General features: G+C 39.2%; 1 protein-coding gene across 1 annotated transcript; it reads right to left on the minus strand.

Moving 5' to 3' along the window:
• Positions 1 to 250: 250 nt before the first annotated feature.
• Positions 251 to 67718, minus strand: GADL1 (glutamate decarboxylase like 1). The gene is made up of 13 exons (XM_050970529.1): positions 67633 to 67718; positions 65864 to 65954; positions 65149 to 65255; positions 63550 to 63665; positions 56841 to 56920; positions 56673 to 56727; positions 53237 to 53353; positions 47100 to 47164; positions 46788 to 46864; positions 39764 to 39965; positions 35371 to 35422; positions 32276 to 32365; positions 251 to 424 (listed from the first exon to the last, which is right to left on the minus strand). The coding sequence occupies exons 1-13, from the start codon at positions 67706 to 67708 to the stop codon at positions 251 to 253; spliced, it is 1302 nt and encodes a 433-aa protein (XP_050826486.1). The 5' UTR covers positions 67709 to 67718.
• Between the last annotated feature and the right edge of the window lie 76461 nt (positions 67719 to 144179).

Here is a 144179-nt window from a genome sequence, read left to right on the forward strand (position 1 = left end):
GAGGAAACACTTCCCAGAATGGCAGCAATGGTGCTGGAAGCACCAGCCTGCCCCCAAGCCCCTGTCAGCAAATGCTTTCCTGTGAAGGGGTGTTCTACCTGCAGAGTTCTCAACACCAATCTGTAAAATGACAGTTTCCAAACTATTTGTCAAGCTTTTTACTACTTTCCACAAAACAGCACCAGAATGCTGCTGCCACTTTCTCCATAAATATCACACCTGAGCAGCACCTGGTGCTGTGGAGCTACAGCTACAAGTCCTTAGCGAGAAGCTCGATTTCATCCAGCAGGAAGTCCATGTCCTCTCGGCTAACCTGTGGGCTGATAACCACCTGGCGGAAGAAGTTGACTTTGCCCCAGTGAGGCTGGTACCCAAGCATCATGCTGCCCTTCTTCATCATCCTCTCCTTAATTATAGGAGCAACCTGAAAGTGGAGACAAAAAAAAAAAAAAGGTTTGATGCCACACTCAGAAATACAGGCTGTTTGGGCAGGAAGGGTATTTTGTGACTTACAGAGTTTTTCTGAACTGTCTGAGTTTTGCAGTCCTTGCCTGACTTCCCCACTGCCTGCCCCAAGGAAAGCCAAGCTCAGACCTGCAGGTTTAAAGCATTGAGACCCTTGTGCTCTGTAGTTCCTGAAAGAATTGGAGCAAGATCTAAATCCTGGTGCTTGAGGCACTCATCAGTGACATGGGAAAGGCTGGGTAAAGGTCTCTAGTTTCCCTGCTTTAGATCAAAGGTTTGAACTCAGGAAGAGCATCAGCTGCAGCTAGTTAAAGGCAGGGTTTGTCTCCCTGGGCTAACCATGACTTGTTGCCCTTCATGACCCTGCTCCACCACATCTGCAAAGCAGCTGTCCCCAGAGGACATTCTGCATTGAACCCCTGTGAAACTCAAGTTGCCAAAGAACTCAGTATGATGCAATATTAAAGACAAGGCCTGAGCCTGGCGTGTTAGATTTCATCTCGTAGATTTATGACATGAGTAGCTTTTGGCTACACCAGTCTTGTGTTGCATGGGATGGAATCTTACTGCAGCAAAAAACCCATGAGATAGACTGGTAGAGTCAGGTCCTTATAGCAGAGCATTTGATCTCCTCCCAGCAGGGCTCTTAACTTGGGCCAATCAATCTTGTGCATAGCTTAAAGCATGTGAGTAGTTCTGCATTGTCATGCTTGAAATAGGTCATAAGCCTAAATGCATTCCTGGACTATTTCTTGGAAGGCAGAACTAAGTATTTTGACAGGAGTATTTTTTAAAAGATCTTGCATTTTAATATATTAAAACTTCAGACCATGGTATTTCAGAAGAGTGAGTTCCTCTTCTTCTCTTGGTGATGGTTTGATTTTGAACTAAGAAAATAGGTTTGTGACCTAACCTTGCTTTCTGCGTGAATTTATTTCAGCTCTAAAACTTTGTGCCTGATTTGCAAAAGAAAACTGATGATGCTGAACTTATCTAATAGCTCCATTTTTACATTACATATTTCAGTGGTCTTTTTTGCTTAGATAGAAACAGATAAAGTTTTCAACACTAACAGCCTAGCTTTACTAATGGCCAAGTCCCCTGAGAATGGGTCACAGCAGCAGAGGAGCAGCTGTCATTTCCTCAGAACAACGTCCCAACAGCACAGATGTGAACTGCAACTAGTTACATCAAATTGTATTCATCTAGTTTGCTTGTGGAAGTAGTGTGCAAATTAGTAATAAATTTAATTTAATTTATTTCTTAAAAAAATAAAATAAAATCCTCTCCACTTCAGACCAAACGTGTTCCAAACTACACCTACACCAGCAGTATCCTGACATTACCTTGACATTATGACCTCGTGCCCCAGAGGTGGTGTGCTGGACACCATGTACACACAGAAAAGAAAAAACTCCTCCACCTCTGTCCTTGACAGAGCCCCCAGGTGACTTCTGCTCATGGAATAAAGACACTACAAGTGCAAGGGGAGAAGTGAATTCTTCTTAATACACTTTCTCAGGCTCTTCTTTAAGATTCAAATCCCTATGGCAGCTTTTAGCCTTTATTGATGTTCCATCACAGTTATTTCATCTTTTGTATCACGCTATTGATTCTTTTCATCCCAACACCTGGCGCTCCATAATCCATCATCCCAAAATGTGCAGTAGTGCAAACAGAGGCCATGAAAGCAAAAACATTTACAGCTTCAGTAATTTCAGGACTGTAAATATACTACATTTCTGTAGGTCTGCTCTCGTGGAAAGGTAGAAAAACCTCACTTTCACTATCTCATTTATTACCTCATTCATCCTTCATGCTAATGAATCTGTCCTCTTAATTTGAAATGTATTCATCCCATTTTGAAAGCAAAACAAACTCTTCCTATATAAATAAAAAAAAAAAAAACCCCAAAAATTATTTATAAGCATGTGATGGGATTGGTTTTGGAAAGACTTTCCATCACATATTTTGCATATTCTTTTTGCTACAGTGATGCAGTCAGTGTAACAAAACTGTCAAGGATCCTATCCACAGAAAACACTAAGGAACCGAATCTATGTTCAAATGTTTAAGCACACATATCATTTAATGGTTCTTTTGTGAGACTTGCATGCTGAGGCTTGGACTTGATTGGCACGGGGTATGACTGCTAACAGAAGGGAAAGGCAGCTACCACTTTGCAGCAGAAAAAAAATAGACCTGTAAGAAACTAATTGCCTAGTGAGGAGTTCAGTGAGTTTAATTCTTACTAAAGTCAATGAGAAATGAAGATGCTCAAATATCAGAAAGAGCTGCAGAGCCCCATTCAGGATAGGGTCCTTGGAAAGCAATTTGGTGAGAGTGAGATTGCTTCACCAGTCCAATTATTTTCCTACAGAACTTTGTTCAAATTGCAAATCTAATTCTTTATGTGGCCTATCTGTGGAGCAGTCTCAGAATTTTAAGTGTAATATATCCTAAACCTGAAGGTCTCTTCTCTGCTTTGCTCCCCTCACCTCTTCCTTCCCACTGCTAGCCTCCCCTGCCAATCTACCCTGGGGATTATTGTTTCAAACACTCACGACAGCAGAATAAAAGTTATCAGACAGGTTCTTCTTCCACCTCAGACTGTGGGGAGGAGGTGCCAAGGATGCAAGGCCATTCTACACCAGAGTTTCCCACACTGCACTGTGCAGCCAGAGCCAAGGGAGCTTTTCCTAAAGATTGATGGGTGCATCACAGTCTGTCTGTGCAGAACTACACAGCAGCTGTAACAGCTCATACTTCCCTTACTCCTGATAGCAGAGCTTTTTAAAACAGAACAAAGCTCCTTCTCTACCTACTTGAGTGACAGGGTAGTTTCTTTTCCCACTCTCAGCCAGCACTCAGCCACACTACCAACAATAAAAAGTTTTACCCCTAAACTTTAAGCTATTTCTATCAAGAGCCCAGACCACAGCTGATCCTCATACATATTTACATGGAAGATGCCAATGCTTCTCCCCAGCATATATACACACAGAGCAGTATGATAAGTAGCTGGGATCATCTTAGACACTACAGCTGAAGTATCTAGTGCACCACAGGGACCAGAAGAGCAACAGATGTCCTTCTCCATATCTCAAGTATCCTTGAGAAAAGTGATTCTGCACAGTCACACCACAGTGCAACATTTTTTTTACCTTTAAACCACTATGTCCTACTAATCAATGACATTTATTCCAAATTTCTCCAGCACTATAAGAATTTCCATCAGGCTCAGGTTATAACAGCATAGCAAACTTCAGCAACCACCATTACAGTCTGACTCAACAAAAGGACTAAGCACATTCTCCAGGAGAAACCCATACCCAGTGTCTCCAAGAGTTAGTTCCCAAATTTGGACCATAAAAATCTATATCGAGGAATAGATGAAAGTCCTATTTGAGAAAATTTTTTCTTCCAAATAGCAAAGCCTCCAACACCATTCTCACCTTGGCAAGGTATGCAAGCCTTGTTCTTAAGCCAAGAACAGCCTTCTAGAACATGGGTTTGTGGTACAAAGGGAAACAGGCAGAGCAGCTCTGTTAAATAGGTAATGTTCTCAGTCCATTAGTCATGGCACAGTATTATGCTTTGGAATTCATTCACCATTAGCTGCCTTTTGGTGAACACTATGGACTATTGTGAGAAAAACTGTTTTGTAGATTTTAGTCTAATAACAAAACAAAAAAGAAAAATCACAATAAGATAACAAAGTGCTTAATTTGTTCAAAGCACATCATCTCACTGACTTCTAAAACACATACCCCACTACCACCAGTTTGTAGTTCAAGTTGTACACTTGGTCCAAAATAGCAGATAGATACCTTCTGATGTGAAAGAACAGAACAGAGTAATCTGGCTCCTTTGCTCACACGAGGTAAATGCACTGAGCCCCCAGCCCCAACTGCACTGGTGCTGCTGGATATGGATAGCTAAGTTGTCCTAAAGAGAAGCAGAATTCCCCAAAATATGCTATCTTGGTTTTTGGGGGGGTTTTTTGTGGGTTCGGTTTTTTTGGGGGGGCGTGGCTTTTTGGGTTTTTTGGATTTTGGTTTTGGTTTTTTTTCTGAAGCAAAGAAATCATCACGTCCTAGTTTTAATCAACCCCCTGCTTTTCTACACTAAAGTTGTCCCTGGCAATTGCAATTAACAAATATGCTGAAAGTGCAAGAAAGCCCAGGCTGGACAACTGCAGACTGGCTTGCTGATAATGGAAGACCATGTCTACCTTGATTATAAATTTCTTTCTCTAGGACCCTCCTTTAATCTGTAAGTGACCTCATTTTAGACCTAATTGAGTATTTTCAAACTGTCCCATCACAAATTATATTCCCTGCCCCTGACACATCTGTTACCTGGGTGCCACCAGGTACTGCCCTCATTCTCACAGACCCCAGCTGGATTTCTCTAGTCATGCCTGATGCTAAATATCACAACAGTTTTTTTCCAAACTGTAGGCTAGAGGCAATAAGTTTTAAAAACAACATCATGTTTTGGTTTTTTTTTATTTAAACACTAAGGCAAAAGGAGCGAGTTGCAAAATTTCTAACAATACTGGGTAAAAGTATTCTGCTAAGCAATGATTTTATGAAAATATATTGCTTCAGGGGAGGGAAAAAATGTGAATTTGAAAAATAGCCTAAGATATAATCAGCCAGAAAAATTAAGAAACCAGAAAAGACCAAACTTTTTCTAAACTTTGGAAACAAGCATATTTGTTTCAAAATACTGTTTTCAATTAAAACTTAAATTCAATTGAAAATTGACCCAGTTTTATTATACCCGTAGGAAAGGACTGAGAAAATTTAAACTATGCAAATTGCTCCATTTTAGCTTGCCTGAAAACAACTTTCTGATCAACTAAAACCAAGAATTTCTTCCAGTTTCTCAATTCAATGGCCAAGCAAAAAAGAAATTCATTATTTGTACAACCATAAACATGTGGGATCAAAAGTGCTGACACTGCTTAAATAAAACATCTGTAGAATTGTTGTTCTTTGGAAAAGAGAAGAAATTATGAGAAAACTCATCTGACTGCCCACTCTGTTGGCCAAACCTGTCTGGACTTCCCATGTGAACAGCTTTGAGTAGTGTGGATGAGTCTAAATGTGCTGACCCAGCAAAGACTATAAAGACAGAATGCCTACAAAAAGTAGTGCTAATATTGGCAAATGCTATCAGAAATGTTTTTCCAAATCCTTTGAATAGTTCCCAGGTGGTTGAGCATCTCTACAACACAAAGCTGAAAAGTTGCTCCAGTTGCTGGCAGCAGTAACTCCCAGTCACAGGACCCCATTCTGCTTCCCCGGATATTAATTTCCAAAATGCCACAGACTTCAATGGAAACAGAATACAATTATCTAAATTTCCTGCTTAAGCCTCTGCTTCAGGTGGCAGTTTGCACACAGCCTTCAGCTTTTTCTACAGAAAGTCACATTCACAGTAAATCAATAACCTTTCTAGGGATCCATAAAAGCAGGCTAGACAGCTTTGGAAGAACAGGAGCATATTAGCAGCTCAAACTATTTCTCTTCCTCAAATACAGCCTTGATTAAATTTTCCAAGGTACAGAATACCACATGAGGAACTGGCTGAAGATTCATAGCTAAAAGAGAAAAAAGCTGCCCTTTTGACAAAATGGAAAGATTACATTCTCACGATTTCACAGATATGGGAAACACATTTTGTGTCCTCATCTGAATTGTTCCTTGCAATGGAAGACAAGTTTATACAGAACAGTCCCTCTCATCTGACCACAAAAATCTATTTTGTCTCCCCCAGAAGGGGCAAATTTTAATTTGAAAGTTCATGATTTTTACTTAAAAGGCAACTATTGGCTGTTCAAAGTCTGACAAGTTATTCTTCCTGCTAGAAATGACCAGTTTGAATGCAAGCATTTTCATAACAAAACAACCCTTTTACAGCAATTGCTACCAAAAAGAAAAAATCCAAACCAAAAAAGAGTCAACAAAACCCCAATTTAAGAATTATTTGGACACAATCTTAAATTTTTACATAATGATCTATGGATTTCAGGGGTTTTTTCACAATACAGTTTCTTATCTTGCTTAAATGATAGACTAGGGGTTTGAAGTACTGGATACAGATCCCACAAATAGGACTGGTGTCAAACCCTGCCAGAGGCTGTTTGGACAAATGACTACATCTCTTTTGGGTAACATGCTTCTTTTTTCCTATATAACCCTTCATTCCAGTGAAGTCTTTATGTGGTCATACATTGGTGAGGGTTGGTCTCTTAAGTAACAAGCAATAGGACAAGAGGAAATGGCCTCAAGTTTTACCAGAGGAGGTTTAGATGGGATTTATTGGAAAATTTCTTCACTGAAAGGATTTTCAGGCACTGGAGGAGTCTGCCCAGGGAAATGATTGAATCACTATCCCTGGGTGTATTAAAAGCCATGTAGATGGTTTAGTGATGGACTTGGCAGTGCTGGGTTAATGGTTGAACTATATGACCTAAAAGGCCTTTTCCAATCTAAATGATTCCATGATTCTGTGATTCTATCTTTTGCAAATGGCCAACCCACTACACCCTGATGCAAGTGGGCAGAGCATTCACAAGGCATGATAAATGCATTTTCTAATTTCTGTGTTAAGCAGGTCTCACAAAGACCTGCCACAATATGCCTGCTGCATTTCCCAGCGTGGCTGCAGAAGATAAGCTTGATATCAATTATACCAGTCAGTATCAAGTAACAACAGTAGCTGACATTTTAATATCCATCACTGGATTCAATACAAATGAACAAAACACTTTTCTTGGTTGGCTGTAATCACAAAACTAGCTAAATACTATAAATACTTGGAAATAATAGTGCTTTCATCATATTTTAACCCCGAGAAAGTACATTCCCCACTGTTAAATATCTTTTCTTGCCTTTTGCTGCAACATCAGTTGCTGGCTTTAAAACAGGCTTTTCCCTCCTGGTGATAATTAAAAACAAACTCAGACCATTTTTCAGCTGTCACAGCAACCAGGACAATCGAAATACCAAATATTTGCACACCCAATCACAGCTTTGTTCCCGTAGCCAAGGCTCTCTGTAAAACCCAAACATGTTTTTCTTTTGTCTAGAATTTGTTCTGGGCCCACATCCCTAAACCACTAATAAATTATTGCCTTACACTATTGCGCCAGTGTTCCCTTGTGCTACACCACGCAACAAAAGCAGAAATAAGTGCATTTGTCAAAATAGCAGTAACCACTTCCACGTTCTTTGGGCAACTAACATTCCAAAGAACAGATGCTGCTGCATTTTTGTCCCAGAACCAACATTCTCTGTGCACCTTCTACTCACACTCAGGGCTGTACAGTATGTCCACACTACCATATATTAAACATCCCCTTCCCATCCACTGCTTTTTGCCAGAGGACTTGTTATGAATCCCACAAATCCCCCAAAACTACCTGAATAATCAGAGATGGTGGGCTGGCTTCAGATTTTGATTGTCTTCAATGACTTCTTTAGGCTGGTCATTTATAAAGAGATTTATATATAAAGGGGCAAGAGAAAATAGCCTTCAGACAAAGTATTGGCCTCCAAAAAGGAGGAGCCAAGACAAATAGCCCCCAGAACAGAATCAGAACTTTGTATGTATGTGGTTTTACTTACAGCTAAATAGCAGATTGGTGAACAACATGGTTTTCCAGGTCTTGAGTCCAATGTCTGGTTCTGTCTGAGCACATGTGTTTTTTTCAAGACAGTTCACATGGAATTCTTATTATTTTTTCTGTTATTTCTGTGTTGCTTTACCAAGATCTTATTAACAAGCCACGTAGAAAGTGCAGACATTAAGAAAACACCAGCAGCTAGCACACAATACTATGATTCCAGCGTTGTGATCTGTTCAAAAGAGTTGAGCACTACTGGTTTTATAAAAGTAATTATTTTAAAAGCTTTTGCAGCTTACACAAGGCTCTTTGTGCACCATTTTATTAAGTTCCCATTTTAGTGACTAGGATTTTAAGTCTTTCAGCCCTGCCAAAGCTTCTCTTCTCCATCCAGGATGAAAGGGTAACATGTTGTCTTGAAAGCGAGAATAACAAAAAAAACCTTATCCTTTTTGATTTGCACGCACAGGGCTTAGATTCCCTTCTACTCCATTGAGGGGAAAAAGAAATCATAGTGCAATGTGAGTGTCTCGGGCTGGGAGAGACACTTTACAAGAGGAGATGGTTACATTCTGTGGTGACACAAGTTGAGAAACTCAACATGCTTCTTGTGTAGAAAAAGGAATGTCACTTCAGAAACTTGGAATTATTCCCCACTGTTAAGATCTTATTTACTATTTGCACAAGTCAGCTTCTGGTCTAAGATATCAGCACCTTCTTTGTTTTCAGTACAGTAAGAATCACAGACCAGCAATGCATATTCTTTAACCAGATCTAAAGAAAAATGGGTATTTCAACAAAATTAGGTAACTTTCATACCTTCTTTTTTTCTCCTTAAAGTCATCTTACTGACTTTCTCAGAGACTGCATACAATTCCTTAGGGAGCATGAGGGGATGGTGTCTACCATGACCCAAAATGCTAACACAAAAAGCAAGGTAGTTTTCTAAGTTAACAATTAGGTAGTCACCTAATTTAACCAAGTAAATGATCCCATTTGCCCCTCCACACAGTGAAATACAAGAACAATAACTGTCAGTCATCAAAAATGTTTTTTCTGCCTGAGACTCCTTTTTGTGAAGCCTGATATGGCTATGAAATAAAAGCCACCAAGCCCTGTCAAAGTCAACCCAACATTTTTCCCATGTACATCTTGCCCCCAGAAAATGTTCACTCCAGCTCAGCCTTGCTCCTCTCCTCATTCCCAGTGAGCTGTTTTATCTTTTTTTTTATCCCAAATTGAAACCCAACATATGTTACAAACCTCTGTGATTAATGCATGGACAACCAGGAAACTGAAAGAACAAAGCAGGATCTCTAGGGTGTCAAAAATGTGCAATTCTATTGCAGTCTGAAAGGGTAAAAAATGAAAGGAAAATAATGATTTGCACCTATGAGTATTTGCAAACTAAAGAGTCAGAGTATAGGTAATGATGATTAATAACAGTCTGAGGTAAGTAGAACTAGACTGCAGTCAATCCCTGGATAATTTAAGGTCAGTTGAAGGGGGAGCAGCAGACTGGGCACAACATTTAGAATCAATTTTCCAAGGATTTGTTACCTCGAAGGAATACATGAAATAAAAGATCTGCTAACCTTGGGCCTAAACCCTTAGAGTTATAGATATAGCTCAGTATTCAGAGGCACAGATGAAATTTTCTAGCTCTGTACACCAAATTGCTCTGAGGACCTTATTCTTTCACCAGTCTGACCAGGTATTCCCTACTTACCACGTCAAATGACACAATTTCCCTTAGTGCCACATCTACCGATAAATCACACACAGCCAGAGAGAAAATAAAAGCAGGGTAAAGTACTTGCATGTTTTTGTCAGGGTTCTACACCAGCATCAATAATCTTACAGAGAAGGAGAGAGAGCAAGAACAATGTTTTGAGCTTTGAAAGCAATTATGATCTGCTACACAAAACTTATCCATTGAAGTCTGGTAGATTCCACTTCCTTTATTGAAAAAGTTCTGCAGAACTCAATAAATACAAATAATCATCCTACAAAAATTTAGAAGTTTTCTGATTGGTCAGTGTGTCTGGAAAAGATTCTCCATGTTAATCAACATTCACCTACAGAACTCTGCCATTGAAGTCACAGGGAGTTTTATAGCTAAAATCACCTGTGGTGGAGTTAAACTAACCCGTGTTTCTTTGCAAACATCACCCATTAAATTATCTATTAAATTTGAAAGGAAGGTCTGTGTATATGCTGAATGGATATCAGTCTCAAGGATTTTCAACTAGTTTAGAGGAATGCTTCTCAGTTATAATTTTCTTAGGCTTGTTGATATTTCTAACCATACTGACCCCTTTGGAGAGTAACAAGAAATCTCTCCCTTGTATGCATGAAAAGAAACATATTCTGTCTCTTTCCTCTTGAAACTCTTACAGCTAGAAAGGAATCTGTACTTAAATATCTAAAGCACAACATGAAATCCAAAGTACTAGAAACAACTTTGTATCTCACTACACATGAAGGAGCAAGGTTTCCTCCCACTCATCCCCAAAAATATTTTTGATATCACTCACATCACACAAGTATAAAGACTGTTTAATCACACAGACGATACAAGCTGTACACCTTTTCTGTGGCATTAATAGCAATTGATTTTGTCTGAATATTTCTGAAATTTCTTATGAAGCAACAGCAAGGAAGGACAGTTTTACGTGAAGAAAGGACAGTTTAGGGCCCAGACCTTTCTACTTCTATCTGCAAATTCAATGTTTACCTTCAGTTCCTGAAAGTGTTTGATGCAGCAGGAGAGAAGTGCAGCTCCCCTCTCCTCCTAGTGAAGTTGGTGATAGGAAACAGAAGAGTGCTAATGCAATACGTAGATACTAATTTAAGTGGACACAAGTTTAAGATTTATTGACCTGAGAGCAAGAGGTCAATATTTATTCAGAGAACAATAAATCTTTATACTTTGTTCTAACAGATGTTAATCCAATGTATTATTAAATCCATCCTATTAAAGTTAATTAGACTGTGTGTCCTCCAGAGCCTTGTTGCCAATAGTCATTAGTATTGCATAGGTCATTATTACTGTGCTTTGATAATTAAATCATATAATATTCTATAAAATTAAATATATGTGCGTAGAAATATTTATTTTTCTCTATCATGACTACATTGTTGCACATTTCATTAGGTTCTCCTTCATGCTGCTATAGACCTTTCTTACATTCTTTTGCAGGGACCAGCACAGCTAAGCAATTAAAAGCCATTTCAAACTATGTCATTTTTTAAACTTTTTCATTTGTCTTAAAAACTGATGCTCTTAAAGCCACAGCAATCTACTTGTCATGCTCTAGGAAGGTAAGAAGGAGAGATACAAATCAGTAAGTAGCTACTACTAGGGGAAAGAAAAAGAGAAAAGGAAAAGGAGCCGTACTCCTAAGTATAAGTGAAAAATTCCTTCTATTTTGGAGTTTTACAGTGCTTTCCATCCTCACATTTCAATGTACTTCTTAGATAAGAAGAAATACTATTATCTCCACTTTAATCTCTGAAAGGAACTGAGTCACACAGAAAGGAAATAATGACTGAGATCTTAATCACAAATCTATGCCAAAGCTAGATGTCACTCAGGTACATTAATGAGAAGGACAGGGTATTTTTAGTGCAAATTGGCCTTGCAAATATTCTTGCAGAATGCACATAAACTCATCCATTTCGGGTGAAAGAGGTTTCCTTCCTGGAGGAGCCTCAGCTGAACAGCAGCAGCAGGATGTGATGCAGAGTGCCCCCCTTGCAGTGCAGATGCCAGCTCTGCCAGTGGGTAGAGCTCCACAGTGCACACCCAGGGCTGCTGACTGCTGTGAGCTTCACTCCTGGGGAAGGCTTAGTGAGGGATCACAGAAAATCAAATCCTGGTCACTCCATCTTCTTTACAGCACACATATCACTAACACAGACTGCTATTTCCCAAGTTCCACCTCTGTATATTGACTTAGATTGATCTTTGACAGTATTTTTCCTTCAGGACCCACACTGTTTACAGACTGTAGCTGGTTATTTTTGTAAGAGCCTCGCACATAAGAGGAGCAACAGCTTGAGAGGAAGTGTTAGGTGCATTGAACTTTACAACATGTTACCCAGACACACAGCCTTCACCACTGAGGATAAAATGTGGAAGTAGGATTCTATTCCCATCATTTTGGCAGTGTAAATGCTAGACATCTAGCCTATGCTAGCCATCTAGGCTTTGCCTTTAGTTAAGGGAGAAAAAGAGGCACTGCTAGGGAGTGATTTATCTCATCCTAGAATAAGACAGGCCTTAAGATAGATGGGCTCACTTTGGAAAAGCTTCTCTCTCCTACATGGGCTCCAGTGGAAGACCTCTGCCCAAGTTTTAGATGGCTAAAGCAAGGTGAGATGAAGTCCATGCAGACGTTTGAGCTTGAATCAAAGCTTTCTAAAACCCATGTTCCTCTGCTGTTTCTAATCTAAGGTGGTATGCCCCAAAAGCTGCACTGGATGAAACACTGAGGGAGGATATCTTGAGTACAAGATGCGAGGGGAACCAAGTGTGAAAAATGCATTATACAATGCTTAGGTGAAGAATCAAAGGTGTGAACAGAGAGGGGTCAGGAGGTCTTTTCCAACCTAAGTGATTTTGTGCATTAAAATACAGAGAAAATACGATTAACACGGCAGATACAAACAGACAGATGGTCAACACCCGTACCTATCTCAATCCCACACTTAATCACTGCAGAATATACTTTATTCTTATTAAATCAAATTTCTTTCTTCTGTGTGGGTGTGTGAACATTAATAAACTCCAAGATGGACAACCAGATGGCAGGACAGGAGGTCTGAATACCTGCAACCAAGGTGTCAGCAACTGGAGAGACTCAATTTCCAAACCAGCTACTAGAGAGACAGGAATGTTTGTATTTTCCAAGACTTCAGTCCTTACCAGCTGAAGAGAATATGATTGTCTGCAGTGCCCATGTCTGTATGACATGATTTTAGATGTGTTCATGGGGATGTTCATGCCAGAAAAAGACACTGCTCTCTGTGCTGATCTCTGCAGCCAGCTGTGCATATATCACATATTTTTTGTGTGTCTGTGTGTGCATGCACACATGTGTGCACATGGGCACCTCTTGGAATTTGTGTACTTACTGGACTTGAGGACAGGGGAAAACAGTGGTCTCACACCTGTTGGGCTGAAAAAGGAGGAATGTTGCTGGGCCCCAAGGCCAGACACCTTCTGACATTATACTGAATTGCCTCCACTCTGGAGTCTTTTCTGTGGCTGATAACCCAACCCAAATCATTCAATGATTCTGTGGTTTTCACTAAAATGGTAGGGATCTGTGCTTTGAATAATTTTCTGTATGTAAGAAATAATTTTGCATTTTATCCCAAGGGCCTCCCATTGGTCCCATGAATGCACACTGATCATTAGAAAACTCTGGGGTGGAGCATTATTTGGCATGAAGTTGAAATGGAACTTCAGACTAGGATTAAATCCACATATGTTTTTACCTCATTATTTTATCATATGTTAAGTTCTCTAAGATCAAAAAATTAAACTGCACAGAATGAGACAATGTGAGTTTTGCATTTCTGAGGCTGTTTGAGCAAGAGCCATCTTTAACCAAGAACAGTTGTGAGAATACGTGCAAACACCATCCTAAGGGTGTGCCTCAACTCTCTTGACGCTATTTCCCTTCTGTGTTTGGAGCCAGTTTTTATAAATTTAGCACATACAAATTCCTTTGGTGCATTGCTGCCAAGCTGGCCATATGTACATGCTAAGATAATTTTTTTTTTCCTGAAAGCACAGATTATTTGCATGCATATATTACATATATGTATACATGCAGCTGTGTATTGCGGGACCAATTTAGAATGAAAGTCAGGGTTGCAGTGAATGCCTCCAAAAAACACAAACACAAAAAACAAGCCAAAGGAAAAGCTCCATCTTGTACATGGCACAGCTCTCCAACAGGCTACAGAGCAAATGACTCTCACATCTAGCATGGCTATAGGCTAGTGCCCTCCTACAAGCTTCAAACTGTGGTTATTTTACTCCACTCAGATGATTCTCATTATAGCTGGGATGAGTGCTGAGTGAAAAAATCATTGTATGAATCATATCATCAATTCAGATGTCTGGAATTTTGCTTTTCCATGCATTTCCTCATTGCTACACAGATCACCAGTGTAAAACACGTTGTAGCTGCATCAAATTTCCTTTTGCTCTTTTAACCCTACAATTGCCTGTGAGCAGAGATGTATTTGCTGCTATTCACCCTCTTAACCACCGATGATCTGTGCCTTCATTGCCTGCCTTACAGAAGTCACAAAGAGTTACAAATATTTACACTGGGGTTAAATCTAAGGTGGATCTCTTTATCCAGCTTCTGGGCTAAAAACCCTGCACTGAATGCCTGTGTTCTGCTCAGAAGAAAAAAAAAAACAAAAAAAAAAAAACAAAAAAAAAAAAACAACCCAGATGTTCAGTTTAAGCCTAATTTAAACCATGCCATTGATCCCTACACCATCAGATCTCATCCATCTTATCCATCTTTCCATACATGGAGGTGGCTCCAGAGCACTGCATTTTTGCCATAGCCATCACCCATGGCACCTCCTCCCACACTGGAGCAGAATTAGGGTTCTTTCCACCAGCTTTTAGCCTTGCCAGAGGAAGAATGTATGCATGTGAGTGGCTCTGAGCTCTTGTCACAAGACAGGCTTCTGCTTCCTTACAGATTTACACAGAGAACAAAAAAAGAACTTTTCCCTGCTATTAACATTTACTGTTCATGTGACACGCTCCCTCTTTTAGCTGTTTATTTGAACTATATTTTTTTGGCCCATAATAGCTATAGAACAGTCCAGTTTGTGTTGTACATCATCATCTTACAGTCCTGAGCTTTGTACATTTCCCTTTTGCTATCTAAACACTGCACCATTGATATTTTCTACCTACAGTCACTCTGCACTGTACTGTACAAGATTTCCCCTTGTCCCAGATCTGTCTGGGTCAACTATCAGCCTCCATTCCTGAATATATACCTTGCCTTTTGCAGTAAAAGAATATTTTTGACTGATTCTCTTCAGTGGAATGCCTTTTTTCCAGCTACAGAATCCAAAACCCATCTTGCAATCTTCCCTTGAAGCCAGTAGTAATCTGAAAGAACAGGACTAGAGCAGGTTCTATACTTTCAGGGTGGGCAGTACAGAAATGTTTTTTCCTTGGTTTGTTTTTAATCTTATAAAAAACTGTAATCATGTTTTTAGAGTAATGCCCCACTGCTTTTTCATTACCACCTTGTCTTAGCCAATGGTAATCAATCTGCAAATTCAGAGATTTAAGTTTCAATCCATAGCAATTATTTCAAGAACTAGTATATTTGAATTCCTTTATTATGGAAACAACACTAACCTCAGCTTGAAGTTATGGAATATTTGATGAATGTTTTACGATCTGACAGAGAGAAGCACTTCCTACAGTTTTATCCAACAAGTGATTTTAAAAAAATCACAGTTAGAACAGGATATATGAATTTAGCAGCACCTCTACCTTTATCTCTAAGATGATTCTACTAAATAAATTTATCCTTATGGACAGCAAGAAAAGTTTAAAAGCTTGGCAGGAAAAACTGTCAGTTTTGTGCTTTCATTTTCCAATGTCAGCTGTGATTTTGGGAAGAGAGAACACAACTTGGGCTGCTTTTGGTCACCATCTAGTGCATGAATTAAAGAACTACACAGGCTTAAGGACTGATTTACTGATCCAAAGTTAAGCAGCAGCAGGATTAACAATTCTTTTCATCATTTCTAGAAGACCTCAAATAGGCTTAGTGAACTTGAAAAAGCAGGAATTTCCAGATGCCCCTAGGTGCCTGATGAAAGTCAGTTGTTTCATGAAAATACTGTTTTCTGGTAGTCTTGACTATGATGGTCTAGGGATATAAAGAAAGCAAGACCTGCATGGTGAAATAGTGTCTTTTTCAGTCCAACTCACTTAGTGAAAAGGAGCAACATGGTTTCAAGCAAGGAATGCCTTCACCAAGCCGCTTCCATGCCTTTAAATGCTTCATTCATTTCATTGTTTTCTGATTTTTTTGTCAAGTCAGAAACACTGTTTGCAAAACTCTTCACTTAAAAAAATTAACTGTGTGCATTGTTACAACTAAAACCCACATTCTGATTGTTCTTCAACATTTGTCCATGCAGTGGGGAGGATTTCAAGCCTGGTAAACCAGGAGGATGACTGGACAGAAGAAGACTACCAGTACCAATGGGGATAATAAGTGTTGACCATTGTAGATGACTCAGGACAACTTGGACTACACTTTTCAACAGTACTGGCCAACCAAGGCCAATTCTTGGATAACAGACTTGCTTTTCAGAAGTCATACTGTGGTTCCACCCACAGAAACTCAATATCTTCACCCTCAGGAACTTGCTTAAAAGACCAAAACAAAACAGAAAATATGTCTTTACTAAAACAGGCTTACACCATCAATATTAAATGTTAATACTGTGAATTCCCATCAAAGATAAGCAGGAGTTTCAGGAGACACTGGGAAGATGACTTTAGAGCAGTATAGCCTTCTTTCTAAGGGAAAAAAATGCTTTCTTTCCCCCACTTTCTTATGAGGCCAGGTGAAGGGGCAGTCAAAGATGTTTCAACATTATGACTTACCGGTAGCCTATAGACACTGTTATACAATATCAACCCATGCTAATAACCTCATACAGCATCAAGACAGAAATAATGTCTAGAGGTATCCCTTTACATCTGAAAATCAGACCGTCAGCTGAACTCTCAGGGAAAAAGCAAAAACAAAACAAACAAACAAACAAACAAAAAAAACCAAACAAAACCAAAAAATAGCACTCAACTACTGTTAAAAATGTATACTAACTCCTCAAATATTACTGTGTTCAGACTCCATATAAGGCACTCAATGCCAAGGAAGAACTGTAAAATCCTTACAAGTTTCACATTTTGTTAGACACTGATCTCTCAATGATAATTATTTAACATATTTATCTTATTCAAGGTAACTTTTTAGTCTAAACCTTGCAAATCAATATATAACTTTAAACAAAGGATTGAAAGGGAGAAAGAAAAAAAAAAAAAAAGAAAAAAAAGGAAAAGTTAGTGCTGCCGGGAAAGTGGGGGATAATTCATGCTTGCTAGTTTATTCTTTAACTACTCATGCCTTCAAAACAGAGCTTGCAGTATTACTGAGGAAATGAAGTTGATTTAAGAAGTGGGAGGAACTTCTTGCCCCACTCAAACACGGTTTTTTCGCCGGACTGCACCGAAGAGACGCTAATGAGCAGCCGGAGCGCATTGCCGTCGTTCTGGTGCCCCCCGATGGTCTCCGCGCTCCAGTGCTGCCCATGGAAATCCTCCTGGAAAAGCCGCGCTCCAGAGGGGACCCCCAACTGCTCGTGTCGCTCTTCAGCCGACCGGACCCGAGCCCTGAGCCCTAGCACAGCTACGGACACAGCAGAATTCCCATCCTTGGGATCCAGAGCGGGACATCCAGGGCAGATCCTTCAGCCAAGTCCTAACCACCATCCCTAACCACTTCCAGCAGAGCACCTTGGCAGCTTGGGCAGCGCAGTCAACACAGCCACCTCATAACTATTGTTTATTGTAAAAAACAGCCGGATTCACAAGCACAAATGCCACACAGAATAGTCTGAGTTGACCTTTCAAGGTCATCTGGTCCACTAACCCTGCAGCAAGCAGGGAAACCTTAAACTACAGCAAGGCTGTTCAAAGCCCCATCCAGCCTGACCCTGAATCTTTCCAGAGAAATCCACATTAGATTTTTGTAGAAATCTACCTTAGATTTCTATGGAAATCTACCTTATATTAATCAAACTGAGGCATCATTCAAGCAGCCAAGACACATGGATACCCAGCACTGGCCTTGTCTCACCTTCCTTCCCCAGCATCCACCCCATCCCATCACCACACATCGACCAATCACATCCACAGACTCTCATTCATACAACAATCAGTTTTGCACACCCTGTCCCAACTCAGCAGCAGACCCAGTATGATACATCTTCATTTCCAATTGTATTGTGGCCCAAAGAAATTACTCACCGGTCTATAAATCAGCTCTTCCCCCCGTGAACTCATCACAACTTAACTATACTCAGTGAAGCCTAAGGAAAAAGATGGTCATAATCACAAAGACTGCTTTAAAAGACCTAATTTCCAAGAAACTTCAGGTGGAAAAGATAGATGAAGGCTTAAAGCTCTTTAAGAAGAGATTAGATGGCCAAAAGCTGCTATCCTTCAATCAAGAAAGAAGACAGCTTTATCTAAAAGCCCATCCCGATTTATTGGCAAAGGGAAGATAGCAAAGCAATATTTAACCAGCTGAAAGAGGGAAGCAGATCAGATAGCAATCAATACAAATGTGACATGAAGAAAATTTATCAGAAGGAAAAGAAAACCTTGATTGACACAACCAAGGAAAGAAGAAGCAGTTCAGTATGTACATTAGGGATGGCTGAAGCCCTATGCACGGTTAAATCATTAAAAATGCAGGCAAGGCAGAAATGTTTAATAAACTTTCTTTTTCTGCTGGGAGGGATTCCTACCACAAATCTGATGAGCTTTCCAAGCCATCAGCAGCCAACAGGATGTTAAAGATCTACTGAAGAGAAATTTTTAGGGCTGCAGGCCTGGATAGCAAAGATTAAAAACAGCTCACTGAAACTGTGGATAATTTTTGAGAATAGTGTGGCAATTTCAGGAAACAAGCTCTAGTTAGAAGTGGTAAGGAGACACACCTAGTGAAATAAGGTTGCTTAAGTCAAGGTGAACCTGAAGGTAAAAAAGAGAAGATCATGCTGGATTTAATTTATAATTAGGTAAAGGTAAGAATACATATAAATTCTAAAATTTATAAAAACAGATTCAAAATGTAGTCTTTTGTGTTGTTATATTTATATCTTTGCCAAGCACCATTTTTTTGGGTCAGCCCACCTTCATTATTTTGCTGATATTCCAAGTTTTCTTGATGATTTATTTGCACTTAGAGCATTAATAGGAAAGCCTTACACAAGCCATTTAAATGAAAAATAGCAGGAACAATTCACACAGGAACAGCACAAAAAAATTAGGACCACACAATAGGAATGAAGTAGAACCAAGCAAGATTTGAATAACTAGCATATCTTCCCACACAGGAAAAAAAAAATGTCAATCAAACATTACTGCTAGGGAGGCTCCACAGAGATCAGGATTAACCTTGATGCTGATCCTCACTGTTGGTTTTCTGAAAGTCAGTAAATGACAGCTGATACCATTTGCAAGTGAGAGACTCACAAAGGGAGAAAAACGAAGAAGACAAGCCATTGCACAGTCCTGGACTGCTCAAACTCACTCAAAAGGTAAATTATGCATGCAGAGAAAAAAGCAGAGACATCTCAAAATGGATGACTACCCCAAAAACAGTGACTCTGAAAAGACTGTAGCAGTCAACAATAAAACAAAATTCATATGAGCTTCCAGGTCACACATCAGAAGCCAAAAATCCTTCCTGGTAAGAAACTGACTTCTCTGCAATTGTTTTCACTCTACACCCAAGCCAAAATCAGCTTTTGAAAGTTCTGTCAAGAGGCAGACTACAAAGTTTTGTAATTAGGTCATTTATGTGAGTGCTTTAAAACAGTGAGACTGCTCTTAAACAAAGATTCACAGATCATAAGACCACTGGTTTATCTGGGATGTCAGTTTGTTTTCCATAGGACAATGGGAAAAGTAACCCAAGCTATCCAAGATGTCTTGACAATTTATTTTGTTTTCAAATTAGTAATTTATACACAAAAGAAAAATTTCATTTTAGCATTAATCACCTATATTTTTTTTTTTTACAGAGCATCCCAAAGAAATACAGTAGAAGAAAAAATGTAATATGATCCACAATTTTATAAACAAGTGCACAGGCATTGGGGAGACAATTTTACCTCCACATACAGTGGTGGAAACAGAGGTGCTGGCAAGCAATACATAGTTCAGATATTTGTTGGGGTTTTTTTACAATAATGAAAAATGGGAAGGATTATGATGACAGCCACAGAAATAACTCAATAACTAATGAAGACCTAAAGATATGAATCTATTTAGTTTAGAAATAGAAGAATAAGAGGTGACTTGATGATAACTTATGAGCAAAAGGGAAAAAACACATTAGAGAAGGCTATTTTTGTGTGGATAAGCATTTTTCACCACCATTTTGCACAGGAAGGCTAATTAGTGATTGAAAGGAGGTACCAAAGAATGTGTTAGTTTTACCATTCCTTGATGTTTTCCAGTCAAGAATAGATGCCTTTCTAGAAGATGTGCTTATACAAAAGTCACTGGTCTACCCAGAGAAGAGTCTCCAAAATACAAAGCTGGCCAAGTAGACAATGACAGTACCCTAAAACAACCTCTAAACCATTTTTTATTGAATATTTGGGAACTATAAACTATGATTACAATTCTTTTTTAGAGATGCTGCATTTGCCCAATTGTCCACATCCTTTGAAACTCCACTGACATGGGATTCCCCACTTATGCCTCATATAACAAATAGAGTGAAATATTTTCCCAGATAGGCTAAGCCAGTGGTGAAATTGTCACCCATGTTTCAGATTACAGTGAAATTTACCTTTACTGGGAGGCAAAAGAAAGACTTATTCTGTCCAGCAGCTGCTCTTTTCTGGCTGATAAAGCAGAAAAAAACACCTTATTTTCCATCAAACACATAGTAACTCATGTTGTAGCACTCCATTAATTAAGGGTGAAACTCAAAAGATTTTATTTTCCTTCTGTCCAACTCACTAGAAAATGACCCAAAAAATCACTCTGCTATTTATCTTATGATCACTATTATTGCACTATGGTCAATTCACTGCTGTTATTTATTAAACATGTCAACCCCAACAGAACACTAGAAGACACTTGTTTCATTCAGAAACCACAACAGGTACCAGCTGGCAGGGCTGGCACCCCCACCAATACCACCAGAAAGATTTGTAACCAGAAGGAACTTTAATGAGCAGTATAGAAATGGTTCATTTAAAAAATCACCACCAACAGGCCATGGTGCTACTCACTGTTCATTCATCCACCTGCAACTTCTTATATTCAAGTACCTTTATACCTAAAGCACTCAGAGAAGGTCCTGTTACCACACCCTTGAAGAGCAAAAGGCAGCACTTAAGAAGGCACTAAAAAATGGTGCCTTCCATTCCACACTGCAGTTCAACTAGTGCAAAAGCAAGACAAAATAACAATTAAAGAACTGCCAAGAATGATTTTTGCTTGGCCACACTCTTTACTTTCATTCAGTGAGATTCCTCCTATGCACAGGAGCAACGGGAGGGGTAGATATTGCTGTTGTCCTACAGGTACCCTTCAGCATTGAAATACCAATTATTAGTGAGGTTAATGAGTACATATAACCATCATAAAAGAATATATATAGCCATCATGTATCAAGCCAGTGGCTCTGGTGGGCAGCTCCCTTACCAGTCCCTAGTGCACCGTAAAATGCTCACCTAAAAATCACTTCAGTCATCAACCCCATTCAGTTCAAATGCCCACTGTAAAACAGATCCTCTGAACTGCATGCCAAAATCCTCCCAGGGCCAGGGAGCCACAGCTTGGGCAGCTGCAGGAAGGCAGCTCTGGGAGCAGCTTACAGGCACAAGGTGAAACAATGCAGTGAAAACCTGATGGTCCTCGAGGAGCACCATTAAACCCCATGAGAGGGGACTGACCTGAGCTGCACGGCTGCCTCACTGCCCCAGCCCTGAGAGCTCCAGATCAGGCAGCACAGCCTGCACCAGCCCAGTTCTGGCACAGTCACACAATGCAGCCCCAGCACATCAGCCCTCTAACACTCAGTAAAGAAAGGTTCAAGGTTCTCAATCTTGCCAGGATTCCACCTGTTTCATCCCAAGTTTTTTTCTTCCTCTATCAGGGTGCTGCAAAAGTCAACCTTCCTTCTCCCACATTTGAAAAGGAAAAGAATTTATCCCCTGTGCAAACCACAGAGCAGCAAGTCCACAAAACCCTTCTGTTACTGCTGTTTTTCCAAGACAAAACTATACATCCTCACCATACCCACACAGTACCACCTGTGCAGCTTCAGGCTTGCAAATGATTGCTTTTCCATCACCAGGAGACCAGTTAGGATCCTTCAGAGAGCCCCTGAGGCTTCTCATATGAAAGGAGTAAATTCAGAGCTGGCAGACAGACAGATCAGCTTCACAGACCCAGAGAACATGTTCAGTGCTCCTGAGGGACCGTTCTGCAGACACCCAGGACAGAGAAGAGATAGCCATGAGTCAAGCGTACTGGAGATACTCTGAAATGCTGATGTCTCTCAAGGACTGTTTTTCTCATTTGCAGAAAATTAGGAGTTGTAAGGGGCTGAAAAAGTAGTTTATTGTTCCCCTGAATATCAGATAAAATAATTAAAGTCAGCGCATTAAAATATTATTAAAATTTGTTATAAAAAATAGATGATAGGGCTTTTATTCAGGTAAAAAGAGCACAGGATGAAGCTTCTAGGGATCTCAGCACTCCAGTACTTAGACATTCCCAGAATGCTTCAATTATTGAGTTCCCCTGTGATATATACTGGGTTTCATTTTGATCCACAGGCTATTAAACATGATCTATGATACTTTCAGAAAAGCAGTAGTTTGGAGTTCAACCTGTAACTCGAACTTTTTTTTCTTCTATCACTGGTTATTAATGTGCATATGGCACCAAGAGAGCAGAATGGAGGGATGCACAGATATTCAGGAGCACAGTGCTGCTTTAGGAGAACAAAGTGCATAAGGTCAGGCAGAACAAAATGTGCTGAGTGTCTTCAAATTCTGCTTTCTTGCTAAAAGCAGTTCTCTTCACAGAGAGGCACAAAAGGACATTTAAAATATTAGCCAATATGTTCTAACTCCAAAATGAAGCAAAGGAAGTGTAATTAGTCCCATTTAAGCAGAGGAAAAATACATGCTGATTGGGCAAACAAGTGCTATGTAGTCAGGAGTCTGAATGTACTTTCTCATTATCAGGGTGATGAAACACCTGCCCAGGGAGGTTATGGAGTGTCTCATCCTTGGAGATATTAAAAAGTCACCTGGACATTGTCCTGGACATCTGACTCTAGGTGTCAGGAGCTCAAAGACCTACAATGCTCCCTTCAAACATCAACTGTTCTGTGATTCCTTTTACAAGTTTTTTTTTTCAATGAAGTTACTTGAGTAACACTTTATGTTATTCCATCCTCTCACTTTCAATAATAATTTTCCTTTATATGATCCAAGGGGGTAAATATACAGCCATATACATGTGTATGCATAGGAACACACATGCATTTACATTAAAACACTTCATATGGACAGTTCTAAAGAGTTTCACAGTGTTGCATTACAAAATATGAATTTTTTTTTTCATTTCTGTAGCAGTAATGAACAAAAATGCAATACTGTTCTGTGGAGCAACATGACTCCAAGTAAGAAGTACTTATTTTTGTTATGCTATTGGGAAATGATGAAAGGTACCAACAAGGATGGCATTGAAGTGCTTTTAATGCAAACAAACAAACAAAGAGACATGATAAACCCTTACATTGATTACAAATTCCCTACTGTTTTCTATACTCAGAAAATAGTTTAATATTTGCTTTCAAAAAATGTCACATAGTTTTCAGATTAGCTTTTTCAATTGTGCCCAAACACAGAGAAAACAATTTTCTATTGCCAACTAGCTGCTTAATTTCTACAAATTGCACCTTTTTCACAAATCCCCCCAAGCACTCACCTTTCTGGCAAAGAAATGGGAAAGACCTCTTGCTCTTTCCACAGTTTAAGAGACTCGTAACAATGGGTGCAAAGCATCTGCTGCTCTGGGTAACAGGTTCTATCTATTTGAAAGCCATACAAACTAAAAAGTACTGTCTTTGTTCACACAGAAATAGCAAGGAGCTCTTACACCCTGCTTAAGTGCCCTTTAGTAAATTGAGTCTGTGTAATAAAGCAGAGAATGCAGTTCCACTGAATCCCCACCACCTCTGTCAACCTATCAGTTACAAAATTAGACTTTTTAGAAGCTTCCTGTATACAAACAGAAAGATTCATTATATGTGAATCTTTTAACAATGCAAAGATTTGAAAACAGGTTCTTTTCAATACCTGAACTGAAAGCTAGAGTGACACTCAGGTCTAAGGAGGCAACCTGCAAAAATTTTAAGATTTTGGACAAGTGGAACCCATGATTTCCCTGTAAGAAAGGAGTACACCTACACAAAACATACTACCACCACCACCACAGGTGATTTGCTTTGGTCCTGAAAGAACAGTCATGTCAGCTTTTCCTTTTTTAACCTGAATTAAGTACTATGTTTAGCCTGTGGCCATACAGCTCCTAGTACTTGAGCCAGCTAAGGTATCATCAAAGAGCATTTCATACTGTGATAGAAACACACCTTGCAGTCATCTCCTTGGAAGGTTTGGTCCTTTACTTTGAATCTGTGGGTCTCCTGTGATTTTATTTCCTAAAAAGATTTCTCTCCACTTTGTCTACTGCCCCAGCTTCATTTCATGCCATTATGTGTATTACCACATAGAGAAATTATTGGACCCTCCATTATCCTTAAAAGGATTTCAAGCAAGAAATGTCTAGCGTGAAACCTACTTCATCTCTGGAGATCTGAGCAATCTTGCTCTGCAGGTGGCGTGGGGAAGATGAAATCCTTGTTCAGCTTGAATGCAACATATGGAGCTGCAGCAGACCCCCTCCCACCAGCTTTGATTGTTTCAGTAGGCTGAGCACCAGGGATCAATAGACCCCAGTCCCCAGTGTGCCTTGAACATGCACAGCTCAATGTTAAGTCCCTGACAAAAGTTGCCCTGCACTCTCTTCTAGTAAAGCATTCAGCATCAAAATCATTGGGGTTTCTTCTCTTTATTTTTTTTTCCCTTCCAATAACTGAGGTGTAGTTTTAGCAGCTGTGCAGCAATGCTTTTAAAATACAGTTGTTTTGCTGCCAGATGTATTATTTAGTGATGTTGATTGCTGCCTGTTTGCATCAACTGAGACAAGCACCACTAGCCTAACATATGTAAAGATTTCTGCATGAATGAGACTGTCTTTCACTGGAGCCCAACTGATACTACACATCCCTGAAAAGTCAGTCTGCAATAAGGAACGAAGTAGAAAGCTAGAACAGAAATATGTCTGAAATATGTCAGAAATATGACTGTCATGTCATGAATTACTACAGTTACCACTTAGGACTATTATAGAAAGCAAGGTCTGGAAGCAGTTCACAGCCTTGTCTTATCTACTGTAGTTACAATACAGTCATAGAAATATACTTCTGTTCTAGCCCCATACACAAACTTGATATGCCAGATATCCCACGAAAGAGCAAGTGTAAGATCAAGTCTCTCTCACATACCATTATATGTGGCTGAACGTTTGGCAGGTGTACAACCTCACCAATGTAAAATATAAACTGAAGTGGCCCTAACACCTGGGTGGAGTCCTAAGGTGAAATGGACACTGTCAAGTGCATAGACTCCTACTTCTCCTGATGAAGACTTCACCAGCCAATTCAGACCCTTAGACTAACACTACTACTTCAGTAATCATGCAAGGATAAATACAAAAGAGAAAAAAAACCCCATGAATTCCAGTTATAAGCAGATACACACTTAGAAACCAAAATATTTTACTCTGAATTAACAATTTTTTTTAAAAAGCATGTTATTTTTGTATTCTTATAACCCAGTTCTATGGAGAATATATTTAAAACAAAGTAATGTTAAATACCCTGTTTAATTAACAGCTACAGTCACTTTTGTACTGATGAGTTATATAAAACTGCAGAAGAAGACACATATTAAAAGGGAAAGTGTGCAAATCCCTCATTAATGAGCTACTGAAACAGTGCTGTAATTTTTCTCTGCTATTATATTATGCTGTACTGTTTTGTCTCATTTATCAAAGCTCAGATCTTTCTTCTTAACAATAACAGTCATTTATATGCAGTCAAACTACAAAAATTTTATTCATCTGCTACAGGATATTATGCAATATTAGTTGCAAAATAAGAGATGTTGCTACTTTAAAAAATTAATTCTTAATTCATTATTAAACTTCTAAGCATCACCTTCTGCTGAGGAATGGTCACACTGCAACCTAAATCCTGATTATTATCTTGTGGCCAATTCTGTGGCTTCAGTGCTTTTTGTGCCTTATTCTGTGGCTTCAGTGCTTTTTGTGCCTCTCTCCCCTAAGGTCCCTGCCTGCAGCCCTGCCTCCACAGGGCCCCCTGATCTCACCTCTCCTGGAGTGCTGCATTTCTGCCCCTCTTGAACACAATACTGAGAGTGCAGCTAGGTCCATTCAATCGGGAGGAGATTTTGCAGCCCTTCTCTCCAGAAGCCTGTGAAATAGAAATCTAAAACAGCACACAGCATGCTGAGGATTTAGTGCTAGGTTCTTTTTACCTGTATTTAGAAAGAATGTAGCCAATCAAGGATCATGGCACCTCTTAGGTTCCCCTTCTGACTAATGAAGTCTTTCCCAAGGGTGCTTCTGACTGCAGGTTGTCTATGCCAAGATCTGGGAGCTCCCTTTCTTGTTCTCCATGTTAAAGGTGGTGGGAAACCAGCCAGTTCCTCAAGCAGCTTCCCTGGGTAAGTGCCTTAAGTTTTACAGGGTGAATTTGAAGTTTTTGTTGACCTCAATTTCTCTGAAAAATCAAATTTCCTCAAAGAGCCCCTTCAGAGGTCCCATCTGATATGCTGGAATGACAATCCACCAATCCCCTGTCTAAAAGAAAGATTGCCAAAGCAACTTCATCCACCTGTGGATTTTTGTTTCTTGAAGTCCACAACAGATTTGAAAGGTGCTTTAAGAGAAAGCAAAGACCTTGAGAGATGGCACTAGCAAAGTCTAGATGGACAACATCCACAGCCTTTCCTTCCTCACTAAGCTGGTCACATTGTTATGGAAGCCAATAATTTGGCCAATCTAACTCCTGTATATTTCTGTGCAAATCTTACCATATTTTTCCTTGTCATTTGTTGCGGCCTTTCACCAAAACTGGTGTCAAACTGAGCTAGGTGCTAGAGGCAGTAGGCTACTTGCTACCATAAAAGTTACTTAGATAAGGAAAGTTCACAGAACTTTGTCTCTGCCATTACTCTTCAAACACACATATTAAACTATCATTTAATTGTTTCCTTCTTCAAGAGTAAGAAAAACACAGGGATGCCAGCAAATCAAATAACGTTTTGCACATAAATCTATTTCAAGTAGAAATACACTTGCAGTGACATATTTAGGACCTTTCTTATGCATAAACCTGATTTCACTGCATTTAATACTGTGTTTATAACTCAAGTAGTTTTTTCTCTTGTTCTTCCAAAATGCAGAGGACAAACTTTGTCAATATAACCAACTGGAGGTCTTGTTTTCCCTTCCCATTCAAATCTTGTACCATAATCAATAGGTATTTGAAATACATAAATACTGCTGGATCTGGTCCTTGATTAGGGTTTTTTTTTATTTATACTACAAAGATCACAAGATTCAGGGGTTGCCAAGGCAACACCTCTTCAACCTCCTTACATTTATGCTTTGATATGAAATCTCTCATTATACAAATGTATCACAACACCATTCAGGAAGACAGGCTATTTTACAAGTATGCCTTCAGATAACAGATATCTTCTTCTCCTAAATAGGAGAGACAGGCTGGAATAAGGTTACTTTTCACTAAGGTGAAGAGGGGAAAAATGGCATTCCAATCTATACAGGCTTTAGTAGGACATTACTACTTTAATATGACTTTGCATCCTGAGCCTTCTATTACAGCCAATAAATTTTGTATTTCTTGGCCAAAAATCCTCAAAGGGAAAGGAAAGAAACAAAACCAAAAAACACCTACTGCATCACAGAAGTGGAGTCTGAGACTGAGATTCTAGAATTTGAGTTACTGAATCTAACAGCTGTCTATAAAAGCTTTACTGAACCATTGGAAAGCTAATACTCCAGCATATGATTTTTTAGAACTACAGAGCAGGCAAAGTTTAGTAAACCACAAAAGGCTTACTAGGAACCTACTGCTGCTTTTTGAACCTAGATTTTGAGGTACTTAGCAATAAACCACTAGCCTTCTTTACTGAGCAGTATTCATTACATAGTACTCTACCTACAATCATGCTCCAGGATCATTTGGCAAGGCCAGGGTCCTGCCAGAGGAGGGGTCTGTTAAAACATTTACTTCTGTGTTGTCTTTTAGTCTGCAAGACCAAAATCTGAGCTTCACTGGACTACAAACTGATCCAGAATGAGTAAGACATGGCTAGCTGGCTGGGTTAGCAGCAGGATGGCAACAGGACAGTTCCAAATGTATCCCTCCAAACTCTTCCTTGTGCCCTAGCATCCTCTGTGCTGCCAGGAGGCTTTCCAGAGATGCTATCACTAACAATCAGCCAATTCTACATCATCTGCATGCATTTCAGTATAAGCTGAGAAAGATGATTTTTCTAAAGAGAAGATAGTTACAAGAATATGCACAGATATTTGTAGGCATGAAGAAAATACGAAAATTGAAATTATATCTGCTTATGTTCTTTTACTTCTTCCCTCGCTCCCATTTCTGACTTGCAATTTCCTGTTCAGCTTTTCTCACCGTGACCCTGTGATACACCGACCATTCTCAGCAGTAAATAAAATAAATCCTACGGTGTGTCACCAAAGGAAAAGGAGCGAAATTCCCACTGGGGGGCGCATACAGCCCTGGCAAAGCCATCGATCCTTCATCCTGACAATTATGTCAGCTCCAGGTCAGAGACAGCAGCCCCCAGTCTGCAATGATAAAATAACACCCCTGACAGATAATTCCAGTTGGATCGACCAGCAACTCCTCGATTACCACAGAGGGCCTGTTTGCAGGGATTCCACAAGAAGAAATCTCTCCTTGCTTGTGAAGAACAGCACTGGAAAACGCTTTACCCCGGGTCGTTTATGGGCTATATGGGGTGCATTGCCTGAGTGTGCTGCTCAGGGTTCAGGGCATGGACTGTCTTGGACCATCTGACTGCACCCAACGCCTTGCTGCACTGTTTATAGAACTAGTTTCACTACACAGCCAACTGCTGCTGTAATCCCAAAAGATCAAAGCGGTGTCAGACTGTGGATGTGCACAGAATTCCCAATTTCACACATAACAGAGGAAAGTACCATTCATGCTGTTCTTTACTTCCCCCACCATCGTGTTGTTTTCTCACTCCCTAAACTGTTCAGGTGATGAATCAAATGACCAGTTAGCGGCTGTTCCAAATCCTTCAGGCTTCTATCACCTTTCTGTTTTGAATGCAGGAGATTCTGAAGAGCCCAGATTTCACAGCTGAAGGCTCCAGAATTTAAAAGAAACAAACAGCCTACACCCCCCACCAAAAAAAAAAAAAAAAAAAAAAAAATTAGGTTTCTGAGAGACACATCTATGTAGGACAACAAGAAGGCTGACATCAGAATCAGGTATCACACCATAATCCAGTCAGTCCTGACACATTTCCATATAAAATGGGCCATGCAAACTGGAGAAGAGCCAGTACAGCAGAAAACCTCCAAGGTTATTTTGCATAGGACTATGAAAATTCTTCACAAAGCTCGGGACTTTAGATCTGAACAATTTGCTTATCAACTTTCACCAGCACTAAAACTCATATAGCTAGCTTTAGAAGACAGCATGTTTTTCTGAACAACATTGCTGAACAAGTAATTTAATAAAATCAATTTCTTGCCCTAGGGATTTTTAAGACATATGTTTCCTTAATTATTGTCAGTTATGCAGGTCAACAAAAAGGAAGATTGATTTCTGGATAAACAGAATAACTGATGTTAAAATGTGGTGTGAAAAGAGAAATTGTGAATGAAAGCATTTTAATGCTTATTTTAGCAATATTATGGAAATATTCAGGGACTGCTTGTAATCAAGAAACTGTCTCAGCCCCATCTGTCAATCAACAGCACCATGTAACAATCTCTCCAACCTTAATGCTCTTATCATTTATACCTTGCTGATCAGGATGGATTCCTTCTTGTCCAGCAATATATTTGTATTGAGTAATGTAATATAATGACCATGATGGTTGCATCAGCAATGTTAAAACAAATTGATCTTAGCTGAAAAAGTCAAGTCAGTCTCATTTTTTCTGACCCAGTGCTGTCATCCTATCTGCTCACTGATACATGTTGTGCCCCAAACTAGCCCTCAGCATCCAAAAAGCAGTGTAAACCCAGACCTACCCCTGTAGAGAATCAGGAAGGTGAAATAACATGTTTTTACTGTGAAACAGGCTCACTTCTGTAGTGTCAAACTACTTCCCAGCAGTGTCTAAAATAACACAACTAACAATAATCATCTGTTGTCTCTTCTAGGAGGAAATTTGTGCCATTTCCTAGGGAGCTTTTGTCTGTTTTGCACTAGATTTTTTTTTTCCAGGCTTTTATGGGGAAGAGTGAAATAGTTTATGTCTTAGAATTTGGGATTTCTTAGCTTTCCATCAGAGGAGATACAAGAATCAAGAAAATGTCACCCTGCCCATGAAAAGAGGAGTTAAGATCTGCAGCAGTGGTCAGTTCTTGGAAGAAATTGCACGCAATCTTCTTTCCCTCCAAATTCTTTTCCAAAAACACTGGCTAAGAAATCTGTGTTTCTAGAATCAATCTATCTATATTGGTACATAAAATAAAGGCATGTGTCTATTCTCCACCCTGACTAGAAGCTCCACAAAGTAACAGAGCAAAGAACCAGTAAGTTACACTCCATAAGCCACTCAAATATACGTGCTCAAAGCCATTTGTTGTGCTTCATCTTTTCCCTCCTTTGTCCCATCTGTAGCCACATAAATCAAACAAGTGACACTTGCAGCGTTTTTTCTTCTGTGACTTCCAGTTGCTCATTCCCAAATCCTCACTGCTCCATGAGTAGATGAGCTTTTATAAAGCTCATCTATATATATAGATATAGATATATAGATATGTAGATAGATATATATATATATATATATATATATATATATACACACACACACACATTTTCATATAAGCCTTCTACTCTAAGGAGAGGACAGGAAGCCCCAAACAAAAGGAACACAACTTTGTGAAAGGATGGTAAATGCCAAGCCCTTGCATCCGTACCGTGGCTATGCATGGATCTGGACTACAAAAGTATACTTTCCAAAACAATACAGATGAGGTTAAGGAAGATTTCTCTCCTAAAGACACTCCAGCAAAAATTGAAAGCGATTCCTGTGAAAGCTGCTGAAATGAGAGCAGATGTTACAGGAAGCATGTATATAAAGTGTGTATGCCTGTTTACACAGTATGCTGATGACATACACATCTATCTTCTAGTTTTAACTTCCAGTAGCAAATTCTATGAAAAAATAAACACAGAACACCACAGCTCTTCCAGAGATGAGCAAACAATGAATTAAATTCAATTCCTCACAGAATAACTTATTCAGTAAAAACATAATACCACAATGTCTAGTGGTTTCTTAATTAAGTCTTAACTAATGATTCTCCACTAGTAAATTCAAAGTTTTACTGCTGCTTTTTTTCTAAGATGTTCATGATTTTCTATCAGCATGGCAAAGAGTTGCCAAAACACTAATTTGTGAAGCTTTTCCCACAGCATTTTCCCATTGTATTCCTGTTGCCATTTATGTTTAACATCAGAAATATATTCTTAAGCACTTCCTTGCTTGCATTATCACAGATTATCACAGATAATGCAAGCCAAGTTCCAAGGACAGCACTAAGTATATGAAAGAGGTAATGAATAATTTGTCTAGACAAGAGGTGCGCCAACACTGTTCTTCTTCTCTCAGCTCTGCCAGCTGCTAACAGCTTGGATAGCAAGCTGAATACTTGTTTATGTTTACATCTCTTATAGTAAGAAAAAAAATTATTAGATTTGTCTAAACTAATAAAAAACTTAAATCTTACCAACATCCAAATAAGGATTAAATCCCCAGTCTACTGACTGGTTCTAATGGTGAGCAAAGCCAAGGGCTATTTCCCATTCTTATCTGGCACACAGATTAATCAGTAAGCCTCAGGTAACACACAACACTCACCTGGTGCAGCTTTTGCCAAAATTCAGGTCCATCCTCCATTTTCCTTAAGCTTGGTGGAATGTACCAAAAGCAGACGTTTGCATACTCCGGCTAAACAAGAGACAAGTGATTGTTTATAAGATGCAATAGGGATACATATCACAGCTTTTCAAAGAGTTCTGCTTTATTTTTTGAGGGTGAAGCCTTTGAGTTTATATCCTTTTCTTTAAATCTTCCTTCTCCAAGTCACCTTTTCTTTCCTTTTTTTTGAAACTAGAAATAATTTTTCATATCATCCATTCCTCCTCCTGCTGCCGGGGGCTCCTTTTTAATTTCTTCTTCCTATATCCTTCTTTAACTCTGTTTTACTCAGTAAAAAACTTTGGCTAGAAAAAGTATAAGAGAGGTGCAGAAGGTAAGTTACAAAATTCATATTTGAAGCAACTTTAAAGAATACATTTTCTTTTTAGTATTTTGGGGTTTTTAAATGGAAATTTCTAATTATGCCTTTTATACAAAACACAAAAACTCAATTTTTGTGACCATTTAATACTTTCACACCTCAAAATTTTTCTACTGAACAATGCCAATCTCCTCTCATATCATATAGCACACTTTACAGTGCTGAATGCTGAATTTCTCAATTTCCACATCTTATAAGAATCTCAAGACCCATTGGTGTACACCATATCCTGAATGTATCCTGTCTAATATCTAAGCACGCCTTTTGAGCAAAGACTGAGACTTCACATGTCTGCTTCTCTCCAGGGAAATTCTGCCTTTAAACTCAGCAGAGTTTGCTGCAAGGCTCCCAGCAAAAGTGGCTGTTCACCATGCATTATAAAATAAGGCATTTTGTGCTTATGAGGTTTCTGTATCATATATGATTGAGAAAATGTTCCCAGCAGGCCAGTCCAATGTCTATACATTTCCTGCTAATTTGGAACTTGTTTCTGTTTACCTGTATAGAGAACAGTAATTTGAGGAATAGATACACTTTGTGGTGCCATCCCAAACAACCCATACATCACTAAGTCAGTCTTGACCTCCACTATTTGCAGCACAGCATTCAGATGGCAGCTAGATTATAAAATGGATTCTGATCATTTGGATTGTGAACTCACACACCCCGCTCCTCTCCCACATGCCATCCTCATCAGTACCAGAGGAAAGAAAAAAACACTGTTAAAAGGGAGCTTGGTAGCTGAGCCACACCATCTCTTTGTCCCACTGTGGATGTGGCTGCTATTATAATCCCAGGCATTCTCCTGAACAAGGAGATCCCACCAGCTGAGACATGTTCTTCCATGAAAGGCCACTGAGATCTGCTCATATCATTTTCTGCTTCATTCAAAGAATGCATTAAAGACAGTGAAATCATCAAGAAGAATATCATTGTCAGCAGGAACTGAGCTGCAAACCTGCCGTGTGCTGCTGCTGAATGGAATAAAGATCAGGTCCTAAAGTCCCATGTCTTCCCCCATAGAGCTTGCAGAGTACACATGTAAACACAGACTCTGAAAAGGCAGTTCCTTCCCCATAAGAACAAGGACTAGCTCAGTGTTACAGGGTTTACTCCAAAACTATTTAAAATCAGATGGCAGGAGCAGACAGATGGTACACATTACCATACTGCCATTGTCTCTACTGCCTCCTTGATTATCTCAGTTTCCTTTCACACATCAAATACATCATTACCCTCTGAAAGCACCATTCATCCTAGAAAACAACCCCCAGCCATTCTTCATACTATTTCTGGGTATCTTGTCACAGGTCTTACTCAAGCAGGTAAGCAATTTTACCACAGAAGAGTTCAAGATGACTCAAGCACAAGTGGCATTTCCAGGCCATAGAGGAATTCTCATTACAGGTTTTTCCTCACTGCATGTATCAGAGGATCATCTTCTTAACCTCCTTGTGTGAAGCCCATCTTCCCTTCAGAGAGCCCTTGCACAGCTGGGCCTTGCTGCCTCATAGAATCTTTTCTTTGAATTCTCATTGCTTATCCCCCTGCACTCCTGAAAACTTTCTTAACCCTTTAGCTTCCCAACTCACAGAAAAACTCTTAGGACTCAAGAAGCTCAACTTCTTTCTCATAGTCCATACTACAAGACTCCTTTTAAACCCACTTTAAATCCAGGTGTCCCATTCCTGCAGGAACTACACAGCAGCCTCTGCTCTTAGCAAGAGTTTTCACATCTACAGGAGACCTGGGCTCTCGGCTAAGGTCTACAATAACAAGAAGTGGACACCTTTTTACAGACTTGCCACTTTACTGACCCCATCCTGTACTGCTGCCTTAAAATTATTCAACTGATCAGCAGTTTTCAAAGTTAAAAAGTTTATATTGTATGAATAGTATGAAATAATTTTCACATTTTGTATTTTGTCTAGCCTAACCTGGAATGCTCATGGTGGTACTTACTCCATTTCCCATCCTCCTCCATGTACTCTCTTCCTCCTGACCCTACACAGCTGCCTGTCTTTCCTACAAGCACACTTCCAGAAATGCAAAAGGCTTTTTATAAAATTGACTGGTCTTTGCAACATCCTCCAATATCAGCCTCATTAAACAAAGAGCTGAGGGCAGGTGGAAAAGCAGTACTCAAGCTCTATTTTCTACACCCACCCTCCCCCCAGCAAGCCCTCCAAACAGGATATAAGCTGACAGGTTTAGTAAAACAAGTGAAACACACAGCTTTTGGATAGCTTTTAGGAAGATGGGAGTCGAAGTAGAACTAGGAGAAAAAATACAGATTTTAACAATGAAAAGCCCATTTTTAGGATCAAACTACTTTTCCATCCAGAACACAGTCTTATTTGTAGGTCTGGAAGCACTGCGTTTTTAGAGCCAGCCTCTTCACTCTCACAGGAAAGTGAGACCTCCATCTACACCCCCTGAGGCAATACAGGACCAGAAGCTAAGAAATCAGGTAGAATGATGGTAGAGAACACAACCCATGTTATGTGTGTTCAATCATATCTGTGGACCTCTAATACATAAACTTACTAGACTACATTCTTTGTATACAAGTTGGTAATTGACTAAGAAAGAACAAAATCAAACAATTGATGCTTCCTAACAATATCAATAGCTCAGTTCCCATTTTACTTACCTCTAAAAGAAGCTGGAATCCCTCTCTTTTTTTAATTTCCTCTACTAGATATCTGTAATTAAAAAATTAGGGATTTAAAGCATAGAACAATACACACATAGAACAATGCACATAGACAACAGCAAAAAAACAGGGTCTTGAACACATATTCCTTTTTCAGGTCTTTTTTTCCCCCCCACACTTAGAAAACAACAGAGTTAAACCTCATTTCTACCTGCTGTGAAAATGCAATAGCTATCAGTTCCTGGAAACAAAAGAAGGCTACAGCCAGCCAAGGAGCACTAAGGAGAAGCCAAATTCTGTTCTCAGGCACAGATTTTCATCAGAGCCACATGGCACAAATTGATCCTATTTGCATCAGGTTGTGCACTTTCCCACTGCAAATTAATACCTCCATCCTTTGCTCTCAAGTGCCAATGCTGGGCTGCCATGTTATTTCATGGTCACTCTGACACCTCTTGCATTCTACTATCACCAGGATCTCTTAGCTCAGCCCAGAATTGAAAAATTTGAACATACTTCAAGCTCAGCAATTTTCCCAGTACTTCCCACATTCCACATAATACAACAGCACAACTTTCTATTCAGTGGGCCACTGCTTATATACAACAATCCCTGGACCTTCCCTAAAATGGGAATTTCTTTTTTTTCTCACCTGCCACAGGTGAAAAACACAGACACCTTCAATGGAGAGGTGGGTTTAAATCAAAATTTTGGATAGAAACAGCTCCAATTTGCAGATTTTTTATACAACATGACCACAGCTTTTCCATAGCACATATCCCACAGGAATTCTGAAGCAAAGAGGACGTAGACAGGAATTCTCTTTTCTCTTCTCCCCCCCTCAAAGCTTCACAAAGAAAAATTTCAACAAATTCACTGCAAATTCACACTGCTTTTCCATTCCAACAAAATTAAAGTCTTCTACCTGAAGATATTGCTGTCTAACATGAATAAACCTGACACAGTTAAACTACTGATTGCGCACAAATCTGTTCTTCTCTTGCATTCCCTATTTGGCATTTTCCTGTCTGAAGCTGCATTACTGGTCGTCACACCAGTAATTCTTTTTGGTGAGAAATATTGGGAGAATAACCTCCCTTGGTCCTATCCAAACACCTGAAACTTGCTTCCAGCAGGGACACCCCATCAGTCGTCTCTGCACTGCCTTCTCCTCAGCAGACATGCTGCAGAAACAGGCTGGCTGGGCGAGCAATAAGCAATACCCTAGATGGCACACACTTTTCCAAACAGCGCCTGGGGACTTGTCACGCTGTTTATCATTACCAAGTGCTGTGCCTGTGACTCATTGCCTCCCAGCACACATCCCAGCACAGGCACTGCTGCAGTGGAGGGCCAGTACCCACAGCACACAGCTCAGGAGTCGTGCAATGCACTGGGGAGGGGTTTCCTCTCCCTGGAACAAGTCACGGTTCTGGTCGTTTCTGCCATCACCGTTCAGATCCTCCTGTGTGCACTTGTTTGTTATCTGGCTGTTAATGTCCACACTGCTGCTTAGGTTGAGAGACATGATTATCTGTAAGGTAATTATCTTATGTCAAACAAGCTTGCTGCTTCTGTCCTGTTTATTACAAGATGCTTGTCTGTGCTATAAAACCAATATTCAGCAACATCAGCAGGCTATTCATATGGCAGTGGCCTTCAATTAACTTTTTTCTTTTAATAAATTATGAAAGGGAAACCTATGCATAATCACTTTCCTTTTTCTTTTTTTTTAAGATCTTGGATTGTTAGAGCAATTTTGCAATGCTTAATATCTTTCCCTCTTACCTCAAGAGCCTTTATTTTATATCACCTAGGTATACAACCTGACATAGGCTACCTGGTGTCAGTCAGGTTCACAACATTGTTAATCATGTTCTTAACTACACTGCCAATAACCTAAGAAGGCAGCTGTTAGAAAATCCATTGCCCATGATTTATCTTTCCAGGATCATTTGATGGCAGTGGAGCAATTTACTTAGTGCATCTCTCCACAGTTGACAGTGAAGTTTTATTATCATGTCACAATTGTAGTATGTTAGAGGGGCTTGAGTCTGAGTGAAGACCAAAGTACACAGAGAAATGTCATTTGCTGTGATTAAGCCTTGCAGAAAATGAGTGGTGGAGATCTGCCACGGAAGTAGACATATGTCTGCTAACAGTGGGTGTCAGAAGAGGAAACAGGCAGAAAAATTCCAAAGCAGATGAAGCATAAAATGCAGAGATGCTTATGTAGTAACTATAGCTGTATTGTAAAAGCAGTTTATGTCTCCTTTCTTTTTAGAAAGGAGACATAAACTACATCAAAGGTAATTGGGGGGAACTATATCCCTACATCAAAGGTAATTGGGGGGAAGAAAATACACAAAAAATCCTGAAGTAATCAGCAGGATGCTCTACTGTACATATTTTAAAAGCAAGCCTTTCCAAAGAGACATCATCACAATGTTCCTGGGATATTTAATACCCTGAAAGCATGATTCATCTCCAGAACAAGAAGATACTACTGGAATAGCCAATAGGCAAAGTTTGCTGCATCAGAAATACATGCCTGCAATTACCCTAAAACTTTTGCAGCTCTGCTTGGTTACAAGCAAACAAACAAACAAACAAACAAACACCAAAAAAAACCAAAACAAACAAAAAAACCCCAGAAAAACCCCACCACCTACACATCTTGCACTTAAATTCTATAGTGAATGGACTAATTCCAGAATTAATCCAGGTCTTTGTTCAGGAACACTGAAATGCTACCCTTGCAATTGAAGTAACATCTAATGTAACAAATGAGAAAAGCTGCATGGCTGAGTAGTTGGTAAACCTGGTACAGTGCCCATGGCCATGCAAACTCAGGATGGCAATGCTACCACTGTGAAGAATCTATTTCATCAGATAATGTCTGAAAATTAAATTTCTTCCTAATGGAAAAACAAACCAAAAACCAGAAGAGACAAGCCAGTCACTCCTTAGAAGTGTTACCATCTGAATCCTAATGTAGAACAGAAATATCGATCCCAGAAAGGTCATTAATCACTACACAGTCAGTCAAATGACCTTGGCCAGTGACCTTGATAAGGCTGAATTCTCCTCCTGATAGGGGAAAGAATTACTTACTCTGAACAGACAAAGAACAGTACAATGCTTTGTAACAAAAACAAGGTGCAATTTAACCAGAACATATTAAAAAAGACATAACCAGCCAAAAAACTGATTGGCTTTAAGGAAACAAAGCAGAGAAAAAGTCACAATTTTTTTTGGTTCCACTGGTTTTGGTTCTTTCTTTTTATTCCTTTCAAATCCACTCTGGGTTTAGGTCAGGGGCATTTTTTTTATTTTTATTTTCTCTTTAAGTAATTTCATTAGAGTCAGACTATTCCTTGAATTTTGATTGAAGTAAACATTCAATACTTTTCTACTTGTTATTTCATATATAAAGTAAAATGTCAATACCAATTATTTGACTTAAAGCTAGCTTGGTGTAGTTCTCATTTTTGTGTAGCTAGCTTGGTGTAGTTTTCATTGTGCTTTGTCTTCTATAAATTCTGAACAAATATTTTACTTAAAGTGAACTTTTTTTAATGGGCCATTATCTTATTTCAAAATTATTTCTTCTAAGAGAAGAGAAAACCACCTGTGTATGGGAGTTTCTTCCCAGAAACGAAGACATAACCATCACTTTATAAACACCTTCTACCAAGAATTTTGCTGAATTCACTTGTGAAACTCAGATCTGTGAGACCAAAAACTTAATGAAATTGAAGTGGACGGGTTTGGGGAAGATCACAAGAAAAAGCTGTTTCAGTCCCTAACAGAACATAGTGTAAGCATTAAGAACTTGAGCAAACTTGAGAAAATCCGTTCAGTATGTCAGAACAATATTGCTTACATACACCCTAATATTAACACAGTGTCCTCACATGAGTTTTCCATGATCAGTTTTTTGCATTTCCTCTTTCACAAGGAATGACATGAACAGGAAACTTTGGTTCTTGCCAGACACAGCTTGGATTCTGGCACATAGAACTTCTTTCACACCAACAGCAGAACACACAGTTGAACAGAAAGTGTTGAAAGAAAGTGTTTTAGTAACTCTGTCCTATGTGTGTAGTTCAGGTAACATAAATGTTCCACAACACAGACTGACAGCCTAATTTTGACTTCCATGTTTGCCAACATTTATGCTTATTGCTAGAAGCGATAACCACTATTAAATATTGTAGAAAATGTAATAACACTAATTATTATTGTTATTACTTCCACCTTTTATACACAAACAAAAGGATAGAGGCAAAAGTAACAATGGGGTCTGTTCCAGGATATGGAGTGTCAGCAATGCCAACGTTTCAGCCAATCAAACAGACTAGACATACTCAAAACTGAAAGGGGGTACCTTGCCAAAGCCAGTGCCCTGTTCACTCTCTGCTCAAGGCCTGCAGTTCCCAATGCTTTCCACATCAGCCAGAATTTGAATGCATCTGGACGCCTGCTGCACTGAATGGACTTGTCCCCAGTGTCATAGCTGACGTCATAGAACTTGTCCTGCTGGAACAGGTAGGCAGCCTCAGCAGAGTAGCACTTCTTCAGGAGGCCCTGTGAGGAAACAGAATAGAGACTTCCATTGGTGATAAGCATTTTCAAACCTCCACACAAGCCAAAGCCTTTCCTTTTTTGTCTGTATCAAATGCTGATCAAACAGATCTGGATATGCAGGATAACATCCAAAGCTTATGGTGTGGTTTAAGAACTCTGGATGAGCCTAAAGGCAATGAATTCACACTGACAACCAACATTTATTTATGATTTTTTTTTTCTATAATATCATGGAAGAGCGGCAGGTGGAAGTGGAATTTTGACTCAGATCTCAAGAAGTGGGTACCACAGAAACAGTTGCCCTAAAACATATATGGATGTAAAAGAGAGAGAAGAAGGAGACACCTGTGTCCACTGCTCCAGTCTTTAGATCACAGAATCACAGAGTATTTTAAGTTGGAAGGGACCCACAAGGACCATTGAGTCCAATCCAAGTGAATGGCTCATACAGGGACTGTACCCACAGTCTTGGCATTATAAGCACCATGATCAAGAGCACCCCTGAGGAACTTCCTGCATCTTCACAAATGGAACGTCCTACATGTCCACAAATTGCTCAATCCATTCCTGCTTTGGTTAGTTGCAGGTAGGGAAGATTTTAGCCCAAAGAAATAAATGTTTAGCCTTTACAGCCAAACAGTCACTGTGGATTTAGCATAGGCTGGCTGTTTGAGCAGAAAAATCACAAGGAAATTAGTACAATCCAATTTTTTTCTCTTTCACAGAAATTTCAGACAAATGTAACATTTGAAAATAAAGCTAAGAAAAAATACTTTCATAAATGCTAATCATGATTTCTTAATAAAATTATTTTTATTCAGCAATCTCCAGCCTAGAGCTTCTGAGGGACAACCTGGGCAGAGATGAGCAGCACAAAACAGACAAAGACTAATGAGTGATGTGGCAGGTTCCAGCAGAGAACAAGTCTGGGAAACAGAAAGCACTGAGGCTGTTACAGATTTAAAGGTGCAGAGGTAGAGGAGACATAGGACTGGCTGTTGGTTGAAGAATGAAATACCAAAAAAGAATGAAATATCAAGAACAGAGATGAGGGTGGCCCTATGAGGGGCCCAGGAGACAGAAAACGTGGATCTGTCAGTGATAAGAAGAGCACTACTCATTTTCCAAGTCAATCTCACTCTTCTATTTGAGCAAACAAAAAAGCACTTCTCATTTTGCCCTTTTCTCTGCGTCTGCTGCAATTCTGATTTTAAAATGGTACAGTGTCTGATATCACTCTTAATCAAAGTTTCATATTTTCACAACAGAGGTACAATTCTTGTTCTACATTCCAATATCCTACTTATGACTTTGGGACTGGCAATAAAATGGAGTAAAAAGGTCAAGACAAAAAAATTAATGAACTGGCATACACGGAATAACTCTCTCCTAGACTTTTCAATCGCCTCCAAAAAAGAAAAGCAAATAAAAACTCCACCTACACACCTATTAATAGAGCATTAAATGAGAACACCACTAGGGTTTCTCCACAGCTTCTGTAGGGGTTTGACAATTCCATTATAATATTTGATAAAAGTACAGTAAATTTGGTCTAAACACAGCAGCAGCATGTTCAGCCTGGTGAAAAGACAGTTTTTATGACAGCTTGGGGGAAAAAAGAGTCAGGTGTCTGCTCTCCCTTTGCAGAGTGCTAACGTGCAGCTGCAGCACAGGATAGCCACAGCTGGAAAGTCAATGATGGATGCAGTGTTTTGCAGCATATAAGATTCTAACACTTACTTTCCAATTTTCTCAAAAGAAGCAAGGCAAGAAGATGACATTAGAAATGAAAGAATATTCAAGCACTGAGGCATCCATACTTTTGTGGGTTTTACAGCTTTTTTTCCTCTGGCTAGCAGCTGCACAACAAAAAACAGGAGTCATTCTGTCAAGACATTGTGCTCTATTCATTTAGACCTTCATTCCTTTACTTCCAGGAGAATAACAATTTTACCAGACATAGTGTTTAAAAAAAGAAAAAACAAGCAAAAAAGCAGCAACATCCACAAATTTAAACTAATTACTTTGTGTTTTACTGCCTTAAAGTGTTGAATGATGTATCTGCAGTGTGTGTACAGCAGGGTTGATCAATGTGGCACTATCTTCTGCCTTATCAGAATGCAATGCAGCTGCACAATAGAGGATGTCACAGAACAGTAGTTCCCATGCCTGTCGTCTGATAAATAGTAACCATTGTTTATCACAAGAAACCTAAATGCAGTTGGCAGTATTACAAAAGACTGAGAAGTTCACTTAAGATCACAGGGCATTTGCAGAGTTACATAGTTTTAAAAATATCCTCTAGAGTGAAAAAGCAATAAATATTTTGATGGCCACGAGTCAGCTTGTGTTGTTGGTAATGTAGTTCATTGTAAAATACAAGAAAAAAAAAGGCAGATACTGTCTTCATCTCCTGGTGCATCTGAAGCTGACAATACATGTGGCTTTATGATCCTTTTCCACCTGCTTATCTTACTAAGAATGCAACATGCTCAAGAAATCCTGCTGAAGATACTGATACTATCAATCTCCAGAGGCAAGTACAGTGACATCCTCCTGCACATCACTAGAGTGAAGAGGAAAACAAACAAAAATCATCCTTTGAGAGAAAGAGAGAAATATTCAAGAAGAAAGGTGGAGGAGAAAGAGAAGGAAAAAGAAAGGGAACAGAAGACAAAATGCCATCTCAATTTTTCTAGTCAAACAATGGAAAAGTAGAAGAAAAAATAATGGAAAGAAATATTCTTTAAATATGCTTTCTACCTCGGTGTTCTCAGTCCCAACAAGATCCCAACAGTTTTCTACAGAGTAACTGAGCTGCTACATCTGCTTAGAAGAATTGCAAAAGTTTCGTTAGAACTGCCCCACTGGACAACTTTGAGTTTCTTTCTTCAGCATCTTTTATCTTTTTACCCTTTTTAATGCAAGTTCTCAGCCTTATCGTCAGTCTGTTAAAGTTTAGAAAATGGAAATACTATTTTCATAGAGGCCCCAGTCCACTATGAAGTTTCAAAGAGCTTTTGATTTTGATGAAGTCTATGAGGAACTTTTGTGTGTTCTAATTAATAGAAAATTGATGAAAAAATATTGATACTGAAAGCAAGAGCTCCAGTTTCATAATTCAATATATTTTTCTCATTGAAGAGACTTACCTACAGCAAGTCTTCTGACCTCTTTCCATTTCCATTGCTAGTTAAAAGTGAATTTCAATTTCATTAATAAAATATCTTTTTCCCCAAGACAAGCCTTTCCCTGATTTGCCTTTTCTGAGGCAAAAAGGACAATCTTTTGAATAGCATACTTGAAAATTGTCAAAGGCGGTGTAGTGTTAAAGGACACTATAGCAATGTGTTTTGAGAGGTGAGGAGTTCTCAGATGTATTAAACCCAAGCAAAAGTGATGAGAACAGAGCATTTCCTGCAGCTGCTCTGGAGGGGAATCAGGGAGGTAGATACCCCTATATTGCTAATAATGAGGAAGAGATTACATGTGGATGGCTGTCATCATCACCTTAATCAATTATATTCTGCACTAAAATGAGATTTCTTTAGCTACATTGAGACTTCATTCTTAACTAATAAGTAAAAATTCTGCTTATTACCAAGAACTGATTCTTAATCACCTAAACTAGTGCTTCACTCTGACAAGTCACAGAACTTTGGCACTGGTGATAAACAGTAGTTCTCTGTTAATATGTAGATAATAGTCACACAGGTATGGATGACAGTAAGGACAAATTGGAGTAGCTCTGTGGTTTTTAAGGGAGTATGTACAACCCAACACTAATTCCTAGCATTTTGAGAACGTATAAGACCAAAACTGGCTTCACCATTGTTTTGAGATTATTGGTCCATCTAGTTTTGTGTTGAAACAGTCACTGCAATTCATGATTCAGCAAAATCAGTGTTTTCTGACTAAGACTATCTTGGACAAGTGATGAAAGTTACTCAGGGCATGGCAGTGAAAAAGGAATTGCTGAGCACTTCTTGAGTACTTAAAGCACTGAAGAGCTACAGCCATTGATCTGAGCTTTTACAAAGGATTAGCCAATCTTTCTTTCCCTTTGGTGAAATTGCTTCTCTCCTCTAATCAAGTCAAACACTTATATCTATTTTCTATGTCTACCTTCCTTGGAAATATTCCAATTTTGTTTCACTAAGGCTGGAAGATACTCTTTTATCAGCATTTCACTGCAGTTAATCTCTTTTTTTTCAGGTTTTTTAAAAAAAATTTTTACGGAAAATATTTAATTACAATGTTTCATTCTAACAAGCCAGTTGCAGTGTCTTAAATATACAAACACTGCTAAACCCTATTGAAGAAATATGGCAAAAGAAAAGCCCAAACCAAAAAAAAAGCCACGATTACCTATGTTAATGGGAAATTACAGTGTTAACAAAACAACTGAAATGTGATGACATCCTCTAAAGATTATTTTTCATACAGAAAGTATGAAAGAGGACAAGAAAAACTGAAGGGGATTAATTTGCTCACTTACAACTAGCTAAGCCTAATTTTGAAGTATTCAAAATTTCCAAATGGACCTCATAAAAAAAAATGGGAAGATGGGCTAACAAAACTTCCTTAATCAGTCTTTCAAAGGGAGATAGGGTAATCCACAAATGGACTTAACATTCATAATTAACATTTTGCTGCTTTGGTTTCCTGGAGAATTCAGAACTTCAGAATCTACCTGAGGTTCCTACAACATTCACTCACAGAGCAGTGTGTGCCAGACTCTTCCAGCTCACATCTCAGCATCCAGTTCCCACTGATGCATCCTAACCACAGTGTGAAGGAATTATGTTCACAAATAAACATGTGTTTCATCTTAGCCATAGATATTTATGTGCTTTAGAAGTGGAACGAGCTCCCAAGTGAGAAAGTGATACCTGTACTTTTCTCTTCTCTCACTGGTGCAAAAATAGCATTTTTAATGGGAAACTGGATTCAGCTGCCTTTTCTGGTATGGAGAGGATCAAAGAGAAGCAACACTTCTCTGTCAAAGTGTCTCAAATATGCATTTGATCTTTTTTTCTTAAGGATTTATATTCCAGCTAGTTAATAAGAAAGTACTCAAATCTGTATGTGTGTCTGTTTGCATATAAAGACTTCACTGGCACATACACAGAATGAGTAAGAGCCAATTTCCCAGGAATTAGACACAGAGTAAAACAACCTTTCTTCCCAATGCAGACAAATCTTCTGCATTCCAGAACATGTCTCACTGTACAACAAGATCTGATGCTGCGATCCATAATACTTCTGTTTTCACCCCTCAAAGACCTAAGAATCAACTTTACAAGTATTACTAAAACAATATTGCCAGCTGTGGTTTAAAAGGGGAATGGGATCACTCTACCAGACCTTACATTGCACAGAAGGAAACCACAAAAAGGCTGCCAGGGCCCTGAAGTTGGAACAGTGTTCATAAAGTGACTCGAAAGGCTAGAGCAGCTAGAACAGTTCAATCCTCTACATTTCTTTCCTTTTTCTTCCTGAGAAATTTCTACTATTCAGTCCAAGTAGCCTAATCATTACCTGGGGCAGTATCTATGTACTGGGCCTAATTAGTTAAAAATACAGCATTGAAATCTTCCCAAGCCTGCAATTAAGACACTGCATTAATCTTAGTCAATAACTTTATTCTGTTTGTTTTTCAGCTCGGAAAAAAGTGATGGATGGTAACCCTGAAATCTAATCCTCTCCAATGCCACAGGCTCTGGGGCATAAGGAAATGAGGTGGCACACTTCTCCTTGCTGTCCTGCCAGGTCTCACCCCTGACCTAGAGCAATCAGCTCCAAGAGAGTGCTGATTAGCAACTATGCACTTTGGTCCTCATCAGCTCTTACCAACAGAAGTTCATAACAAATTGCACGGATAGGTAACCCCAGCAGCTGAATAGAAAATATCAGTTGTTTTGACAGAGATTTATAAAAGCAATTTACAAACCACGGCCAAAAAATAGTGATGCAAACCTTAGAGGCTCAATATCATTGTGAGGTTCAGTCTGTTATAACCTATGGTGTATAAGACAAAATTCAGCCATAATGGTGGGCAGTTGGCATAAATTTTAGCAGGTCTGATTTTTAAATGAAGGTTGAAATAATTAACTTCTTACTGTTTGTTTGTGGGTTTTTTTTGAGATAAAAGAATGCCACAAAGATGCAAGAAGGGATTTTTGCTACATTCCAGAGTCATCTTGAGATCAGAGCTCTATTTTTTTCATATTAGATCTTTAAATGAATCATGGCTTTTGAGAAGTCTAAATCACCCTGCTGATGAGGAAGGACTGGTAGAGTGTGGACAGAAGGCTCAGCACCTTTACCTGGATGTGCTCTGACTCCCACCCCACTCCTAGTCTGGTGCTCCCCCTGTACAAGGGGACATGCAGATGAGCTCTGCCTGCCTCAAACAGACGCAGCACTGCTGCAGTCCCCATGGATGGCAGCTATTCTGAGGGCTTTGATGAGCTCAGTGTCTAAGTGTGCCAGGCCCAGGTGACAACATACTCTATTCTGAATGCAAATTATGTGCAGAAGTTAACTAGCAAGGGCACCAGCTGCAAAATTTGACCACTTGTGAGTACAGTCATTTGGATTGTTTTTATCCTTCTCTTTTATTCACCCTTTATTAATTAAGTGGTGAAATTCAAAATAATATAATTCAGCCTTTGTACTGCAATATAGTAAAACTGATTTTCAGCTGTTTCCTAATTATTTCTGCTTTCATATTACAGAAATGACAGCTTATTAGAATACCAAAAAAAAAAAAAGGAAAAAAGAAAAAGAAAATTAAAAAAGGTCAGGAGAGCTTACAGAATTGTCTTTCACCAGAAGAGCACAGCACTGGATTCCTGCCAACAGCATTTTATGGGGATTCCAGGCAACAGAATCAGCTCTGCAAAAATCATAAATGGAGAAAGGGAGGTGAAAATTGCATCTATAATCATGGGTACTTAAGAATCAAAAAAGACCAAATACAATCCAAGCAGACAAATCAGATTTCCCATACACCCACACCCACCACAGGTTCAGAAATCTCTCCAACTATTTTTAAAATGCAGCACTTATGGAAGCCAACAGGGCACATGACTTCTACCTCAATCCCTAGTAAGTGGATTAAATTGATTTACCTGTGGATACCATGAAGAAGTCTGCGATGCTTCCTTGATATCAAAGCTGAGCCACCCCAAGAAGCCTGTTGGAACATTTATAGAGCCAAGAAAATATTATTTGTATAAAGTTGTTTTCATAGTACTTCAACTAATAATTTCTAAAGGTGTCTTATTTAAAATTTTGATTACTGCACAGTCAGTGGGCTAAATTTTGCCTTTAGTTACATCTCCTGAAATAAAGGAGGTTGTGGTCTGTGCCTGAACATGAGCCACAACCCAGAGTGACCCTTCTGTGTAAGCAAAGGCAATGGACTGAAATGTCCTTGCATAGCCAGACTCACTCCTGATACCAAAAAGTGTTGCTTCCTTTCCCCCAGCCTTAAACCATCAGGGACAGCAGAAAGCCCCACTTTGCACATCTTCCTCCTGCTAGCCAATTCCCTTCTGAGAATTTCACAGGGGAAACAGTGGGCAGAGATAATCTCTGCCAACTGCAGAGGCCAGGCTCAGATTTTGCAGAGATATGAAAAGCAAAGTCTGTCAGTGGGCAATAGCAAGATTTCCGTCACCAGCAACCCAAATGAGCTTAAAATTACTGAAGACTCCCTCAGCTCACCTTAGACCTAACTGTGTGCTCTAAGAGTCACTTAGACCTCCTCTGTAGTGAGGAGCTCTCCACTGAAACTCCTTTTTTACTTCCATCTAATTTAGACACCTATCTCTGGGTGATACCTTAGGCAGATGTGTCTCTCCAGGGACTATAGAAGGAACCCAGACAACAAGTTTTTTGTTACATATGTTTCATTTCTGGACAATTTGAATTAGGGAATGTGATACTTTTTCATGAATTCTGCAAGGATCAGGTACTGTGAAGCTTCAGCTCCCAAACAATAGCATTTATCCACAATGGAAAGGTGAGGAGATCATGCAAACACTAAACATGTAACACAGTGCATTTGAGGAGTAACTGCTGGATAAATAAATATATAAAATGATTTTCAATATTCATGAAAGCAGAATGCACTTAAGCAAACTACCTGTGAAGGAGGCAAAGCTCTTCAGAGACACACAAAAGTCATCAGTCCACAAAATATTTGGACTCAGTTTATTTAAAAATAAAATTGTAAAGAAAAAGAAAATTGCTGATGTAAATATTCCTGAGCTAAGCATAGAAAATATGCTTGTTTGGCTTTTGGGTTTTTCTTCTTTCTTTGAAATAAAAATATGTGATAGCTGATACATGAGTTTATCATTGGTATTTGCTTCACAGGCCATACATCAGGAATGAGATCAGCTATCTCTGGGAGACAGGATGGCAAAGGCTCACAAGGGAGAAGAAAGTTATTAATTGTCTTAAAAATTCATCCTCATTAATGCCACACATTAACAGATCACATCATATTTTACATTGTCATGCTCACAACATCCTTCCTGCTGCACAAACTCCAGGTGGGAACTAAGATAGGAAATTATTTTGCCTGAAATTTCATGGTAATCCTGCAGCACCATGACTTGCAACTTTTTTTCTCCAGGTAGTCCAAATTTGCCATGCTTTGGGATGACAATCAAACTAAACTTCCTATTCAGAGACAAATACTACTCCTCTCATTCTATGATTCCATAAAGTCAAAACAGTCACTAAGTTATTCCCTGATTCTCAGATATTATTAACAACCCATTAAAATACAATAAATTTTTACAAAATTTGCATCCAAAATTTCCATGTTTGAAAAAGTTTACATTCTCACTCTGTGAAAAACAGGACTGGAAAGGCAGTTGAGAGGTGATCTCAACAGTCTGCTACCCCCAAAGGCAAGGTCAGCCCTACTCCTTTCATTTCTCTCAACCACATCTCTTTTAGAGATTATTACTCAATGAATCAATTACACCTGTAGTTAGCACTGGAGTGAAAAATAAAATGCAGAGAGAGACCAGCAATTGCTGCCTCCACAGCATTGTTGGCCCTACTTTCTGTCTTTTTTTAAAAAAATACCACTGTAGATCTAGATGAGAGAAATTATTTTACTCTACTTGAGCCATAGTAATACAAGATGAATTTGTGATCCACGATTCTTTACACAATTCAAAGAGGAAGTGCTTAAGGCTGGAAACAAACAAACAAAAACCAACAAAAAAAAAAAAAAAAAAAAAACCAACAGCAACAATAACAACCAACAAATACACCCAAAAAACCACAAAATCAACCAAAAAACCCACAAAAAAATCCCACAAAACACCATGAACGAGAAGGCCTTTAAGGGGACAGAGAATCACTGGCTTTGTCTGGTTTTAAAGGTCTCTCCAATGATGGAGGCTGCACAATTTAACCACTTAATTTGTGTGCAACAGGAATAACACCTTTTTAATTTAAAGTGTCAGTCCTAAACAATGTTACCATTTGTCACACCTCCAGTAGTCAGGGAACAGACTAGTCCTTTTCTTCTAGCAGCACCTTTTGAAGCTTCTGTAGCCTATTATGTTCTGTTTATTTGTCTTTTTTAGTTTAAATAACATCACTGCTTTCCATCTTTCCTCATTGGTCATAATTTCTAAATATGATTCTGTTTATCTACATTGTTTCCCATTTTCTAATCTTTCTCCTGTAGGGCCTTCTTGAACTGCATCTTTTTATTTGGACAAAATTTAGATAAAGTAGATGTCGTGTGAAGCAGAAAGAAAGAATCATTTTATGTGCCTCCTTTATTCAATTCTGAAAGGTATTTAACTCTATTTGAAAATATCACTGATTTGTGAACTAGGAAAATATCTGGGCTTTACTGTAAAAGATCTACTATCCAGTCAACCCTCCCCAGACTGTCTTTGTGTACTTGATTACTGCAGTTTAGAATTCTACCTCTATTGAACTGTAGCCTAGTTTTCCACTTTTTATCTCCAAATTGTCAAAATCCCTTTGATTTCTAATCCTGTTCTCCCACTGCCTTTGTCAGAAGTCCTATGTCATTTTCAAATTTGCCAGCACGTTCTTTTTCATCCGAGTGGTTTAACAAAAATACCAGATAATTTCTACCCTCAGACAGACCTTTGAGGAATCCTGCTCAAATGTTTTTCCCCCTTCAAAGAACCACTGGTAACTGCTCTGTGGGAATGGTTTTCCAGCCAGGTTTTCACTCACTACCAGAACTGCAGCTTGGCAGGTTTCTCTGGCTTTTTGATGAGATATTGCAGAGACACAGTGAAGTTGACTGCTTCTCCTCCATCCAAGGGACTACAGAAGGAGGGCAGATTGATCAAAATAGAATGACACATTTTGTTTAAGACAAATGCAGCTGAGACCCACACAGGGTAGGTCAAAACACGACTCTTATCAACCTGTGTCCCACACAACGTAATTGGTAACAACGTATGAGAAAATTTCTGTTTCATATGCAAAAATCATTTACAGCTGAACGATGGGAATCACAGTGGGCACTGCCTGATTCAGCTAATTAGCTAAGCATGGGCTAATAGGTCAAGCCTGATTTTCTCTACAGGCCTAATAATAGGAGAAAAAAAATTCATCAAAGTCAGGACCACCAGGGAAAAAATACTTACACATAGCATTTAAAGCTACGTGAAGACAACACATGGCATACACAAATGCTGGAGGCATATTGATGATACAAAACAAGTTATTAAGAAAGGCATCAAAGATGGAGGTTAAAATACAATAAGCAACTGGAATGCTGTAATGTGAACAAAATAAGCTTGGTATAGCCTTTGCTCTTAGGCTTGACCGAACAGCTTGACTGCTAGGGCAGTTTGGACCTACTGGTATTATCTTCTTAAAATATTTTCCTTAACTCACTCTTCCTCTCTGGTTTGTCTTCATGTCAGAGCTTATCTACTATTTCTGGCTTTATTGAAATTTATCTTCTTGAAGCTTCGTGAATTTCTGTTGACATTCTCCCTTTTGCCCTTCCTAAGAATCACAAGCTTTATCATTTCATATTTAATGAAAAGAGTCTCCCTAAGGCAAACACATCAATTTTTAGGATCAGAAAATATTCTGAAATGAGATAAATCAGTGTAAATCTGGAAAAAACACCACTGACATTCATATAAGATATCCTTAGTAACAGCTTGTGAGAGCACTTAGAGTAGATAATCCTGATGCCTATTAATGATACATGAAAAGTCCTACATTAGACAGCACTTAACCTGGGTTTTATTCTTTGTTTTAATTGTACTGAACTTTTTTTTCCTTCATAGTTACAGCAGGCCTAAACAGCAGTACACACATTATGTTAGACCACATAATGTGTAAATCATTCAACAAGAAGCCAGGCCTTTCAGCAGACTGTAGATTCTCAAAGATTTCAAAAATATTACATTCCATCCTATAGTGGTAAGAGACATGCTTGCTAAAAAAAAATAAATAAAATGTAAAAGGAAAAATCCAATCATTCTCTGTGTTTCTTATAGTCTTTCTGAATGGTAGAGACTCAGTCTCACCGTACCTGCTCAGATACAATTTCAGTAAATCTCTTTCTAGTGGTGCTGTGAGGGAAAAAATGTTACACTAAGAATCACAATCTGCTCATTTTACCATAGCATACTTGTATGTACATGTGTGCCTGATGTCACTTCTGAGGAAAGCTTTCAGTCTTTCCCTATATCCTGTCCTCTTATAAATTCAGCCAGAGATTTTTAACAAAAAAATAGAGAAGCAGCCATCCACCCAACCCTTTATATAGTGTGAAAAATGGAGAAAATACTGACAGAACTTCTGAGAACCACTGAGACGCTCTCAACACGAATCACATCTTAAGAGAACAATTGATGTTCCAGACTGCAAACCCAATTTATTACGGGATATTTGTCCTCCTACTGGGAGACAATTAACATCTGACAACTACAATCATTTCAAAACAGAAAATAACTTAAAGATGTTCCTGGACATTTTTACCTTAGTTTAACTTGAGGCAATATCAGAAGAATAAAATTAGTTCTTTTCAAAACAGTAACTCACTAAGGTTCAGAACAGGACCCAGGCTTATCCCACCGTATTTTAGTTCAGCCACAGAGAGACTGCTCTCTGTCCTCCTACAGCCACTGGAGATGGCTCCAGCCACATCTGTTTGACTCTTCTAAGGTCCAGCACAGATTCCAACCACATCCCTCTCTCCACCAGATGTACACAGACACACAAGAGAGTTGTGTAACAGGAATGTTGCACTCCTGCTGAAAATCTGATGAGTTCTCAGCAGCACACAGCCCTGAGGAGGCTTAGCAGAGGTTTTAAATATTAGGGCTCAATTCTGCATTTTTGTCTCCAAGAATAGAAGAAAACTCTCTTGACTCACACATACAGTGACTTTATTTATTAATGTCTGTGAGACATTTATTTGAAACATGCATCACTGCCTACGTGATCTTTCTTTAGATACTCAACACTATACAAACATTTCAGATATTTAGAGCAGGTCTGGAAATCTCCACAAATATTGCTCCAGATTCTCTCATTGCTCCATCATTTTTAATCTAGCCATTCTGGATTTTTGGCATTGCAATTATAAAGAAAATGAAATTTTAGAAAATATGAAGTGGCCTATCTTTAGAAAAATACATTTACAGCTAACTCTTTCAAGTCATAAAAAGGCACAGTGATTATTCAAAAAAGATTCATTACGGGATTTTAATATCCAAACCTAAATTTACAAAGAATTTTTTTAAAATAGAGAAAAATTTCTGAACAGTTTAGGAAAATGTAAGGACATATACAGGAAATTCAAATCTGTAAATATGAAAGAGAATAATTTATGACTGGTTGAGTCAGAAAGCATACCTTTATTTTAACCTGTATGAACCTCACACCACAATTCTAATGTGTCTATTCCCCAACAGAATGTGGGGAGAATCAAAACTTATGTTTGTATATCACTCTTGAAGCATTTTTAGAAGGTAGCAAGAAGAAGAAATTGGTTATAAAATAATTTTGAAATATAACCTGATAATAACAAAACAGTTTTGGCTGCTTGTCAGAACAAAGTTATTTGCTGTTTTGCAGCATATGTAACAGAGTCAAATCAGAATGTATTTCTGGTCCCTATGTAAGGAAAAAGAAATGTTATTAGAGCCCAACTTCCAAAAAAAAAAATATCAACAGTCAAATAGCAATTATAAAAAAAGCAAAACCATGCAGTATACAAACTCACATCAACATGAAGCCAGAGGCCATGCTTTTCACAGATATCAGCAATTTTATCCAGAGGATCAAATGCTCCCAGCACAGTTGTGCCTGCTGTAGCACACACAAGAAACGGTGCTGACCCCTGCAATAGGATTGAAAACAGAAAAAGTTATCATTTGCACTGCTCATCTCTTCCTTGTATACTTGCAGAGCTAAAGTATAAAAAGATCTAGGAATGTAGGACAAAGATGTGACAATCCACATTTTAGTTTCCCAGCAGAAGGTACTTTATTTATAGTACAGGATCTCTTTCTTTTTTTTTTTTTTTTTTTTCATTTGAAAAAAAAAGGTATTTTCCATTTCTACTTAACACCATCCCAGGGCAGACTTCTGCAGCTTCAGACTGTTTTGACAAATGCTAGTTTTGTCAAAATCAAAACATACCAGTTATATGACATCTCTCTTTATACACTGATTTTCAATTCTCAGTCTTTCACATCTCACTACCATATATGCTGTCATTCTGACTGATAAAATGAAGCAATTAGCCAAGCCAGCAGACTACCCATGCAAGGAAAGGGCTCATCCCTTTAGGGCTTCCACCTGCACTGTCCCTACAAGACCCCTGCTCTCTGCCTGGTGAAGAGGAAACATCAGCGATGGAACGTGATTTGCCTTCAGCCACACTGGTGCGCAGCATGACAGGGACAGTCACTGCTGTCTGATCCCACACCTGATCTGCAGCTCAGTGCTATTTCCTTGCTCCCACTCCTGTCTGGGAAAGAAGAAGGGCTGTAGACCATAACTGAATGTTAGGAGAGAGATTGCTGGAAATCTCAGATGGTGTTAAGGTCAGTCAGGTGGGATAAGGAAAGCTTTTGTCAGGTTGGGGTCCCAGACAGCCACTGCCAGCCATCCACCTTTGCTTCCCTTCAGCTAGCAGTGTTGCAGCTCACAGACCCTTGCAGATCTGGGTCAGGTCTGCTTAGGAGCAGAAACTGCAGCAAAGAAAAGAATGGGGGGAGTCTGTAGCAACTACATGACATTGAGGGCTTCTGCCCAAGCTGTGACTGTGCAGTTTCTGCTGGGAAGTGCCTGCTGAAAGAGCTGCTCTGCACAGTTCAGCATCTGGCCTGCAGAATGACAGCACACCTACTGCAGAGGCACTCAAGGGGTTATTGAATTGTGCAAGCTGGGATCACTGAAGTTCATCTGCAGTGAATTAGATCTCTCAGATGATGTAAGTGTGTAACTCAATGGAGCTTTAGTGAAATCAGACATCAGCTGAAAAATCAAACTCCACGCAAGTCTTCCATGTATCTTCACCCAGCTGAAATACAATATCTTCTTTTTTTTTTTTTTTTCATGTTGCCACTTTAAGCATCTACAGAGACAGACAGGTTTATATCACATTTACACTCTGACAGTTTTATCCTTCTTTACAGTGTAGAGGACTGTTAGACTGGTACATAATTATGATTTATTTGTATTTTCAATTTTCTTTACAAATGGCTAAAGCAGTGAAAAGTAACATTGGAATGAACTTGAATTAATCCCATACATTCACAAAGACTTACCAGCCCTTAATTCATTTCTTTGTCATTTATTCTGAGTACAAGCTACCACAATAGTTAACCAAACAAATCAGCATGAGTCTTGAGTACAGAACTCTTGCAACTGAGGCCAAGATGTATCCAATGCATCTATTTTCTATTAGTGTTCCCAGCAATTTTGCCCCACAGCTACATCAAAGTCAAAAGTTCTCAAGCAGCCAATTGGTAGCACAACTGAATACAGGCCAAGCCTCAGATATCTACAAATTCCAGTAATTGCTACCATTACACTTTTCCCACAAAGAAGAAAATTACATTTTTATTACTCTTGACAACAATATAGTTAAACTAATATTCCTGCCTAAGTTCTCTAAAACAAAAAGACTCTTGCCTCTCATACTCAGTGATCATTTTGTGCTTCAATCACTAGCAAATACATCCTCTGTTGTATAGAGTCATTAGAATATTTACTGAGATTTACTGAAGTGTCCTTCTGTAAAAGTTGTAACAGACACAGCTGGACAGACACACTGAAACTCCGATTAAATTAAAACCTTCCAATACACCTGTAACTTTCTTTAAAATGCAAGTGAAATGGTGCTTTCCTGCAAGCAGAGCATTTTGGTTCTAAATTGCAGGCTACCATACTGAGGTAGACCTTTTTTAAAAAATCATAAATGCTAGATGATGATTTCTTTCAAATGACTATTACAAGAACAAACAAGAATACTGCTTTTGCAAAAGCAAGGAGATGATTCTCCTGCAAGCCTGCTTCTCATTGCTTTATTTTATTTCAGTCCCTTTTTCCCCCCCAGCTTGCTCAAATGAGTAAAGTACAGGTTGTCTTTCTTAGAAAATGCAAAGTAGAGAAAGAGGCAAAAAAGAGAGTTTGCTAGGTCATTTGGGCTCCCATGTATTAATAGATATGCTCTCCAGCATGAAACTCAAATAAGAGATGGTTGTTTGGCAGAAAATATTTCCAAATCAGAACTTACTGTAAGCTGTTGTGGCCATGCCAGTGCAAGACAGGACAGGACTGCCTTGGCTTTTCTATCAGGCACAAAGGCAGATTTCCCAAGATAGAATTCCATGGAAGGTATCATCCATGCCATGAATATTGCACTAGCTGCTTTGTATTCACTCATCATGGACTAAGGGCTGAGCTTTGAATTCTACTGCTCTGATGCACAAATTGGAAATGAGAAATAGGGTGAACTAACCAAGCCAAAAGAAGATCCTTTTGGAAGTCACATTCAGTCCTTCAAGCTCTCTAAAATAAACTATGTTGACTATAGGTAAGGACTGTCGTACAGATTGTGGGAATGTGTGTTAATGTTGTCCAAAAGCACATCAGTGCCTTTCCAAATTCTTGCCTTTGACTTTCTACTTGGCCAAGTCCCTAGGGGAAAAGAGGCACTTCTCTGCACTCTGGCTAGAATAATAGAAAGGACAGAATTTAGTATTTGAAGCTTGTAAGACAGTTTTAGAGACTAAGCCACATGTTACAGTTGTTGCTCACTGCAGAGGTAATAGAGCAATAGCTGTTGTAATTAACTGAAAAACCATTTTAGGAAAACATACTGCATCCATTTAAAAAAGGATCAAGGGCAAAAGAAATCCTATAAGAAATGTACTAAACACTTCAGAGCAGCATTGTACTCGGGACTTTCATTAGCAGTAAACACCCTGTGGAATTTTCCTCCCTTCTAAGAGTGTAGAACCCATAAGCCTTGGCTTGTTCCACAAGTTTGTGGCAAAGAGATTGTACCTGTAAGAAAGACATTGTTAACATTAACTGCCCTACTTTTAAGATTTTGGTCACTCTTAGTTTTCCTTCCTTTCACTCAGACACAAGCACACAGTCTGCATACACTCCTCTCTCCTTCACACTCTCTCTCCCCCTCTCACCTCTTTCCTGGCCCGCTGGACTTGTTTCTCCAGTTCCTCAGGTATCATCTTACCTCTAAGGGACACAGATTTAAAACTTTTTCAGTTACATTCAAACAGGTTAGTTATGTACAGCACTACTGCATTTTAAAAAGGCTCAGATATCAGTCATGGCTTTTGCTTTCTTACCTTTCATCTGTTTTGATGAAGTACACATTCTCTGTACCAATTCCCAGGAAGGAGGCTGCCTTCTTCATGGAGTAATGGCACTGTAAGTGAGAGAGGCACAAAAAAAAGTACACATACAATTAAACAAGAGAAAAAAATTCCTTAACATAGGGAACAGTGGCAAGTACAACAGCACCTTACAGCCATGACAACAGCATATTCTAACACAAAAAGCAAAATGATAAGGTATATATGACAAAGCCCACCATGTACTTGAAACACACAGAAAACTGGAGAAAATAAGACAAAAGAAGTTGTGCACCATGTTTAAAATGAAGGCTTAAGAAAAAAAATAGAAGCTCTATTTCATACAATTTTTCTTAAAGCTCGTTCTGCATTAGAAAGAAAAGTAGAAACATTGAAGTGTCATCAGAAAAGAATTATTAATTGTTTCAAAATGTTTTAATAGAACTAAGTCAAAAGTATCAATGAGTGTAAGAGTTAGGAAATGCATGAGGAAAAGGGTCTAAAGGCTGTCTAACTCAACAGCCTGGAAACAATTAACTAGGTCTGAAAGTCCAAAAGCACCACTCCTTGGAAATTGGACCCTTAGTTAGGATGTGTATTTGAAGCTTCTACTACTTTATGTTGGTAACAATCCTGTATGCATTCTCTAATCCCCTGCTGATGGCCCATGTCAGAGATAAGATCCTCTGCTAAACTGACCCATGGCCTAATACAGCAACCCATGTTCATAGGATCAAGGAGCTCAACTCCAAAGACCTACGAAAGCTTCTGATGTGGTAAAATGGGGATTTGCAAGGCTTTCAATGTCCTGTCTCTGCAAAAAAATCTGGAAATCATGGTGGTGTGTAGTTCATATGATTGTGAACCTTAGAAACTACTGTGAAAGCAAGCAGATTTTAGACAGGACTCAGCACATCTTCAAACTTTACTGAGGATTTTGCAGAAGGTTCCAGTGTGGACCAGCCTGTATTTTTCAGAAAATTAAGTTGGTATTTTAGCGAAGAATTTTAGCTAGGTCTCATCACAGAGACATATCTGAATGAGTACACAGACACCTGCAGCCCACTTCTCACTTTGCACTGAACAAAGGGCATCAGTCTATGAAGCCTGTGGAGTGCAAAAGAAGATTTTAGAAATGGGTGTTTATTTAATCAGAATGTGGTGAAATGACTAAGGTGAGAATGCTACTCAAGCCCACAGACCACTGTATAATTTTTACAAACTTTTTTCTTTTCAACAATTATTAATGGTTTATCTAACCATATTTCCAACATTCACCTTTATAGGGACCTGCTCTACTGTGGATACTGTTATTCCAGCACAAGAACACTTTGGCTTATTCCAGAACAATAGCACACTGATCTCTGCTTAATTTGTCTTCAAGATTAGCCTGGGAATTCAAGATACAGTAACCTTCTTAACCCAAAGGTATTTAGACATCAAAACTACCCACTTATAGCAGTGGAGCCACTTTTGACAGTACACCACATCCCATAGGAGTAGACAGTTCTTCTCAGAACAAAGACCATCCAACCCTTGGATTATCTCTGCCCTCCTCACAGAAATAAAATTGTCTCTTTTACACATCATTACTGAAGGGTTAAAATAAAGCATTCTCCAGCAAACACAAAGATGTCTGGAATTGCTACTTTTCATACAGGAGGTGAAGCCAGCTGATAATTAATTCCATTTTATTCCTGAGAGTTCACACAAATGCAGTTTCTGCAGAACATAATTAAGAAAAATGTACAACATTTTAATGTGTGGGCACGAATATATTAAGGGTATTAAAGCCTGTCACGCTCATTTTGATGAGATGGATGATCTCAGAGGGCTCTTTTTCTTTATGACAAAGAGGTTTCCCCCACCATCACCCACTTTTTAAACAAAGGCATAGAATGACATGGTGCTACTGAGTAGTTTTAAGAAAGCTCAATTTGTGACATGACACATCCTCAAGGCCTTCAGGGCTCAGTCATTTAGACTGTTACAATAATAACATACATAGGTGGATAATTAGTCTTACATTACATCAATAAAGGTAATAATGATTGTAAGTGGCTGTGTGTTGTTCAGCAGAAGTTTGGAGATGTTTTTGACTGATGAGTGAATCATTTAAAATACAAGTTGCCTCCATCACTGATTTCTAGCTACTACTTTTCTCAAATGAAAGGTATGAATCACCAAGAATAATCAGATCCTTCTAAACTGAATAAGGCCTGCAAATTCAGTATACTAGTAAGCAGACAATCCGTAAAACATATATTTTATTATAAACAATGATATGAGAGACTGGAAGAAGGATAAAAGAGGCTTGGGTACCTGAGAGATTATACCAAAAAGCAGAGGAAAAGAGAAGAAGAACAGAGGGAATACAAAAACAAACAGGCTGCAAGAGAAATTATTTTTCTTCCAGAAGAACCTCTGTACTTCTTGGAAAATTCTGTCTTTCACTAGGACAGAAAAAGAACAAGACCCACAATACTACACAGACTTGGAATATGCTTTCTTTGATGAAAAAAAGGTTTTTCAGTTACATTGACTGAAAACATGTAAGAATTTCTTCCCCCCTCTTCATTACTAGAAGCCATTATGCTAAAATGCATTGCATCATTTTAAGAAAAAATATATCAAAGAGCATTTAGCAGCTAAAGTCACAAGAGCACCAATGAATTCACTTTTCATAGTTCCCTTTCCAAAAAAAGGAGAAAGAAATATCCAGATTAAAAGTATTATTTTAAATACTGTGAGTTCAGGTTACTCTTGCCATGTCTTTCACAGTTTAGGTTGTTTGGACAAATTGTTGAATCTGTGGCCATTTGTAGTAAGAACTTACCATCTTAGAGCACAAGATCAAATTGGAACATTGGTACATTTAAGATGTGCTGCTGTACTGTTTTACCTATATCTAGACATAGTTTTCATTTCCTAATGATGTTTGCAAAGACAAGGTACTTTTTACCTATGCTCATTAAAACAGAAGACAAATTTGTATTTTCTCGATTTTAAAAAGTTTCCTAGAAACATGATTTCATAAAGCAATTACCTTATTATGAGATTGTTTTATTACCCATTTTTGTCTGTTGTAATTTCAACAGGGGACAGCATGTTAAGTTAATGTTGTGTTCTCTCGCTTTATTACTTTCATGATCAACTTGCACTGGGGAGGAATTTAGTTTCATTTCATCTAAAAAAACTGCTCACATCAGCATGTACATTTCCACTGTTTACACATCCTCTTCTACCCTTACTTACCTCAAACTTACCAGATTTCTACCTTTCAGATCAATGTAGCACATACTTGTGCCAGAATAAAGTTAGATGGGACTCAGATAGGAAAAGGGAATAAAAAGGTGGGCTGATATCTATAACTAGAACAGCATTTATCTCCTACAGAGCCACAAATCATGCCTCCAGAAAGTAGGATAAAACAATTACTCTTCTGCTGCTCCGGTCTCAAGGGGAATCACATTGCTATGGTCCAGCAAAAGCATTACAAAGTAGCAGCATAAACAGTGTTCACTGCTTATCACCACAGCTTTGAATATCTCAGCATTTGCTTACAGGATGAAGGAGCCTTTTATTCCTGAAGGCCAAGCAGAATATATGAGGACCTTGGGTGGGCCATGCATTAAATATACATCTTTATATTATCCAAGAACATACAAAAAATACATAGCCCCAGATCACATAAGTCATTGAAAGTCTGTGCATTTCCCTGCTTTGCAGCAGGGCAACTCTTTCAACTTGACAAGTGCCAAACTGAAACTTAGAGACCTAGCAAATCAAGGCAAAAATCATTTTATTTCAGCCAAGCCCTAAAATGGCACAAGGGCCTTGAATAGGCATGTCTTTTGACTCCTTATCAATACTCAGTTCATTGTAGCCTCATGGCTTCTCCATGCCAATGGTCATGCCTGATTCATGATGAAGATAAACCCAGGTGGTTAATTTCTCCAAGTTTTGTTTTACTCTTTGTTTATTTGTTTTATTGGGGGTGGGTGTGACAATTTGCTTCTCCAGGTACGTCTTCAGTTAAAACAAAACCAACCAAAAAAATCCAACAAAAACGAAGGATGTTTGGATGAGGGGATTGAGTGTACCCTCAGGAAGCTCATAGATGACACCAAGCTGGGTGGGAAATTGATCTGCTGGAGGGTAGGAAGGCTTTGCAGAGGAATCTGAACATGTTGGATTGATGGGCAAGGCCAAGGGTGTGACATTTAACAAGTGAAAGTGCCCAGTCCTGCACTTGGGTCGCAACAACCCCAGGCAGCACTACAGGCATGGGGAAGAATTGCTGGAAAGGGGCCCAGTGGACAAGGACCTGGGGGTGCTGGTTGACAGCCAGCTGAACACAAGCCAGTGTGTGCTCAAGTGGCCAAGAAGGCCATTGACATCCTGGCCTGGATCAGCAATAGTGTGGCCAGCAGGAGCAGGGCAGGGACTGTCCCCGTGTGCTCAGCACTGGTGAGGGCACACCTCAAATCCTGTGTTCAGTTCTGGGCCCTTCACTACAAGAAAGACACTGAGGGGCTGGAGCACGTCCAGAGAAGGGCCACAGAGCTGGTGGAGGATCTGGACAGTGAGTCCTGTGAGCAGTGGGTGAGAGAGCTGGGGGTGTTTAGCCTGGGAAAAGGCTGAACAGAGGGAACCGACCTTATTGCTCTCTGCAACTGCCTGGAAGCAGAGTGTAGCCTGAAGGAGTCAGGCAACCACTGACAGGATAAGAGGACACAGCCTCAAGCTGTGCCAGGGGAGGTTCGAGTTGAACAGTAAAAACTTCGTCCCAGGAAAGGTGAAGCACTGGAAGTGTGCCCAGGGAGGTGCTGGAGTCACCATCCCTGGAGGTGTTCAAGAAACAACAGGACACAGCATTTAGTGCCATGGTCTTGTTGACAAGGTGGTGGTCAGTCAAAGGTTGAACCTGATGATCTCAGAGGTCTTGCCCAACCTAAATGATTCCTTGGTTCTGTGATTCAAAGGTGCAAAATGTCAAATAAGACTCAAAATAAAAACAATAATAAAAGAACTAGGATTGTATGACACCATACTTGTCTCAGCTTCCATACTTGTCTCAGCTGTGGGCTACTGATTACATATATTCTCAACATGGCTTATCTGAACAAATGTTTCCAAAAAGTCATCTAGCTTGGACTCAGTACATGTGGATCTGAAATAATTATAAATTAATATGCCCATTTCCTCCCTCATAACACTGAATAAACACTAGTGATCATAGAAAAGAGTCCCACTATCTGGCTATTAAAAGCATCAGTTTTACAATCAATGATTATTGAGTACTAAATACTATGTAGTTGTTTGAAGCAAACAAAGTATTAGAGATAAAAGCAAGGCCTTACAAACAATTTTTTACAATTTATTTTTCCTGGTCAGCTTTATGTTTTATGGTTTTGGTCTTCCTGATGAAGAAAAGGCATAAAATAAATTTATTCTGGTAGACAATTAAAATTTCTTTTGACATTAATTTAAATGTTTGCTTACTTCAGAGTAAGAAAACACATTGTAGTTAAACCATGTAATGAAATAAAACATAATTTCATGATGAAAGTTTCATGGGCTTCACTTCAAAAGCACTTATAGAACTTGCTTCAAACTCATTTTTTCCTTCTTAACTATTTTGAAGATGTAACATGAGGGATTAAGTATGAACTAGCATGTATTTTCTTACACACACTTTTCAGAAAAAGAAAAGAAAGCAAACAAGAAAATATACATTTTTGGGGGGAAAAAACAAACAAACCACCTTTATTTAGAACGTGTGGGCTCAGTTCCAAAAGACATGTTATCTTGGAAAACTTACACAGTGCCTTCATCCCTCAGGCTTCTTCAAAATAAGCCTCTCATCTATTTACACTGCAAACTGTTTGGAACATAAACGTCTGAGCTAAAATTATCCTACTAAGTCCACATTTTCTAATACAGCAAGGTTCTGTGCAGGCTTCCACTGGGGCTTTTATATAGTAGAGTCAGAATTAATAACAACTCTACACGAATCAAATGATAAACTCTCAAAACTGAAGGGATAGGGAAGAGAAAAAAGCCTCCAAAATCTACCTTCAGAAAAAATGTATGAATGTAACTCAATTTCCCACAGGCATTTTGGATTGATATTATTCAAAAACTTTAAAAACTGGCCAGGTATTTTCAATTATTTAATGAAAAAACGTCCAAAGGTCCAGAATTTTTTTTTTTCTGAGAGGCATATGGTGGGTTTGACTCTGTACCACAACCAATCTGTATATTCAGACATAGGGCAAAATGAGCTGCAGAGAGCCATCTCACAGGCCCAAAAGTACTGAGTTTAGTACAAATTAAACATGCAGAAAAAAACCTTTGACATCCAAAAACCAACTACAGTTCCTGCTAGACTTCATGCTGTGGGAAATCAAATGCTGCAGACCTCCACAATACAGCACATTCTGCTTCACGTTTGCCCCATGTACAACCTATTCTTGTATCAGCAGTTTTCAAAGCAGCAACATCTGTGTTTGTTTTCTGAAAGCAAGAAAGCTTCTGCAGGGAAATTTACCATCAGACTTCTCCACTTCACTCCAATATTCCACATCATACACTGATGTCAGAATTATTCTACCAGTGCCCCATCAGATATGCAAATGATATAATTTTGCAGCCAGTGAAAAAATAAAGTTCAAAAAGCTTTTCTTTGTTTTTCTTTTACCTCTTCTGAAGCGAACAGAACTAGTCTTGGCAGACTTGAGAGCCCTTTCTCCTTTATCTCAGGGCAAAACTTGTACCTTGCTAAGTTCATAGCATACATATTAGAAATAGAGCCACCTGCAAAAAGAGACATACAAATATTGTATTAGCCACAGTATGAGTACCTTTCCTGCATCTGAGTGCTTGACCTAGAAGGGGAAAATAAACCCCACAGGCATTCTAGTGATGCATCCATCACAGTTTATTTCCTCCCCTGAAGGCTGCATCCATAAAATGAACCTTGGGCTCTGCAGCAGGCATGGAAGCAGAGCCTGTTTGGATGCTCTTTGGGGATATTTTCCTCTTTGAGGAATAAGAGCTGTGCCCAAGCAGTCCTTCCTGACAGAGAAAACCCTGGCACAGCACCTTCCCCTCTACACTGCAGCAGAGCAAACTCAGCTGCCTGCACCAAGCTCAGAGCCTTGGAGATCTCTTGGGCAACCAGGCCTCAGAGGACTAAGGGAGAAAAAAGGTCTTTGGGGGAAAAAAACAAAAACAAAAACAAAAATGAACACAGTGAGTGGGAACTGAAAGATCTGCAAGGTAAGATCTGGAAAAGTTTTATTCACTTGGGACAGGTTTTATTCACCTAGAAGAACATAACCAAAGCAGTAAGAAAAACCCTTGCATAAAACTAGAATCAAAACAAGGGCAATTAATTTATCTTCTCTCAGTAGATCACTAAGTACTAAGCCAGAAATTCTTCTGGACAAGCAAGGCTTCTTGCTTGTACAGAAGAAAATACACATCAAATTTGATGTGAAAAAAAATCCATACCAGTAATATATTAAAAAATAGGGATTTTTAGCTTATTTATTTTTCTACTACTCATGTGTAGGCTAGAATTACTGACCTTGTTTCAGTTTTGGAGGGGGAGTTTAAACTCATGTACTCATGTAATTTCTCTTCTGACCCCCAAAATAGATATAAAAGCCTCACAACTATCCCAATTATTTGTTACCTGAATAATCTGTGAAATATCACAATTAAGCTTCATTATTTCAGTGTCATGGGCTAAAGCACTGCCTTACAGAACATTTGAAAAATATGTTTTATCAAGCAGCTTAAGAAATATCTATTTGGCCTGCCTTATCATAACAATTAATAAAATTATAAAAATTGAAAGGAGGTAAGAACATGTAAATTCTTGCTCCCACAGTTCATAGGCAGGATACACAGATCTATGCCCTCGGGCACCATGGACTGGCATCCAGCACATAAATCAGCTCCCTGTCTGTCAGCTCAGCTGACTCCTTCCAATGAGGCTGTTGGTATTGTTAGTAAGGTCAGGAAGGGCATTAGCTACAAACAATTAATTTCAAATAATTCCACATAATTATATTTAATGTAGAAGTGTTTTCATTCATTCACTGGTCAGAATCACCGAATTATTATTAGAAACACATAAGATAAGCCTAGAAATAAAAAGAAAATAGTTTTGTCTATCACTACACTTTTGCATGCATTTTCAAATATGCAATTTGTATGACCCCAATGTTTGTAGAATTAATGGCACTAGGCAGCTTATAATGATTCAGCTCAAGGTCTGAACTGTTCCTACCTGGATTAAATATACCATCCCCTTCTTCCCAGCCTATAAATTCAATCATTTTCTTGATGACTGCTTCCTCCACCAAGAGAAACACAGGGGATACTTCATATGTGTATCTAAAGAGGAATAACAGCATGATAATTAGAATCAAAACTACATAACTAGTGGCACAGAGCATTGCTAAAACTAGATAGAGGCTTATTGTACCTTTCTCTAATCTATCAGCAGCTGATCACCACCAGCAGTAGGACTCCAAACTAAAAACATTATGGATCTGATACAGTAGAGCAGTTGCTTAGTTTCTGGCAGCATCTCATTGAAAGTTCCACTCTTGAAGTAATACACCAGAGTTTTCTATTAATGTAGGTCACATGCTTAAATATCAGCTTTACATTTGCAAGCCAACAGTAGACAGGTAACCATTTGCATTCAACTTTGTGCAGAATGCCTCAAAGGAATGAACAACTAAGTGAAGTCTGATTAATTTATTTTTATGGACTAAGTGAGATAAAACTCTAGGTTTATGAACATTGAAAAAAATTTTCTCATCATAAAGCCCAGCTTCAGCCAATCTAAATTAGAGGGTTTCCCTCTCCCAAAGTCTTGCACAATTCCTGCCTCTCCAGTAACACTAAAAACAGAAGTCAGAAGCAAGGAAGCAAAAAAGCTGTTATTCCAAAAAGCATACTACTTCAGCATCAAGAGGACAAAGAGCCACACTTACACACTGGGGTTCAGAGCTTCTGTAATGAAACGAGCCACTAACGAGTAATAATCTATTCCAGCATACAGCTGATTGAAAAATCTCGGATGATCTGGAAATAAAGATGAAAAGCAAGTGACAGGATATACCAGAAAAGGGAATACATCACACTCCCTCTCAGATGAATGCTGATCATTGCAAACCACAATTGACTCCATTCTCTCAGTATTCTCTGGACTTGCTGTCCTTTCCTAAAGGATTTGCTGTCTACTCCTTTGAAATAAAATTTAATGGGTACTTTCAAACTTCAAAACATGTCTTGAGAAATGCAAGTAGTGCACAGAATAATTGTGAGCTGTTCACAAGTTTTATAAAGCAAAAATAAAAGGGATTGACAATTGAGTATACATAGTGCCTTTAAACAGTGGTTTTGAGAGGCGACAGTCGATGCTCAGCTAAATTTTGCTGAGCCATAGAATACAGGATCCCAAGCAGCTGTGCCTTTTCTCCCACCAGAGTTTCAACACAGAGAAAGGCAGTCTAACAGCTTGGAAAATTTTGCTCACACTTAAAATGAATGAGAAGTTAAGAGAATTTATTTACTCTCCTTTAAACACTGAGATATAACTAATTTTGAAAAAATTCCATACTACTGCAGACTGCAAAAACTACTCCATTCAACAGCAGGGTCACTACCTAAATTTTAATCCATAGCACACAGCATTTTTACATGCAAAACCAGGTAAACAGAATGGCTTTATTTATATTATAACTAGGGCTTCAATAAATGTCTATACTCAAATTAAAGACTATTTTGCACAGCATATTTTTATATACCACGTCCTTTCTAAGGTGACATATTATAATCTAAAGGCAATTTGCAAAAGTAAGATAAACAGAACATCTTCCACTAACTCAATAATTATATCTGCATATTATTAGTACACTACCCCTGTAGACCAGTATCACTACTCTTCAAAAGTGTAAGTGGTTTTAAAAAGTGTAAGTTCCCTCTCAAAATTATTTTACAGTTTTGCTCTGCAGCAACAGTGATTGTAGCAGTTAATGCAGCCCAGAAGTGCACAACTACATCAAATGTCTTTCTTACCTAACAAAATACAGCCTAAGCCCTACAACATCTAAAATCCTGAGCTACTGATTCACTGTGCCATTTCCTGAACAGATGTTGTTCATCCCTTTTCACCAAGATTGAATTACCCTGCACATGCTGCAGAAAGGTTAGCTATAGAGAACTAATCCTGCAGAGCTGTGGTGTACTGTCTGAAACACTGCAGGCTCTCTTCTCATGGTGCCTGGAACAGGAATTACTACCCATCAGCAAATTAACAACCTGCAAGACTATTGCTCAAGTAGAACAATAATAAATGGAGGGGAATCATCACTTAGAACATATGAGGTCAATGATGGTGACTCCAAATCTCATCACTCAGACAGCAGGAAATCACACAAAAAGATCCTTCTCCTGCCTGTTTTTCTAGACTGTTATATATCATTTGTCTACCTAACTTTCCCAAAACTTCAAAATGACAGAATCTACTATTAATTCTAATGGCATTACATTAATTACTTTTCAATTAGTTTGCCATTATTACATGTATTAGTCAAGCCTATGGTGAACAGAATTCAGTCAAACAACTGTTTGCACCCTTGTATGGGCAGGAGGAAACAATCATTCACACTCCCAGCTCCCTGAAAGGTGACAGAGGTTTGTAAACATTATCTCATCTAAGTAGCATGCAGAGCATCAATGCTTAAGACCCCATTCCTACTGGTTTTGACGCTGTATTTTATAACATCACGGCACAGCTGCAGGATCTTCTGATGACATTCTCCAGTGTCCCTCATCTCCAGGTCAAGAATCTGCTTAAGCTTTTCGGGGGCTTGCCATTCACAGACCTAATGATGGGGAGCAGGGCAGACACCATCAGTGAACAGCTTAGCCAGGAGCAAGAGGTTATAGAGTACAAAGTAATCACCCCGTTCAGCTCTGCTTTCAGACACCTTCCCGTGGCAGGGCAGCGTGCCACCAGAAAATATATGCAGTAAGCTGGGCTCATGGGATGTTGGTTTAATCATGTCTCAGGCAACACTCAAGCATAAACATTAGAGTGGGAAACGCTGAAAGGCGGAAAAGAGAAGCCTGCAGCTCAAATTCTGCCCTTAGCTAAGGATTTGTAATCACAGCATTTCAGATGCTGTTCTGCCAAGGGGTGGGAGCAAGCAGTGCATGCCCAAAGGCAAGCACGGTTTATTTGCAGGACCCCTTCCCAGACAGCCTCTTAAGCAGGTTCTGCAGAACCCACAGCAATTTTATAATGTTGCCCTTCCACAGCGGTACCACACCCACTTTCCTCCTTCCCCAACACCAGGGCCTCTGAGGAGAAAACAAATAACCCCACTCCACACATGAAAAACACTACAGCCATTTATGATCTCAAAGAAAATTATCTTTGTATTCTGAGATTTTAAAAAATTAATAATTTTCTGGCAGATATGTATGCTAATTATGTTATTGGAAGGTTTTATAATACATTCTTTATTAATTTGTAAGGCAGTATTTTATTTTGGAGCCAAGCACAGACTAGAAACAATTTTGAGGCTACTTAGAGTGCAATAAAATAAAGCTTATAAAAAATTGATTTATTGTTCACTACCTTCACTACAAAGTCTCAACAACACTCCATGGCTTTACCTTTTCTGTTACATCGTCCGCTTTCTGGACAACTTCTTCCATTATAATCTTACAGGCCTCTTCCACAAATTTCTCTCCTGCTTTTGAGTCCATTATTGGACCATTTAGGATGACCCCATCCACCAAAACAGCATTCTTCTTTTGGAGCATCTCCTGCTTGCAAACACCAACTGTAAGAGAAATAACTCATCATTAAAGCAAGGATAAATAAATAAACTAAAAAAAAATATTCTTTCACTGCTGGAGATTTAGTCAACTTAAGAAAAACCTCACATAGACTTTTTACCCATACAAAAATCCTAGATTTTGGTAGAAGAATCTTTACAGACAAAAAAACCCCACATTACTTCAAACATAGACTGTTATTCTGCAGGCAATAATAGCCTACTTGTATTGTATCTACTGCTTTCTCTAACATACAAAAGCATGCAAGGGACCTTCCAAACACAGAGGAAAATACAGTTCTGGCTTAGAACATGTTACAGCTTACAAATAGAAATACAGAGAAAGATAATGGGCATTTTTCTTAACTGAAAATGTTTCCCTCCACAAGCCATCCCTCTGCTCCCACTTTTTCATGAAATAACTTTTAGCTTTGTTTCCTGTATTTTTATGCTGCTCCTTCCCAACAGCCAGCCCTCTTGCTCAGAGCCTTCTGCATTCTTTGTAGAGTGCTTCACTGACCCACACTCCCTGAAAAAAAAACTTTTCAAGGTCACATACCTGCACTTCTTTCTGCTCTTATCCCATTAAGTGCCCTCAGTCACTAATTACAATAATCTGCTGGGCAGATTATCTTGTTTATTCCTTTCTCCAGTGATGGTCTCTTTCCCCTCGCTCACCCTTACCCAGGAGATGTACTCTCCCGATATGTTCCGTGAACACATTTTTACTTCCACCTTTGCATTACCCCTGAGAGCTCATCCAAGATGCTTGTAAGACGCTAGCCAGCAGTGGCAACTACGTATCTCTTTCAAGTATTGATTTCATATGGCATGATCAGGACTCTGGTTTTCACCAGCATGAGGATGAAGATGAAATTGAGACATTTGGAGATATGGAGGGAATAGATATTTGAAACAGTAGTGTGCTGAAAGGGGAAGCGGTAACTAATGTAATCAAATTATCTGGGTTACAGGCACTATCTGTTCACTGATCTGCTTTAGAAGAGTTGAGGTCTATAGAGCCAGGCAGTGCTGCCACCATGGCTTGTCTTCACTTACAGTGAGGTTGGGGTGAGGCTGGGGTGTATGGAGAAATGGGTGTATGTTCTGTGCCCAAAACAGTTTTATCTTATTGCTTCACTTTTTGCTCCACTTGCAAAGCAGAGAAGACAGGGGCCTCTTGCACAGGTCTAAACAACTGAATTTCCAGAGGACAGCCAGGCACTGCAGTCTGACACATTCATCATGCTTATCATAATTACAGCTCCTCATGCACAGGAGGACTTAGAAGAGCAACAATGATGCTTAGAAATGTGCATCACTTCAAGGTCCATTGATTGAAAGAAACCCTGCTAATCCCATGAGCTTTTATTTTCTGGTGACTCAGAGAGGCTATTCAGTTCACTTTGACTTATCAGGAGAAATATGACAAAAAAGACAAAATTCTAACATGAGATGGGACCTCACACTTCTCAACTTGCTGCCAACACACCCCCTCCCCCGACCTTTCTGAAATTACTTCTATTTTTAATCCAAATGGGCAGCATACTAAATTTTTCTGAACAGAGTAGCCTTCAGCCCATTGTTATAGGAAAGGCATAGATGTTCCTACTGGACAGATGGAGAACAAGCAGGCAAACAGTATTAAATCTTCAGCAGGCAAAGAGGGAAAATCACAGACATCAAAAACGTCAGTTCTCATCATGCTTTCCAGCACACCACAGCAGAGGCACTGTAAAGGAACTGCAGCTTTGAAAAAGTCTCAGATGTTTATCTCTGGAAACACAAGCTAGTAGGTCAGCTTTGTAAGATTTAAAACCCTGGGTATTACCAGGAAATGGAAGGCATCAGGGCTTTGGGCAGAGAGAACAGAGACTAGTTTTGTGTTGAGACTTAGTTATTTGATGCATAAATAGCTGCCATAAGTACTATTCAGAATTTAACATAAATACAAAAAAAGCATTTCAACCTTAACATCACCTGGAGAGTCTATGATCTCTATATATGCCAAAGGTGGTTTGTTTCTATGAAAAATAGGGCAGGATCTAAAAAAACTCCATGGGAGATAAATATCTATTGCAGAGCACAGATATTGATACTTCCTTTGGTTACAAGCAGAATAGATGGCAGAGCAAGAGAACTCACTAACTCTTTAACTCCTTTTGTTTGCTGGTTTGGGGTATTTTTGTGGTTGTTTGGTGGATTGGTTTGGGGTTTCTTTGTTCTCCATAAACTCTCTGCTAGAAGCAGAGTTGTGAAAAAGATTTCTATTGGTAAATCCCTTAGCCCTATTCCTGTCACTTTTGCACAGAGATAACTAATATTTCCATGACTTTACAATGATCTTTTTACAGGAATTCTGCAGCAGCAGAATTTTACATTACTTTTTCTACCAGGTCTTTAGAGAACTGAGTCATAGGTCTAACAGCTTCCTGTTTGAAGCAGGTCTGTGCACCTCTACACACAGTTTTACAATCTTCCTAGGATTCTTTGTGGATCCTGAGGAAGATATGATCTGGAAAATGGGTGATGGTCTACCCTTAATCCCCACATCTGTTTCAGAACTTGGGCACAGCCTATGAAAGAAAGGCAAAGCAAAGAGGTTAGAAGGAAGAGATGGAAGGCAGACTTCATTTCAACAGCATTTCACCTGTGTAAAGCTCCAGCAAAGAGTTTGTAACTCTGCCCATATTTTAATTCATGGAATAATACTCCTTGCAGTTATTTACCATTTCCTCAATAATTTTTTTTGTTATCACTTAAAATTTCAATCTGAATTTGTTGCAAATTCTGCCCTGGAATTTACCATAAGACTATTACCTTATTAGCAGAAACAATTACTTCACAATCAGGTGTTAAATCAAGGCCCAAGCACACACATTTTTCTGAGACAGTCTTCAGGTTTCATAAACCACTACTGGATACATACACTCTTCTCAACCCTCATGATCTTTCTGCAATTGTTGATAATTAATCTTCTACTTGTAGTTATCTGACTTCTGGAGTCCTTATGAGATGATCAAACTCTTCCCTATCAAAAAATTATTGTGTGTCCTCTGGGTTGCCATAAAACTCTGAAGAGGAAAACTAAGTAGATTACAAGCATCTGAAATTCCATAATTTTTTTTTCTTTTTATCACATTTTTAAAAGAGGCCAATTATCAATTTATTATGCTTTAGATAGATAAACCTCCAGAAAAATTCCAGTTTACTTTCTATGCCACAATTAAAGAGATGCCTTTAACACATTCTCAGAGCTCAGCATCCAAGCTAAAAAACACACACTATGCTGATGATACATATTGTGTCTTATAAAAAAAATATCATTCATCAAATGCTCACATTATTTTCCAAAAATTTTGGGCCTTTTATATATCTGTGACAGACGCATCAGATTGCACTAAAGGAACTTCACTTTCTTTGAAGTGGGAAAGCCCACTTCATAGAAACAGCATCTTGTCACATACACCTCTTTTGTTTTCAAATATTATAGGGAAACCATCTAGAGATGTGACTGTAATAAATATGCTCTTTCCTATTTGAGAATTCAGAAACATACTCTGCAGCAGACTCAGAAAACAGACTTCCAGAAAATACATCAAATACAATTTCAGCCAAATGGCTCCAGGCTTGAAACAGAACTAAAAATTTAGCAAATGGAAGTGCTTTAACAAAAAGATTAAGAATTACTGACTGTTTAAGATATTTTTCTGCAAAAGAGAAGACTCAATTCTGCTCCAGTTGAAGGCAATTGGGCTTTCAGCCACTGGCTTCAACAGCAGCAAAATCAAGCACATAATTCTCATATTTCATCCTGAAAGAAATATTCTATTACAGAAGCCTAAGTATTTCCAACCACCATTTCATTTTTATGATCAATATTATTTTCCCAGCAGCAAACATAAATTAATTGGAGTTGGAATAATGTACAGAAAAAAATAAACATTTTTTCAGATGCTTCTATATCTTTATATAAGTACTACATATATTTTAAAAGCTTCATCTGTTTCTATATTTGACTGCTAAATCCTTGCACTATAAAAAGAAACTGAAGCATTGTACTTGGCCCATTCTAACAATATTTGGGAGAGTAGCGTGAAATTATCAAAAAGATTTACTGCTCACATAGTGAATGAGGAAACAGAAGGGAGTTCTTGTGAAAGAGTAGCTTGTGCTTGAATGCCAGAGCCAAATCCTGTTCAGTTTATACTGTATTAGCCCCACTGACTATTTGAGGGAATGCAAAAATCTGGCTTTGACCAAGGGCCTATTTCTATTTTGCAACAAACACAGTAGTAATTGCCAACATTAATCAGAGAAAAAAAAATTCTCATTCTGTATGATCTAGTCATGGGTCTTCTTTCAGTGTGTCTAGCAAAACTAAATAAGTGCCTTCAGTATCAAGACTCCACCAGATTTAATGAATTTCTGTGGTGCCAGATCATGTATCAAAGCATTAAAACATACTTGTCCCACACTATGCAGCTATTTGAGTCCCTTGGTATAAACAATCTTTAAAGCCACTTCTGTTTCTTTAATCACTGCTTTCTGTGCATATGAATAAAGTAAAGCCACTCCAGTCTAAGGACAAAGCTATATTGTTTCTTCGTAAACTGATTTCCCAGGCTTGTCGCCAAGAAAAGGAGATGCAGTTTTCTTAAAAACCAGTATATAAAATTACTTGTTGTCCTGGAAAAGCTATCCATAGGAAAAAAAAAAAAAAAAAAAAAAGGAGTAGGCATGTGTATGGTAGGGCTTATGCAATTCACCCTATATTACATATTCTTGTTTTGCAGATTTATGGACCAGACCTGTGGACAGAGAACAAGTTGGGCACTTCCCCTCAGAAGGTCGGCAACAGCCACTCCCACACAGGAATCCTCTGACTGTGGAAAGGCAAATGTGACCTTTATAGAGAAGGACCCAAGAAAAACAAAAGTGCTTGTGTCTGGGCTCCAAAACCCCTGAATAGACTCATTGAGCTCACTGCTAGCACTGAACAGTAACAGCACAACAAATGGATCCTATTCTCTATCCCACACCTGAATTTCCCTTTCCTAAAAAAAGGGTTGGGAGAATGAAATGAGGCAAGGAGACACAGCAATGAATATCTGACAGGGAATGTGAGGACCATGCCAGGACAGAGGTCCTGCTTTCAGAGGTATTTCCTGAGTTCTGAGGAGGGACTCTTTCAAGTTGAATTCTCACAACATGTCATGTTGTACCCTCCTAGGTAGGATCTGCTTAAAAAAAAATTAAAAAGAAAAAGGCAAGTAAAAGTTAAAATATAAGATTCAGACATTTTTATGCAGCCAGTCCATGGGAACTGATGCTGATTTTTCATAACAACTCTGCAATGCCCTAACCAATAAGTGCGGGAATGATTCGTGCTGTAACATTTCCAATTAGGAAGAAAGGCAGCGGAGAATCGGAATTCACCTTGCTGCAAAACTGAGAAACGGCAAATGCCAGCTATGAAATGGAAATCCCAACTCCCTGACCCCAGTGAGATTCTTTCTCACATGTTCTAACACTTAACACCTGCTAACAGCATAGGAAGTAACTGAGAAACAGAACTCTTTTCATTTAATTAAAAAGTTGTGTATTGATGATGAACACCTAATGAACGCTCCTTTTTCAGTGGAAAAGTGACTGAATATGCAACATTCAATCAAACCACTGTGTATGGTATAGAAGAGCTAACTTTAGGAGGCTGAGTTCAAACAGAAATGATGAATACAGGTGTGATCCACATAGAACATACAGAACCCCTGAGACTTTTATTGTCCAGTGGAAAAAAAATATTAAATGAAAACACAAATGGTTTTTTTATCCAAATGGAAGTTCTACAACTTGCTTTAAAAGGGTTCCTGACAGCCTGCAATTTCTTGCAAGAACTATATTTTTAATCATAATATAAAATCAACTAAAAGTTCCAGTCTTTCAAAAATCAACTAAGAAGGCAGTAATTTACTAAAACTGAGTTTTATGGGATTCAGTGGAAGTTAAAATGTAGACACAGACGGAAAGTCTAAATTTCATTTTAGAAAGTTTTACCAGAACATTCAAGTTACAGCCAAAACGAGTCTTTTCCTCTCACTTTTTCATATCATAAACACTTCCATATTTCTGCTTCCTACAAAGGATTTCCAATTGCTGTTCAATAACTCATGCCCACAACACAACTCTGAGATATGCCTTTATTTAGGAAGCTAGTGCATAGCGAATCAGGATATAACTTTCCAGACCACTAGGTGCTCTGAACTAGTTCCTACATAGATTTTCATAATTTATTAGCCTATCAGTTCAATGTAAAAGAAGTTTAAAGTAGCTCAGTGCACTTTCAAAACGGAGCAAGTTGCCTTGCCCAGGCTGTTATAACGCTGCTGGTCACAACAGCAGAGATTGGTCACACGGATGAGGGACCCAGCAGGGCTCTGGACACACCATTTCAGGTTGTGCCTGCCATGGGTTCACTCCTTGATTTTGGGAAAACACTCCTGAGAGTGCCAGGCTGCTGCATGGCACTGGCAGGAGCCATCAGAAGACCCTAGCAGTCCTTTTCTAGAGCATCAGTCTGGATGGTGCTTGGTGGAAGCCCAGACCTGATCCTGCTATGCACACTAGGGCTCAGCAATGGCAAGCTGAAAGAGACCCAGACAGAGCCACCACACTGCCTGTAGTCTGACTGCACCCAGAAAATGGATACCTTATTTTGTTTGGGGTTTGTTTGTCTGGACCATGCCAAAACTTAAATCAGTCATTTGACCTCAGCATTAGCACTGCAACCAAATACCAGGTACATGCAGCATTTGTCACTTGCTCTTTCCCCTTCAGGCTGGTGCCAGAGCTTTTTAATATGATATATTAGCCCCAAAGAGGGCTCAGTAATCCCTGAACAATGGAGTGGGGCTGCTTGCAAAAACTTAGTTTAAGCAGCTCAATCAGACCCTGAAAGCTGTCTTGCAGTGTAACCAGCAGAGGGATGCCAAGCCACTTAAAGACAAGCTTTCTTGTTGAAACCCTGATATTTGCCAATGGACAAGATCACATTTATAAGGCTTTTCAGCATACAGAAGAGGAGATGTGATAAAGGGAAGAGACAGCTAAGCTTTAGAGACTCAAGCATTTCCAAATTATCTATATTTAACCAACTACTTTGTAGAGTCATTGCTACTTTGCTGACAAAAGACCGTGGTCACTAAGAACCACCTTTCTTGTGACATTCATGAGACTGAAAAGCTTCTGGTCCAGTGGCTTTTACTTTGAAAGACAGTTCTATTTGCTGACACTTGACAAGTCTTTCATTAAAAAAACAAAGATCACGTATACTCAAGAAATGGTAACAGAGATGGACATTCATACATTTGAATCAGCTCAAAGACACCTTTTTTTACCCTTAGATGAGGCCTGACAATAATTATTAACAGAAATAACCACTACTGATGCGCTACAAGGCAACAACAATTTGCCTTTTTAATTTATTATTCCCTCATTGCATATGTATAAAGCCCAGAAATGCCAAAATAAGATTACTTGTGTGCACAGATGGGAGAACAAAAGGGGGAAAGTGGCCCAAAATTAGCCATGTCCTGATGAGTATCCTGGACTTATCAATGCTTTCAACAGCTGCCTGCCACAACCTCTGAAGTTTTTGACACAAGACAAAGCAAAAAAGGCCAAAAGAAATCTAACTTCCGATTTCTGCAAACTTTGAAGAGGTAAACATCTGGGATGAGCATAAAAAACTATCTCAAACTGGACCACAGAGTAGGAGGAAGTCAGAAATACAGACATGTACTTCAGTGTGTCCATTTTTTCTGTCTTGAATACGTAATAAATGCTTATGCAAATAGAAATGATCTTTAAAGAAGCAGGCAGCTTAAAATAGTCAAGAGCAGGGAAATTAAGGCAAATGAAATCTAAACTGTTTAATAGGCAATAATAGCTGAATCAGTATGCAACAAGATCTCATAAGTGACAATTCCTGGTCGTATAAGTGACAGTTTAAAAGATGCCTTAATCAAGAAAAAAAGTTATTTATTGAACTTCTCAAATGTCAAATTAAGCTTCTTCACTAAATGTTCATTAACTGCCAAGAAAATTCTTATTAATTTTAAAGCAGCATGAATGCACTCACTCAGAATGGTTTTATTTGATGCAAGCTTCATTTCTTGCAAAATGATGTCTCCCTTCCTTTGATGAAGTGATATTAGGAAAGATCCAAGTACCTCTTTTATCAGGTCAGGTTTTAAGACACAGGAGAGATCCTATCCCCCTGCTCTGACCAAAATACTAACCTGAGTTTCACATTACCAGCGCCTTGAAGTCTCCCTGACTCCCAGGGTGTTTCACCACGCTTCACATTACAGCTGCTTGAGATGGCAACATGGCAACACCTTACACAAAATGTTTGCCAGCTCACCTCCCCAGTCTGCTGGTGGCATAAAACCACGGAACTCCCCATTCATACCAAATACACACTGAGCCACCAGCAATTCAGAAGTTTAAAAGCAGAATATTGCACAAAAGCTGGCTGCTCCCTTCCTCTCGTGATTGCCAGCTCTGACTCTGTTGATGAGCTAGCAACCTGCTTGAAACTCTGCTTAGCACACTCAGACTTATGCCCCAGGGAAAACAGCTCACCTATTTATTTTTTTCTCCAAATACAGAATTTGCCAAGCTTTCTCCATGCCATATCAACCTTGGAAAACTACCCTGATGCCAAATGACTGAACTACATATGCAGAGAAGATCCCTTTCTGCAGCTAGGAGTAGGAATTGACAACTTGGCCCCTTGTCATTAATGGGATTTTGCTGTCTTTTGTGTGAATGAAAGCATAACAAAAAAAAATCCTCTTACTCATCCTTGCATAGTCATTAAGGCTTCCCTTGTGGACAGTGGTGATATCTGAGAGAAATTAGGCTCAACTAGTAATCAGCAAGATGGAATTCAAATGGTCACTTTCAGATACATTGAGGGGTTTAAAAAAGGGAAAAAAAAAACAAATAAGAAAAAGAACTCTGAGGGTCACCCCTCAGAGTGCTCCCACTGTGCTCACCCCAGCAGCTTCTGCAAGTGTTAACTCTGCATATTCAAGTCTCCACTCCACTTTTCCATCTGCTCCAGCTGTGCAAAGCAAACTCAATGCTAGTGCTGCAACAGGCAGGTGCCTTCAGCCTCTCTCCCAGATGCTTTCCAATAGGACTTTAAAAGATAAGAGCCCATATAATATAAGTACTGAAAGGAGAACTGCACTGATCAGCCCAGAAGGTCTGGTTTTAACAGTGGACTCACATTTGCTTATGAAAAAAAAATAAATATTTCAGCAGGCAGCCAGGTTGTACAACCTCAAGGACCACAGAGCCAAATTTCTACAATAACTTGAGCTTCTAGAGGAGGCTACAAAGTAGCCTAAGCTCATTCCCCATCCCACTTAGGAGAAGCTCATTCACCAGATAGAACCTGGCAGAAAACACAGCAAATCACCAAAGACAAAGGAAAGAGAGGTCTGTGAGAGTAAAAGATTCCTCATGAGAGGGAAAGTGCAAAGAAATAACAGATGCTACTCATGAATAAGGTAGAGAGACTGGAAAACCTGCAGCAACATGGGTGGAGATCACATTACCATTAGACACATTCTGTCTTACCAGCCAAAGCCAATAGTTTTGGAAGGAAATTAGGAAGGAAATTAGTACTTTTGGTAGCATACAACAGGCAAAAGAACAAGAACAAGAACACTACTACCCAGCTAAACCACCAGGATCCCAGTCTTTGTGACTGCTGGCAGAATATCTTGGGGGTTGTTTCGGCAGAGGATATAAATATAAGCTGCATCTGAAGCAAATTACTTTGGGAGCTACTGTCACTCATACAGTACTGCCCCTGCTACTCACATAGTACAGCTGTCCTTACAGTACAGCCTGAAACTACTATGGACACCAGAACATATTTACTACACACCAGAACTGTCATGTAACTTTACAATGCTCCTTCAATTCACATCAAATAAAGAGAAAAGGGATCCCCTGTTTTTAAAATATTAAGTTTATGCAGTTTTCTTTCAAAAATATTATTTTGTTCAGAGATTTTTTTAACTAATATAGTGCTAATAATTTGGATGACCACAAATGCAAGAGACTTCTCAACCTGGGAATAAAAGCTTTGTCGCTGTTTCATCCATGTTTAGGGTAAAATACAAAAGACACTTATTAGGTTTCAATTTTGATGGTTTTCATAAGAGAGTCACAACTTGAGATAAGTTAAGAAATTCTTATCAAGAATATTGATCTTGTGGGAAAGGGAGAGAGCCATCTGCAAACACTTTTTCTATTTTCTGACTTAGCAATCAACTTCCATTCACAACACCAAGAACTTCCTCCTTTCCTAACCTTGCAAATTTAATCTCTGCATTTTCTAAGCTCCTCTGGCAGTGTCATTATTGTATTAGCCATAGTTCATCCACAGTCGCAGCTTTTATAAACATATGGTCAACGTTCACTTTTCATTAATGATGCAAGGCCTTCCTCTTCATGCGGGCAAAGAACTTGATAACACCTTTATAAAACAGGATTAACTTCTCCCTTGCTGAGACCTTTTGTTCCAAAGCAAATCCATATATTGCTATATATCCCTAAAGTTATTCTGGCGCCTGATGAAAAAAAAAAATTAAAAATTTTAATTAAAGGCACCGCTCTTTAAAGATCACTTATTTCAACAAAAAAACACCGCTCTGCAATGTTTTTATGACAACTGTTACAAAGTCTGTACCTTCTTAAGCCATCCTGGCGCCGCTGCTGCTGCGCTGTAACAAGAGGAGGTTACAGGTGGATGCCCAGCAGGCAGCCCTGCCCCTGCGCTGCGGACCGACCCTGCCCTCTCCTCCTGCCCCGAGGCCCCTCTCCTCGCCAAGCCCGGGTTACCCGTGATGGGGAGGCTGCAGGAGTCCCCGCAGGACGAGGAAAGTGTTAAACGCCCCGAGCGGGGCACAGAGCGCTCCGCTTCCCTCCTCCCATCCCGTCCCGAGCCCCTCCGCCCTCAGCCCGGCCCAAGCGGGGCCACAGGAGGGACAAGGGCCGTGTCCCCAGCCTTTACCCTCCATCCCGGCGTCGCGCTGGCCCCGGAGAGGAGCGGGGGCCGCCCGGCTGTGCCCTGGCCGCTGCAGCTGCCTCCGCTGTGCCCGGGCTGCCGGGGCCGCTATAAATACCCTCGGGGCGCCGCGCCGGGCCGGGCCGGGCCGGGCCGCCCCTCCCGCGGGGCAGGGCGAGCGGCGCGGCCGCCAGCCGCGGGCACGGGCTGCCCTACGGCGGGATGCCCGGTGCTGCCTTCCTTGCCAAAGCGAGGGGTTGTGGCAGCCGCTGTGACAACGGGCTTGTGTCGCCGCCTCTAAAGCCTGAGCCGGTGCCTCAAAGCCCCGCCGGGGCTGCGCGGCTTCCCTGCAGGCAGCCCGGAGCAGGACCCGTCCTGCCCACTGCCCGCAGCCCGGCCGGGCACCGCCGCCCGCCCAGGGGAATTGTCACACAGTCACAGAAGATTCTGAGTTGGAAGGGGTCCACAAGGATCATCAAGTCCAACTCTTACCGCTTGCTGCACAGGACATTCCCAAGAGTCACACCATGTGCCCAGGAGAACTGTCCAAATGCTTCTTGAACTTTGTCAGGTTTGTGCTGTGACCGCTTCCCCCGGGAGCCTGTTCAATGCCCAACCACCCTCTGGGTGAAGAACCTTTCTGTAATATCCAACCTAAACTGACACAACCTATTCTGACACACCTTCAGGCCATTCCCTCGGGTCCTGTCGCTGGTCACTACAGAGGAGAGATCCGTGCCTTCCCCTCTGCTTCCCCCACGAGTAATTTGTAGGCTGTAGTGAGGTCCCTTCTCATTCTATTTCTCCAAACTCAACAGACCAAGTTTTAAGGGCTCTGGACAAGTTGTGTTCAATGAGCTGTTCCAGTTCATTCCAGGACATGTGCCCAGTACAGAACAACATAGGCCTTCTTAATCCTCATCCCTTGATTTCCTCCTAATTACTGCCTCTTGAAATAAATTTCTTCCTAATAACTACCTTTTAAAAGAAAAAGGTAAACAAGCTTTGGTTTTGAGCACTGTTGTTGCAGGAAGGTCTGAAAGTGTCCAAAAATTAACAATCAACATCCCCAAAATGTTATGCCTCCCCTTAAAACTGGATCATGATTAATATTTGACAGAGATGTTTGGAAGTAGTGAAATATTCACATGTGAATTGAATAACTATTCTCAGTAGTATCCTAATTTTTCCTGTTTGCTGGGAAACAAGTGTAGCCCTTTTGTAGCTTAACAGTAGATTCTACCAAACCATTAATAACTTGTACAACTGGAGAAGATAATTTTGTAGCCCAATAGATTTTCTACACTGCAAGAGGTAAGTATTTGAACCTCATTTTGATAGATAAAAGGGATTGGTATTGCTAAATTAGGAGTTTGTAGTTGCCTGGGAACAAGTAATTGTGGTCTGATTGTATTCATCATGGGTAAGAGAAAGACAGCCCCAATCAAACCTGTGCATTTCTGCTGTTTCAAAGAGCTAATTTCCCCAAACTGCAAATAACAGTAGGGACAACTGACAAGGAAAAACATATTTAGTGTGAATGTCAAAAGAGGGGCTCTCATAAAGCATCTATTAAATGGCCAAAAGACTGACTTTGCAATCACAGAGAGCAGTAACTTTACCATAAAACCTCAAAGGTGGCAATCAGAAAACAAATGGAAAACAAAGAGAAATTATATAAATTACAGTTGCTATAAATTGCAAGTTGCAATATCAGAAATTAATAATTTAATAGGGAAGAAAAAATATCCAATGTTGTGACAACTTAAATTGGAAATTTAAAGTGTGTTAGGAACAAAAGAAAACCTAGTGATGATACTGGCCCACATAGTAAATGTAGTTCATAAGTGGTTTTGTGCTGATGTGTAAAATGTAAACATGTTCTATAAGTACTTCTGTGCTACAAAAGAAACAAGTAGATGTATCTCAAGGGGATCATGAAGAACTGCTCCAACCCACTAGTAATTAAGAAAGATAAGAATAATGATTTGTGAAATTCCAAAGGGGTGTTAATCTTATACCAGTAGTCAAAAAATGAGCAAGTGCAATGAGAAGAAAATGCAGGCCAACACTGGCACCCTAAATAATAAAGGGAGAATAATTTATTTAAAAATATTTCAAAGTAATTAATGGAAATAATTCCAATCTTTTTTTGTGAAAACCAGGTCTAAGAAAACTTCTCTAAATTCATTCATCAATGAATTTTCTTGTTTGGTTACATGCATGCTGATGGTTCAGATTTTAAGTCTGAAAGAAAACATGGTACCCCATGATACCATTAAAGCAGATGTTAAATTGACTAGGCTTGCCTAAATGACTGATGAAAAAAAGCAAAAAAAAGTAAAGGAACCTTCTTTGAATGGGTATTTTTCTGTGAAAATTACCCCAAAAGGAAAAAAAAGGCAAAGGTACCAAGCAACCAAGTGAAGTAGTCTGATCTGAGTGGCAAACTGGATCTAGTCAAACAAAATACATCTTCTGTAGCTAAATCCCTGCAACAAGCCTGAAGGATTGTAGGTGTTGTGCTCTGAGCAGGTGATGGCACTCCCCTGGAATTTAGGGGCTGTAGCCACCAGCTCATCCTAAACATTCACTGTGATGTTGCTAAAAGGAAGGGCTGACCTGCATCAAGGGATTTAGGAAACAGGGAACACAGCTTTCTCTCTGGATACGTCACTGATTATACCAATCTTGCAAACTGTGTTCCTGCCCATGTTTTGGAAAAAAAAGTTGGAAAATAGTAGAGGGGGCAGATTAAGAGCTGAAAATGTGATTTGAGAGTTGAAGAAAAATGCTGCTAAGTGAGACGTAAAGAGCACAATCTGTTTATCGTATCAAAAAGATTGACTTGATTACAGCATATAAGTACCTCTATGCAGAAAAAAAAATACTGGATTCTGAAGGGCTCTTTAATCTAGTGGAGAATGGCATAACAAGAAGCTGTGGTAGAAACTGAAGTCAAGCAAATTCAAATGTAGCACAAAATTTTCCTTTTTAAGGTAACAGCACATCACTGGAGCAGCTAATAAAGGCACCAAGAAATTTTTAATGGTTTTATGTCCCTCATCCAGGACAAGATGCCTTTCTGAAAGACAGGTTTTAGCCAAATGCAGGCTACTGCTACTGCTCTCACTGCTTATACATGTGTGAAATTTAATGACACAGGATACAGAGGACATCAGACCATATGACTAAATGGTCCTCTGTGTCTTATTTAATTTTTTCTTCTTATGCTAAGTAATTATAAGAAGGGTTGGCTTCTGGTGAGCATCTGCTCAAGATGATATTCTTTGTCAACTGACTGCAATCAGTCTGAAAAAAATGACTACCCCGAGTGTGTAGATTCTAAATGATTGCAGTACATAAGACATTCTTGGCAAGCTGCATATGAAATACCAGAAGACAATCAACATTAGTCACCTACTTTTATTTGTCAGTGCACTAAGCTGACAAGATCTCAATTCATTTGTGTCAAAACGGAGCTCAGAAGAGCTTAAGGAGAAGCTGAAGGAAAGGGCAGCAGTATGAACCCATTAAACAGACTGGCCATCAGACTTAGGTAACATGGTAATTAAACACAAACTTTGAAATGCTGGCAGGCAAACCAGACAACTAATTCAATATGCAATATTGCACTGGTAAATATACATTTTCAGTTTTAAATATTTATGGATTTCTTGCCCAGTTTGTGCATAAATGAGTCAAGTTACCTCACCTGAAGCTATGATCCCCCATAATGAGCTGTGGTATGCAGTGAAGACTAAAAGGTTTGACACGACGAGTAATGCCTACCTCTCTGAAAGCAGCCAGGACCACACAACTGAATTCTGCTGCACATAAACTATTGAGAACTGCATTAAAATATTAATGAACTAATGTTCTTCTTAAATTGTTGTATTTGCCAGGATGTGAACTTGCATCTTCTCTCTGCTGCTTACCAAGCTGATATGGCAAAGTTACAACATACACTTGCTGATGTTACAAAGCTGAAAGCTCTCAGTGGCCTTTCTGATCTCATTACCAGTCCCCCTGCCAGAAGTTTATTCTCTGAGCACAAAACCTTTTCAACAAGTCAGGAACCTCCTCTAAACTATGCAGAACCCAAATACTGCAAACAAATGGTTAACCAGAAGATTACAATAACAATTCATTCTTTACTGAAGGAAGAGAGAATTGTGTTGAAGAGGGAAAGTTCATTTTGGAGATCAGACGTAATTTTTTTTTTCAAATCCACTACTCCAAAATTCAGAACAAGGGTGCTTTCCAAACAAAAACTTAATTTTATCCAAAAGAGGCTCAAAGATTTTGTAATATCTAATATCGGTATGCAAATTCTAATACCATGTGATTGGTCCTGACTTTTAGAAATTACTTAGAAAATGCCAGGGCCCTTAGATGGTCTTAAGAGATTGAAGCTTTTAAAATTACCGTATACTCCACAAATCTAACCTGAAAGGTGCATAAATTAGGGTCTCAGCTCTTCCTCTGCCTTTTCCCAAGAAGATGTGGGCTTCATTTTTAGAATGAAAAAGAATTCACAACTACAAACGGAGGGGAAAAAAAAAGCTGCAGGATCCCTGAGCTTGTGAAAATCAGACCCAGATCCAAGGTCATTAATAATTGAAGTGTCATGGTTACCTCTGTTGGTGTCAACATCACCTGTGGAACTCAAACAGCAGTAGCCTGGTGCAGGTAACTGAGACAGACAAGAAAAAGCATTAAGGAGCTGAAGGGCATTCATTACCTTTTTGATGCCTAGAGGAATAATGTTGCTGTGCTAGTGGAGGCCAACCAAAGGTGAAGACTGATCATTCTATACAGTAAAGCGAAGAAGTAGTAGGTTCTCGAGTTGCAGCATCTGATGCCTTCAAAGGAACAATATGGCATTAGATGGCTGGCAAAACCCATGGTTCAGAACATCAAAGCAACAAAACATCAGCTGCCAAGGTTTGGACCCTCAAGGCATCAGCAAAGACAACAAAGCCAGCAGGAATTTGAGTACTGCATTTAAGCTCTAGTACAGGACTCTTTCTGGAGATTATATTTTGCTAATTGGAGATTAACAAATGTCATTCACTTGACACAAAAATAGGCCACATATTCTTTTGGACAGCACATCTGCAGCTGCCCAGAGGTCACATATATAATAAAGACTGAATGGAGGAAACATGGGGAGCAGTTCACAAACAGCAAAACCTCCTGGATCATTACAAGGCGGGGCAAGGACATGACAAATTCCAGGAATCAGTGCTGTCCCTGCTGGTGGTGCCAGGGGCAGGATGAGCAGGAAAAAGCAGCCTAAAAGAGTCAGAAGAACTGGAAGGACTTATCAGCATTCCACTGGGCTGGACATCAGCTCAGGCATGTGGCAACCTCATGCTGCTAGCTTTATCCCAATTTACTGCTCAAATGGAAACTTACTCCAGCTCTTGGGAAGTCTTTCTTGGTTTCACAGACCCAGCTTGGATAACCATGTTGTGCATTTAAATCTGTATAATCGCATCTGTATTTTCTCAAAAAAAAAAGTAGGGTAATCCAAATAGGTCTGTTTATAACCTTTCAAGGCTGGCTGTTGTTCATTCAAGTCAATAATGAGAATTACAGATCTGTTATTATTCCTATGTTTAATAAAAGCAGCCATGCAACATATATTATTAAACAGTAGACTGCCTACAGTTCCTGATCTCAAAATTGAAATACTATTCTTGAATAACTGGTATGTCTTGTACATTGTCCTTTAATCAATCTTGGCAAACCAGGTCATGTCATATCCCTTCTCTAATGCTGATTTTGGTGGGAGGTAAAAGAATTTAAAATATCTTAGGAGAGGAACCTCTCAAGATTTGGAAATCAGCAAAAATTTTCACATCTTCATGGTGAAATAATGCTTAACAAATCTCATTACTCAGGTTTATGGAGTTGCTTGCCCCTTCTGTAATTCAGAAGGATTAAATCACTCCTGCAAATTAAAAATAGGATGAGCAACCGATTAGAACAAGGCTTCTGTTTGCCATTTGAATCAGACAAAGAGGGAAGGCCAATAAGGAAATCACAGCTGAAAATTGCAAAAAAGTGAGGATATAGAAATAAGACCCTAATTTTATCTGAAGAGCTCACTGATTACAAAGAAAATGTCTACACAATCTTCATTCCCATGGCTTACGATATTACCAAAATCTTTTCATAGATATATAACCCATTTTTGCCTATTTCACTGTGTTTCACTAGACAGCAAAGCATAGGGGAAAGTAGCTAAAAGAAGCAATGTAGTTTCACCCTCATTATGTGTCTGTATTTGAAAGAATTATTAAAGAAAAATATACCATCATGCACATAGCTTTTGTCTTTCTATTTTTAATGCAAGAATCTTAACCTATTTTAAGCCAAGGGGATCACAGAGAGGGGTAGAAAAAATTAGAGAAACAGTAGGTATCACTCTACTGTGGTCACTGCAGCTAGTGTGGGCATGTATGAGCTTTCTCTAAATTAGAAGGGTTAGGTATTTCTAAAGAGGTACCAAAGGTACCAGAATGCTCAGGGCAAGCTGCAGACTCTTGCCCAAAGCTGGGTATTTAGCTTGTGGCCCACTTGGAACCCCACATTGCTGCAGCTGGAGTGCTGCCTTGCACAGGAAGGTGGCAAAGGATCACATGGGCTGGCTGAACAGATCTAAGATCAGCCCTTAGGTTATCCTGGAAGTTAGGAGACAAAAGCCATAAATGGCTTTACAAACATTACTAAAGTTGAAGATTAAATTAGTAAATGGACAGGGTTTCTCTTCTCAGTCAGCTACATCCTAATTAGATTCTCCCACCATGTCTCTTTTCCTAAATTTTTCACAGATACTATTGAATCAAGTCTCACTAGATATTACTGAGACAATAAACTCTGAAGGGCACAGAAGTAGAGATGATAAAGCAGACAACGGGCAGTTCTCCATATTGACATTTTGAAGTGTCAAGAATCTTAAAAATACCTACTTTTTACACATAAAGTAACTTACATGTTTATTCCACATCTAAAAAAAATTAATCCTTTGTGGTTGTCCAAAAAAAATGAAACTGGGAAATTTTGAGAAGGCTAAGTACATGCCACCCTGAAATACCTTTGCAGCAAAGTCTGCAATTTTCACATTAGCAAGCCATAAAATAAAAGGCATGAGTATTGTTTCTAGAATCAGGATTTATGTCCTTTGTAACACACAGCCCCCAGAAGGTAACACGAGTCCAAGAAATGCATTTAAACAGGTCTAGCACTCCATCCAGTGCAGCTGATGGTGTGGAACCTTTTGGAAGCAGATAGAGACACCAGACTGTAAGTGAAAGACACATCCATTGTCTTCCACAGCATGTAACCATGCTAAGGAGAGTTAATGCTTCAGCTTCCCATCTCTGTAATCTCCAGAAAAGAATTAAGTCTGTATCAATTCAAGACAGATTTTACAGGAATTCTCTTCTGTTGCAAAACAAGCGTCACAGACCACACAACATTTTAAAAGGATGCAAAGCAGCAGGCGATTTCAGAACCACACTGAGCAATGTTATTTAGCAAAAAACTAGCCTGTGGGTTCTGCAAATGAAATTACTCCCAATTCTCACTTCCATGGAAAATGTAGAATTCTGTGCACAAACAATGTACACACCAAGCAGCATGAAACTGCATCTGAGGACAAAAACCAAGCTTCTTTGAGCCATCTTCAAACCTGATTTGACCTATGACAATTTCACTGCAATGAGTACAATTTCTTCTCTTCATGTGAACACCTGTTATGGATAAAGAAGTCTGAGGTAAAATAAAATTGCTGCATGCAGGGATTATAACAGTTGATGTCATGGCTGGGATACAAAGACTAGGAAGAAACAAGAAGCAAGCAGCTGTCACCATCCCACACCCAGAACAAAAGGGTTTTTTAATGGTGGAATGTTTTAGATCATGTAAATACTGCATGTAGATTAGTCAGACGGTTTCAGTTAAGTGGCTTACTGCTTTTCAGTCTTCCAGGAGAAATGGAGCAGCAATAGGGAAAGGCTTAACTTCAGCACAGTATTAGCTTTGTGAAACCAGAAGGCACTTTTGCCCTATGTCTGCTTCCTCATGCTAGCACAGGCAGAAGTATTTCAATGGCTCTTTTTTGTCTAAGTATACAGTTTGTTCAAAAGCACAGCTACACCAAGTGACTGTGACAACTAAAAGTGGTTCTAATATCTAAGTCCCACACGCAGAAAGAGAAGTGTCCACTTATTTCCAGTGGGCACACGTTCAACTGCGATTCCAGTCTGTCCTGTTGCATCTGCTTTTCACACAGTTCTCACAACACTGAGCTGTATCCCTGGTGCAAATAGATAGCATATGCAACAAGCTGACCTTGAAAAATCAAACTTAAGACCAGGAAAGAGATGACTGGAAGCTGGACACTGTACAGTGCATATCAGTAATATTTGCAAACCTTTTTTTTTTTTTTGGCTGTTATTTCTACAGCAGCTTTTTATTAGCAAAAGAAAAGTTTAGTTGGTGACAAAGCATCTTTTCTGAGATCAAGGAGAAAAACAAAAAATAAAAGCACCTCTCAGGCCAAGAGTTATGCTAAGCAGCTCACTCCTCTTAGCATTATAAGCTCTTATATAACTTGAAAAGTCCCCTTTGTTAGATTAAAGAAAACAGGCTTTCATGCAGCCAATACAGGGGACAGGAGAGTCAAAGCAACACCAATGTGCTGCTGAAAGTTAACTTCCATATTCCTGAGCAGTCAAGGATCTGAACTCCCATCTTCTGCATCCCTGCACAGGGAGCACATTTCACACTTGGAGCATGGGAATGAGCCAGTGAATTTACATTATGACAGGGCAAAAAGAAATGGAAGTCCCAGCCCGTTACTAGGAGAAAAGCCAAATTCTTGTTGCCGAAACACTATAATCCCTCTTTCTGCTTCTCAAGGACTCAGAAGACCACTTCTTCCAAAGAAAACAGCATGGAAAGTGCCAGATGATTCTGCTGATGGAGCTGAGACAAACCTGAGACAGATTTACCTGAGGAAAGCGCTAATACAAGATGTGGCACTTAATAAGTATAGCACAACTTTACTCCTGGACTGAATCTTTCTGACATGGATACCTTTAGAGACCTTTTGTAATATGACTGTTATATAAATGAAAAAGAAACTGGAGTTTCTAGGTAAAAATGGCAGTGTAAGCATGAGAAAATAGAAAAATATTGAATAAAAGGTTGTTTTCAGCTACATTCTCAATTTGGCAAAGACACAGCTGAAGGGCTGAACTGGAGCCTGTGTGCTGTCATTTCTTTCACCATCAAATGCTTTTGGAGCACTGTTAGATATTAGGATTGTGTGAATTGGTCTCCTGAAACCAGAAATTCATACAGTGGTTTTGAGAAATTTTAGGGAAAAAAAAATCTAAAAAACTTAGCTGAAAACCAACAACTACAATTTGAGGGAAGTGTTTTAAAATCCTGGATCTTTCAGTTATGTAGACTCCTTCATGGGATGTGCTGGTATTGGGCTGCTCAGACAGGAAAGGGGAATCCTTTTTCCCAATACTATTTTTTTTAATTTAATCATTTAGAACTGATTTTTTCCTGAGGCATAATCCATTCAAACTTCAGTTGCATTCTTTGCCAAGACATCTTTTCTCTTGGGACCTCTCTGGACTGCACAGGTAAAGAAATGCCAACAGTGACTGCTCACTCAACCAGTTGTACTAAAAATAGTAGAGATGACAACACTGCAGTCTTCTGCTCTTGCCAAAATGGAAGGATACAAAGACTTACTCTACAAGCACATCAGAAGGAATGGAGACAAATTAGTGAAAAAATACAAGGCTTGTCAGCAGTAAAATGGAAAGAAAATAAAATGAACTTCCACCTTGTTTTAGAAAAGACCCCGGTAATATTTTACAAATAAACTGAACTGCAGGGAATATCTGACAAATATATAAACCAAGATGTATGAAAACACTATTAAGAATTAAATAAAGAGAAAATGCATAATTTTAACATATTCTTTCAGTATCTACTTACATAAAGCAGTACAGAGGAATATATAACACCTTTAGAGAGAAAGACACCATTATAATCTATACTTCCCAACCAACTATAGCACATTAAAACCATTGCATTCCCTTCTGCATCATAACCAGCCTCAAACATTTAATGCCAAGAGCAACTTAATACAAAAATATGTGATTTTACATCCTCTGTGTTGCATCCTGCACATAAGCAACCCATTTTAAAAGGTTTGTCTAGATACACTTCTGGTATCTGTGTAGCAGTTCAGACACAGAAAAAAACAGCACAACCCCTGAAACAGATTCTCTTACTACTGGTATTTAAAAGTGTTAAATCACTAGATTAAGCCAGCCCATTTTAAATTAATGTTTTTTAAAATAGAGCTACATATATTGACACAGATAATTCTTCTTAATCGTGTAGATATTTGATTTCATTTCAAAGGTCAATCCCTACAGTTTAAAACTTCTCAATAAAGATTATAGCTCCCTAATATAAATTGACTTACTGTAGCAAAATTAGATATCTCAGATTACTCCCACTTTTACAAGATTACTCTTTTAAGGCCATTTGCTTTTTATTACAGTGTTTGGCCATCATAAGACAACACTGCTACTATTTTTGACCCTTCTCTGTAAATGCATGAATATACTCTTTAATCCTAGCCTCTTGCAACTCAGTTCATTTACAGGGGCAGAGTGACAAAAAGAGCTTTTGTTCCATTCTAGATGCCTTGGTTTCTTTACAGATGTCAAACAAACTCCTGAGTATCCTTAGTACTAGAATGGATGTAGTAACTGTGCCATTGGAGTTTTCAAGAAAAATCTTTGTTGACAGCAAACAGGACTTTTTGCTTGACAATCCCAGCCCTGAGTATCTTGCACATTTTATTGTTCTCATTTTCTCAGAGGCTAATTTTAAGCACTGGTTTAATGAAAGAAATATCCCAAAGAGTACTTTCTTTTTCTTTCCAAAGCATATATAAGTTTGTTAGAAGAAATACCTAAATGTCTGACCCAGTCCAGAATCATTAGGAAAAACCATGTTTATAATTTTGTTACTCTAAGGCTTTTTTTCAGTATTCTAATTCTCACAACAATAATAATTAGACACTAAATTGTTCCATAATTAGGCAAACTATCAAAAATTGAGAGAATTAATTAGTATTTCTCCCTTACCAGTGCAAGAAAAAGTTCTATTCAATAAAAAGGTTGCAGCAAAATGGTAAATAACAGAACTCCATTCAGAGAGTTTCCAGATTCTAGTCAGCACTAAAAGGAATAGGAAACTTTTGGTATATTGAGGCATTATAAACCAAATCTTTCCCACCTGTCGGGAATATGCATGAGACTTTTCATAGGTTTGCAACTCAGAGTTGAGTTTGTCTGTTTGGGAACTACCTGGTGATTTGTGTGCTGCAGTGCCATTTTCTAAGGACAGCATAACTACTAATGCCTCTTTCACAGTCTCCTCTGAGTCCTGCTCCAGCGTGAAATATACAACCTCTTGGTGTAAGGAATGTGCTGAAGCTTCCACTAGATTTCTTGTTTACAATGTCAACACTTCTGCTTTCTTTTCTTTTGTTTAAAGGCTAGAAGCATATGGCCCTTAGTAGCCCTGAAACACCAAAGGGTAATTTTAACAGATATTGTGTATGATAGAGACTCTAAAAGTTAATCTAGTTTGACAGCAGCCCTACCTGAAGGAGTTTAATTTATAAAAAATGTATAGGAAAGGACAGATTTTCCATCTGATCCGTGCTACAATAACAGAGAAAAATAAGACAGATGCATAGAGTAACAACACAGGGAAACAAGCCTACAAGACTCCTGTGCTAGTCTCTAATGAGCTCCTTCTCCCTCACCCTGCAGAAAGATCTAACAGAAAAACAAGCAAGCATTAAAAAAAAAAAAAAAGTTAGCTTGTTTTCAGAATATTGTTTTTATAAGGTTTGACACAGCTTCTCTAAGAGTGGGTTATCGGCCAACAAAAGATGCATCTGAAAGTCTGTGTCCAGTTTCTTGTGTGTCTCACTATCACTGAATCTGAGATCATCAACACTAACACAGAATCTCATTAGCTGTCTCAGAAGATAGAGGCCACTAAGAACCAGAATGGACATGGAGGATGAACAATTGTCCAAATCAAGATGCATCTTGCTCAGGCACCAAGGGTTAAGCTAGTCCCCAGGAATGAAGCCAAAAAATCATTCCAAATTAGATTGGAAAGAAAGGCTTGGAAGGTTTTGGTCTCTATCAATAACATGATGGATTGTTTACTTTGTAGGACCTTCTAGACTTCTTTAAAGGACAAATTCTCCTGGTACTTTAGAGTCTGAACACACTGGTATTGCCCCAATCTCTTCTGCTTTTTTGCTGTCATGTTGTGTGCTTTTGTGTTTCTGCCTTTTATATTATGGCCTTTTGTTATAACAAGTTTGGGGGATGTTCTGTGGCTCCCAGGATGTACACAGAGTAGCATTTCTGTTGCTTACTTGTATTAAACATTTATCACAGGACTGCCTGCTACTGCAAAGAACTATATTTGATGGCTGAGGTGATTCCTTCAAGATTCTTCTTCCTTCAAGGTGGTCTTTACAGGTTATGCATTAGGCAACTTACTGTGCAGCTCAAAGGGAGCATACTCCAAACCCACCCTGCCCAGCCAGCAAAAAGAAAGTTAGGCAGTCTCCAGAGCCATCAACACAGCATAAACTCAATATTGCTGTTAAAATAAACAGCAAAAGCAGAGATTTCTCAGTCTGACTGCAGCTGCTGCTGCTTCCACCATCTCCTTTCTTACCCCAGGGAATTAAACGTCGCACTGCAGATATTTCCACAAAATGTCCTCCTGCCCAGCTGCCTGGTATGTTAACACCAGGCTCAAAACAATACATGGTGTCCATCTACCTTTTTCATTGGGTGATTGTAACCCTTTGGCTGAAGATTTTAATCCCTTCCCTCCTGAAATTTTCTCTCTTATTTTAGACATTTTTTCACCTCAAGCTGTCATTTTCACATGCACAATTCCAGAGCCAGTGCTGAGGGCAAACAGCATAACCAATGTGCCTAGATCCTGCCCTCCACATGTTCAGGAATTACAAGGAGAAATGCTGTCGCCATATGAGTCAAGAAAATAAACTACTACTAACTCTAACGGAGTCAGATTTTTCAGCCTTGGTTACTGAAGCTCCAGGTAAAGCACTTTATACTGAAAGCTTCCCCTGTGGCTGCCACCAGAGGACCTGAATCAATTAGCAAGGTATTTGTAGGAAAATACAAAGGCAAAAGTGGATTCACATTCATACAACACCCTCCTTCATCCATTCTCCTTCTCCAAACCATCAATATACCTGACCCACTTTCTAACTCCCTGTTGCTGCAGATGTTGCTGATGCAAAGCCAGCTTCAGCTTATTGGGAAGACACATTCATCAGAGAAATAATGCAGTGCAGCAGTGTCTTCTTTTGTCAGGAGCAGCTGGAATTATTGCTTATTTGGTGTCACCCCAAGGCATTCATAATTAGGAGCAGAAGATGTGTGTGCCAAGATAAGCTGTAAAAGACACATTTTATGCCAAAAAGCAGGTTGGGAATGTCCTTGTAAGTAAGGCAAATGGTTTCATTTATACCTTAATGAAGGCAGTTTTCTTGGATTTCATTTTTGCCATTCGCATAGAAGAATTTGATCTGCTGCAATAAAGATTCAAGTAGCATGCATCTATGATGGTGAAGTACCAAAGTCCATTATTTCAGTCTGCAACAAATTCATAATTCTATGATTAAGAAAAAAAAATCTCCACAACTGCTCGCACTTCCAAGTACTTAGATATGAATCTGAGGATTTAATTTGATAATGAAAGAGCATTATTTTGCATGATTTTCAGCTAATTTAAAATTCATTTCAGCATGAGGTGTATTAGTTTCAACCCTGCTCAAAAAGTTTAAAACAAAATCCCATGATGTACCAAGACACCTGATAGCTGGCAATACCAAAGAACACTTGTTTCCACTAAGATGATACACTGTGGGTGGAAATGGCAGAGGCATGGGTACACCTTTCTTTTTGCCAGGTTTCCCACTGCAGTAGCAACTGCTGGCAGAGTAGCAATCAGCAAGGGAGCTATTGTCAGAAGGGACTATTGCTACTTATTACTAAATAAGTCCTGCCAAACCTCTGTGCAGGACTATCCCTACACATCCCAGTCATTCTATGGTGACAACATCAGCCATTCTTGTGAGCAACTCAGCTGGGATAAATTGTGTTACAAAAGTCTTCAGTGTGACACATTGCAGACTACTGACTACCAACCTTTTTAGTCCAAGCCTCACTCCAGTGAATCTTTTGTCCACCAGTCATAGCCAGGAGCTCTTTGGCATGGTGGTTTGGTGAAGGGCTCTGCAGAACACTGGGTGAGCATCTCTGCATCATCTGCATGTGTGAGAGCAGAACAGTGATACCCCAGAGGTCCGAGTGTTGAGTTTCATTTCTTAATACACAAACATCCCCCATGACCTCAAGTGCCTCTATACAGTACTCAGATAAATCCCTCTGCCAAGATCAAGTTGCAGGGGCCAGAGACAATCACATACTACACAATGCCATAAAAAGCTCTTTTCTCATATATCTTCCTGGAGAAATAAAACTTAACCTCCAAATGATAAAATATTTTTTAAAATTCTTAAATCAAACAAACAAACAAAAAAATATTTATTTCAAATATATTATCAATTTCATTCTTTATCAGAAACCCTTTTAACTGGAGCTTTTCCAGAAAAAAATATGACCTGGGATTCCTAGATGACTTTCTATTTTAACCCAACTTAGTGGATGGCCATTATTCTTCTAAAAGCAGAAAAATAAATTAACAGTCACAACACAGAGGAGGAAAACACTGATACATTTAGACACTTATGACTTGCAGATCAGAGACCTATGAAAACAGTACTGTCCTGTCAAGATTTAAAAAAATTATCTGGATGAAAATCACATACAGAATTCTAATTAGACCTATGCTTTTCTGCCCATCCCTGACATGCCACAGGTTGAACTTCTGCTTCTTCCCTCTGCAACTGAAAGTCAAAGAGTGAAAGGTCTGACATTTGTTGCTGCGCTGTTCTGACCATTAAACAAATAAATGAGGTGATAGGGGATGTTTTTGTTGGGTCACCTTATAACTGAGATGAAACCCATGCATTTTTAGGGATGAAAGGGAAAGCATGCACTGAAGCACAGGATTAGGACCACATGATCAAGATTGTACAGGACAGAGAACCTCGAGACAAAAGCCTGAAAGGACTTGGCTCAGAGCAGCAATGTGAAAATGCAGAGTTTCCATGGGAATAAACTATTTTAGCCCAAAAAGAAGCTACTTGGAATTCAAAGTGGGGCAACACTTCTAAGGCAGAAGGACCATAGTTTTTTCTCCCTTTAAGGAACAAATGTTTTCCAATCTTACTCCACTTACACTTGCATAGTCACAGAATATGTAACCCTTTCAAAGACAATGGACATTGGGGGTGGACTAAGTATTCACACTTTCACAAAGTTTCCTTACTGTTGCTGGAAATTGTTAGGCTTTGATAGCAAAGGATCTTTTTGTTGTTGGTCAGCCCTGTTGCTAATTGGCCTCATTATGGGACTACCATCACAGTGATCATCATTACAATGTGTTGCAGTGGAACATGAAATACTCAAGAAGTTCAGTCATAATAACTAAATACTGTAATATATAGACTGAAGAAATTCTTTACTGTTGAAGCTGGCCTGGCTCTGGACACATTTCCCAGAGAAGCTGTGAATGCTCCATCCCTGGAAATGTTCAAGGCCAGGTTGGATGGGAGATTGAGCAAACTGGTCTAGTGGGCAGTGTCCCTGCTGATGGCAAGGGCTTGGAACAAGATGATCCTTGAGGTCCTTTCCAACCACAGTGTTGCAGTTTTTAGCCAAGTAAAAATGAGCTAAGCTACACTACCTGGCCCCAGCTTTGTCTAGCTTTAGAGACACTGCCCCAATACAATATTCACAGTACTGTGCAGCAGAGGCCCATCTTAGGGCCAAATTTCTGAACTAATTGCCACCTGGAAAGCCCTCTCTGTTTGTTGGTGTTGAATCCAATGACAGTCAGAGAGGGAAGCTGACCTCAGATGCATCTTAGGCTTTGCAGTACTCTTACAGGTGTGCTTATCTACCAGACTAAGGGCTCTGATCTCACTCTGAGCTCACTAAGTCTCCTCAGTGAGACTGAAGCAATTTTAATCATTGATATGTGGCCAAGAGGAGCTATTTTTAAAAAAGTTCTCTGAAATAGAATAGGTATATATTTAAGTGTGATAAAACTAGAACATTTTTCCAACAATAGAAATCATTTGACACTGCTCACAGAATCTGTAAAACTTTCTCTGGAAGAGCTCAGATCATCAAAGTTTAGTCACCTTTTTTTTTTTTTTTTTTTTTTTTTTTTTTTTTTTTTTAGGAGGAAGAGAAATCAAAATAGCTGTTGTATTTTGGAATCATTAATGATCTCATGATGTAAATTTTTTCCACAATGTTTACTCCAACAAGGACAATTTCAGCTTCAGCAGTCTATGCCCAAGTGCAATGGGCAAATATGGATGCAAAAGTGATTTTAAAAACAATAATAAGGCAGTATTTCACTATCTTGTTTTGATTCATCTTCAGGAGATGCTCTCTATATGGATATTTTCCTAATGCTACAACTGAATCAAGGACCTGCAAGACATTTTGAATTGTTTCAACATCATCAAGTAGATAAAATGCTGTTGAAGTTGGCAAATTGTGAAGTTGCATGAGATATTAAATTGAGGCCAAGAGAAAAAGGAAGACGCTGAGTACTTGGGAAAGGAAATGGAAAAAAGAACATCAAGACCAAATTTTCACAGGAATCACCAAAATTTCTCATTCTCTGCAATATTAGTGACCTCTGCAGATCACAGCTAGGTCAGAATCCCTCCAAAACTAGAGTACAAAAGATGAGAAAAATCACAGAGCTCTCACAGGTTGCTGAGCTAAAGGCAAGTCTCAGGAAAGAAGAACATACCCCTACAAAGGCTAAAGGCCAAAATAATAAAGCAGAAGGACAGCTTCAGGTCTCTCTGCCAAGAATCTAAAAGAGCAAATTCCAAGTCCCAGAAATGTTAGACAGCAACCCCTAAACAGAGATACCAGTTCAGAGCATATAAGGACATTGGGTATGTGCACACAGATGGAGAGGCCAAGATCATGAAGTTCAGAATCAAATTTCTAGAATTCAGTGTTCAGGGTATCAGCGCTCAGGTATAATAGGAAAGAGACATGGTCATGAATCAAAGAGCCTGGATTTAATTTCCGGCAGCTAACCAGAGGAACTCAGGGCCTCAGCACTACAGTCTCTGGACCTGAAAAAAAAAAGTATTTTTGAGCTCTCATATGTCAGAGAAGTTTGCAGGATGGAAATATAAACTATATTCTCTACAACAGAGATAATCAGCAGGGATCTGTACAAAGAAGATTAAGGAAAGATCTTGGCAAAAGGCTCCTGAATACTAGATCTCATGGGAGGGTGTAGCTGTGCTCCATGCAGTGCTGTGGCTTTGCCTCTCTACCAGCCCACGCATCAGGTGCCACAGCACCAGCAGGCACACTGCAGGTCACACACTGGTCATGCACATCCTCCATCATCAGCCTCCACAAAGCAGGGGAAAGGACAGGATGTTTCTAGTGGATGGCTAAGGCAAAGGACAGTCAGGTGAGAAAAATGAGATGCAGTGCCATGGCAGGAGCAGGCAGAAGCCTTTGAGCAATTGCAAGATGTGACAGGTATGTGATTTCCTTAATGTAAAATAAAGAGAATAGGTTATCCTTTTAGGAGGAAAAAAGCTTGGGGCCCTTAATCACAGTGACAATCATCCTAATAACATCCTAAAAATAATCCTAATAACAACCCACAATAACTGAAAGGTCAAAGAAGGATTGCTGCTAGGTTTAGCTAAGGAAATTCACTTGTGGTTTTAATTAATCATATCCAACTGGCTTAAAAACTGTTCTTTGGGCTCTTTTCATCATGTCTCCCAACACATTCACTGAGCCTAAACTGCAGGAAAGGAATTTATGATTGTCACTGAATAGTTAAAGGTGCAAACACCGTCATAATGAGTCTGTCTGAGCTGCCTAAACTTGACTGCATCCCTCATGTATGTGCAGCTATGGATATTGTGGGGGCTGGTTCTCAGTTTCTCAGACCACTTGCCAAGCAGGAGATAGTCCAAATGAAGCATACAAAGAGAGGAAACCAGGACAAGAGGCTTCTCCTTGATGGAAAATATCTGATCAGATTTCTCCAGTATCAAAAGCATACAAACAGATCTTTCCGCATTCATCTTGTCAATAATTTACAATTAAATTTACATATACTTAAAATCTCCTACACACAGGTGGACTGGAAAACTTCCATGAAGCATTACACAATCAAGAGGACAAGTGGATGTCAGATTCAAGAGACCAGGGATCAAAAGCAGGAAACTGCAGCCAGTACAGACAGGAGGGTCTAATAAGAGACTCACACTAACCTTGACTGAAGCTTCAGCTTGCAGTAGAGAGCAGCACGAAGCCACTACTTGCTTTCTGGTGTTCAGCTAAGAACAGAGACAGCTGACAGGACTGAAATGGGCTCTGTCACAGTTAAGGGACCAACTTTATTCTCCCACTGGTGCTATAAATATTCCCTTGATTTAACTGTTTTCCAGCAGTTAGTGCACATGTCAAGAGAGAGATAATGCTTATTTTTTTAGCAGTATTTCAAAATTGCAGTCTCATTGACTTGCTTTTAGGGGGGCACATAAGTGCCAATCCAGACTGAAAAATCATGTTTCCAAATGGCCTCCTTTGAAGGCCCACACTTAAAAGCAGCACATCTTGACAAGCAGAAGAGAATTATAGCATTTACCAATGTGCAAAAACTCACAGTTGCTAGAAATGTGTATACCAACATTTTTGCTTTATAGTGTATGGATGGAAAGTGAAAAATACCAGGCAGTGCTCAGTTAGCCTTCTGCACTGTGAAATGCACTGTGGCCTGTTCTGTTTTCTTGTGCATAGCAGGGTAACAGCTTCCCAGGCAAAGCACGGGGATGTTCGGTGCTGCCTCTGACATTCTCACCCACCTTGTACATTTGTACATTGTACTGACCCTGCTACAACTACTCAAGATTATGGTAAACGTCCTGTAGATTTCTATAGTGACAAATTCAAAAATAAATATGATGTAAGAACTGTGTGAAGAGAAAGAAGTCAAATGTGAAACTTTCTGGCCTGCAACAAAATGGGTTCCAATATCCAAAGCACCGTGCATGAGCTGGAGCTGTCTGAGGAAGTGCTGCTGGATATTTCAACAATTTCACTATAACATCAAAACTTGCATTCCATTAAAAAAAAACCACCTGTCTCAATGCAATCCAACATGTTTTCAAGCACTGTACTGTTACAATCTGGAATCCTACTAATTAAGCCTTGCAGGTGAAAAAAAAATTATCCCCTCAAGAAATCATTCAGATCTTCTAAACTTTCTTCTGCCTGGTTTTCTTTGTGCAACTTGTAGAGCTGGCACCAAACATATATTACTGTGGTTTTCTTGGCAAGAGGCTGCAATGGCAGAAGGCCACGTTGTTCAAGTGAAATAGATACTGAGTACCAGAGGCACAGAAGGGCTGGGGCATATACATTTCACTTCTCTCTGTATTTACCTCTCTACCCTGAAGCCTGGACACATAAAACTGCTGCCCGTCTCCTTCCCCTCTTGGCATATAAACCCTGAATTCCCTCTGGGGACTCAAGCGTAAATGTGAGTGCTCCCTGAGACTCTGGAAAACTTCTGGCCATGCACACAGACACTTAACATCCCTTGGCAGCCAAGTGCCGAGCCCTGCTGGGTTCCACCAGTTGTTGCTCCATCTCAGGGGTGATCCAGCTGGTGGACTATCAGCATGTCCAAAGGAGGAGTGTTATTGTTGCCTTTGGAGGCACAACTAGCAGAGAAACCCTGCTCCCCTTTCTGTACCACAATCTAGTGGTAAATTCAGCAAGTGAAAACATGTGTTTACAGCCATCCTCTGCCTGATGGGATTCAACTGGCCCCTCAAAAAACTTCTCATACCACAAGTGCTTGCCTGTTTTATGGGGCAGAAGTCCTTACAATCTCTCTGGCTGAGTTAGCTTCAATTTGCATGAAAAATTAAAAGCTCATTTAGTGAAGGAAAGTAACTTAACTCTGTCCCCTAGTGGTCAGGATTCTCTCCATGGCATTTGCAGCCCCAGGTCAAAAGGAAAGATTACAAATTTTGCAGTAAAATCTACAATAAACGGTCAACATTGGTGAAGGGATGATGTTCCAGAACTCCACATGGAAGAATCATTGGATAAAAAATACCCCTAACAGCTTTCATTATTAAAAAAAAAAAAAAAATTAGGGAGTGTCAAACAAGTACCATTCCTTATCCTCAGATAAGGGCAGTCTCAGTGAGAAAGATGGGTTACATTCCACACATCAGAGCAAAACAAAGTGCCCCAGTGTCTCTGTGTGCTGGTTATTGCCTCTGAGTTGTTTTGCTGCTGTCTCATTCTTCAAACATAAAGGATCAACACAAATCTGGGCTTAAGAAAAAATGCATCCTGCAAGCTGAAGGGTGGCTGAAACACAGCAAATCACACACTCTCACAATGTACGAATTTGTATTCCAGCACTTGTACCCAGGGACACTGGGAGCCTCTGAGCTTGGTTAGTTTGCCATCCAGCAACCATTTTACAGGTGCAAAGGACACCTGGAGAGTCACTGTGCTGTTCTGTTTAGACAATCATCTTCTCCTTGTTTTCTTCCACACGGAGAAATCTCTGAGTCATCAGCATCATTACTGCCTCCTTTTTGCTTACCTAGCCTCATTAAGAGGATTAGACAGATCAGCAAAGGGGAGCAATTTAACCAGCACATACTTTACAAACAAAGCAAGACCAATTTCTTCCACTTCCTCTGATATTTTTTTGCCACATGAAGAAACACTGCCTGATTTTCCCTATGCAGGACTTCTGTTCTTGAAAAGGCAGTGCTTTTTATTTGATGTCTCAAATACAAAATGCCCACATATTTTAATTCTTCCCATCAGTTGAACATCTCTATCTATATTAAGTTGAAGAAGCTTATCATTCTATTGTCCAAGCAATTACCCCATACACAGTAGAGAACATTAAATACTCCTTAAATCCCATTACAGCCAGAGGAAGATGAGTCACTGGATGGCAACTAAAATAACCATGGCATTGAAGTTGTTTTCAGTGACTGCTGCACAAAGGCTATGGAAAAAGTCAGGATGAGTGACATCAGGAGTCTACTGGTAAAATCTGTCTCTTTTCAAAATAGGATAACTTTGGTTGAGATTAATGCCTAGAAGATCACAAAGTGTGTGTGTATATATATATATATATATATATATATATATATATATATATATATATATGCTCACACTGAAGTACGCTGCAAATATCTGAAATGCAGGGAAAGCCACTTTGCAAAGCTGTCACAGAGTCCAGAGCAGTGTTAGGGGACACAAGTCAAGTCTTCCACAGCTGAAGCTTAGATTTGGCTAGGAAGCATTAAAGGTGAGGCCTATTCTGCCTCAACAACAGAGCTGATATAACAGTCATGGGCAACAACAGCTCTTCCCTTCAGTAGGGAATTCAGTCTAATTCCCTTTCTTACTCTGCTAGGGCAGCATTTGGTGCTGACCAGGAAAGGGGAGTATCACCTACTGCCCTTAAAAGCACCGCTCCATTTCAGAGGAAAATTATTTTCTTGCCAGTTTGCTGTGTGAGCAGGCACCCTGCTTGTCTTGCCAATCTACCCATAAGCAGCTTGTAAGCCTGATGTGATACCAATATTTATAGCTGAGGATAGGAGCAGAGAATTCTTTATCGGTGGTTTCTGACTAAGCTGATACCTGCTACTCTCAAGTGAATGTCCTTATTCCTCTCATCTCAACAGGATTTCTGCCAGCGAGGTATCAAGGCATAAGGATGCAGTTCTTGGGGTTTCTGCTGTTCTCAGCTGCATCTTAATATTCTACAGCTATTGTTAGAGAAAAACTAATGAATAGGACTTGGCACAAAGTAACAGAGCAAGCTTTAGATCTTCTGTTTATTGCATTTCATTTAGTGAACTTCCTTGCATGGGATTAAAGATTTGGTTTTCTACAGCAGCAGCAAATATTTTGATTTCTAATAAAAAAAATCATGTTGATTATTCAGGCCAATGGTTCCACAGCAACCGTGACATTACTTGTGACAAGTGATGGGAACAGTGGATATTTTTTGCTAGAGATAGTAAATTGGAAGACAGCTGAAAAATGGAACCAGCACTGGAAGAGATTAATGAGGAACTAAATGATTTACAAGTACCATGTCCTCATTTGACTGGGAATTAGATAAATTAACCCCCCCCCAAAAAAAATCAATGCATTAATGAAGCTGAAGGGCAACTCCACAAATATATTACAAATGGACTTGGAGACAAAGAGGGGGAAAAGAGAGGAGGGAAAAAGCAAGCAAAGGAAAAAATGACAGCCTACATGTAAAATGTGCTTAGCAACCCAATGGAAATGGTAACAATTCAAGCAGAAGCCCTCAGTGATGTTTCCTGAGGGTGACAGACAGGGAAGGAGAAGCTGGTATAAAACAGTTGATACATCTGTTAATAAGAGGAAACCTTGTATGTGGGGAAATCTTAAAAGATAACTGAGTCATGCTTCCAAAATGATAGAAGAAGTTTAATTTTAAGCATAATAAATTGGATGGATATAGTGTTGTAAATGCCAGAGGTAGAGGGAAATTCAGCCTATATTAAGGAACACACTTTCGAGGATCTTTCAGGATACATTTCTCTGGCAACAAAAAAATGCAAAAGCCATTTGCAAACTTGTCCTACTTCAGCAGACTTCCATAGCCACAAGATGAAAAATATTGATTCTGCACCAAAAATAAATTCTATATGAAAAGGAATACTTCTTGGGAACCCAAAAAACATTACCACATAGCAGGATTGTTACAAAGGAAACAGCAATGCTGTTTTTCAATAATTATCACCACCAGTTCCATTACTTGGCCACTGAATTCAATCTTATTTTTGACAAACCAGAAAAGGGGCTGCAGCTCAACAGAGAATGACTAGTTATTTACACAATAATGGTCATCCTTCCAGCCTGTTGTTTCAGTAACACAATTTTCACTGACTCTTGAGCTGAGGGCTGTTCATACTTAGCCAGTTTAAGCATTTTAACAGGCCTGGTTATTGGTTTGTTTCCAGCATTCAGGTCCCTGGAAATTGAAAAGGATTCACAGAAAATTTTTGCAGGCCAAGTTACCCCTGCAATTCAATAAGGTGATCCAGCTATAACTTGGTAATAAAAACATCTATAAGATTTTACATCAGTTTTAACTTTGGTGGGAGTTTGCAACTGCAACAGCTGTGTTTGCATAACACAGTCTATACTGTTTAACCTGCTTAAAGCTTCCTGCTCTAATGCTTAACAGTGCACATATTAATTAATATGTACATTACCAAAAGCATATTCTTCTGAAGCTTTTCCCAGTTATGAATAAAACTGAAAGAAAAATGCAATTTTTCTGGTTCAAACTCCAAACCAAGAAATGGGAAAAGTATTTTAACACCAACCTATTTGTTTTCAATTTGAATATTATCTTTAGCATAGACCATATCCAAATATTTCCTTGACCAGAGAGGGACAGTGAAAATTGCTCTGGACGGCTTCAGGCCCTTTTGTAAACGAAGCTATCTGACCTGTCTCATCTCCTGCAATATATGCACACTAAAAACATTACATCAGTAAGAGTCAATACACACCATCCTAGAGGTGGATAACAAGTGCTGTTTCAAGATGGGAGAACCACTGCTGTAATCTGGGTTGAGCCTAGATTTAACACTTCCTCATACAAAGTCCAAGCAAGAGCCACTGGATTTTGGGCTATTAATGGAGAATGGGATGATACCTTCCCTTTCTTTATTGTTGTAAGCTCCTTTCTGAATGAAATCTCTGATTAATGGTTGGGGTTCATGATCTTGGAGGTTTTTGCTAGTCTTAATTATTTCTCTGATTCTATGATTCTAATCCTGAAAATACTCATGTTTGGGAAATATTAGAACTATTCTTGTCAACATTTCTATCTCTTCTTTTTAGGCTTGTTGTTGTTGTTGTTGTTGCAGCCAACAGAATTTACTGAATTAATCTCAAATTCAAATATTGTTCTGACCAGCCAAATATAATCTATTTATTGTTGAAGGAAGGAAAGTAGGAAGCAGGCAGGATGCAATTTTGCTCTGGGTAAAGATATTTTATAGGCTGTGTATGTGTAAAAAAAGGTTAAGGACGGGGACCATAAGATGAGCTGTCCTTTTAGTATGACATATAGCAAATTTTAACAGCATCCTTAGAACTACAGGAGAATGAAATTCATCTCTGTGTAGAAAATTGCACTTAAGCCATCAAAACAAGGCTATAAGTGAGAGATAATGGTCTTATATACTTTTTCCTGACTTATGAATGGAGTTGAATTTCCTCCCAAGAGTTTAGGAAAAGTATGAATACTCCTCTGAAAAACTGCAGAAATGCCACAGGTAAGCACAAAAAATTTGTTTTCATGAAGGCTTTTAGGGAAACAGAGAGGTGTTGTGAATTCCTGCACTCTTGCAGAAGTGCCCTTAGTGTACATGATACTTCCTGATAAGTGTGCTCATGCTGTGCCACTTCACTGCTTGGTAGGCACAGCCATAAAAGCCATGTGGATTTTTTAGTATTTACTCTTGAGGATTTTCCTTTCTATTCCATTTCACTGCTTAGGTGGTACAGAATGGAAACACACTCACCAAAACTATCATGTGTTACTGGTGCTACTTCAAAAAAGGGCAGTTAAAGAGAGAATCCTCATTTGGTTAAAGAGTTATGTTAATTTTGCTGGACATACAAACATAATGCTTTCAGTGGGGCATTCTTAAAAGATTCATAACTCCTCTAAAAGCAAGATCCAGTTTTTGATCCAATCATCTTGCAAGCACATTTTTTTTCAATGATTCAGATATTAAAATAATATTGTCATGGAGCAGCCCAAAAGAATATTTTCCCAAGATAACATCAAGTGCCCATTAAAATCCAGTTTTGCAAGGCAATGAGTAATCTGATGAGAGCCTAAGTTGTCTCCATGCTTTGCATAAAGGTTCTCAGACTGCAGCAGCAGGATCAAATTGAAGGAAAAACAATACAAAGATGATAAGAAGAGAAGAAGAAATACATTACCCTTCTGTTCTGCCTTAAAGATATTTGCTATCAATGTTGATAATGTTGCAGTGAAATTAAATCTATTCTATGATGTTGTATTCTCAAAACAAACATGTTTCTCAAAACAAACACATATTTATTTATCCTCTTCATATAAACAGTCATGCCTATCTGGAAGAATCAGAGTTGTAAAAGGAGTAACTTCCAAAGCACAGGGAACTCGTTATGCTCTTCCCAAGTCTCCCTGAAAGTACACAATAATCTGAACTCTTGGTCTTAGCAGGCAGGCAGTGAAGGAGCACTAAAGCTTCTGTGGTAAGAAAATTCCAGATCTCTGTGTGCAGGGGCAGCAGTGCCTCCTCACCTGCCTTTCAAGAAGGAGCCCTGCCTGCCAGGGCCTGCCAGGGCACACTGGGCAGAGAGCAAATGCCTCGGACACAAACCACCCCAGGTGGGCACCTACTGCATCCCTGGAATGCTGGGGAGATGAAACAGTGGCAAGAGAACATGAGTGCATGTGAAAAGGAGGCAGGAGGAGGAAGAGGAGAAAGGACAAGATCATGTACCAGGTCAGAGGTGTAAAAGGAGACATGTTTGTAGCTTCACTTGCAATACTTTTGTGACTCTTCCCACCAAAACCAGCGGGACTAAAATGTTTCCTGGTGTAACAAATTGGAAGCTGTGAGAGAAACCTCAACATGAAATCGCTCTGATAGACTAGTGAGCTGTACAAGGAAAATCATGCTCTGAATGAGTGAAAAACTCCAGTTGCCCTGCCATCAATATGCTAAATGAGTCATCCTTACTCTCCACTGGCCCAGGGACAAATGACAGACATGCTGGCAGATTCAGAGGAGTGCCAGCCACACATAACACGCACCTGTGACTCCTTTTCCTGTGGGGGACTCGGGACTAATCTCTGCACTACTGGGTGACACTGCTGAAACTTCATAAACCATTCCACCACATGACAACAATTTCTTAAAACAAAAACAGAGATCAAGAGAAGGAGACCCCAAGGACAAATTATTTGAAGTATTTCAGCACCCCACTGTATTCATACTCTAATGAAGATCACACAAAATATTTGATGGAGCAACCAGAAGTGCCAAAGTGTAAAACATTCACTTCAGTATTGAATTTTAAATCTTTAATTATGAAAATGTCTGACCAGCTCTAACTGGCACCTTTACATTTATGGTAATGAGAACAAAAGCAATGGAACTTGAGAGAATGAACTACTCTTTCATTTCTTTGGATAAAGGCAAAGGCATAAATCTTGTAATTAAGAGAGAGTTTGAACTGCCAATGGTTGAGCCAGACAAACTAGATCTGTCTTGCACGTAAGCAGGGGCTTATAACCTTGGCATGAGAGTTAGGACACACACTCATTAATGTCTGTCTAGAGCTATAATATGAGTATTCCTTTACACATCTGTGCCTTTCATTCTCCATTCACAGGCTTTAAACTATTTTTTTTTTTTTTTTTTGGCTTGCCACCTGCTTCTCATCTATTCAGGAAATCAGCTCACTTTGTGGACTCAATGCCAACTTCACGGCGAGGGCTGGCACATGGTCTGTGGACTATTTGAAGCAGGAAGGGAGATCAGATCATACAGAGTCCTTGTATTATTTCTCCAAACACACACAACATCAATCCCTTGTAAATACACCTGAGAGAACACTAAGAATTGTTCTTAGGTGGAGCTAAGGAACGTAGTAGCAGGTGTGTCCCAAGGTCCTTCCTGCTGGAATCCTCTGACAGGGGTCAGAACTGGATGTTTAAGGAAGAAAAAAACAGAGATAACATGTAGAGAAACCATCCAAAAGTGGATGGAAACCACTTTATACAGCTCCCCTAACTACTGATGATGTGTTTTTATTTTTCAGTCCATGCATTTCTCCTGTCACTGTTGAAACCTGCACAGACTTGTCAGGTACAGAATGACACTTTGCCCAGGCAGACCTAATTTTTATCTAACTTTTGTTGTATAGGTCTTGAATGTGTGGTCTAGGCCATTTTCTACAGTTTCTCTATCAGCTGGGAGAAGCAGAGCTTTCAGAGGGAAATTCTACTCATCATTAGATTAGTTATTGCAGATGCTGGGGATGAGTTACTGCATGGAGATGTTTTTTCCTCCATTAAGTTAGAAGGGAGCCTGATGAAAGCCTCACTTGTGACAGCTATAGCTAGGTGACACAGATGCATTGCCAAAAGCATGCTTCTGGAAGGCAAAGACACCTTTGCTCTAAAGGGGTGATCCAAGGAACACAGAAAATAGAGTTAAAAGGAATCTTGAGAGGGTCCCTTTAACTGTACAGAAATTCTCTCAACATCTCAACTGAGTGATGCCATTGCTCTTTAGGATGGAGGGAGTTACTGGAATGACCTACTCACAGAATGTGTTTTCTTAATAAAGTCCAGGGCTCTGACACAATGAAAACTGAAATTAGTACAATATTTGACAACATAGTTGACCTTTCCAAGAGAATGCACTACATAGCAATAACAAAAACAACAACAAAATGTTTCAGAAAAGCTGAATCTGATTATGCAGTGAACTGCTAAAGAGGAATCTGACCAGAATCTTTAGAGGGGGGGAGATAATTAGGCAAATGTTGAGGAGACAGAGCCTCATAAGAATGTCAAATGTCACAATTACCCATTTACTTGATAAAACAAGTGCTCTGTTGATTAAATTTTATTGCTCTCACTGCTTCCTGCTTTAAAGATTAAAACATCAGAATCAATTTTAAGACACCGTTTTTTTGGGAAAGGAAAGAGGATGCTTGTGTCAGCAGAGGTCCTCAGACAAATTCTGAGCCACTCCTGAGGACCTGTAACACCTGCTGCCTACCACAACCACAAAACCCTGAGTTCTGTGGCCTGTGCTGGTGGGAGGGACAGGAGGGACTGCAGTTTTGGTTTCATCAGTCCTTCTTTTGGGAAATCTAATCCAGCCACCAACACCAAACATTCAGTGTAGCAGTCCTCACCAGCCAGAAAAGCTGGCCATTGGAGGAAGCCAGGTGAAGAACATGGCACTTATACTCTGCTTTTCTGGTTCACCAGCAATCATCTGGCTTTAGGCAAACATGAAAAAGTCCCAACCATTTGTGTTCCAGTCTGATTCACCACGGTATTTCCATCCCAGTGTAATTTTATGCATCAGCACAAATGTGGAGTGACACAGGAGTTATTTCAGCCCTGGCTATTTAAAGTTTCCCAGAGATGAGCTATTACAGTAGGTCTGTTTACATGAGAAGAGGGACATTGTGATTTACAGCTCATGACAGAATTTGGAAAGGCCAGCTGCTTTCACTCTGTATTACACTATCGCTGGCTCTAGCATGGACCTGACCCATCAGTTTTGGAAATCCCTCTGTTTCTAGACGAGGTTATTTTCACATCTTGTTAATCATGTGTAGCAACAACAGCTACTGCCTCTGCCACCAAATCCAGATGCATCAACTCCAGGCTTGTCTCCTGCTTATTCAGCATTGTCACTGAGCTATGCCCCGCATGGTGTGGAGTGGTGCTCTCATACTATGTTGTCTCTGAGCTTCTTGGCTCAAGCTTTCAGTGGACTAGAAGCAAATTTAAGTTTATGAAGGGTCTTCATGCTCCATCCCTACAGTGGAAAAGAAGAATGGGAACAGCGCAGCAATAGCAGCTGAGCAGCAGCAGCTGCAATCATAACACCTGCAGGATTCCTGCAGAGATAAAGCAAATATAAGGAAGGGGAAGGAGAAGGTAGGAGCTCCTTCAATGGAATTATCGTTTGATACACACAGATGTGCAGGAGCTGAAGCATGCTCAGCCTGACCTGTTGGTATTACAAAGTATCTGCCAAAGGACAGCAAATACCATTATCTCTGCTGTGCTAGGTTTTGTCCTTAGCAGCACAATTATAAACTCCCCAAGACTTAGGCCAGTTTTCAGAAATAGAAACCCAAAGTTAGAGCTACATTTAGATGCTGGCATCAAATTGTGAGTGGCAGCTCTTGCAGGCTCAGAACTTTTCACAGTTAACCCACCCATGTCTCAACATGAACTTAGCTGTTCAGGTCTGTGCTTCTATTCCTAAAATCCTTGTGTGGTGAATCCACTTTCACCACACCCCAAATCCCAGCCCTGCCTGCTCCTTAGCTTCTGATTCAGTAACCTGCCAACTAGCCTTGTGTTCACCATCCCATCACAGCCTGCTATCACCTCTCACTGTGATTTCAACTGCTGACCAGATTAACATTCAGAGGACACAAACAATAAACATTTTGCTTCATTACTTCTAACGAATAAATAAAATGGATTCTAGAAGTCCTCCCAACCTCTTCCTCATTCTTTATTGGTTTTGATAAACTAAGCCACAGTGTCCCAACCGTGGCATATTTCTTTTACATTCCGCTTACTTCACCGTGAAATGACTCAATTCAGCCAAGAAGATTTGAAATACACACTAAAGGCAGTGTAAAACAGCACCCTTACCAAGTGTGAAAAAAGAAATATAGTTCATAAACAGAGCAGAATGCATATTTAAAACAACTTCTAATGAACTCCAGAGGCAGCAGAGCTTGAACCAGACAACATATCCCTGACATCAGCATTGGCTTTCAAAAAAATCACATTGTCCACAGGTCATATATTTCACTGCATCTCTGAAGAAATGCTAAATCAATAAAATAGCTAAAGGTTGCCAATGAATCAGGCAGTGTTCTATAAAAAGCCAAGCATTATTGCTGCGGGGCAACTTAAGAGCTGAAGAAATATTTGCAAGGAAAAGGCCATCCCTCCCACTGGAGCCCATTCATATTCAGTCGTTTGACACATTCCAGCGGACACCAGTGAGCAGTACCAGGAGCTGGAGTCGTGTTGGCCTGCTTGCTCTGCTGCAGCAGCTTTTCTTGATGATGTGGGGTTCCTTACACACTGTCAGTTTGAGTGTCCCCCCTCCCTGAGCCTGGATTCTAGCACCCCTATGAAACTCAAGCTTGCGTTAAGACATTCACCAATTAATGTGTGTGTTAACTCGGCACCCTTGTATCCAGATTGCACATTCCACAGCCAGCCTTCAAAGGGCCACAAAAACACCCGCATCTGGTCATTGTGAAGTCAGAGCTGGGAACTTTTTAACAACTCACAGTACATCGTTGGTTTAGTTGTTTCTGTATATACTACAGGATACAAGCCATCTTCTTGCTGAAGGGAATATACAGACGAGAATAAAATATTAGGTGGAAGCAACTTGGTATTCTACTGCAAACCCAGAAACTAAGCTTATTGGTGTTATAGACTACTCTTGGGTTTTGTTTCCTTTATGTGCTGACATCCATCTTATGGAGTGGAGTCCTTAGAAAATCAACTATCATACTCATCTGACTTAGTTTTCACAGAAGTAAAAATAAAGATGTGTCCATTTCCTGAACTCACACAGAACACTTTGATCTTTTTAGGCTATCAATTTTAAAAGAGGGAAAAGCAGTCTGAAAGCCAAATCAGTGTTGATGGGGAGGCTAAGAACTACTGGAACTAAGATTATCTTAATTTCATGCAAAAGCTGGGATTACAACTTTTACCTCTCAGTGTAAACATTCTAAAAAGTGCTCTCTTTTCAGTCATGTGGACATACGGCTTCTGCAGTAGTTTCAGAAAATAATAATCCATTCCAGAAGTATATAGTACATATATCATGTCTTGGCAACACAGTTCTCTATTCTGCTTTCCTGTTGCTAAAAATAAAGGTTTTTCACAACCATATTTTCAATATGCATTTAATATTTACATAGAGCTTGTTTTTGAGAAAGCAGGGCTTTTGGATAAGCTTCAGTGAGCACTGTGTTCAGCTCCATTACCTACAGTATCACAGCCCTCCCACTGTTACCACCAACACTGACACAAAAAAGGGGTCTTATTCTCCTCACAGTCACTCTCCTGAAAGCTCCACAGTTGGGAAAGGCCAATCTCACCTACATTTCATTACTCACCTCAAAGAATTTGAAAGTGCAGGGCAATGTCAGAGAGAATTTAGGCTTTGTGCATGTTTTACTCATAAATGTTTTTCAAGTTTGGCCCTACATCTATACCTCTCTTCCTCTACATGCTTGCATGCTAGATTCACTTCTCATAGGCACTTAGCAATGGCAAAGACAACATTTTCAAGCAGATGACTTTGTGGGTGACCAAATGCTCACCAGCTAAATACACATCAAAATTGTTTTCCTTATTTTTTAGGAAGGCAGCCCAGAAAGACTTATGGATTCCAAAATGTTTACCACCATGTGTATTTCAATATTGTGCTTGCTGGCAGATGGTGATTAAAAACTTCTTTTCAGCTCCCAGTTCTGTTCTGTATTACTTAGAATACATCAGTTGGTTCTTTCTCCTCTGGTAGATCTGCTGGATCCTCACAATGTATGGGTTACAAATATTTTCCATTTCTTCATACCTTTCTGATGTCAGACTCTGAGATACTGGGCAATGAGAAGCAATGTCAGACAGTATATGCCTAATTAGCCTCCTTGTAAATTCAGCAGGCATTTCCATTTATCATTGCTGTGATTTTTATCCCCTTGAAATTATCTGTTTGATTCCAATTGCTTTTTATCATTTTCCTGAGCAGAGCATTTATCTTGTAATATTTTTAAATGTATTTCTGCAAAACAGTTGTCCTTTGAGCCCTAATATTAAAAAAAAATAAATTCTCTGCTGCACAGTATTTTTTGTCATTATGCTGCATCCCTTTTGTACAACACTGATTTCTTTTTCTTATTCAAACCTGACAAAAGTGGCATAAGTGGGTGGGATGATGAGCAAAATTCAGTCCATGTATCTTCAAGCTCAGAAAGATTAAACCAAAAATTAATTAGGCCTAAGTAAGTAAAGCTGTACTGCAGGAATGACAAAGCAGAGCATCTCAAACGTTGAATTTGTTTCTTACAAGTGAACATTTACAGATGCAGAGGGTACAGATACAGATCTTTTCTTTTCCACAAATTCTGATTCACAGAATGTCATTAACAACACCAACTCACTAAGTTTAACAAAGATAGGTGTTCTTGAAAAATTCTCATCAAATGCAACATTTATATCCTTCACCCATACGAGTCTTTAGTATTAACACAATAATTATTCCCACAAAATAACCTCAGATTACTTTGCATTGTTGAGTATTTATCAGGCTCTAAAATGAGCACAGAACATACCTAGAGTGAGACATTTACCCCTCCAAAGTTCTGTGGAGCGAATCTTGTGGCTTTTATTGTGGTAGAAGGAGAAATCTATAGGGAGCACCTTAAATATCGTATTTTTGATGAGCAGTATATATGTACAAGCTCCTAACATCAGGGTGAATCTTACCACTGATTTCCAGAGCTGGCAGGCAAACCCTGAAAAGTGCACTGAACATATTCCCATTTCTTTCTCATGAGTGCAAATAATGCTGGGCACAGCATGACTCCCCCTGCTTGGGTGTTAAATGGAGGCTGGAAAAAGCAGATGGCTTTTTGTTACTGGGATGCTGAGGGTACCACAGGGAAAAGACAGTTAAGGATCTAACTAAATCAACATTTCTGCAGTAAAAAAAAATGAGCCAGTGGTAGAACGTGTGCAACTTTTATAGCATTATTTGTGTTTCTTTAGGCTTGGGATATGGTATTGTAGTGGCATCACCTCTCTGGCTGAAGCGTGTCAAATCTTAAGTGTACGGGTTCTGAAAGAAACAGACTGTTTAAAAAGATATATGAATGGTGAAATCTTTAAACAGTTGATGACTATGCCTACAAGACCTTTTCAGATGATCTATTATGGCATGGATCTCCATCTTTTTCTCCCCATACAATTCAAAATGTTAAAACTGTCTCTGATTACGATTTGTGTCTGAGCTAAGAATACAGACTCTGATCAGCTACAGCTGCTTTATCATACTTCTCAGTAGGTGTAAACTCAGATATTTCTACTGTATTTCTCAGGCTGAGGTTTGCTCTTTTCACCTCCACAAGAACACTGGCTTTTGGAAACCTGCTCTGGTATCAGGATCAAGGAAAAGAGTTCACAATTGCCAACCACCAAGGACTGTCCAACTTTGGACCCTACTCCAGGAATGAGCTGCCCAAGCTCACACACTGCTCCACTAGACAGGCCACTGAAGGCTTGGCTACCACTGGATTCTCCCATTAGCTTCTTCTGATGTGAGCATAAAGAATTAAGTGCTCCAGCACACTCAGTCAAGCAAGGTCAGAAAGAAGAAAATTAATGTCACGTTACATTAGATATGGTGTCAGCAAGGTTCATTTTCAATAGAGGTTGTGTCAGTGGGGCTCAGGTTATTGAACTCTTCCAGCCACTCCTCTTGTCTGATTAATTTTGCTTATTATTTGATAGCTTTCAGGTGTGGTGGAGCTTGCTGAAATCCTCTGGCCACTGTGGAGTAGAATAATGCACTGTAATTTTGCCATTTCATTTTAAATCTCAGCTGAAAAACAGCTGCTCCCCAAGTCTATAATTTGCTGTGGCTGACTACTCCTTCTGCTGTTATTTATCCGGGTAGCTATATTATTTAACTCTGTGAAGCACATTGGAATACAGTTTACCTGGGGAACACTAGTAAGTAGAGAATGAGTAAGTGGGACTCTTAAATCAGATTTCACTGATGACTTTGAAGAGCTTCTAAAAATTCTCACCTGGTGCTTCCCAATACAGTCATTCTTTATACATCTATTCCATAATATGACATGAAAGGAATTTTTGGCTTCAGTCCCACTTTCTGACTCCAGCAGCTCCCAAAAATCTTTCCGATCAAAGAACCGATGGCAGTTTGTCATCTTTGCAATGATGCATTTTTAAAAGGTATAGCTGGTGCAAGAAGTTACATGTACCTTTTCTGCATCAGTGCATTTTTCCAATTAAGTAGGATTCCCTGTTTCTGCAGGCTCGACTGGTCAGATAATGGACTGCAGTGAGATTTGCCCTGAGCTGAATGCTGCAACGGGGACAAAATTAATGCTGGGAGGAAAATGACATGAGAAGCAAAATTAAGTGGAATGATTGGAATGATTGCAGTGCAGCTATATAATTCACTTCCAAATTGTTAGAAAAATTACAAAAGTGTTAATCTTTTAGCAATTAATGTGCCAAATTAATCCTCACTTTTAATAGTCCATTAGAATCTAATAGAAAAGTGGAAAAAATGTTGTGAAGAACCTTTCTTTAAGCAAGCTGCAGAACTTGGTTGAAAATTATATCCTTACTACACTACACCACAGGATTTTTTATTCTTAGGTATAAAAAAAAGGATACACTTTATAATGACAGTCTGTTTTTGCAAGGCTTTCATGTTTAGGGATCTCTAGCCAACCTATTCCTGCCTTGTGGAGACAGGATCTTTATTTGGACCCTGCCTGCTGGGTAACATAAAACTAATTTTGTCACTGTCTGCAATGTTTTTCTTTCTATCCTTCAGATACCTGGTCAATTCAAATTGAAAATGAGCCCAGGACTGTCACTTACTGCATGCATTCACAGTAACAAGGCAAGTGGTGTGCTCATTGCAACTTGTTCTTTGGTTAATTTTCAGCAGGGATAAAAAAAAAATAGACAAATGTGAAAAACTGTTTGACTTTTACTTCAGCAATGTGGGTTCATGATGAGTAAATCAACAGAGGTGTAGGTCTTGGGCAAAGAGATGCAGAGTAACCAGTGGCCATAGAATCCCACAAGTGTGCTGCAGAAAGGCAGGCTGCCCAAAAACCCTGGTCAGCTTTCAAGTTGGATTTCAAAGTGCTGTACATGCCCATGTGACAGCAGATCATCTGATCAACCACGAGGATCAGTAGCTTCTCAGATATGTAGCTAGGCACAGATTTAAAGACCTTATAAGGAGCAAAGGGTCTTACTTAAATATTCTCTGTGGGAAGGGAAAATGCAAATGAATGAGTCACTGCTTCAATTAACATCAAGTGCACTCCAATGGCCAGCTTCATTCTCTCTGATTCATCATGTAGAGCTACATGCACCCCTGCAGAATGTATAACTAGGGGATTACTAGTGCAGTCACCCAGCTCGCAGAGTTCCTCTGCTGGTTCAGGGCATGGAAGTACTCTAAGCCCATGACTGCCATGACACACCAAGATTCAGGGTTTATACTTACACAGGGCAGCACTGCATCCCCAGAAAGTCTGTCCAGAAAGATGTGGTCATGACAGATAACTGATAAAGGTAGTCTGAAAAAATAAGCCTCTTTGCAAGAGTCATAGAGCAGTGAAATGCTATAAACAGAAAGAGAACATAATCTACATAGAGAAAGGTTCTCATTTAAAAAACAGTATGGAATTACTCAATACATCTCTGATCCTGTTATCCCCTTATAGTAAGGTTTTGGCATTGAGAGGCAAGGAACATACTCTGACACTGTCATTAGACTATTTCCTCTTATCAATAAACCAATTGTTTTAGATAAATGATTAATGAATTCAAAATATTAAAACCAATAAGATTTCCATTTACTAATTTTGCATCAAGACCAATGATTGTGTGCAATCAAAATTGAAAAAATCTTTCAAAAGAAAATGTTGAATTCTGATTTTCTACATTAGAAATTTTCAAGAACCCGACACTATTCTACATAAATGATTTCCAGTGATTAATTATCCTCCTTATTAGAAAGGCATGCCTTATTTCTCTGAATTCCAATATCCATAATCATGAATAAGTACTACAAAATTCCCTTTTTTTGGATCATTCCAGGACCAGAAATAATGCTAGAAAAACAACTGATATCTGGTACTGGACAAAAGGGATCCCACACAGCTTATTCCTAATGTCTGAACTGGAGATGGGAAATCAGTTGCTACAAACTTTTTTTTTTACGAAGAAAGATATTTTTCTGCTCTAAGGAGCAAAACATAGTGACTGAAAACCTCAGGTTTGATTTTATTTTTAACCAACAATTACTCACAAAATGGGACAAAGCTGAACACAGCACTTGAGTAACCAAGGAAGGGCTAACAAGGTCCACCACAAGGAGAAGATCTGATTCAAGGGATGGGGACAGATGGGAATGGATTTTGAGTATGCCACTTTTGAGGAATGCTCTTATGAGCCAAAACACAACACTAAGAAACAATGTACATGTGTATATTACATGACATTGCAACAGTTTGCTGAGCTATTCAACAAAATTATCTGCCAATTTTAATTCCCAGCACAGACTGTGGCTAAGATAGGCAAGCTTCCACCAGTTGATGTCATAGCCCATCTCCTAGAAACAAAGAGAAATGAAAATATTTTCAGGTACTGCATTAAAACTTAAAATTACCATCCTACCTTTCACCAGACTTGAAATTCTTGAGCATTATTTGTGTTTCTGATTTTAAAATCTGAAATAAACAAAAGAACTTTCCTTAGAAGTAAAAGCCATCCATGGAGAAAGATCAAATCTGAGAAAGAGAATGCTCAATGGTGAGCCAAAAACTTCCTTGTTCATCCTTGATGCTATAGTAATAGGGAATACTGAATGTGTTGGGAAACTGCAAGGTTTACTTCCCCTTTGCTGAACATCCTCCCACTCACTGGACAGCTAAAGGGATACTGTCATTCCTTCATTAACACTGCTGACAATCACCTTCTCCTTTGGATGAAAAAGGCACAGGGTTGTGCTAAGAGGAAAAAAGCCATTTGGATCAGGTTTCCAAACCAAGACATTCATAAAAATCACTGATTTTATCCCAGGCAGACATAATATTAATAAATTCCAGCACTCACATTTATTCATCCATTTCCTCATGGACTTCTCAAGGATTCATGTGATAGGAAATCAGCAAGTAGTCCCAATGAAATTTACTTTTAAACCAAGTATTACTCCTCCTCAGCTCCTTCCCACTTATCAGCATTTTTAACCTGCTCAGATATTCAGCATTCAGAGCAATCTGTTTTAAAAACAAGATTAATTCCTTTATTTCACATTAGAAAAAGACAAGTTGTCAAGCACAATCAAAATAGTCTTCATTTTCCAGGAATAATAAAGCCAGCCTACCTAGGTTTGCACTGTTTTGCTTGTGTGAGATCCAGAGGGGCTGTCTTCCACCTTTGGCATGGAAATTCCAATGCATCCTAAATTTTATTAACACATGAGACAGCAAGACATTGTTTGTGGCTAAATTCTGCTAAGATCTCTGCTGCTAGGCAACCTGCCTTAAGCACAGTGTGAATAAGGTCAGTCAAGTTTCTAGGTCAGCAGGATGTATTTTCTGTGAGCAAAATTTGGTGGCAGACTTGATCTCACTCTTGAATCCAAGTTATCCCTTACTCTGCATCCCTCCCTGTCTTGTATTTGGTCAGGTCTTTATCAGCTTTGAAACACTGCAAGGATCAAGCATCTCCTCACACAGGCTGGTGCTCTAACACAGGCATCTTGGGGAGGCCAGTGTTTGCCATGCACTTTAGCCTGGAAACCTGCTGAACCTTCTGCCCTGCTGAAAACACACTCTGCAGACCCTGGGCAGATGCTGGGACAGGGACTGAGTAAAATATGCCAAGTGCAAATTGAATGGCTGCAACTGCTATGAGATTACACCTCTCACACCAGGTCACATCTGAGGACAGGCTGGAGCCACTCCAAGCCAACAAAAAGAAGCCCCTCTGCTTTTTCTGCAGCTCCCCAGAACCTCCAAGTCTGCAGGAATCCATAACTCAGTGCAAGGAATACAAGCAGTGTCCCTGCCACAGCAGAGACACACTGGCAACAGAGAAATTAAGGCTAAAGCTAACTTCAGGCCCTCCACTGAGGCATCCCATCCCTAGGCTTCCTCTGCACCTGCCCTTCATGGTGCAGACCAGATGGTGTCTGCAGGTAAGTTGGATGTTTTAGCCCACGTGCTTCAGCTGAGTGTCTCTGATGAAATGGAGTGAACAAGGAGCACAGATCTCTTTCCTGATAACTGACCAGCTGCAGGAGTTGCACCACAGCTCACTACAGCCTCACTCAGCCTCATTTCATGATGTCCCCTGACTCCAGCCAGCAACAGCTGTAGGTCTGAATTGCTGGAATAGCTAAGAACCATATTAGAAAAAAAACCCAAACAACACTTTCCAGTTTATATGTCATATTTTCCAAAACACATTTGTCCTGAAGATATGGGTGGTTAAGAAAAATGGATTACCTGCCATAATTATCCAAATTCTTCTTTATTTTGACACTGGATCTAGACAAATATTAAGTAATGAATACACAGCATATGAACATATATATGGTTGAATACTAATCCTTGCTACTGTGTGACAAAATTCATCAAGAAGAGTTTTGATCTAGCTTTAAAACAGTGCAAGCAGTGAACTGTGTCTATGCATTTTAAATAGCCTGAATGCCTAATAGAGTGATTTTTTTCCCCATTATTTCTTTCATGAAAGACAGGTGAGGGGAACACACATGTAATACACTAGTGTGGGGGGTTTTGCCTCATGTATCGTTATGCTACGAATAATATGCCTGAAGTTTTATTCAGAGTTTTTGCCACTTCAAACAGAATGGTCATATTCATGTTTAAAATAAGTTTGGCCATTAAATCTTCAAGTAAAAGCCAAACATTAGCTATCCTCACTAAAAAGCTGCACCTGGTAGACTTGCATATCAGAAATACTTCCTGAAAGACAATGGACCAAATGGAGATGGCAATGAAAGTATTTTGCAAAACAAGAACAAACAGTAGCAGGCATAAAATCCCTGTTTTGATGGCCAAAACAGTCACTGTTACAGTGGGGGTACCTGAAATCTTCATGAAGTCAAACAAAGCACTTTGAGCCATTGACTATGTGCTGTCTAAATTACATCATTCCAGGGCAGAGGGTTTTTTTACTACCAGATGGTTGTTGCTCCAGTTGTGGTAGCCTAGATATGTGCTGACATCTAGTGGGCCTTTACAGAATAAATACAGCCCCAACACTTATTAATTAGCGAGAACAATAATCTCAGATCCAAAAACTTATTTTCTTATTTTTCTTCCTTTCCCCCCACGGTGCATGGAATTGCGTTCTAGATAACTGACTTTTAGTGATTATTGTGTTTTTCAATATTTGTTCAAGCTGATGTTTTCTAAAGCACTGTTCCCATTGACACCATGCTGCGTCCTTTGGGAAAATCCACCTGGAGGCATTTCTTGACTGACAATCACCATGTGTTTAAGCAGAGACTGTAAAATTGAAAAAGAAATAGATGGGAGTGCAGTTCTGCATGTCTGGAGCCACAGCAGGATCTGTATTACACCTGATTTGATCAGAGGCTCCTTAAGCTATTCCTACTAAATTCGGATCAAAATTTGTCTTTAGGAGTTGTTTATCTATTATTGTAAGCAAATGGCTACAAATAGCCTTTAAATTATCATTTAGTTTACTACCATCTTGAAAACACCTTACTGTATTGTAGACATCAATGAATATTTATGAGATAACAGTCAAAACTCTGCTTAGAAACCCACTTTCCATAGTTTTTACTCTATCTTCATTTAGTACATATTTCTGTTTATTTGCAAAGCCATGCATGCAATGCACTCCTCACACAGGATAACTAAACTAAGGAGGAACTACTAGAACCTTAGCTACTGATTTCAAAGTAAACTGAAAGAGGAAACACAACCAGAAAACCAACTGCCTTTAGGAAGAACTGATTTGGGATACCAAAAACTCCTGCTTGGGTTTCAGTTGGAGTCCCCACCAATGAGAAAGGCATTTATTACTTGAGAAATAAGACAGCTGGAGGTTTTACAGTGATGTATATGGTGAGAGAACCCCAGTCATATTCAAACCCTAAAAAGAAGGTCTATACCACCTCCAAGGGGTCCTTGAGGCTGTCTTTTAACCAGCTTTGATATCCAGGACATAGCCTTTTAGGCTAAAGGAATAGGCTGCCACAGAAGACCCCAGGTCACAGAAAGGGAGAGGAATGATGTGCTGAACTAGCACTGAAGAGATTTATTCTGAAGGAAGAAAATGGAAAACACCCTCATAGCTGGCATATATGTGCTGTCGCTGTTTCACACATTCACTGGGGCCCCTGACATGAATCCACCAGTATCCCTTATAACCCAGCATGGCCAGCTCCTCATGAACAGGTCATTACTTATGACTTGCATGACATTCATTTTGGGGGTATTACAATTCAAGTGGCTGCTCAGCTGGTACCCAATAAAGAGTCTTGCCACATAATGCTATTTTTCATTTTTCGCCTCAGTGTAAGACCTGCTCGTGATTTATCAGCTGTAGCAAAGCACAAAGCCATAATTTTCTTTTATTGAACTCGCTCTGGGTAGCCATCACTCTGCAGAAATGCAGATGGTCATCTTATTCTTATTCTTAGCAACGGGATGAATGCCACAACTCTGCTGACAAAGACAGCAAAGCAGCCATTTATAATAGTAAGAGAGGCATTCAATTTAATATCTGTGTTAGCTGCACATAGTTAGGCCTTTTGGACACAGTTGTTATAGGATCCTGCTCTGCTAATACTTCAGGACTTTACAGCATTTAGGCAAATTTGCATAGCATGTGTACTGGCATCCAGGTGCGACTTCTGTGCTTATGGCAAATGAAACTGAGCTATACCCCACTATATATGTAGCTGGCCTCCAATTGAACTCTAGTCATAATCAGGCTTTATGATATGTATTTGAGATAGTGCAGCTTCGTAATTTGTCCACCTCTTCCCTTACTTCAATTTTCAGGGGCATCCCCACAGTGCAGATGAAATTCTGGTTCTGGATCAGAACCGATGAGCTTGAGTGAATTAAACATATTTAACTATTTCATTGTCAATGGAATTAAGGAGATGACTTGCAGCTTCCCTTCTGTTTCAGAAAATATGGATTTAGGGAATTTCTGGTGCCAGCACGATACACAAAACACAGTTTCTCTGTTCTAGGGTGAGAAGAGTGGCAGTGAATTATTCACGGCAACTAGTGGAGTGCCCAGAGACTTGCCCTGTGATAACCAGCGAGTTTGTGGAGACCAAAAATATGGTGTTGAATATTAAACAGAAAGGGGCAGGTGTTTTCTAATAAGCACCCTGCTGGATCCTGCCAAAGGGCCCCCATACAGACCTTAACAGCTGAATCTGGAATGTGCTTCATTTCATCACAGAACTGGCTATTGCCACAGCAACGACTCTTGACTAATAATTCAAAGAAACAAAACAGAGATGCAAGTCAAATCCAGAAATTAGAGTATTTAATAGTTTAGAATAAGGGGAGATTTACCTAGCATTTTCAGTGAATGGATTCAGAGCAAAAATTCATCCAACATCTGCTAATGCCACATTTTAGTATTGCCTCTTCAATCAGAGTAAATTATATAGCTTAAGTGTTCATATTACCAATTAATCTCTTTTGAATCAGATCTGCATATTAGTTGCTTGAAATAGGCTTAATATAGCCATAATTGTACAAAACATGAATACCATTTTTCATAATAATTAGGTAGTCACTTTGCCCTTTTTTCTCAATTTGTCTAAATGTTCATATTTACATTAGAAGTTAGCAGTTAATTTTATCTATACAACCCTTCTCAATGACTCCATTGGTCTGTCAATAGAACCTTCAGCTTAAGGCACCAAACCTGTGCAAAGTACAAGTACTCAACATTCACTGCATCAATTTCCTAAGAGGTCCATTTGAGAGGATTGGAACTCTGCTCCAACAAGCACATGGCAAGGAAGCAAATAAGATATTTCCCGCATTGGAAAAGGCTCAGAGGGAGGAACCAGGCACACTGACCATCGGATCCTTTCCTCCTAAGCTGAGAGCAGTCCAGGAGCTTGCTGTGAGAGGGCCATGGAACCTTTCAGAGCAACTGCCTTGTGCCAAAAATACCCAAGTGCTCTTCCATAGCACATTCTGAGTGTCTCATTTGCTACAAAGACCCCAAAAGTGACTAGGAGATAATTACTCTGACCTCTGCTTGTTGGACGTTGACAGAGAGAGAGTTGATAGCAGCACCACGAACCGTCCTCATGTTTCATTTCTTGATGTGCTGTAAACCTTTGACTTGCTGCCAAAATTTAAGGTTGCTTTATGAGATAATCCCAGCTAAGATGTTCAGTTTCTATGCATCTTCCTGCCCTTCTGCTGGAGACAGGGGCATGATGTAGTTAGCTAAGAAAAGAAACACAAAAGCTTAAGGACTATGAATAATGATCTTGAATAAGTTCTTGCATTTGCAAAACAGAGATAATACTATTTACCCTCATATTAAATTTATAAAATACCTCTCCCCTGCTGGAGTCTCTAAATCCCTTATTAGACCACCAAGAATTCTCATATACATTTCCTGCTGGTTTTAATCGCCTACTCTCAATTTCAAGGATATTTTCCTAAAAAAAGAAACAACAAAACCAAACAAACAAAAATCCTGCATTTCAGAAACAAACACAGCAGCACTCATGAAGAGCGTGAGACTTGGCTTGCAATAATAACTTAAAAGATACTCTAAATGCTTTATTAATCCATGGTGTTGACAGCTTGGAATGCCAAATTATCTGTGTTGCACTGAGCCATGAAACTATCCCATGAGACACTAAAGTCCACCTTGAGACAGCATTGAAGCCAAAGCTTTGATCCTCAAGGCTGACTTGAGTAAATCATTATTTTTAAACTCTTTAATCCCTCCTGCATCCGTAGCACATAATTTTAGTAATGCATTTGACTTAAAGTTCTTATTGCTTCAGAATTCAATCAAACTTCTACTGCAAATAAAGTCAGAGCTCCCAGGGGCTCCAGAGAGAAGAATTATTCCTGCTCTACTGACAATTCTCCATTGAACTGATGAGATGACAAAAACTGTATGTCATCAGGAACCATTATTTTACATTCTTTAGGTGTTTTTACTCTTTTACTGTATTTCAGTGCAGCATTTTCTGCAGAGGAGAAGCACAATAATTAGAAATCCAGAGGTCTTTCATTTCAGTTCTTGCTCCCACACAAGATCATGAGATGATGTTAGAAAATAACCACAGATATCACACTTAGTAGCAAGACAGCACCTTCCATCAGCTCAGATATACCTAGTTAAAGTTTGGGACCTTACCCACACTGCTAAATCAAGTTCAAGCTGTGTGGCATTGCCTCATCACTCTGCATAACGTTTGGCCAAGAGTTCCCCTTTTGGTCCCCATAGCCTGATTTCATAAACATTAGTTAATTGTGCATTATTCTCAGTTCAGAGCATTTTAAATAATGCTATGGCAGTGTCACAACTCATCAAAACAACACTTTATCAGTACGAAATGCAGGCTATAGGTTGCATTATCTGTGGTTTAACAGAAGCCTTGAAGGTGCAAAACATCTTAGTATATCATTAGGGAGAGGGGAAAACAAAACTGGTCCTGACAACACAAAACAGTGCCAGACTGCAAAATAAGCATTAGCAGCCCCAAGGGTTCATTCCCTGTCCCTAGTCCCTCCTGCAGTAGAGACACAGCCCTGGATCCCTACACACTCCAGCTGCCCTGGCCCATTCTGTGGGCTCTGCCCTGCACAGGGCTGCCTCAGGCTGCCCCTCCCTCTAGGCATACCTCTTGTGCAGCCAAATGCAAGCTCAGTTTCTGCCTGTAATGCAATGATAATAACTTTTACTCAATTTCTCTCCATAAAGTTCACACCTTATCAATGCCAATATACCGTTCATTGTATTGAAAAAATATATCTTCTTTGTGAATACATATCTTCAATAAAGAGAGTAAACAGAGAGATGTTTTATATCACTGCAATTGCAAGCTGTACCTGTGATTTAGGCAGTTATTTGCCAAGTGCTGTAAAACACACCCACTTCTGAAACTGCCCTATCTATTAACTGTCAGCTCAAAATCAAAGGCCAAAACGAGCTCCTGCTGGCAAAAATAATTAGTGCCCGAGTATTGCTGCAGCATTCTGCTCTCTCTGCAGTTCCTGGAAGGACAGGTTGGAGAGGGAACACGGGGTGCTCACATGCAGGATAACCCCTCAAACAGAAGCTGCCTCTGGAAAGTATCACCAGCAAAGCTGAGAGGAGCTGTCTGTGCAGGAGCAGAAATCCTGCACACTTACTGCTTGGCTGATCTATGTGTCTGTTAATTTTCATGGTGGTGGTGCTGTAACTCAGACATCATTCCAGTTGAAGGAAGCTTGTTTTGTACGATATGCAGTGTCCTGAAATAAAGCCTGTCACTGCTGTCTGAAGCTTACGTTGCTACCAGGAGTCAGCAGATCTCAGTGAACTTGACAATGTCTTTGGAAAACAAATTTCTTGCTTCTCAGAAAAACATCACGTGCCAAGTGTGAAAGGGGGGGATAATACAATCCCTTGCTTTGCCTGCTCTGCTCTTTTCAACTCGCTAAGTCTTCAAAAATCTCCTTGCTGGAAAAAATGAGCTGAAATGTGGATGATCTGGTTCTGTTTACCAGAAGTATATATTGCACATTTGTGTCAGTGAACCTGTTTTCTAGACAGCATTTTTAAAAAACACAATCAGCTAAATGTTTCAGATTTTTGCTCTTGCTTTCAGGGGATGAAAAATACAGATTCAGGCAGAGAAAAATAATAATTTTTAAATAGTCAGACCTTACTAGCTTAAAGCATCATTATTATTCAGGGAACACTGTTTTCATTTAGTACTGCACACATGGCAAGGGCAACAAATCCACTTAGATAGAGAAAGGGAAAGGATGCTTTCACCTGCCATCCTGAAAAAAAGATGAATGCTTGTCCTCAGGGTTATGTCAGGCAGACATCATCCCCTTAAAGCAAACCTGTTTATATCAGCTGCAGAAAATTACAGTTCTTCTATCGCCACCACCACAAAGTGCTGAAAAAGTGACCCTCAACAGAGGGTCAACCAAGCATGTGCCAATTTCTCAGTGAGCAGGTCAGTGTGCTTGCTTTTAGATGTTTTAGATGCTGTACATCTCCCTTTTTACTTGAGAAGGACCTCATTTTTACCATAAGAGACACTTCAGTATAATTTAATGCTTTTCATGGACTGCCTCTCAGTTGGTTCTTCTGTCACAAACTTCTCCTGTGGAAAATGCAGAAATCAGTGCTAACAAAAATTCTGACATCATTTCAATACATTCAGACCTCCCTGCTTAGACATGTGTGTCTTAGCAGCACCTTTCAGTCTAGCTTTGCAACAGCAGATTAAAAATATGACCTCTGAATCCCATTTGGTTGGCTAACAGACTGAGGGCTAAGAGGGAGACAAAAATCAGAGCTCTCCAGAAGTTTGGCATGCTGAGTTTCCATATTGGTGATATTGAAAGGATAGAAATAGGAAGGTAAAGAAAATGTAATGAGACTCTCCTTTCACAGCTAAAATGAGCCATAAAATAACTGCTAATGAAGAAATTCACTTCCTATGAATACAGAATTAGCAACTGTAATTCTTATGTGAGAATCAATTAAAATCACAATAATGGTAGTAATATATAAGTTTATATGACAAAAGAATTATCTTTAGCAGTTCATTAATATTAAAAAGTGTCATTAAATATTACTTTAGAAAATGTTCCTGACATGTTTGTAGGTATACATTTTTCTATTTTCTGTGTACTTATAAGTTTTTAGCACTATAGAATTTGAGCACCTTACAGCTTCCAAAGGAAGTCCCTTGTTTTTCAGGATGGGGGAGTGTAAAGATCATGAAAAACAGTCAAAATGCTCTACATTTTGTCTATAGCTTTGCATATTCACTGCAAACACAGTCCTGGTCTTCCTAGCTTTATAATCTCAGTCAAAAGCTTTGCTATTTCACAAAAAGAAATCCACAACCATCAATGGTTGAAGCTAACTGAGAGAAATTATTGTGGCTCTAGATTCTACAAACTCTGCCACTAACACAGCAAGGAGCAAGCTGAGCCTGACCCAGAAATGATCGTGCTATTTGTACAGGGAGGTGCTCACCAGTTAACACACAGCAGAAGCTTCATGCTCTGCATTCTGTGCAGCAAGGGGATACTGCAACCTGCCACCCAAAAGAGTCCTTGGAACTGCAGGCAGCTGTGAGATTGGGGGAAAGCAGTGAGGTTGTGTAAGGCAGTTCATTAGCAAAGGCAAGAAAGAGCCTGTGCAATTATCTTAACAGTCAGACAAACTATGGGCTCACACCTGTGAGAGACCCAATTGCAGCCACAAGCTGAATGGAGAGAACTGAAGGCTGGTGAGACATTCCTTCTGCTGTTGGAAAAATGTCAATGACTATCCAAGAGGCCTGAAGGAACAGGGCTGAATATCAACCAGAACAGGAAGACTAAGCTGGAAAGAAGTGGCAAAATTTCATAATGAAGAAGTGTGAACATGGGCAGCAGGGAAAGAGATTTATAAAATTTTTCTTCTTTTCTTTATCATCTCCATCATCCCTACTTCCTTCACAGTTTTGCTTATTTGAAATACCCTCTTCCTCCAGTCACTGCCCTTCACCATTCTCTTAAAAATGCTTGAATCTTTTAAAGTCCACAGAATCTAACCTGAGCCAAGATGTTAAATATATGCATCTTGAAGATGAAAGAACAAGTGAGAAGCCAGAGACAGAATAAATTAAATAATGGTAAAAATTCTGGCCATGAAAGCCAAAGGTGGGTGAGCTTATCCCACTCTTAAAAATTCATGCACCTTTCCAACACCCTCTTTAATTCAGATTGCCTTTTTTGTCTTCTCTGTCCATAAAATAAACTAAAAGATCACTCTAAAAAATGTTGTCATCACTCCCATGAACCCTCTCACATCTGCAGTAGCTTCTGCATTCTTTGTAGGATGCTGCTTAGAAAACAGATGTGCTACATCAGGTTACTTGGGAAATCAAAGATAGGGTGAATAGGGATATTCTTCACAGTAATACTTGGTCAGCTGAAGCTAAGAAATGTACATGCAGAAATGCAAAAAAAATTTTTGAAACACTGACTTTTGAATTTAAATCATTACAGGAAGGGATGTGGGACTGTAGATTTTCTCCACTGACTTGGATACACAGATAAATAAATCACACTGCTCTTTCAGAACCACCCCATTAAAAAAATCAGACTTAGACTCACATGTGCATCAAAGTGCCTTATTCAGAGTCAAGAAGTTATTTAGTAATAGCTCATTCTGAGGTGTGTGAACTCTTCAATAGGCAATATACAGAAAAAGGGTAATATCCTTTTAAGCAGTCCATGAGCTCTGTAACAACCTCCACTCTTGTTCTGTGTCCAGAAGGCTCATGAGAGCAGCTGCACACAAAAGGAGCTAGACTTCACCTGCTCTGTGTGATTAATAAATGCATTTAGTGGTTACTGCTATAATTATCCATATAGGCAAAAAACTGTTCTGTTTGTGCAAGTCCTGATCAGGATTATATATAAAAAGACAGCTAGATCATGCTAATATAGCAGAATATAGATAGCATAACTATTAATATATGCTAAATTAATTCAATTTAATTATATTATAAAAGTACATTTTTAATATAATTTTATGACAAGCACATATTATATTGCAACTAGGCCTATAAATAGAATATCATCCAGTTCCAGACATCAGTGTTTGCTTTGAGCTCATGTTTGCTTGGAAAGGATGTTCCTGAGCCTGCTTTAAACTACAATCTCAGGATTTTGCCTCTTGCTCTTTGGTCTCCTCACAGACCCTTGAATCTCGAGCAGACCACAGGATTCCATACTCTGAGAAGATTTACCAGTTATAGTTAAAAGGCACCTTAAGATAAACTGGACTTTCTGCTTAATTATAGTGCAGTATGGATCAATAATTCTGCACACCATGCAAGTACAGACAAGTATTAGTGGAATACATTGTCATCTTTTAACTACAAAAAACAATATAATGGAGAATGGTCAAGTCTCTAGTTCTTTTTTAGATGGATGGAAACAAAGTGAGGCATCCTTTGACATACAGGAGAAACACATCCTGCAGGACTGTGTAGGTATTCAGCAGCTTGCACTAGAAATGGATTGATATAACATGAGTAAATGGCAGAATTGTGGTCAGACTGCATTTAGGTGAGTAGATGGAGAAGAAAAGCAAAGTTGGGGTTTTAATGGTGTTTGTGGCATCTTGGAATCCCATTCTGTGAACTGTGTGTTTGAACTTGAACTTCCAAAGCTTTATTAGTGCACTTCTCATCTCAAAGCAAGGGATGACCTGTAACAAATAACATTCAGAAGACATTTATACTCCCACCTGCAGCACGCACAGATAAAACTGATGTAAATATAATACCATTTTTAAGATTCTAATACACACATCTCAAAATTGAGTTCTGTAGAAAAGAGACATATGGGTAAGAGCATAATTTCTTTCAAATGACATAAATTCTTATATTGGAATGAAAACATGGCATGCTGTCTATGCTAGATACTAAATTAATTCTATTTTTTATATACACAAATATTTCATAACCTTGCTAATTTAAAAGGTTTCTATCTTTCCAAGTTTCCCACTTATTAAAGTAAATCAATTACTTATGAAAGTTATACATTGCCAAGACTGCTCACACAGGACTTAGGACTGTGTTCTTTATTTTATTAAGCATCAGCCATTTTCATGTGGGCCTGGGTGGCCTGAAAACAACAGATGTGAGTTAGAAAACCTCTCCACAAGCTGGGATATCTCTGTGGTGCATCCTGGTGCAGAGATGGAGGCCACACATACTTTGTCCTCTCTTTTCCTATGGAGGTAGCTGGTGCAGTATAGGTTCTAGCCCTGAGCTGGTACAGATGTTTGACCAGCAGAGTTAAAACACTGCCCCAACAGCTATACTGCACACTGTGGTATTGTCCACAACCACAAGGGTCCCAGGATGAGGGAAGAGATGAGAAAGTTGACTCCATGTATCAGAAGCTTGATTTATTATTTAATGATAGATAATACATTAAAACTATACTAAAAGAATAGAGGAAAGGATTTCACTACAAGGCTAAGCTAAGAATAGAAAAGGAATGAACAACAAAGTCTTGTCTCTGACCGAGACCAGCCGGCCAGGTGATCTGTGATTGGCCCGTAATTGGAAACAGCCTGATGAGGCCAATCAGAGATTCCCCCTGTTGCTTTCCACAGCAGTAGATAAGAATTGTTTACAGTTTGTTCCTGAGGCCTCTCAGCTTCTCAGGAGGGGAAAAATCCTAAGGAAAGGATTTTTCATAGAACATGTCGGTGACAGCACACCTCTTCCGAAGAAGAACTGTGGGAATATCTCACAACATCCACAAATCCAGCACTCCACAAATCCAGCAGCACTATACTGTGGGTTTTGGACTGGAAGCATCAAAATACAGGAGGAATTTTAAGCATGTGAACTAATGAGATCTATGCATAGTTCTCTTCTAGGTGAAATATCAGAAAGAAACTTACAGTGTAGCAAAAATTCCCAAACCCTCTCTTGAACATGTCAAAATTTTGGCATAGAGACTCTAACACAAGAGTTATTCAAACTCCATCTGTATTCAACTTTGTTTACAGTTTTCACACAACTCATAGTCCTATTAGCATTTCATTTTTGTTAGTAATTTCACTGACACCATATCAGTCACTACCAGACACCAAAAAAATTACAGTCTCTATTCCTAGGCACTGGCAGGAGCCATCCTTTCACTGGCTTTAATATGAACGTCTCAGGTTGTTCTGTACAACAGCAAACACTTCATCAGACCCCAAACTGTTCACCAAAGATGCATTTGGAATCACAGAAGAAACTGCAGCTCCTTCAGAAACAGAAGCTACATTGCCATAGTAGGAATCACAATGCAGACAATGCTGAAAGAAAGAGGAAAAAAAAAGCCGGTAGGGTTAAATTAAAAGTTCAGTCCAAACACTGCTTAGCAGTGTGAATACAATTGTCTGTCAGAAAAGGAGCATAATTTCCAACACTGTCAGTCATTTACCATGGAAAACTACAAAGTTGTGTTTTGAACTGGTCAGAGCCCAGGAGACTTCAGATGAAATGAAAAGCGGAATGAAGAAATGCCAAGGAGGCAGCGAACTGTTTAAAGATCTTTCTGTTCAAGGAAAGGAAAAAAAAAGGCAGATTGAGAGATATTTAAAGGTAAAAATAAGAAAAAATCCTAAAATAAATATAATTTTAAATAATTTCTTATGTGCAAACACTCCAAGTGGCCTTGTGCAGATAGTAATCTCACAAGTGCTGTCAGCAGTCAAACTACTTTCCCAAGTTTTATTGCAATTCCTTAAATTTTATAGAGGCAGTTAAAAGGGATGCGAAGCAAAGGCAGCATTCTCTTAGCCTTTTATGATAGACCTCACAAATTGCTTTATTCTAAGGAAATAGTTATACCTATTTCCTACTGTATACAATAATGGTGCTTAGGAAATAGTTACTTGAGTAAAATCAATTGTAAACCAGTTTTGTTTTTATTTTATATCTGAATTGAACTCCAAAGATACTGCCAGCATTAAATCCTCGACATCTCTTGGCCATGTAGAAAATTAGCAATGGGTAGGAGTATCATGCTGTTTTACTTCTAGAATTACTGAAAAAGTTTTTGTGAGACTGGGAAACAAAAATAAATTCTAAGGGGAAAAAAAGCTATTTAAGCCAGAAATATAATCAGAGATAGAGTTTGGGGTTTAGAGGAGTGATTCAAGATTTAGTCTTTCCTTATATTTAGCTAGTCATTAGAAAAAAAAAGGCTTCTGGAATATCATTCCATAAAATCAAAGCACAGGTGAACAGCAAATCCAAACAAAAGGAGGAAGTGTTTGCTATTCAGATCTGCATCTCTGTGAGGAAGAGGCACTCACTATTCCAGGATGTGTGTGTCAGATGAATGTTAATCTGCCTTGTTAAGATACCTGGCCAGGTTTTCTTACATGTGGCCCAAATAATACGGCTCTAATTCGCAGATGCAGCACCATGCACGGGCATTCAGTCAAGGATTTCTGGAAGGTCAAACAAAAAGATGCCAACTTCTGCAGAACCTTAGCAAGAAGGGGATGCCTAACTCATCCAGGTGCCTTGGCAGGCCCAGACTGGGGCAGAGGCAACCCTGAATGCTGATGTTTCAGTTGTACATGGCAACAAAATATTTGAAAGGGCACATCTGAAAAAAAAAGTTAGCCTTTTAAACTTTTGCCTTTATTTCTTCTGCAATCATTCAACAGCTATCTAATTTGTTATAAAAAAATGCATCTGCCCTCATAAATGCTTTTTTTTTTTTTTTTTAGAAAATTGAGTTTTTTATCTAGATAGAGTTTTTCATCTTAGGAACAGAGTAAATTTGTCATTTCTAGCAGTGATATTGATTCCAGGGTACAGGAATGGAAAGAACAGCTGCACCATGCTGGATCTCTGCCACATCATCAACTCTGCCACTGGCCAGTACCACTCTGCCTAGACCTGAGTGTAAGAAAATAAACATTTACCCTCAATACTGCCCCAGCTTCCTGCAGTTTATTGAGGCAGATGTGAGAATTTTCTTTAGGCAGCCTTGCTTAAATTTTCTTTCATGAATCTGTCAACTGCTCTATAAAACCTTAATATTTTCCAGCATCTTGTGTTGATAGCTTTCTTGGCTGAATTACCCATTATATTCAAAAATGCTTCTTTTTGCTCTGAAGCTAACACCTTCTAATATCATTTCAGGTCTCTATGTTTTGCACTGGAAAGGATAATGAACTCGACTCACCTTTTTTATGTCAAGCTTCAGGGACTGCAAGCTTGTTGTCCCTTAGCCAGCTTTTCTCCAGACTAAACAGTGTTAGCATACTTAACTTCTCATTATGGAAATTTTTCAATACCCATGATTATCTTTGTTATTCATCTCACTAACTTTTTAAGCTATTTTACATTTTATTTGAGACAGGGGAACCAGAATTGTTTAAAGCATTCAGGACCCAAGCCTAATGCGGATTTATACAATGGTATAATAACATTTCCTTAAAATTGTGAAGACAGCTTGCTTTCATCATATCAAAATATAGACATAAAGCATCAGAACTCAGAATTCAGTATCTGTAAATAGATTTAGACAATATTCTTAAATATCCTTGCTGTCCTTAGGGCAATCTTATTTTCATATATATCCAAGAGAACCTACAAATCACTCCAATCCAATAACTAACAGAAAATGACCTGCATTATTTCCTGTTTTTTCACAAGGCAAGGATCACGGTCCTTCTGTTAATATCCATATTGTAGTTGCTGCTAATTTTTTCAAATTATTCAGTGATGAGATAAAACAATGATCAGCACATTAGAAGAACCATAAAATCAGGCAGAAGACAGTAATAACTCAACTTGTTCTTCACCAGCCGGTGCTGAAGTCCAGCGTGGGACTGGCATGGAACAACTGCTTCTCCTGCAAAGAAAAGTCAGCCAAGCTGATCAAAGACTATAAGCTCCATGAGTAAATTTCCCTTAGCAAAGCCCTGCACCCAACAGGTGGCAAAAAAAAAAAAAAAAAGTGTTTCAGTTCTCATTTTATTCTTTCAGGTATTTGCATAACAGAAAAAAGTGTTATAGGACTGTTCCAACCTGGGCCCTGTTCCAACCTGTAGCAGCTCCTGGCAAATGGCAGAGCAGGTAATGCTCCATGCTGACGTGCTCTGGCTGTGGCATTCCTCATGACAACCTGATGGAAGTTGTTGTTATATCTGCTCTATCAAGCCTGGAAGCAGCAGACTACATCTTCCACTTTGAATGTTGTAAAGTGTTATTAGGTTGAATGGAATATTTCATTTCATAAGCAAAAGATGTTTGTGGTAATACACTGAATCATAGTGCAGCTTCTCTTCCCTGCATCCCTCCCTCACAGCAAACTGCTGAGTTGAGTGTTGACAGGCCTCTTCAGACTGAAACTTTAACATCATCCTTCAGTTATCAAGCCCTCAGCAAACCACAGAAGGAATAATCAAAAGCCTTAAGGCTTTGTGCTAGAGGGAGAAGACAAAAGAGCTGCACTAAAATACACATACAGATGGTGCTCACACATTTATAGCACATCCAAACTGAGGTTGTCAACTGGTCTGCAAGATATAACACCAGACTGTGATGTTCCAGGTTGCAAGGTCAGCCTACAAATACCCTGGGAGCTCAGGGTAACCCTGAGTACCCTGGGTACTCCTCAACGCTGGAGAAAATCAAAGAGAAAATTAACCAGCATTTCTCAGCTTTTGTGAGCGGTTCAAAATTGTTTTATGGAGGGACATACATCATTCCTTCTTGTAAAAAATATCTATGATACCAATTTCCTACCAACACTATACAAACTGAGACAAGAAGCAAATACCTGGAACTAGATATATATTGCTTGGCTGAGCAGACTAAATGCAATAAAACTGAACTGAATCCCAAGAGTACTTTAGTTATTGTGTATATACCACCTTTAACCACTTCTCAGTCCTTCTTCCAATAATTTAATCTATGTTTAAAGATTTGTGGGTCTTTAAAGAAATAAAAAAAGTTAAAATTAAACCTAGCACTATGAGAATGTTTTCTAAAGAAAGAATAGTCAGGATATCTATCAGGATGTTCTTACTCAGATGTCTAAGAAATAAGGATTTATTTTTGGATGAAGCCCTGCACTGGAACTGAGAATGCTTACATTTAATCAGCAGCACTGCCATCAGCTTCTTGCATGACCTAGGGCCACTCTGTAAATTACTCTTTTATTCAATTCTTGTCAGCAAAGACAATAATAGCTAATTTTTCCTACTTGTGTTTATTTAGCAAGCCATTTGAGGCAGAGACTCTTTCCACCCTCTTCTATATAAAACACTTATTGCAGAAGAACTCTGATCATTTGTGCTGCTGTAATAGGAGTAATTGTACATATTATTTCCTCCAGGTATTCCCCTGTTCTTGGAAAGCAAACTCCTGGACCTACAGGATCACTATGTAGTCACCAGGAGAGGCAGGGTAAAACTCTGCACAGAGGAAGAAGCCCTGAGGCAATGTGAGTACTGAGGAACATTCCCAGTGTATGACTGAAGCACATCTTGGCAAGATATTCCAGTTCATTTAAGCACCGCATTAGCCTTGATTAACAGTCAACTTCTGCTATCAAATACCACCTATTTAATTAAGTTATCCTGTAAATTACCCATAATAAGAAATGTTGTGGCTTAGATACAAGATGTAGCAGCTGTAGAGAAACTCTCTTAGACTGGTGATTGCAGAATGAAGCCTTGGTGTGTGAAGATACCACAGTTCCGTGGTGGCTTTTATATTATTTTTATGCATTAAAAACAGAAAGCAGGTCCTAACATTTACCCACTGTTTAAATTACTGTTCTTGCCCTAGAGTATTTCCTTTTTCCAAAGTATAGTCAAGAAATGTCTTCAGGGGTATATTTTTAGATCATAAACAAAATTTAAGAAAATGTTATTCTGAAGGATAACTACTACAAAATATACTCTTGATAGTCAACACAAAAGAGCAGAGAAAATTGTTCAAGAAACTGACCTATCACTGTTTTCTCTATCTAGAAATTGAGATACATGTGACCAAATGTCTTAGACAAAAGACTGGAAAGCAAAGGAAAATGGATTCTTAAAATATATCAGCATGATTCTGACTCAACTGCCTTTAACTTTTTTCCCCCCCTCTCAGATAAGAGGGGTAAGGCAGATCCCCTTCAAATCTCTGAAAATCATGTGGTCAAGTAGTTTAAGATCCTGTCATCTATGCTTAGAATGTTCAAAAAATTTTCTGTATGGACTTTCTGTTGTCATCAGCACAAACACATGCCCTGGAATGTTACTGCAATGTCAGTCAAAATTAAAAGAGAAAAAAGAAAGCTAAAGTAAAAAAATATATATACGTAATTTAAAACTATGGAAAATATGGCATGATTTAATCTTATCAAAAGTGTGCGAGACTTTCATAAGCATTTTTACCTTGACTCATAAAAAAAGTATTTTGGTTAACACAAAAGATTGAAATTAAAATACACCTGACAGGATATCAGAGATTACATGTTTGTCAACTACAGGACATATTATCAACAATTGACCTCTCGTATTTATATTTTAATGATCTCTAGTTGTGCTGATTCATTTCAGAATCCTAGAAAACTGCACTTGCATAAAATCTTTTTTCTTGGGAATTATCACTAGCTAATACTGAAAGCTGTATCCCAAGAGTTTTGTTCCATTGCTTCTGTGGATTTTCAACCTCTGTTTGTAATTGACTCTTTTGTCAGAATTTTTGTAACCTACAAATTGGATCTAAAAAGTGTGATATCGCACCATATTTTCTGAAACCATTCCTAAAATAACCCTTCACTAGGATATTCTGTGTGATGAGGGTTTATGATATTATTTTAGATTGTAAGTCGTGAAATGAACTTCAGCATTGAAGCATTGCTTCTATATCCTATAAAGGGCAATGTTTGGAATATGAACAAAATTATGGTCTGTCACTACAAAATGACATTGTGTTATCAAGTAATATCTGGTAAGATGAAACAGTTGGATGGAGATCTAAACACTTTTGATATTCATCCAAAGTGAAGAAAATCATATCTGTTCTGACTGGTTGAAAATTGTTTTGAGCAATTTATCAGACTATCAATGTCAAAGTTAGTGTTGTGAAGTACAGATTGAGACAGTAATTTCAGTCTCAAAGACAAACTTTAATTCCAGCATTAAGAAAATATAATATTAACACACATTGTTGTAATTTAGACAGCTGTCAAATCAGTTGTGCCATGAAATGAGCTTTGAGAGTCATTAACATGCGAAGATACTTTGTTAATTACATCAATGGTAAATGATGCACTGAGTATGCCTACCAATGAGAGCATCCTTAATGGAAAGCTGCAACATGTAAGCTAATGCTGTTTGTTTCATCTGAATGGCCCTCTCACTGGAAATAGCTGACATATAAAGTCACAATTTGCCATCAGAAAAGTTGCTTCAGCTGTTACTTATCCAGCTCATCACAGGCCATTTTATGGAACTCTGGTATTTTATAAATTTGTGTTTATTTAAGAAAGTAGAGCAATAATCTATGGGCAAACCAGATTTTGGTACAAGTGGTGACTTGGTATCCAAAAAAATAAAAGAATTGCCTGACCCCAAAGGATGTATGATAGCAACCCTAAAAGACACCCATTTTTACACTTTCTCTAGATCTGTCATAGCTATATACAAACTGAAATGGGTTTAAATCAGAAGATTTAGTGTTACATGCTTCGTAGAAAAAATGAACTGTAGCTCATGCGATGATAGCAATCATAGAGTATTTCACATCTTTGACATAGCTATGCTTTGTACAAGCTCCTTTGGCATTTACCAAGCTTTTCCTTGGTGCTGTGGAATTAAATTCTCTGCTTTGCTCTCCAGTTGTGCTCACCACCCCTTGTGAGCTCCTCAGACAGTCCCATTCTACAACTAGATCAAATTTTATAATTTCCAGCCAGCTGCTTTGCCTGCCTGTATCATGGTTTTCACTATACCATCTTTTAAAATTTCTTTCCATTTAATGCACTTCTGTGCATTCAGAAAAATTCTGTAGTTCACAATATTTTTTCTTTTTTGTCCTTCTCTGTGAACCCACAATCTCTGGGCCATTTGTCCTAATGGTTCTCCACACTTCCTCATGCCCAGAATGTTAAATCCCTTCTATCATGCCAAAGGGCACCATTTGTTCTTCCTAATCCCATTGAAATATCCCTTCTACTGCCACCATCTACCCATCTCATCTGCTGTTTTCTCTCTGCACCACTTAAAATAACAATCACACACAGAGGACAAAAAAATTAAAATAATGCCTCAAAATGAACAGGATGTGTCCATTCACCTGCATGAATTATTACATTTTTATTTCACCCCACAAAGCTGCTTTTTATAACCCCTTTCTGTTCTGCCACACAAAAAGGCAAAGTTCAACCAGAATTCCTCTGTCACCACTAGTAGCTCACTTTTCACATACTAATTCACACTGCAAACCCATTGGAACAAGGGTTGTTCTGTTTAAACACCTTTAAAGGCCTGTGGAGCTTAATTCCTCTCTGCCATGCCCTGATTCTCTGCCCTAACATCACACAGCCGTTCTCTTTTACCTGTGAGAAGCTACAGCACTGCTTCTACCATTGTCTCCCTCTTCCTTCTCAGAAGCAATGAAAACATGATGCTTGTTTATTCCATGAGCAAAGGTGAAAGAGGATGTCTGTCTACAATCAGGGTGAGGAGAAAAGACTTTAAAACTGAAAGATCAAAAGGGTAGGCATCTCATTTAAAAGTGAGGGCTCATTTCAAAGCAATAGAGGTCTCAGCTATAAGCCTGTAAGAGATTTTAATTGACAGGGACCTAAGGAGCTGGGGAAGAAATCCCTCCCTTCAGAGAAACTGAAGTGTCTAAAGGTGCTTGCTTATTTGTGTTATCCCCCCAGTAGGATGGAGGCCAAGCACCACAACATAAAAGAGCTGCAGTATTGGAATTACATAAAACAAACTATCATAATGCTCCACTAAGTTATTTATGATTCAAAGATTAAAAATAATGTACAGAGTAACACACACACTTCTGCACAAAGCTGGCCAGATTTGTGAGGTTAGATTGGTCTGCTGGAATTAGCTATATAATTCAAGGCTCTCTGGGATGAAATTCTGGCCATCTTAAATATGCAAATTTATATCAGATTTGGAGATTGGGTTCAATTTGTATCACTAATGAACAATGAGATGAAGTGAAATAGATTAGAAATCATCTCCCACTGAATGAGGTGTTCTCATTCTTGTGTTTTTCCTTTCACATTTACACTGGAAACACCTCACAAATTAACAGCTACAGATATAATGATAAAAACAAACACAGGAAAAACAAATAGAATGGGGTCAGTATACAGAGAAATGTACTGCACTCAGTGTCTCCTATTTTAGTGTTATATTTTAAGTTTCACATCTTATATCCACCAGTGCATTCTTTATCTCATAAATGGAGTGAGAACTAGTTCTATGTCTGAATAAATTTCTTAGAAATTATTTTGAAGCATAAATTACAACATACTTTTTCTTCAGACTAGCTCACTATGTCTTTTAATTTTGATTAAAATAAAACAGTGCCAAAGAAAGTTTATTCAGCCTGGAAGAAAACTGAATTCTATCAAGCCTGATGAGCATATGAGACCTATAACCTTTACCTGTTCTAATCTCAATTTCTGATCTATAAAATATTGTACTCACGAATTCCTATTGATTGCTAACAATGTTTTTCTCCAAAGGAGTTTATTTTCAGCATGCCTTTAATGGCAATATTCATGCACACTGCAAGGACATTGAGCACTCTGAAATCCCCAATTGCTTTTTTCTTTCTAGGCCAGTCCTGTAGTGATGTTCTCCAGAAAAGCTGAAGAGGGGTTTAAAAGAGAGAACATTTTTCTCTGTTGTTCAGGCTTTGATTTTTGTCTGCTCAGTAGAATCAGTAATATGCCTTGTTTCACGTATGTTTTGGGGAGCTGAACATCAGAGTTCAGATTTCCAAGCACAAAAGATTAACACAGACCACTCCTATTGAACTCCTTCTGTAGGCACCAGGCACAGAAGCACAGCAGGACGATTTGTTCTCAACAGTTCTCAGAGCCTGTTTATAGACATATGTCTACAGATGAGTTTCAAAATATCTAGTGCTTTTAGATGTTTTACTAACCATGGGGGACCATTCTTTTCCTTTTTCCCCAGAATGAAGAAAAGCCCCAACATAATATTTTATATATGTATAAGAACTTACTGCAAGAGGTAGGAGGATCTTGCATGAGAATTTAACTAAATTAGTCTCCAGTCTTGCACCTCCTGTCTCCAATTGTCCTGTGTGCTGTGTGTGTCTACCCAAAGGGATGCCAAGGGACAACTGATGAACCATCACCAGATCTAGAGGCTTTAGTAATGCATGTATTCTTCTGTTCTGTTTGTAGAGTGTGCAAAAGTGACTTCACTTCCTAAAATGGAAGAGATTTATAGAGTATTGCCTCAAAAAAAAACCAGGGAATTAATTTGTTTCCTCTCCTGCCCACTGATATTCAACATTGGACTAAACCCAAAACATTGAAATAGACAGCTACTTTTAGCAAAAGCAAATGCTCAGATCACTAGGTGTAGATTACAGACTAGCAATCCAAGATCAAAAGGAAGAAACCAATAAAATAACTTATTACTCTGTACTACTTTCCAATTTAAGTCTGCAATCCAGTACAGCTAATTTATCAAAGCATACAGAGTTGTGACAGATGGGGCAAAATGCCATCAGCTGCAGACTTTGTTGACAGACTCATAGCTAGGAATTCTAAGAAAAAATAACATCTGAGAAGCAGGAAAAAAATCAAGCAGTGGCAATTGGATTTCTTGTTCATAGGAGAGATGCTGAAGAGAAGTGTCATGGGAGAAACAAGAGATTACAAAGCATGTACTCTGCATAACAAAGTCCTTTATTTCCCTGGAGTAAAGACGCCCGTCAAAGCTCATTCACCAATGACATATGGTAAGCCGACTCTGTGACTCCATTTCCTTTGTCAATAGAGGAAATATAGGCAAGAAAGAGAAAGTTACAGATAAATATACCACAGGATTGCTCCTCTGAGCAAAATCACCAGAAGGAGATGTAGATGTATTACCAAAACATGATGTGAGAGGAATCACGCTCAGTTTGTAAAACTTCCCTTCCACCTCCCACACCAGCAAAGTTTTGGCGCAGGAAGAAATTTGCGGATTCAGTGGAACAGAAGAACTCTAGTGTCATTGTCAGCTCTTCCCTGACCTCTCCAGTACTTTTCTTTATTGTGAGGGCAACCCTCTGCAATCCTGTTATCTTCTTCAGTACAGCCAACCTCCTGCCAAGAAAGTTCCAGGGACAAGGACAGGACCTCTGCCTGAATGCAATAAAGAACGACAGGAAAAGTTTTATCCTGTAGCCTGAGAATTCATCCAGGGGAAAAAAATCCACTGCACTCCCTGATAATGAGGAGCTATCTCTCTCCCAGTGCCCCAGACTGAACCAACTTGTTTCCTCAAAAAAATTCTCAGTAGAGTTCATTTCAGGAGCTACTTTGCGTAAGTAATGCTGACAAGTCCATATACATTTGGCTCCCTTTATCCACTCATGTCATATTAGGGGCTTGCAACACAAATTCTTTGTGCCATCATACAAATTGAGAATTGCAACGGGCTGTAAGGCTTATTATGCAGTTCTTACATTGCTTCATGGTATTTGAATCAGGGGGAAAATATCGGGCTATTTCCTGGAATCTAGGAGAGACCAAGACCAAGTGCCTAGCAGGATGAGCTAACCTTGAGGGGAGCATACTCAGGATACTCTGTACAATATGCTACACCTTCTAAAATGCTGAAGAAACACAGAGCAGTGCTTCCCACAGTTTGGGGAGAGATTTGGCATGAATACATGATTCCCTGAAAGGCTGGGGCAGACTGTGCTGTCTTGACCACTGCCCATTCCTGCCAAAGCCCCTCACAGTGCCCACATAACCCACAGCCTACCAGTACTCCAGGCAGCACCTGGTTGTAAAACATAAACAGGATTTAGGAAGCAGAAAAACGACCTGGATGCTCCCCATTGTTGCTACACATCTCTGCAAGGTCAGGCAAGCACAGTACAACCTACAGACATTAACTTTGTGCCAGCTGTTCTCTTACTCCAGGAAAATAATGTTGCTCTAATCTCATTTGCAAGAGTCTGATAAAAGTGAACCATTTATCATCCACTTTAAATGAATAAATCTCATTTAAAAATCATTGTGATGCAGCTTATATGTGATCTATATTGCTAACTTATCACTGCAAAAGCTGACAAGTCTAAAATAAGATCTTCCAGATGCATATGGGGAAGTAAGATTGAATGCCACACTGCCCCTTTGCTTCTCTGGTGGACTGAAGTCAGAAACAACAGCTCTGCAAAGCAGAGAGCAGGATCCTTGAACATTTCAGTCCTTTGAAAGGTGTTTCATGGCCCTCCTGAAACAAAAGGAAAAGATGCTGTGGAAAGCAAAAGTCAGTAGTGTGTATGAGTGTGTGTCTGTGTTGGTGGCAATGGTAAATTGTCCTTCTGAGAAGCTACAAGTGTTACATGTTACAGCCTTGTTTCATTCGTGTACACAGCTCCCACACTCTTCAGGAGCTACAGGATGAAAATTGTTGGTCAGTTTTCATAGGGTCACAGGAGTTTTAGGATTGCCTAAATCATTGCATATTGGACATGCAATGATGCCAGTCAAAGCTCCTTTATCATGTGGTAAGCCAACCTGGTGACTTCACATTTCTTATGTAAATAGAGGCAACATGGGTAAAAAACAGAAAGCTACAGACACATCTACCACAGGATACTCAGCCTTGAAAAAGTTGCTACAGAGTGGCATGGGAAACAAATTATGTATCAGGACCTCAAGACTAATAAACCCATGGACTGCTAAATGTAAGGGTTCAGAAGAGATAAAAACATGAATTTCCTACTAACCAGACACTTTATTCAGAGATCACATCTTGTTTTCAGACTTGGTAGAAAAAATACAATAAAATATGACCTGTAAAACCCAGGGACCTTTACTGAGAATATGATGGTAAGGATTAAAATAATTTGAGTTCCTAGTGGCTTGTGTTCTCCGTGCCCTGAGCCTCCCTCCTTTTATCTCGGGTGCACACACAAGCACAGAGTGGTTGAAGCTGGAATGGGTGTGTAAGTGCACTACAGCAAGTGTGTGTACAGGCACCCTCTGTGTAAAGGAAATGAGACAAACAAGGATGCCAGGATGTCAAAGTGTCCAGAAAAGCATTATGTATCCCTGTTTCAACCACTACACTTGTAGAGGCTGCTAATAATCCTATGTACAGAAACATCTAATCAGTATTACAACAAAAAAGAAAAAAAAAAATAAAAAGGAGAGGAAAAAAACAAACAAACAAAAAAAAAAAAAACCCAAAGCATTGAGGATCTATCTGAAAAATCCAAGGATAACAGTCTATGCAGTGTTTTGAACCCAGTGCAAAGACAAGCACTGCCTCATGAAAGGCCTCTGTGTCTTTATGTAGTTCTCCCTACTGAGGAAGCTAATGGAGGATGCTTAATGCTATATTTATCTGTCTGTAAGATGGGAATTCTGTGCAGTCAAAAGTTACCAGAGAAAACAAAGGAGGTTTGTAATGTAAGAAGAGAGAGCTTTGGGAAGGAGATAAGAGAGGAACATTCTTTTTTAGCAGGAATGGTGGTCTAGCTCCAGGAAGGACTGAGGTTAAAGAGGAGCTAAACTGGGAAGATTCAGCAGCTTGAGAGACCAGTCACAGACTACAAAAAGCAATTCTGGACCATCCCAGTGGGACAGATCCAGGAGTCGAAAACACATTTCAGAGTAGTAAGAAAATTGAGGTATAGAAACATATCCAGGATTTATTGTTTTCTGGCTCTTTTTTAACCCCCAAGCAATCAAGGGTACTGTCACTTCCAAAAGGCACATACATAGCCCTTACCTCAGTTTCCCAGAGGAGTTATGGTCCTACTACATCTACAGTTGAAATTGTGAAAATGGGTGCTAGATGAACAGAAATGTTTGGAGATGCTATGGCCAATTTTAGACCTAAGCTAAGAAGTCATCAGAGGCACAAGGGAAGAAACAGCGTTACAGTCCATTTGTAGAAACAAAAGCTTTCAGCAGGTGAGCTCAATAAAATAGCAGCAGTCTCCCAAGTGTCAGTACTGCAAAGACTTGATTAGGTCCCTGACAATCATTAGATACATCTTCTCAAAAGAAAGATGCTTTGGATTATTCAACTACACAGTTAACCAAGACTCAGAAACACCCTTAATTAACTTTCAAGGACATTGCATGTGCTTGAACCACTTAACAATGCCTCCTGTTCAGCTTTTGACATGAATATTTTCTGTACGTGTTATGAGAATATTAGGAACAAAATAAAATTATGCAAATGTGTCTCTGTGTCTTTCTATCAGTACCTGTGTTACCAATTTCTATTATACAGTGGAAACAATACAGTTTCATTGTTTTGGTATTACTTCTCATGCAGTCCCTGCAAGTCATTTTGCTCTTCACCCAATATCTGCACCACCCCATACAACAGTGTATTCTAAAAATCTAGAGAACCAAAGCATCCAGCCACTCTAATTTTGCACACAAATACAGCATGCAGTACAGATAAAATCCCAGCTCCATTTTCTTAGGTGTTTCATCATGCTCTGTGCTGGTGACAATGAAGTTTCTAACCAAGTTCACACCAAATAAAATGCTTGTCAGTAAACTGGGGCTTTTCTGAGTGGATGCAGCACAACGGGTACAAATTCTCAGCACAGAAGCCACTCAGATTTAATTGCCTCTACAGACACTCTGCACAAAGCAGGAGGTAACCTTCTCCACCTCACAAACCAGCTCGTATGAGCTGTGCTGTTGGTGCACACTGGAGTGGTCTCACAGAGACAGCATGGCATGCCTAGAGCACTTTACACTCAATCTTCACACCAACTTTCATATAGGTAATCTCTAAGAGACACCTGGTACAGACTAGAAATAAGAGAAATAACTTGACAGCAGATTATCCACAATCTAGACAAGAACAGGTCCATAGAGAACTTGAGAGATCTACTGTACAACTTCTCTAATCTGCTTAGGGCAAGATAAACAGCTGTTAGCAAATCTCTAGACAAAAGCTGACCAAAAAAATGTTTTTAAATATAGGATAGGGACTTGTTTATAGCCCACATACATAATTTAAAAAAATCTATAGAACAAGGAAGAAGACAAAAAAGAACAGTATGTCTTCCTTTGTCTTCCTTTCCTTTAAGAGAGGATGAATGTTATTAACTTCCTTATTATGTTCACTGTTTGAATCTAAGTTCAAAAACAGCTCTTCTGAGATAAGGTCAAGGTCATGCTCCACCTTATTGTTATGGAAACAGCACACCGGGTCAGGACTCATGTCTTGTTGAGATTTTGCTTTCTCATTGCAAGGTCCCTATTAGCACAGCTTCTGATAGCTTAATGCTTCATAAAGAAACTACTGGAATGATTGCACACTGAAATCAATAACATTTTTCTCACCACTGATAGA

The sequence above is a fragment of the Serinus canaria genome, chromosome 2 (genome assembly GCF_022539315.1).
Source record: "Serinus canaria isolate serCan28SL12 chromosome 2, serCan2020, whole genome shotgun sequence".
NCBI classification, from domain to species: Eukaryota; Metazoa; Chordata; class Aves; order Passeriformes; family Fringillidae; genus Serinus; species Serinus canaria.

What these genes read in the sequence shown, in the direction of transcription:
- GADL1 (XM_050970529.1), bottom strand. Translation starts at nt 67,708, where the DNA reads ATGAGGGACACTGGAGAATGTCATCAGAAGATCCTGCAGCTGTGCCGT. An exon ending in GAAGCTCTGAACCCCAGTGT is followed by an intron (nt 65,256 to 65,863) that starts GTAAGTGTGGCT and finishes ATTCCTCTTTAG; the next exon opens with ATACACATATGAAGTATCCC. An exon ending in TTCATCAAAACAGATGAAAG is followed by an intron (nt 56,728 to 56,840) that starts GTAAGAAAGCAA and finishes TGTGTCCCTTAG; the next exon opens with AGGTAAGATGATACCTGAGG.